A 144,179-nucleotide genomic window follows, 5' to 3' on the forward strand; every position below is an offset into this window, starting at 1 on the left:
CACAGTTGGAAAATGTCTCCAGGGGTCAGGGCTGAGTGAGTTCACTTGCCTGGGACACAAGATAGATGAGAATTGCCCAGGGCAGGTGTCTGTCAGGCTATCGCCAACTGGCATCAGAGTTGGAGCTGTGTATCAGAATTAACTTCTCCATGTGAAACTTGTACCTGGAAATTCCTCACATCAAGACAGAGTATAGAGCAAAGAAGGTGGTTTAGAGTCAGACTAACTTGGGTTTGAGTCCTGACCATGCGACTTGACCAGCTCCATTTCCTTTCTTAATCTCCATTTCCTCATTGTAAAATGGGACCTAATGTGGGATGTTTGGGAGGATTAAGAGAGAGCATGGCTAAAGACACAAGCTGGTTCTTGTCCCTGGTGCTTGGGCTCCGAAGGGATAATCTAGAAATAGTACCACCGAGCCCCACTTCCCTGTCCGCCTTCTTCACGTCCCTGCATAGAGGGCTATGGCCGATGAGATTATGTCAATGAGCCTGAAGTTCTGTCACACTAGGGAACGGATCCCAGATTTGCCTCTCTGCCCTTTCCCCTGGTGAGTCTAAAACACCAAGTCAGGTGCAGGGTCAGCCGAAAGTGGAGCCCGGTCCTCTCTCCTCCCTAGACCTGACTGCTTCTGGCCTGACTTGGCTTGCACACACATGAGAGAGGAGCCCTTTCCTCCCCAACTTCCATGTGAAAACCCCACAGGGAGTCTAGCCTCCTCCTCAAACCACTGCCCCTCTCTCCTTGAACATGGTGCTCAGCAAAAAAGGTAGCTTATCTTCCTAACACCTTTCCCCAGGGAGTGATCTTGCATGAGTGGAAAAATCAGAACTGCTACCACTGGCACCCCACACAGGTACATGCAGGCTTTATGTCCACTCTGATAAGCTGGAGGGGGTGAGAACATTTCTGAGAAGTCCCTTGAGTTGGTGGACACACAAGGATCCAGTGTGTGGAGCTTTTGGAGGGGTAATCAGGGCACAGGGCAGAAGGAGGAGGAGGAGGAGGGAAGGTTTGTACAGGCAGTGCAACTGTGCTCATGCCAATGTATCAACAGACACTAACTGAAACATTCTCTGTGCAAAGCCCTATACAGGGCACAAACTCAAAGACCCAAAGACTCTGACTCATCCCTTGAAGAACTCATCAGGTACCAGGGAAGAGAAAGTTCATGAACACAATGAAGTTTTCTAACAATTCTAGGACATCAATGTTTAGAGACAAGTGAGTGGCTCAGATAGCTAGGGCTACAGGTAGTTAGAGGAGGGAGTGAACCCCGCAGACTGGGCAGATAAGAGGGGCAGAGAGGGCTTTCAGGGGGTGCTGGGATTTGAGCTGAGGCTTAAGGAATATCCCGTAGGGTTTTGGAACAGGAGGGAGAGGCAGTGAGGAGGGGACAGGAAGCACTTTTTAGCAAACACCTACTATGTACCTGGTACACCTTGGCTCATTTCAGTGCTCTCTCATGGAAGCATCACAATAGTCTGCGAGTTCGGTGTTTTCATCCTCATTACACCAATGAGGAAAATTGAGGCTGGGGAGGTTAAGTAAATCGCTCAAATTCACACTGGTAGAAATGGCAGTGAGGATTTTAAATCCAGGTTTTTTTTACTATAAAGACTTTCCCAGGAGGCTTTTATAGTGGAGTGACAAAACTACAAGGTCAAGGTAAAGAATACAATAAGTGCCCAGACTGAATGGGCAGAGGGTTTGTTTCACGGAATAAAAAGTGAAAAGGTGAAGAAACCAGACAGGACTGGTTCTGAGTTCAAGCTGGAGAGTAGACTTGACATTACATAGAATTCAAGGGTGGAAGCAGGGAGCCCAGTGAAGAGGAGGTTCATTGCAGTGGTCCACCCATTAGATCTGCTGGGACCAGGGTGAAGGAAGTGGAGGTGATGCTGAGAAGGGCTCAGATTTGAGACAGTTCTAAGAGACAATTTACAGAACTCTGATTGGATAGAGAAGAGAAAGTTTATAAAATGTCTAACAGCATTTCCCCTCCACTTCAGATGATAAAGGGGTAGAGTAGAGAAAGTACCCAGTTTGGAGATAGAGGGACAGGGGTCCAAATTCTGACTCCCCTTTGTCCTAGTTGGGTTCATTTAGTTAAGAAAGAGTGTGTGACCCCCTGTGGCACATTAGAAGTGAGAAGGAGAGAGATGAAATGATGAGGTAGCGAGGACACAGGAGAAAAGAAGGGCTCTGTGTCTGCTGTTTTCTTTTGTTGTTTTTTCTCCTTGGGGGAACAACCTGATCATGCACATAGACTCAGTGGAAAAAACCACTGGAAGAAGCCAGGCGAAGAACCCTGACCAAGCTGCCTCTCCTCTCTTAGCCTCTGTTTATGTATCTGTAAAGTGGACTAAACTACTCAAACCTTTTTCCCGTGGTCATTGTGAGGAAGATCTCTCAAACCTTTCTCCTATGGTCATTGTGAGGAAGATGTGCCATGAGGGCTAAAAAACGCTTTGAGGAGGGTGTCTGTCATCCCGGTAATGACAGAGACCAAATGTTTCTCAAACTTTAGTTATTCACCAATCACTTTCCAGATGTTTGCCCTATTCATAAATGTTTTTCTAGGATACTTCACTCCTGACCCTTCACACTTGCTCGGGGACCTGTATTTCCCAAACCGTCTTTACTGGCCTTAGCCTCAAATGGGTCTTCTTAGAGGGCTCCTGCCACATTCCACAGAGAGCTGCAAAGTCCAAGCATGAACCACCTCATCCTGTGATTTTTCTGTATAGTTAGTTATATGTCTCCCCCACTGGGCTGGGAATGCCTAGAAGACAGTGTCTGCCTTCCTGTGTAGCCTGCGCCTTAGCACAGCTTGAGGAATGTAAAATTTTTGAAGAAAACTAAGGCTCTTGAAGTCCGGGGGTTGGGGGTGTGGGACTGGAAAGGATTCTTAGCAGAGGTATTAGTCCAAATATTTGACAACTGTATGCCCTTCTCCCCCTCTGTGTCTGGTCAACTCCTCTTCATCTTTCATGATCCAGTCCAGGCATCACCTGTATTGTGGGAAGGATCAATGTGTTGTGGAACACCAAAGAGAAACTTCTTCCATCTGGAAGTGTTAGACACGTTGATCCATCCCTAGTATAGGAGTTTGTCGCATGGTCTTGTCATATTCTGTGGATATTGGTCACCCCTCCTAGACTGTGCCCTCCTAGAAAACAAGGACAGTGACTTACACCTCTGTATCAACATCTAGCCAACAGCCTGGACAGAGCAGGTCCCTGGAAACTGTTGAAAGAACGACTAAATGACTGAGTGGGTAGGTGGGTGGATGGACGCCACTTTAGACCTCTTGTCCCAAAGTCGGACCTAACAAATTGTGTTCAGTGTGGCTAGGAGACATTGCCATAGCTCTATTTTGTGGGTGGCACAGTACCCCAATCCTGCCAGACTGAAGATCAGCTTGGTTGGCACCCATAGTGCTCTGTGGCCGTAATGATGATAGGAAGGTCTTCTGTCCCTTTGAGAACAAGTCTGATGACATCAGCATGGGGTAGTGCCATGACTCACCTAAATAAGTGAAGTCACTCAAGATTGTCTGGCTCCAGCAGAGTTGATTCCAGAAGCCCTTCCCTGCTTTCAGACTGTTGGGGCTAGAATGGGCTGCTGAACCAGCACAGCCTGCTTCTTGCCACTTATCTGACAAGACTGCAGCACTCAGCAGCAAGCAGTTGCATATATGTGAGTGTGTACATGTGTGCAAAAGAGTGTGTGTGCATGGATTTACCATGGGACTCATGGAAGGAGCCCTCACATTGGCTGCCAAGCATCCCAGCTCCAGTCTGTGAATCTCTGGGCTGCCAGGTCTGCCCTCCCCTGGGAAGGCAAAATGGGCAAGAGAGGGGAGAGGAGAGTGAGGCTTCAGGTGTGTCTGACAAGAAGGCAGGTATGCCTGGTAGCCCACTGAGTATGCAGAAGTCATCTGGATGTGCTAGCTCCAAGTCTGCAGCCTGGCAGCCTTGTTCTCTATCAAAATTTACCCAGATCTCTGTCAGAACTGGAGCCTAGAGCCCATTGGCAGCTGTCACTTACAGAACTGGATCCATCCCCCAGTGGAGCAGGGCGCTGTGTCATTTAGAATTCCTGGGTAGCACATTCCTTCACTGGTCCCTGTCACACTCCCGGATTAGGCTCTGTTATTGGCCCCTCACTCCTGCAAGCTTCTGCAGACTGAGCTAGCGAGAACGGCAGCAGAAATGACAGCGCTGAGAGCAGAGGCAGCCAGGGATAGTGAGGGCGGGCGAGTCCGGGTCCCTGAGGGCGCTTGTGCTGGCCCTGTCTGCGGAGACAGATGAGGTGGGGGCTACACTCCTGGCTCAGTAGGGTTACTGCTGGAACCTGAGCTGTTTGGCCTGACTGAGTAGAGCACTGAGCAAGGGGAAGGGGGAGGAAAGGAAGGAGAGAGGAAGGGAGGGAGAGAGAGCGAGGGAGAGGGAGATGAGAGAACAAGAGAGAGAGAGAGAGAGAGAGGCTGAGAGAAGCTCCTAGCAGGTTCTGGTCCAAGTGAGAGGGTCAGGTCTGGACAATTCTGGGCCAGGGGCACGAGTGGGATTTGGATGAGCCATGTGTGTGAGAAGCAAAGCTGAGGTGATGTAAGCACCTGGGGAGGAGCACAGGCATAGGAGGAGGAGGTGGAGGAAGAGGAGGAGGAGGAAAAGAAGGAGGAGGCGGCAGCCGCGGCAGCTGCCTGTCCAGAACAGAATGATGGGCAACTCTCACCACAAGCAACCGAGGAGTAAGAGCCAAAGCAGGATGCATTCAGCAACAGGTACTCTCTCTCTTTCCCTCCTTTTTCCGGGACTCCTCTATCCAGGGCCTTCCCAGTTGCAGCTGGTCATACAGGGCCCCTGACCCTTGGTGTGACTTGCAGGGGCTGGCAGGGGGCGGGGAGAGAGCCTGAGAGAGACGTGGGTGATCTCCCAGCTCCCTTGCTCCAGCGCCAGGCTGAATTGCATAAGACAGAGCTCCCTGATCTGGCAGGGGCTGGCCCCTTTGCCAGCAACTCTGGTTAGCCCCTGGAGGATGGCTGGAGTGTCAGAGAAGTGAACAATGTGCCATTGGATCAAGTTTATTGCTAGGACTGTGCTTTCTCTTGAGATCCAGTAGGCAGTCTTGGAACCATGCATGACTTATCCTTTACGAGCCTCCTTTGTTATTCAAACCTTCATTTCCCCCCAGCCTCCTCCCTGCACATGTACACCTACACCTCTCCTGGCTCTACCTCATATACTGCATGCATGGAATGATCCAGACAAATCTGTTTCTTGCTGTGTAATGCCCTGCCCCCCGCCACCCTACCCCAGTCCTGGCAGGGAGCTCACCTCACTGCATGGGTGAGAGGAGTATTTGCCAGCCTTGCGCTCATTGCCCTCTTAACTCTGGATGTACCATGCTTTGCCCCTTGCTCCTCACCAGACATGGACTCACGGTTCTAGTATACTTCCTTCCAACAACTCCTTCCTGAATGCTAAGACTTGGAAATTAGGTTCTGGAGATAACTTTTCCTAGCTCAACTTCCTGACCCAGGCATTGAAAAACCACTGTAGAAGCAAATTCTCTTGTCCCATTCGCCACCCACTCCTAACTCTGTATCCTCCTTCCTCTCCCCTGCCCACTTGGAAGCACCTTGCACTGTTGCCTGGGATCAGGCCTCATGCACTTCAGAGACCTCTTTCCCTCCTCCCTCCATCTTGATGGCACCTCTTCTTCTCCCTTCTCAGGGCCTCTCCTTACACAGAATACTGGAGAAGCCTGAGGTTCTCTGTATAACAGTTTGGGAGGCCTTCCCCCCAACATTCAGGCCAGTGGGAAAGAAGAAAAAGTGTTTTACCAAGTTTAACTTAAATAACTTTGTCAGAAGTGAGCAATAAACAGACTGGAACCTTGCCCCAAATATGCCATGCTTCGGCCCCGAAGACTTCTTCTACCTTTTCCTGGGGATTCAACTGACCATGTAGCTGAGGATAGTTGCTCAGAGCCAGCCAATCCTTGGAGCAGTCCTAGAACGGGGGTCTCACTGGGTGTGGTGGGTAAGGAAGCCATAGGGTTATACTGGCAGGCAGGGTAATTGCCATTGAAGCACATCTGTCAGAGCAGGGCCTTGTGTAGCATCCGGGCAGTCTGACTTTGGGCCCCTGCGGAAGACTGAGCCAAGGGCCTAGTCTAGGGACACACTCTTCTAAGGCCACCATTCCTAGGCCTAACCACCACCTCAAAACACTACCTCAGAACATCATACTTCTCTGCCACTGAGAAGCTACATCCTGCCTCAGGAAACTACTGGAAACAGGGATGTTCTGTCCATCCCAATCCAGGGGCTTGAGGAGAACTTTCCATGTGACTATTAGTGCCATGGCTTGGAACAGTTACTAGCCTCTACTTCATTTCTTAGACTTTGTTCTGTATCTTCAATATCAGCTCCCATTCAGGGTCATCCTGGGGGCATTTGCTCTTGGGCCAGCAGGAAGGGTCTCATGATCATGCCTCTGTCTCACCTACTTTCTCCAAGCACTGCACTGCTGACTTACAATCCCTAGGCAATCCCATCAGCCATGATTGAGCATTCACTCTGACTGCATTAAACTACAGAAAGGCAATGGTCAGCCCCATCTCCTTCCCCAGGTTGCTCACAGACTGGTCAAAAAAAGGAGACAAACACAGGAAACAATGAGCTAATGCTCTAAGAGAGAAGGTGCAACCCTGACTATGAGAGGTAGGGCTGTCTTGATGTAACCAGGAAAGACTTTAAGGAGGAAGAGAGTATGTCTTCCTGTTCCCACCCTGACATGCAGATGTTTTTTCTTCAGAATTCTGTCTGAGGCCTGTGTCTCCTCTCACTCTATACCCTTCACAGGTCTGACCTCCAATTCTCTCTCTCTGGCTCAGACTAACATCGTCAACTGCTCCCTCTCCACCCATATGTCCCGTGAGTACCTTACATCCAGCTAAGCATGTCTTCTTGCACCACCCCCATCTTTCTCTTTTGCAGTGTCTCTTAGTGACACCACCAACTTTTTAGTAACCCAGACTAGAAACCTAGGAGTCATCTTTCATTTTTCTCTCTCTCCCTTCACTCACTCTCATTCCTTCACTCATTCATGTGACAAAGACTCCTTGTTGAGTCTTCCCTTGTGGCATGGCAGCACCTCCTCTAATCCTTCTGCTTATGTATAAGTTCAGATCTTTGTTAACTCCTCACCTGTCCCAGAGCAGGGTTCCCTGCCTCTACTGTTGGCCATGTCCAACCGAGTCACCAGAGGAATCTGACCCTACCCTGCCTTGCTAAGAATTCAAGTCTTGTTATTTGGGGGAAAGGAAATCAAGAATTGCTTCCCAAAAGTATGCCCTGCTTGTCCCTGGTGGCCCAGAGAGTCATTATAGGCAATATCAAAGTAACTTTTTTCTTTTCAGAGTTCTGTGTATATTTTAATGTGTATTAGAAAAAATCCTAACTAGTACACCAAACCCATGGTTTTTCATCTATTTTTCCTTAGGGCAAGGGTAAATTTTTGAAAAATGAGTCTTTCTGAATACAATGATTAAGTAAATAATAGTACAGGTGGTACATGGAAATGGTAAAAGGTGGTCATGTGAGACACCAATGCCTGAGGTTTAGGAAAGCCCAGTTTCTAAGGTAAAGTATATGTTCCTTAGCACAGCTCAAAGATCTTTCATGACTGGGGCCCCCATCTACTGCTCCAACCTCATCTGTCACTTCTCATTTTGCACTTGATGATCCAGCTATCCTGAATGACTTGTGTGTCTCCTAATACACCTTTGCCCATTCAACACATCCATGCTTTTGCAAGTGCCATTTCCTCTGCCTGGAACATCTCCCCCATCGTCTCCTGACAATTTCCTATTCATTCTTAAAAACACTGCTCCGGTGTCACCTCTTCTCGGCAGCCATCCCTGACTGACCTCAGTTCATCACTCCCTCCTCTGTACAAATAGGGTACCTTGCACATAATTTTATCATTGCTTGTATTGTCATTATTGCCATTGTTATTCCATGTTTATCTCCATCAGTAAAATGTGGTCTTTCTGAGGGCAGGGACTGCAACTTGTTTAACAAAGGATAAGAAACAGCCACTGACCAGGACTCAGAAGGTTTGAGTTCTTATCCCTCTTTCTGTGAATGTGCAGGTTGATCTTAGGCAAGTCATTCGCTTTTGTGATCTCATCCTTCAGCTATAAAAAGGGGGAAAGCTACCAACCCTTAGCACACCCCACCAGGGTGGTTGGGAAAATGTGTTGTGAGACTAGCTAGGAAAGCTTTTAGAAAGTTGTAATTACTTTTCAAATGGAAGAAGAGCGATTATGATTGCAGATAGGGGAACACCATGGGCCTTTTCCCTGCACCTGGAACTAGAAGTGAGTCCAGCATGTTTGGGAGACACTGGGGAGCAGCTAGACTTGACAGGGAACAGTCTGTTCAGATAGGTAAAGGCAACAAGCCCCAAAGAAGGGGGCAGGGATAGTCATAGACTGTGGCACCTGAACATGACCTATGATAATAAATTCATTGAGACCGGAAAGTCTTATCTCCTGGGGCTTATGAGTTGGAATTGATTTTGCACCAACTCTCACACTCCCTTTTATCTCTTGAGTAAGTGTATCCCTTTTCCCCTGTGAATCTGTGTGTGTGTGTGTGTGTGTGTGTGTGTTGAGGGGGTGAATTATGCTGTCTTCACTGTAACTATGCGGCATGTGCATGTACATACCTGTGCGAATATGTACCATCTTCCCACAGGGAAGGGAAAGGGAACCAATATCTGTCATGCACCTATTATATGCTGACACTTTTCATCCATGTCTTTACTCAGTCCTCAGGATAACCACCAGGTAGGGGTTATTGTTGCCATTCTCTAGATGAGAAAATTGAGACTCTTAGTACAGGGAGAGATGCCCATGGTATTATGGCAAGGGAGTTGCAGAGTCAGTCTGTCTCTGACTCTAAGGCCAGTGCCTATTGCACTGTGCCAAGTGCTTCTCAGTTTTTTACACCTATGGCAGGAGTTGGTAACCGTGGAGACCAGGCATGGCAAAAGGAGGGTTCTGCAGCTCAGTTCTGGTAGGTCTAGAAAATCTCTATAGCAACAAGGATTGCAATTCCCAGCCTTGTAGAAGTCCCACCATATGTCTCTTTGATGGCACATTTGTATCTTTTGAATAATTGAACTCACTGGAGGCTTCTGTTTGGGTCCAGAAGCAGGAGCTGGAGATACCTGAGCTCAAGGGGAAGCAAGGGATTCCTTAATTTAAGCCTAAACCAGGTGTAGAGAAGGGCCGAAGATCCAGAGAGAGCTGGTATCATGCTGGCTTCCAACATCTCCACCCAAGTAGCTGTGTCAGCCCTGTGAGCAAGCTGACTTGTGCTTCAAGAGGAAAATGAGTCTACTGGTCTCTTCTTTATATCTAAACAAAATGAGGAGAACATCTCATTGCATTTGTAAGGTATTTCTGTAGTTGACCTGGACCTTTCATATTCACAAGTTTATTGAATTCTTATGATCTCTTGATTTCAGTATGATGGAAGCTAAGATGGCAGAGACTTAGGAGTCAGCCTATTTCCCTAGGGGCCTCCTTCCTAAAGACACATATTTCCTAACCAGACTTCATGAGCCCATTGGAAGGTAGGGAAGAGGTTGAAATTCTAGGCCACCAAGCAAAATATTTCCTGGTGCTCCTTGCCTCCCACAACTGAAAGATGTGGTGGAGGCAGAGGCACAGGCCCTGGGGGTTGGCATCAATCATGCCATTCCCACATTTCCTGAGCCAGATAGAAGGAACAAAAGTGGGTATCAAATGTACAATGGCCACCCCAATGTCAAATAATTGGGGAATGGCTAAGTAAATATGATGCATTTAACCTCACTAAAATATGATAGAATCATTAGAAAGGCTAATTAGGAAGACTGTTGAACAACATATATAAGGCTTACAATAAAGCATTACATACAAAGGGCACACTACAATACAAAGGGCACAATACAAAACTGTGTCGATGCTGAACTTGACAAACTTATAAAAAGTATGTCTGCACAGAGTCAAAGACTGGAAGGAAATTGTGGAAAAATCAAACCTTTGTTTTATTAGGGTGGCAGGCTTGTCAGTGAATTTTTCTTTCCTTAGATTTCCATTAAAGTTTTTACAATGTTGTTTGTGCAAAGAATAATAAAAACCATTAACATATGGAACCATTGCAATAGCAAATCACCTTGTCAAGCTCAGAGACCAAATCATGTCATTTCTCTGAGTTAGGAAACACACTTGGAAGACATAAATACAAGCAAGATTAGATGCCTTTATTTAGCTATCCTCTTTCATGGAAAGAGGCAGCCACAGGAAATGGGGAACTGTGGACTCAGTGTGGGAAGGCCCAGGTTTGAAACCAAGCTTAGACCTTAACTGTGGGTCTTTGGCTAAGTTACTTTTCCTCTTATATCCTCAGTTGCTTCATCTGGAAGTGGGGATGATAATCATCATCATCATCATCATCATCATCATCATCTTATAGGGTTGACATGAAAATCAAATGATCTGGAATGTTTTCCAAGGGATTTGTGAGGTATGAAATGCTGCCTGGTGTAAAGCCTTATTGTGATATGTGCACAAATATTTTGAAACAGAAGTGCTGGGTACTGTTCTCTACTGTCCCACCTCAGTAGACAGCAAAGCCATGTTGTCCTATGCTATTGGCTGGCTTTAGATGGCATCTGCCTTGCCTTCCCTGAGAACTGGGCACCATTGAAATGTGATGAAGCCAGTGAAGCTTTCCAGTTTTAGCTTTGCTTGGAGAATAATCAGGAAAATGTGGGGTTATTTTCTCTCAAATGTTTCCACTTCATGGGGGAACAGATGGAAAGAATTGATAAAGAGCATGGCAGAGACTTCCACAACTGCTGGGGAATGAGACTGCCTAGGTTCTCAGCCCAATTTGGCCACTTACCAGCTAGGTGCCTTTAGGCAAGTTGCCTAACTCTTGGAGCCTGCATTGCCTCTTTGGTCAAGTGAGGTTAAGGATCCTTACCTCATAGGGTGGTTGTGAGAATGAGATAAGATGATACATGAGAGGCACCTGGCATATATGTGGTGAGCAGGACATGGGAGCTGCTGTGATTTTTCCTTAAGCAGATCAGAGTGCCAAGAGATACTTAAATAGAGATCACTTGATCCAGGGATTCTCAACAGGTGGTGAAAGAGGTGTGGAGGGAGTCTTGGGGAAGTACAATGGACATATATGGACATAGAAAAGCCTTCTGTGAGGAAAGCAGACTTTTTGTTTCTGTCATGGCAGAACTCAAGCACTTTAATAAACATGAGATGTGTACCTAAAAACCATTCCTCTCTTACAAACTTTTCATTATTATATAGAACCACAGAGGCCACCCAGCTACAGAGGTCACACAGTTATGGAGATTGAGGTGGGCAACCCAACCAGCTGCACCCCCCTACTGCTGCTACCACTGCCCAAGAGTAGTCCTCAGTAACCTCTGCAATTTCCTCATTACAGTGGTAGAGGTACCTTGAGTCACATGGCCTCATACATATGACCATTATCAAGCTAAGAGCAACCAGACAAGTCTCTGACGTTTCGAAGAGGGAAAAAAAATGCTTGAGATGACAAGGGAAGAATATCCCTGGGAGGGGGCCCTGCACACTGACCGGTCAGCTCTGCGTTTCCCCCTGGACAGTACTTCCAAACAATCTGGGCTCATGGTCTCCAAGTGCCATCTGCATCCCTGTGGCGTGAGTGGTCTTTGATGAAACCTTCATCTCTCTCAATGGCAGATTTTCTATTTTAAAAGTCAATTTCTTTTCAAATCATCCACAAGCACAGATGGAGGAGTTTGTGGTTCCGGGAGCAGGAGGAAGGCTCCCAACTGCTCCCTGTCATTTGGGTGGAGCATGTTCTCTGAGCCTTGTTTCTGGCATTGGGGAGAGTGGCTCAGAGCCACTTCTTTGAATTCTGTCAGTGGAATTTGTAGGCCTGGAGGAGAGCTCTTCAGGCCCTTTAAGCTTGTCTCTGAGAAGAAGTACCCCACACACACGCCACACAGCAGATAAAAGGCCCATACCATCTCCAGAAAACTGTTCCATTGGTATATTTGAACCCACCCATCAGCCTGGGAGCTTGCTTCCCTTTCTGGGGGCTGGCTTTGGGGATTTCTGGCTTCCTTGGCTTGGTGTGTCACTCTTCTGCCATCACTCTCACTGATAAACACTGCTGCTTCCACCCTTTCCTTTTCCAGACTTTTGACTATCTTCCTGGACATCTGTCCCAAACTCTGGTTGTAACACAAGCCCCCTCCTCTTCCTTGGGATCTACAGGGCATGGCTTGGGGAGGGTGGGGAGCAGTCCTCTCAGGGTAAAGAGCAAAGTTAGAAAGATTTCAATCTCCTTCACTGGCCACCCAAGCAAGGGTCATCCACATAGCTAAAGTTGTGACTAGTAATGGAAGAAACTGTAGCATTGATGTGGAGAAAGTGGCCATGGTAGTTGCTGAGGGCAGGGAGAGGGAAGAAGAGATGAGATGTGGGGGCATTTTCAGGACTTGGAGTTGTCCTAAATGATATTGAGGGACAGATGCTGGACATTATATATCCTGCTATAACCCACTGAAAGTACTGGGGGAGAGTATAAACTACAATGTAAACTATAATCCACGCAGCGCAGCAGTGCTGCAAAATGTATTCACCAAATGCAATGAATGTGCAACAATGATGAAAGAGGTTGTTGATGTGGGAGGAGTGGGGGTTAGGGGGTGGGGTATATAGGAACTTCTTATATTTTTTAAAGTAGCATTTTTTGTGATCTATGTATCTTTTAAAAAAGACAATTTAATTAAAAATTTAAATAAAATAATAATGAAATTTCCTTCTTAAAAATAAAAGATTACCTGGCTGGTCCTAGGGATGACAATGGCCCAACCACCACTATCACCAAGCCTCCAACCCCCCCAAATATGCAATCTGTATTATGGAAACTTATGCACACAAACTGTTTCTCTGCCCAGAGACACAGTTTGCCCTGACTACAGGCAAGGCACTGAAAGAATTCAAACACTGAGTTGAGGAAACAAAAGACTAATATCAACTGGGCCCCTAATTTGTGGAGTGTTCCCATCTCTAACAATGGGGCTCTGGCCACAGTAACAGCTAGCTTGAGCCCAAAGTGGCCTTGTAGTGAGAAGTGACTGGAAAAGGGCATGACAAACTCAGTCCTGTATGCAGCAGGCTTGGGATAATAGTCAATGGGTGGCCCGAGCCCAGAATAGGGCCTGGAAGGCCAGATTATCTGTCAGAGAGGCAATAGGAGGGAGCTACAAAACACACGCCAGCCCCAGCTTTGCTTCTATTGGACCAGGCAGTACTCTAAGCACTTGGTCGATATTAACTTGTTCAATCCACACAACCACCTTATGGTATAGGGACTTTTATTATCCCCTAAAAAGGATACATTGATTAGAATGTCTGTAAATTATATGGCTAATCCAGCGATTAGAGGCTAGGGCTGAGAGAGTTTATATAATTTGCCCAAGAACACACAGCTAGTAAATGGTGAGGCTAGGATCTGAGCTCAGACAGTAGAACCCCCAAGTCTGTCTTCTTAATCACTAGGCTAATCTGCTGATCTGAGGGAGATAGGAAAGGGAGTCAGGCTGCCTTTATGCTCCACCACTAGCTGGGCTTTAAGACCAAGAATTAGCACAATGATTCCCAACCTGGGGAGATTTAAACCACTATCAGTGCCTGGGCTCCACTGCTGAGAAATTCTGGTTGAGTTGGTCTGGGGTTAAGTCTAGCCTTCAGGGAGTACAGAAGCTAGGGTAGAAAGGCAGTTTTCATGACAGCTCCTCTTAACTTCAAAACACACAGCATCTCTCCCATCTTGACAAACATCTCGTATTCATCAGTAACTCTGCCTCTCCCTCCAGCTACAGCTCTCTCTCTTTCCTTTCTAAGGCAGCCAGACTTCCTGCAAGATGTCTCCACTCCCTTCCCATTTTCCTCCTTAACCTGCTGCAGTCTGGCCCCTGCAAAACCAGCCTTGCCCAGGTACCCTCTCAGGTAGCACTAAAGCTAACCTTCATTTCTTGAGCCTCGGGCCTCCTTAACTTCTTGAATGCAGTTGATAAGAGTAACCATTCCTTGCTCTGAGAAACTAACCTACTCCCCAGTCTCAGAGACATAGTGCAGCCTCCTTGGTAGAGGTTTCACTTCAGTCTTTTTGTTCTGTGCCATACGAATATGAGGAACTGTTGGGTAAGGTTGATTTTGTTGCTGATCCCACAATGGATAGCTCTCTTCGACTTGAGCTGCTTTGGCCCAGAGTTAGGGATGGTTCCTTTGGGGTGGAATTCCTGACTCTTCCCCATGGGCTTTGGTGAGGAATTGTTGGTATAGCACACATTCTGTCAGTCAAGAGTTGGCCAGGTAGCTATCACATTTTTTTGGAGCACCTACTGTGTACCAGGCACTGGTCTAGGCACTGGGATCATAGCTGTGACCAAAACAGACAAGAATCCCTACTCCCACAGAACTTCCATCCTATTAGGGGATTGAGTGAGAAAGCCTAAATAAATAAATAAATAAATAAATCATGTAGGGGGGATTGGGACTATTTAGGAGGATGCCACGTTTAAATGAACTGAGAATATGACCTTAGAGCAAAGACTTGAAAGAATGAAGTCACACACATTTTACACAAAAGGCACAGTAAGAGCAAAGGCCTTAGGGAAACGGACTTGGCCCAGTGGTTAGGGCATCCGTCTACCACATGGGAGGTCCACGGTTCAAACCCCGGGCCTCCTTGACCCGTGTGGAGCTGGCCCATGCACAGTGCTAATGTGCGCAAGGAGTGCCGTGCCACGCAGGGGTGTCCCCCGCGTACGGGAGCCCCACATGCAAGGAGTGCGCCCCATAAGGAGAGCCGCCCAGGGAGAAATAAAGTGCAGCCTGCCCAAGAATGGCACCACACACACGGAGAGCTGACGCAACAAGATGACGTAACAAAAAGAGACACAGATTCCTGCGCTGCTGACAACAACAGAAGCAGACAAAGAAGACGACGCAGCAAATAGACACAGAGAACAGACAACCAGGTCAGGGGGGTGAGGGGGAAGGGGAGAAAAATAAATAAATCTTTAAAAAAAAAGCAAAGGCCCTGAGAAGGGATGGTATGTTTGAGTTTCCTAACTCCTGAAACAAATAACATAAAATGAGTTGGGTTAACAATAGGAATTCATTGGCTCATGGTTTCAGAGGCTAAAAGGCTTGCTTCCTCCAAGGATGGGTATCTTCTGGCTAGCTGTCAGTCTTTGGGTTCCTTGACTTTTCTGTCACCTGGCAGTGCACATGGAGGCCTCTTCCCTTCTTTTATTCTGGGTTCCATCAACCTCCCAGTTTCTGGCTGCTCCACTTGCCTTTTCTTTCTATGTCCAATTTCCTTTGCTTACAAGGACTTCAGCATTATTGGATCAAGGCCCACTGTCATTCAGTTTGTACACATCTTTTTTTTTTTTAAGATTTATTTATTTAGTTAGTTAGTTCTCTCCCCACACCCCTCCCCCGCTCCGGTTGTCTGTTCTCTGGGTCCATTCGCTGCGTCTTCTTTGTCCGCTTCTGTTGTTGTCAGCAGCACGGGAATCTGTGTTTCTTTTTGTTGTGCCATCTTGTTGTGTCAGCTCTCCGTGTGTGCGGCGCCATTCCTGGGAGGCTGCACTTTCTTTTGTGCTGGGCGGCTCTCCTTACGGGGTGCACTCCTTGTGCGTGGGGCTCCCCCACATGGGGAAACCCCTGCGTGGCAGGGCACTCCTTGCGCGCATCAGCACTGCGCATGGGCCAGCTCCACACGGGTCAAGGAGGCCCGGGGTTTGAACTGCGGACCTCCCATTTGGCAGATGGATGCCTTAACCACTGGGCCAAGTCTGTACACATCTTAACTAATAACATCTTCAAAGGTCTTATATACATATGGGTTCACACCCACAGGACCAGGGGTTGGGATCTGAACATGCCTTTTGTGGGGGACATGATTCAATCCCCAGCATTGTGACTGGTGTGTTTGAGGAGGCCATTGCAGTTGGAATGGAGTGAAGGACAGGGAGAGTGGCAAAAGAGGTCAGAGTGGACATGGGGGGTAGACGATGTAGGGTCTCATGGGCCATTTTGAGCACCGATTGAGATGAGAGCCATTGTTGGGCTGACAAAAACTTTTTAACAGGGGTGCTTTGGCTACTGAGTTGGGAACAAATTGGAGGGTGGCAAGGATGGAAGCTGGGAGACGGATTAGGGGCTAGTGCAGTGAGCCAGGCAAGAGGGAATGAAGGTCTAGGAAGGTTGATGTTACTTGAAAGATAACTAGAAGATAATCTAGGGACTGTATAATATAGTGATTTTGGTGGTAGATGAGGATTGTGGTTAATAATATAAATACGAGAATGTTCCTCTATTATGAGGTTTTAAGAATATGGTGATACATGGGGAAAATACAACTTTTAGACTATAATTAACAGTAATATTCTAATATTTTTGTAACAAAGGCAAAGAAGGTACTATATCAATTCTAAGCATCAAATAAAAATATGGGATTTAGTTTTATGAGATGTGAATATTATCGAGCATTTTTTTTCATTTTCTTCATTAACAAGGAGACCTTGGTCATGTCATTTAACCAATTTGTACTCAATTGTTCACCTTTTGGAAAACTGGAGAAACAACTGAGGTTTTTTAGGATTAAATAAATGTGCCTGAACAGGATTTTTTAAAGTAATGTATTCATAATTTGTTAAGCTAACTTTTGTCTGTAATTTAATTTTTGAAGTAGAAATAAAGTTTTTTTAAAAAAAAAAGAGGAATGGTGGCTCAGACCAGGGTGGTGGAAGTCAGGAGTCATGTTCTGATTTTGATATATTTTGGAGGTGGAGCCTACAGGATTTGCTAATGAGCTGGCTGTGAGGTATGGGGCTGAGCCCTACCTACTGGAAAGGAGAGAATGGGAGAGCCCAGTAGATCAGAGAAAACAGAACTGCTGAGAGGAAGGGAGGGACCATGATCGAGGGGCTCCAATGGAAATCTAGTTAAACACATTTGCAGTGTTCTGACCACTCAGCCTCACTGGTTTGACACGGAACACGTATTGTTTTCCTCCAGACACTTATCACCGCCTAACATTTTTCACTTATCACATGGTTTATTGTCTAATGGCCTCACTAGAATGCAAGTTTCCTGAGAACAGGGATTTTGTCTGTTCTGTTCACTGATATATCCCCAGTGCCTACAGCAGTGCCTGGTGTATAGTCATTGGTCAATATCTACTTTTTTTAAAGGCAGGAAAAAATGAATGAAGAGATATTCCACATCTGTCACCATGACCTCCCTTGTACTTGCATCTTAGTGGCTTCCTGGTTGACAGGTAGATCTATCATATCCTACATAGCCTATGTATAATATCCTACATATCCATTTCAAGGACATTCAGTCAGCCTCCCAAGTGACCATCAAAGGGGCATTTATGGAGACCAGAGCCAGGGGTACTGCTGACCTGCCCCTCTACCCCCAACAGGCTTATCTGGGGGAGGGGAGGGAAGAAGGGATAGTCTTTATCCTTGCTTTTGCCTTCACAATTCTGGAAAATGTCTTCAATAGACATTTAATAAATGGCATGATATGAGTGCACAGATATTGTTGAGAAATTTTTTGGTCCTGAAAGTGGGACCTACAGAGATCTACAAGCCTTACCCCAGCCGTCGAGGAGAGGAGCACTATGTCTGTACCAGGTGCTCAGCCCTCAAGTTAACGAGGTGGTTCCTCCTGAGGGAGGCTTCCAACCTCATCCCTAATGCTGCTTTCCTCTCTCTAGGTTTCACTGGTGAGAACAGAAACAGAACAACCATCCTGCTTCTCTTTCCATTCTGTGAGCAAGAACCGGTGATTCTTCTCTTCCATTTAGGAGATGGTACTAGAATGAGGGCTCAATCCATCCACCTGTGGAGAATAGCCATTTAGTCCAGAATAACAATGGACCCCCTTGGTATCAAGCTTCTAGCATACAGTTTTCTGGGTCTTCTGAACAAAATATGTTGTGTTTTTTTTAATGTTTTAAAATGTGAACAAAATATGTTTTAAAAGCCAGTGATTTTCTCTTTCTTTGCACCCTAGGAAATAGGCTTTGGTAAATCTGCAATATGCTCGTGGGGGTGGAGGTGGGAAAAACAGTGAGAAAGTTCAGCAGAGTTTTCTATCTGATGTCATGGAGAGCAAGGTTGGACTCCAAATCTCATTATTCTCTAGCTATTGGACCTTGGAAATGCTACCTTCCTTCTCTGGGACTCAGTTCCCTCGCCTATTCAGTGGGCATCGTCATCTGTAGCTCCTCTGTCTGAGGTGAGGGTGAAATGAGTTACCTTCTGCATACTGTATGTATAATTCCCTGCCCAGAGTAGGTGTTCGCTAGAAGTTGGGGCAATTGAATTGGACTGCATCCAGTCCCAGTTCACGGACTTGTTCCATGTCAAGAGAGAAAGTGTGTATGTGCAAGAGAGAGAGAGACTTGAAAAAAAAAACAACTAAAAGAACAAGGCCTATCTCTGGGCACCTCTCTCCTCTGGGAAGGAAGGGGCCTGCACAGTGACAATAGACCAGGGGCGCTGACTCAGATAGCCAGTTCCTGTTCATTTCCCCTCGCCTCAGGACAGCAGCTGAGAGGGAGGTCGGACCTCAGTGGGGCTCTGACTAGGGCCTTTGGCTGAGAACCTTAACTAGGAAAAGACAAGACCAACTCACAAACAACTTCTCTCACTGGTCCGCTGTGACTGGAATGACTGGACCAGTGTTTGTAGAGGTGGGGAGGCAAGGGGTGCTGGGGAAAGTGGGAAAGGAGAGAGAGGAAACGCATTTCTTGATTCCTGTGTCACTTTCTCTGGGCTGGGCTTCTCAGGAGCCATTTCACAGGGCAAAGCAGCATGGGACCGATGGGACCAAACTGACCCAGCCAGGGTTGCTGGGAAACAGGGTCCAGGAAGAGTCCCTGGGAGCCTACTGAGGAGCCCTGGGTCAGGGTTCAAGACACCATACGTTTCTCTCTTGCATGAGGATTTGCTGGATGTGGATTCTTGGTCATCCACACCTCTAGGATGGAAAGAGCCGAGCCTATCACCCTCTTCTGGAGCCGGGGAGGTGAGTCCTTGGAGGAGGAGGGTCCCACTTTAGCAGAGGGGAGAAAGAAAGGAATTGGGGCTCAATGAGGAGAAACCTTCTGCAGTCAGAGTTATCCTGAAGTGGCCTGGGCTATCTTGGGAAGGAGGGAGTACCCATATTACTAGAGGTGTGCGAGGAGGGACAGGACTGCCATTTGGAAGAGATGCTATAAAAGGAATTCAAAATGGGGTATCTCCAGGGAAAGAGAGGGTAGATGAGATCCTATCCCAACCCTGGTATTCTGGAATCCTAAGGGGAAAATAAAAGTGTTCGAGGAATTGTGTGTGTGTGTGTGCAGTGTGTGTTAAAAAGAATGCAACTCTTATTTCCTAGAAATCTAGGATTAACATGGATTCTGAGTCTTTGTTCCTCAAATGATAGAAATAACATCTTATTCAATAATCTTGGGGCTTTACTCACTGTCCTTGCTCCTTCCAAAATGACAAAATGGTACACAATACTAAGGCATGGGAGCAGAGAGGGTTGGAAATGGGGGTGTTTGTTCCTGGTTATCTGTCCACACAGGTAACTGTTAATACCAAGGGGCCATGCTTTTTAATTGCAGCTCAAGTTAGACCTCCTGGCAGGAGGGTGGGATCAAGTTCTTGGTCCTTCATTGTACCAGGGCCCTACTATGGCTCCCCTGAAAGAATAAGCTGGATTTGGGGGAGGTGATCATTCAATTGCATGCCCTTGATACTTTACTGGGAGCTACTGTCATCATTGCAGAATTAGCTGACAGGACAGACCGTGAGTCTGTGCTGTGTCTCTGGAATTCTAGATGGTCCCTCATAGCAGGAAAATGTTCAAAAAGAGCTGAGGAGCCAAAAGAGTTTGAAAAACAGAGTGATGGGGCTGAAAAAGGAGTCCTGTGAGGATCACCTGCTCTCTGGCATGGAGAAGAATCAGGGGAAGGGGTCCTTGGTTTTCAGCTCTTTAAGGGGTTGTCATAGGGTGAAGGGAGTAAACAGGGTCTGAGGGGCCTCAGGGGCAGGGCTGGAGCCTGTGGATAAGGAGGAACTTTCTAACAGACTCTTCAGGGATACAACCAACTGCCTTGAAAAGGAGCCAGGGGTCTGGAAGCCTTTTGGCAGGTGGCCTTTTTTAAAAAAAAAGTTACAGGGTAAGCTTCAAGGAGTTAAGGGCAAGTGGGAGCTGGCCTTCCTCTTCTGAGGGAAAAAATCCGCCCTCCTCTGGGTTGAGGGTCCAGTCCCACAGGCAGTCTTCTCCCTCCTCTTCACCTCCACAGCTATGACCCTGATCCAGGCACCCTCATCTCTCTCCTGGACCGCTGTTCCCCACTTCTATTCTTGCCCTTCTCTCATCCCTTCCCCATTCTGCAGCCAGAGTGAGCCTTTACAAACCAAACTCAGCTGCTCCAAATCCTCCAACGGCCTCCCTTAGCCCCCTTGAAAGTCCTGATGCATTTCTCTTCTCTATTGCCTCCTACTACTCTCTAAAAACAGAGCAGAGATAAGATCATCTCTCTCTAGCATAGCTCTGACATTTCATAAATCTATGTCCTGGACAACTGAAAGGGCTATATTTAACCTTCCGTCTTAGAGCTTTTAATGGAGGGGCTTGCTCCAGGCGCTGCCACAGGAGACCAGAGTCTTTTCTTTGTTCTCTGTGAGCCACAACCTCTAGAGGCCAGGGCAGGCCTCTCCCTCCAGTCCTGCCAGGAGGGTGCAGGCTGTTTGGACTGCCCTCTGCTCTGGACAATGGACCCTCTGCTCCTGCTCTTGGTGAAGGAGGTCCCTATCCCACCCCCTGGAGGGTGCACCTTCAGCTTTCTTATCTGCAAATACCTGAAAAACTACTTTTTGAGCCCACTTAGCTAGGATAAGTTTGATGGCCATTTGAATACAAGGATACCAGAGAGAGTCTGAGTTAAGGGAGGGGTTCAGGAGAAGAGGAAATGTATTTTCAGGGGGCTGGTGGTGTCACATCTCAATGGTGGCCATGGGAGGGGGAGGGGAAGAAAGCCAAGTAATGCATCAGACCCTGTACTAGAATACTTGCCTATATTGCCTTACAACAGTCCTATGAGGTAGGTGCTATTATTACCTACGTTGTATTTCAAGGAGGCACTGGGAGCCAAGACCAGTGAAGTGACTTACCCAAAGTCATACACAGCCAGAAAGTGGTCAAACTAGGATTTGAACCCACATCTGTCAAACTCCATAGTTCAGGATGTCTCTGACTGAGTTGGCTCTGCCTTTTGGAGCAGTTCTGATATGCAGGCCTCTCTCACTTCCTTAGGCATCTTTCGAAAAGCACTTGAGCCTCTTGTGGGCTCTTTTCCAACACTTCCAATCATCCCTGCCCTTGCCTGCCTCTAACCCCTAACCCAAGATGAGGAGCCTAGTCCAGAAGTTTGGGTTTTTGATGGTGCCCCTGTGCTCTCAGGCCTGATGATCTGGCTTCTACCCATCCCTACTCCTGCACTCTTCTGCCTTGAAGATAACAGCTACTTGGACCAGTAACCTGACACAAGAAGCTTATTATTCATTGTTTTCTATGTCTGTCCCCTAGACCACAATCACTAACAACCTTTATGAACTTGGACAAATTGTGTCTCTCCTCTGGGCCGAGTTTCACCATCTATAAACAGGGAAAATAGGGTACTTCTTAAGGGTCCTTCCAGTTTTCCAGGATTCCCAGGGTCCTGTGCCTCTCCCCAACCCTACCCTCACCGCTTCCTCCCCCACAATGTTGGGAGCAAGGGTCACCATGGGCATTGGTTTGGAAACCTTCACTGAGCCAATGAAGAGCAACTACATCAAAGAGATTGTAGTAGGGTCAATGGACAAAGCAACAGGGTGGTATTAATACCCACTTTTGCAGGGCATTTTCTTGTTTACCAAATGCTTTCATAGTCAGCAGAGTGGTACATCAAACAGCTTTCAAGAACACTGAATTACATGGAGAGAAAATGATTCTCTTTTCTTTCTCTTTCCAGCTTGCTGATTACAGCAAGAAGAAAGTCTTAGTTTGGTGCTAGTCTTCAACCTCTATGATGCTTGCTAATCTCCTTTTTAATAAATCTCCTCTTTAATAAGTCTAGAACAGGCCTCCAGTCCAAAGACATTGGCAGTCAACAGTATCTAGCCAGAATGTAATCACTCTTTTCTGTTTCCATTGCAGTTACTTTCACAGTAACTTTCTATTTATGGCAAGTGGTACTTCTTTTGTTTTGTTTTGAGTTAGGACATAAAAATTTCTTTTAATAAAAATTTATCTCAAAAAAAAAGATTTCCTGCAGAAAAGAAGATTACGTGAAAAGTAAATAGAACTAGTGGTGCCAAGGTATGACAAAACTTGATGAAGTGGTATAGAAAGTACCGTAGCTTAGGCAACACTGGAATGTGGCATTCGTTCAGCAAACATTTCCTGAGCACCGAGTTCCTTGGCGTGGTATATAAGACCCTTATGATCTGCCCCTGCTGGCGTCCAGAACTTTATTTGTCCCTCCCCTCCCTTCCCACACTTGCCACCCATTCATGCCTTCTAGCCTTTGAGAATGCTGTTTCCTCTGCCTGAAATGTCTCTCCCACATCCCTTGTCCACCCATCAAACCCCCAGTCATCCTTTAAGATTTATCCAGAGTTCAGAGTTTATCTTAGCACTTGGTTCATTTCTCTATTGTATTGTTTCTCACATTGCTGTAATTTTTTGTTTGCAGATCTAGCTCTTCCATCATTTTTGTCCTATAAATATTTTATTTTTAAAAAAATTTAGAGAGAGATGAAGAGGAATAAAAACGTAGTTGTGAGTGAGCCCTAGGTACTAGTGACTGGACTCTGGGGACTATAGCCACTCCCAGGATCACTTGGATTGGAGGCTGTCCAGATGCTGAGCCGGGCCACAAACCCAGTTTAGAGGATTGTTTGGGAGGTCTGTTAAAGGTCGTGTGTAGGGAGTTTTTCGAGGATACCTCTGGGATCGACACTTGTGATCCAAGAGAAGGAAGGAGGATTGGTTAGAGGGTGAAGTTGGACTGTGGTGGTTCATCCTCAGCTGACCCTGTGGAGCACTCAGGGGCTAGAGTGACACTTCAGAATTGTTCTGAGTTAGGGTGAGGGGTAAGGCATTGGTATTACTCCATATATACCTGTTGTCAGAAGCAGACCATCCCTGGTGGGGTGAGGGGAGGGAGTCACAGGGAACATAACCTTGGGTGAGGTGGCTCATCTGGGAGATGGCTGGGCAATTCCCAAAGAGGGCTGTCAGCCAAGTGGTACTCTCAATGGGTGAGGGAATAGGTTCTTCAGTCCTGAAGGGGAAGGATTTGGGCCATGCATCCCCCACAGGGACCTTGTCAGATCCCCAGGGCTTCAGTGCTAAGGGAAGGGTTGGTGAGAAGAGAACAGCAGTTTGGAGAGCAGAGTGTGGCTTTCAAGAGTGGGTGACTGGAAGGGCCTAGTAAATGTTTGTTTTTTAAAAAAGAAGAACTAACTATGGTATTCCAGGCACTGTGTTTAGAGGCAGGGATAAAGAGTTAAACTAGTCACAGAAAACTTCTGCCATAACTGGGGTAACAGATACATAAAGAGACTATTCCGGAACAACATGGTAAGTGCTACACCAGTGACATGTACCAAAGACCATGCTTCTACGGTGCCCTATTCTTTCTTCTTTTGGAAACTTTACCACATGACCCTTTCAACAACACTAAAAAGCGTGAATTATTGTCCTTGTTCTCCATGAAAATTGAGATCCAAGGATTTACTTTGGATCTCACCACAGGTCAGATACATTAAGCCATGGTGGTCCTGAGTACTGTCTGCCTCCATAGCCCATGCCCTGTCCTATACTCCACCTAGCTCCTCCCAAAGACATGTATGCAGTCCTTGCAGTTTGCCAAGTACTTCTTACATATATGTCATCTTAACACAATTCCATGAAGTAAGAAAATGAGGGTGTCAGAAGGAAGGGTAGGTCTTTCTTTTCATATACTTAGCCTGTGTGATATGCTTTCAGAAATAGATACATTTTGCTCATATTCATAACAGTGACTTCTTTTTTTAATTCTGGTTTTCTTTTTCCTACACATTCTTAACCACCTGTGAAATTCTTCTTCCATCACACTCATCTGTTCTTCCCATATCTTATCTCAAAAGTGAGAAAATTGTGATCAAGACCCAGTTAGTTACTTTCCAGCTGCAAGGAAATGTGTGTGTGTGTGTGTGTGTGTGTGCATGAGCATGTGTGCATGTGCTTCCATTTCAAACTTACTCAGAAAGACAAAAATTTCTTAATTTGAAACATTAAAAATATATGAAACCAAGAAAATCTTTGATTTTAGGTGTGCTTAATATGTTGTGAGAGATATTTTTAGAGGGTGAGGGAATGGCACAGTATGAAGAACAGGCTACTAAGAGGCAACTAAGAATCCCCTTTGAGGAGCTGGGTCTAGGGCAGTATAGCTTCTGCCTGTTTCCTTCCCACCACCCCTAAGACTGTACCCTCTCCTCCCATCTTTTTGCCCACCCCCCTCCTCAAATTCCAGACTGAGTCTCTTTTTTTGTCCTTTGTTCTCCACTTAAAAGATTTCTCAGGGAAGCCCAAGGCCTCCTTCCCTATCAAATGCACATGAAGGCAAAATTTGAAGGTTTACATAAAGAATTCTAGCATCTCTCCCCATGGGTTCCATAGTGGTCTGCCAGGTTCCAGAGTTCACTTAGAGCAAAGTTTTTCTCTGGAGTTTTCCTAACAGAAGCTCTCATATGGTAGAGAGCCAACAGTTGGTCTATGTTCCAAAGGAGATGTCTCCATATGCTCCCAGAGAAAACAAAGATGCACAGGCTCTGTATCCATTTCTATCCCCCCATATGACTTAATTCACCATCACTTTCACAGGACTGTAATTAAATTGCCCTCTTTCTTTGGAACTACCAAAATACCATGCTGGCCTCATCAGTTAAGCAAGGTGGCCCTTATTTCTACTCATTTCCTTTGCTTCCTTGAAGAAAGCTTATGATAAGCAACCAGGGGTCAAAATAGGGTGCAGGGGGCTACTTTAATAATTAGCCAGGTAAATAAATCACCCTTGTCAAGGGACAAACTTCAAAGAGTTAAAAACATGACTCTCATTCAAATATATAGTGATCATGTGCCAAAGATTTAATTAACTCATTGATCAAAGAACCTGCATTATTGTAAAGTTGGTTTTAGAAAGGATATGAGAGATCAAAAGATATGAGAGAAGGAAAGAAAGAAGGCTGGAATAAGATTGACAAGTTAGAAATAAAACTGGTTAATTCTATAGGGTAATATAACTATAATCTTTGAGATTATCTTTCCTACTCAGCAGAAATAATTTTCATTTCCACCAGACAAAAATCATTTGCAACTTATCAATCGCCTATAAATTAACTCTTAACTTTACAGAGCCTGGACCTTAATCAATAAATAATAAGTCAGGTGACTTCATGGATGATGCTGTCATATGTTTCTGAAAGGGCACTCAGTCATCTTTTTTGCCTTGTCAAGTTTTAGATAGTTTTTCTTACCACGTTAAATAATACCTGATAAACCACAAATTCCATGTTGGTCTCCAATGCAAGAGGTTTAACTTTAGCTTGGTGACATCTTCTGTATGACACCCAGCAAGTGTAGCCCTGAACCATTTGTCAGGCCCACTTCAAACCATACTATACCTCACTCCAGACTAGTCTCTCAAAACACAGCTTTCACTATGTCCCTCCACACACAAGAATAGAAAGGACTCCTGATCATCTCTGTATGTAACATAACCCACACTTTCCAGGATGACTCATAGAAACATCTGGAGTCTAGCACTCAGTCCCAGCCAAGGGTGGGTGGTCTCTCTCCACCCTTGTCATGTCTCACCTGCCTCCATATCTTTGCTCATGCAGATACTCCCACTTTGAATGCCCCTGAGCCATCTGAGCCTTCACTTTGCTCAGTGGTTCCCAAATTTCAATCATGCATGTATCACTCTCAGAAATTTTGTTTACTATATGCACTAGTCTCTAATTTTTTAAAAATCTACTCCATTTTTAAAGTTTTTCTTTGCTCAAAGTTGGCAGGTTTGACATGCTATTTAAAGAAAAAAAGTTGATCTGGGTACCTACCTGAAATCACCCTAATTTCCATTTAATTGTATTCTAACTGTTTGATGTGCTTGTCCTCACATGCAGGTGGTAAGCTCCTTGAGGACAGGTACTATGGCTTTTTTTGCCCTCCAGCACACAGCACTGACCTAAGTGCTTGGTGAGTCCTTACTAAATACCCTTTGGTTGAATGAATGTCCTGTCTTTGGTAAGCTTCCCATATGAACACTTGATGACTTTCTCTTTGTCCCTTTTGCATGCACAGAAACATTGAAAACACAATCCTTACCCTCTGGAGGTTTAGAGTCTGGTTGTAGGAACAAAAGTAGGTGTTCTGCACAAGCCAGGAAGACCTGTGTCCCACCTGGCTAATTCCTCCCCATGTCACCTTGAACAAGAAGCCCCCCTAAATGAAGTGGATGTAGCTCGGGGGTTGAGTGCCTGCTTCCAATATACAAAGTTCTGGGTTCAATCTCCAGTATCTCTTTTTTAAAAAATAAAATAAAATACATTAAAAAAGACATCTCCCTAAGCCTCAGTCTCCTCATCAATGAAATAAAAATAAGAAAGATAATACCTTCCTCACCAACTGCATACAATAAATGTAAGGCTCAAGTGAAGTGATAGCTGTGTAGGTGCTTTGTGCACAATAAAATTATATCCATATTTTAGTGAAATGATTCCATGAAAGTCAGATAGCAATACAAAATGGCCAAATAAAAATGTTGCAAGGCAGTCTCCTAAGCTCCAAATGAATTCCTTTGGTACTCATTCACTAATGGGTGGAAGTATTCCAGAAGACTTTTTTGAGATGGTCATGAAGCAAGAGTAGAATTTCAATAAGCTAGAGTGTTGGGGGAAGTGGCAGTATCTAGATGTGGTGTATAAGGGAAGGAGGTTGAAAAATTGGAAAAATGATGGGGACCTGCTTGCGGCTAGTGAGGAGGCCAATTGGGCTGGCCCAGAAAAAGATGTGAGGAGACAGTGAATGAAAAGACAAAGACCACAGAGGCCTCCAGTGCCAGGCTGAGGAGTTTGGCATTCCACTGTGAGAAGTCATTGGCAGCTCCTGAATGGAAAACATATATAATGAAACTACCCTTTAGAATGCAGATTCCTCTAGACTGGAGGTTCTTTTTCTCTCCATAATTTAAGCAGGTGTGTTTTTATTGCAAAAAGTAATAGAGGAAAGCGGACTTGGCCCAATGGATAGGGCGTCTGCCTACCACATGGGAGGTCCGCGGTTCAAACCCCGGGCCTCCTTGACCCCTATGGAGCTGGCCCATGCGCAGTGCTGATGCGCCAAAAGAGTGCCGTGCCACGCAGGGGTGTCCCTCCCGTAGGGGAGCCCCATGCGCAAGGAATGTGCCCCGTAAAGAGAGCCGCCCAGCAAGAAAGAAAGTGCAGCCTGCCCAGGAATGGCGCCGCACACACATGGAGAGCTGACACAAGATGACGCAACAAAAAGAAACACAGATTCCTGGTGCCGCTGATAAGGACAGAAGCGGTCACAGAAGAACACACAGCAAATGGGGGGAGTGGGGATGAAGGGGAGAGAAATAAATAAAAAATAAATCTTTTTTTAAAAAAGTGATTGACTCATTATACCAAAACATCAAAGGTAAATAAACAAGCATTTAGAGTAAAAAAGTGAAAGTCTACCTTCAACTCTACTCTCCCCCATCACAGTTTCAGTTTCAGTCTCTTTCAAAGAAAATTGCAGATCTTTTCCTATGAATATATATATATTTTTTACACAAATGGGACTTTATTATACAGTTTGTACAGAGCCTTGCTTTTATAACTTAATATCTGTGGACATTTTTCTATGGCAGAATATGTTTTCTTTTGAATGACTGTATAGTATTCCTTAGTAAGATTATATCACAAGTTATTTAACCAATCTCCTGTGGATGAAGACATCTGCAAGTAATTTTTCTTTTTACTTATACATTTTAAAAATAATAGTGCACTTGGTTAAAAAAATTAATTGTTATAAAATGTTATTCAGTAGAAAAACACAAGTAATTCTCCCAGCTACCTTAACACTTCAACCCTGCCTTAACGATTCCCTATCTCAAGAGGCAAACACATATACCAGTTTCTTGTGTGTCCCTTCAGAAATTATCTATGCACACACAGTGTGTGTGTGTGTGTGTGTGAGAGAGAGAGAGAGAGAGAGAGAGAGAGAGAGAGAGAGAGAGAGAGAGAGAGAGAGAGAGAGAGAGAGAAAGTGCATGTATGTCGAGAGGGGGAATGGAGAGAAAGTTTTTACATTACTGATACCACACTAAACACAATATCTTATACCTTGCTTTTTTTTTCACCTTTGTATCTTGGAGAACATCCCTTATGAAGCGCATGTTTTAGCTACATAATTCTTCCTAATGACTGCAGAGCATTCCAATATATGACCAAATCACTATTTATTTAAGCTGTCTTCTATCAACGGGGGATTGTTGAAGTAGCAGATGCTTTGCTTGTCCCATATCGTCACTTGTGAATACTTGTGCTTGCCAGAGAGCACTACCTTTCTCTCACTTACACATGAATCCTTACACTCAAGCCCTGCCACCTGAGGAAAGCTAAGTCTACCCTCATCCTTGCAACCTACAATCACTGAAAACCCAGATCACATAATAGCTGTGGTTTGCAAGGCACAAGGCTTGCACTTCTGAACCTGGGTCTCAACTGTCTGTCCCAGCCTCTCCTGCTGCTCCCTACAACCTCACTCTCCCCATGCCCTCTGCTCACTGCCATCTTCTTGGGCATCTCCTGGCTTCTGCCCACCCACTTCATGTGCTCCTCTGTATGTATGTGTCATGTCGACATTACCCCCGAGAGGGGTTCTCATTGAGCCAACTGGTCATTCTGCACTCTAGAGCATTTGTATCAGCCTGATACAAATCAGGCCTGAGTTCTCAGGCCAGAACTCCTCACAGGCCACTGGATACCCTCAGGTGCAACTTGACTCAGGTACCAACTCCCTGGCCCAGCCAGCTGTGACCCAAATAACAGTCCCTGACAGAGTAGCCCTTCAACAAAATATTTATTGGATGAATAAATAATCATCCAGAATCAAAGAATCACTTCTGTTCACTTTGATGAGAAGAGGGCTGTGGGTGAGGTGGGCACACAAAGTGTCGTAGGATTCCTCTCTAACATATTGTAAGGCCAAGACGGGATCCAAATTTAGCAAATTAAACTGGGTCTGTGTTATTCTTCTATCTCTAAGTGTAGATGGGTGGCATGGTGCCTCAAGAAGAGTATAACTTGTTACCAGACAGACCTGAGTTCAAACCTTGACTATCTCTTACAATGTGGCCTTGGACCCAATACTTAACCTTTCTATTTCCTTACTGATAAAATGGGATTTATAACATCTGCCTTATGATGGTGTAGTGAAAACTATCTAGACAAAGAATGCAAAGCACCCTCTCTGTGCCTAATGCATAAACATGCTCAGGAGGTATTATCTTTTGTGATCATTAAAGTTTTTTTTTCCCTTTCATTTAAAACTTCTGGCTTATATCCATTAAGCTTCTAGGAAATGAGAGCACACTTGCATTATTTTTAGAGATGAGTTTAAATTTCCTAAGTCACACACAGCCAAGCAGCAGAAACACTTCCATTTATTGGTGTTCATAACCAAAGGAAAAGGCTTCTCTTTCTGCCGGTTGTTTGTCTTTGAGACAGGGTGGGCCAGCTCATCAATTTGCTAATATCCCTTTCAAATACTTATGAATTCTGCCTTCTGACAGTTCCAGAACCTGATTTCTTACCTATTCTCTGGACTATTTTCCCTTTTTTTTTTTTGTTTCGTTTTTTGTTTTGTTTTGTTTGGAATTCATGATCAGGAATTAATGTGGGACTCTAGCCAGTTCCCCACATAACAGTGATGAGGGTCCCTCTATCTACCACACAGGCAATTTACAAGGCACCTCCGGAGTACATACCGGTGCGGGTGGGGAGGCTCCATGCTGCCAGACACATTGTTTCCTCAGCCCAAGATTAGTTGAGGAGGTGGGTGAGAAAGGGCTTGCTTAACACTGCTTTCTTCCAAAGTTGAAGTTATTGTATAGGGTGAGTATCCCCGCTAATGGACTTTGAGGATATTTCCAATTTCTCCCTATCACTAACAATGGAACAATGAACATTCTTGTACACATATCTATGTCTGCATGAATGACTATTTCTTTAGTATAGATTTATGGAAGTGCAGTTACTCTATCAGATAGCATATGAAGTTACTTTGAGTAAATACCAGCACATTGCCCTAAAAAAAGTCTTAAAAATGGACACTTCCACTCTTTAACTCAGCTGTTCTACCCCTAGATACATACCCTAGAGAAACTCTCACACAGGTAAGCAATGATACATATGCTATGCATGTTCACAGCAACATTTACTATAAGAGCAAAAAAGTGAGAAACAATAAGAAAATAGATCAATAAAATCCTTGTAGATTCAAACAACGGAATACTAAACAGCAGTGAAGATGTCTGACCAGAGCTACCTGCGTCAATGTGAATATTTCCCACAAACCTAATGTGGAACAAAGCAAACAAATTGCAGGACATGTACAGTCTGGTAAAAAAAAAATACACAGAGTTTGAGAACATGAGAAATAACACTGTACATTGTATACTGTTTATCAGAATATACCAAGTACATTTTTAAAACATGTATGTGAATGATAGATACCCAATTCAGGAGAATTTTTGGGGGTGGGGAGAGTATGACTGGGGAGGGTCACAGAAAATGGAATATTTTGTTTCTTTAGGAAAAAGTTTCTGGGGCCAATATGGGGAAATGTATTTGTTCCTTATATTTTTCTCTATGCTTGAAATAGCTCACATTAAAAAGAAGGGGAAAAACTCCTTATTGCAGATGAAGAAACTGAGGCTTCGACAGGTTCACACACCCTCCAGAGTCCACTCTTTTGTCCAGGGGCACACAGTCCATCAGGGAAATATATAGCCTCAATGGAAAAAGACCTTGTACCCTGATTCATCGCAAGCCCCTTCTCTTCTTAGGGTAGATTGCTTTGATGACATTATGATTCTTGGCTTCCAAAGCCTGCCTGCCTAAGCACTGTGACTAGTGCTTGGGGTAAAATTTAGCTCCAACTATGAATTTGGCAGCTACCTTTACTATGAGCCCACCATTGCAAGATGGGGTACAGTGAAGCAACAACATTGCAAAGCTCTTTCTGGAACCAAAATGTTGCCATAATGCCTCCTGCAAGCAGTCTTGCCCTGATTAGGTTACAGGATGGTACCATTAGCTCTTATCAGTGTTACTTAGTCTAAAACAGAAACCAGGAGGGGTCGGAAGGGTTGTCTCTCAATGCTTGGCCCCGTTGCCATGGCCTCTGTTGCTATGGTCCCCAAGAACTTTTACTTGTGATTACTTTCAACCATTTATAGCATCCATCAGCAAGCAGGATCCAGAAGTTCTTTGAGACAGACTATGGAGAAAAAAGTTAACAAAATAAATAAATAAATAAAAGAAAGTAAGAGAAGTCATTTAAAAAGAAAGAGAGGGGAAGAAAGAGAAGGTGGAAAGAGTTCGGTGCATATAAACATGAGGCCGGGAAAATAGTTCTTTTTTTTTTTAAAAGGACACTTCTTGAGATGTCAATGGACCAAAGTGGTTGGGTCAGAATTAGCTGAAAAGTGGCCAATATGTGGTTGCCATGTACAGCTACTCTATGCCCTGGATTTTCTAGAAAAGTCCCAGTTTTAAGTGTTCAGTTCTGTTTGTCAGATCAAGAATCCTGACTTGAGATTCAGAAAATAAGGTCACTGTAGTTATAGTAACTCTCTAAATCAGTCAGGAAAGCTTAATTTAGAATTCACTCTCCTGTCAGTGGTTGTTAGGGAATCCCCACAGGGCCTGCCCCTGTGTCCCAAAGACCTGAGTAATGCAGGCCCTTGTGCAAACCAAGAAATCTCAACAGGGTCTCTAGACTCCCAACCCACATCCTTCCCACATACCCCTACAGTTCTCCAGGGGAGGGAAGGGCATAGCCAGCATAGCATGGGTTTTGATTCCCACAGACCTGGATTTCAATGTGCTCTGTGTTAACTCTATCCACATTGGGCCATAATCTGAGCCTCTATTTACTTCTCTGTAAAATGGGAACTATACCAGTGACACAGTATTATTCTGAGCACCAAATAAGGTTTTATTACCTTTCAAACACCATATGAATATTGGTTATTGTAATTCATTCCTTCACTCGATAAATTTTGAATAAATACCTACCATATGGCAAGCCCAAGGCTAGACACTAGGAATATGAAAGTGAGTGAAACACAGGAAGTCCCTGCTGGCATGGAGCTTTCAGCCCAGAGGGGCAAGTATATGTTAGCCAAAGAATCACCCCATTGAAGATCTAGAGCTGACTCTGGCTGCTGGGTGGAGCTAGGGGGGAAAGAGAAGGGGCTGGGGGACTACTTAGGACGCTTCTGCCAGTGATGATGGCTTGGACTAGGGTGATGGCAATGCCAGTGATAGGAAATAGTCAGATTCTGGATATGTTTTGGCGGCAGAAGCAATGGAACTTGGTGATGGACTGACTTTTGGGAGTGAGAGAGGCAAAGAGGTATCTTAGCTAACCGTGACACCAGGACTCCTGAGGGAGACTGTGTGGAAGTTGCGTTTCTCCTGTTCTCCCTCTGTACAGCAGGGTGATTCTAGTCCTTCACTCTGAAAGTTAATTTGCTGGAATAAGCATTTAGTATATTAGAAACTTGCTTTTGTGTAGAATAACAAAGCCAAATATATGATATCCAGATGCAATGATAAATGCAGATATCCCCTTAAAAGTTAAATCCTTTGTGTCCAAATTTTGAATGCTATGTTACTTCAGTTATTTTAGGATGCTGAAAAAATTCTTCAGTCTAGGTGATAAACTCTGGGACTTGTGTATGTTCTCTGAATTTGTTTACTTTCAAATCTTTGCCCCAGCATTTTTTGTTCTAAGAGACTACAAGAAAAGAGGGCATGAAAGCAAAGAAGGAGATGGAAAGGGCAAACTTGAGTTCCATAACAATAGTTAACCACACTTTATACTTTCCAAAGTAATTCCACACAAATTATTTGTCATATTTTGTGAATCCAGCACCAGAGACATCTCTTGATTCCCAGTCCTGTGCTTTTGGCTACTTATTGCACTGCCAGGTCTGAACTATTTGGGGGGATCCAGATCTTTCCCTCTCTGTGATAAACAAACGATTTCCAAATATACATTCAAGGCCCCTTTTTCTTTTTTTTTTTAAAGATTGATTGATTGATTGATCCCCCCTGCCCCCCTCGCTTGCAGCTTGTTCCTTTCTTTGCTGTCTCTTCTCTGCATCCACTGGCTGCACATTTTTTCTGTATCTGCTTGTCTCTCTTCTGTTGCGTCATCTTGCTGTGTCGTCTCTCCATGGCGCACGGGCCAGCTTTGGCTTCATAAGGAGGCCCTGGGATGTGAACCCAGGGTTTCCCATATGGTAGACAGGAGCTCAACTGAGTGAGCCACAGCCGCTTCCCCAAGGCCCCTTTCTATTGAAACACTGTATTCCATTTGCATTGAAAATGATTGTCGAAGAAAATTTGGTATTTTCCCACAGCACTTGTCCCCTACACTCATCAACAGAGCTTTCATTTCTCAATCCTTGCAGGCCTACCCTTTAGAGTCCATTATCTGCTTGACAATTGACTGAGACCTCTTGAGTTGTCTTTTTTCCCCTTGCAATTAAACTTTGAGAACTGTTTCCCATCTGTCCTGGAGCAAACAAACCACTTATTATACCTGTTTCTCAGAAGCTAGAGAGGTTGTTCCTTTCTCCAACCTCTATAGTTCTCTTTTCAAAACACTTGACTCTCTTAGTGATTTTTTTACTGCAGGTGGCAATTAAATTAGTTCCCAAACTTGAACCAAGACTTCTCCCTAACGCCTACTACATTTACTGTCTCCACCCATCCCTGAACAAGAAAAGAAAAATGACACACATGTAGGCATGTGCACACACACTCTTTTCTAAGTAGTTTTTTCCCTCTTTCTAAGCAGTCATATCTTAACCTGACAAGGAGAAATGGCAGGATGAATTTTCATTGGATAGGTCTCATCTGCCCAAAGACAGAGCTTTCTCTCCATGGTTGATGAGACTAATGTGGTCATTTTAGTTAGTGGTGTCTGAAATTGAGCATTATCCAACTTGCACCCTTCCTCCATCTCTTCTACCTTGAAGACAGAGGCAGCAGGAAGTGCCAAAGTCTCAGGCTCCAACTGAACGTGGAGCCAAGTGGAATGGTTCCCCATTCACATGTTCTTGTGGGTGTGAAGGTGAGAGGAAAGAAAAGGTGAAGAAAAGAGAGGACAGAAAAGGAGGAACTGGAAAGAGAAAGATGGGAGGGGTGTTTCCAAATGGAGGAATGCAAATAAAGCTATCCAAAAAATAATAGGAACTCTGATTTTTATTGAAAATATATTTAATAGTTTTACATTATTATTGTATAAACTATTATAATATAGTATATAGATATATAAATATTAATATATTTAATAGGTTTTTGTAAAATATCACAGTTGTTCAAACTAAAAATGGTACTGAAGGGTTTATGGTAAAAGTACAGGTAAAAACCTTTTCCCATACCTCTCAAAGCCCTCCTCACACTCTCCAGAGGTAATCAAAAGTGAAACTTTCTTTGGTGTCCTTGCAGGCAGGTTCTGTGCATATATAAGCATATATGTGCTTTTAATACACAAATGAGATCCTACTATACATGGCCCATTCCTAGCTCCCCTTCCCTTTTTTTAACTTAAAAAAAAACTCTATGAAATATTTCCATTTCTTCTAATAGAAATCTACTTATTCTTCTTAATGGCCGCATTGTATGCATGCACTGTGGGATATAGGTAACCCATCCACTGTTGTAAAGATTTAGGTAAAATAGAAAGTCTAGCACAGTGATATCCAAAAGAAATATAATGTGGACCACAAATGAAAGCCACATATGGAATTTTTAATTTTCTAGTAGTAGTGACATTTTTCCCAACTGATTTGAAATGCCCCTTTTATATTATACCCTAAACTACTATATATTCATGAGTTTGTTTTGGACTCTTTTATTTCATTCATCTATTTTCCTATTTCTACACCAGTATCCCCTATTTCTAGCAGCTGTATGTATTTTTAAACCTTATTATTATTTTTTCATTAGAGAAGTTGTAGGTTTACAGAAAAAGTCATGTAAAAACACAGCATTCCCATATAACCCACCTATTGCTGACACTTTTCATTAGTGTGGTACCTTTGAGTAACCACATTTTAAAAAGTAAAAAAGAAGCAGGTAACATTAATTTTAATAATATATTTTATTAAACTCAATAAAACAAAAATATTATTTTAACATGTAATCATATTAAAAATTATTAATGCTCTATTTCATATTCTTTGTTTTATATTAAATTCTTTGAAATTCAGTGTGTACTTCAGACTTACAGCGCATTTCCATTCGGACTAGCCAATTTCAAGTGCTCAATAACCACATGTGACTTGTGGCTACTTGTATTGGACAGGGGAAGGCCAGCAGGCAGAGATGCCCAAAATGTCACCTGAGCTGTGCACCTCTGCTGTTAGTAGGAATACATTAGAAAGCCAGAATCTGAAGACAAAAACCTCAACTTCATCACTCTGGGCAACTCTTCTGGTCTCTCAGTGCCTTAATGTGTAGACCCCAAAAATCTTACCAGCCATGCTTGCCCAGTGCAGGGCAAAACAGCCAACCCAAGTACATATCTCTGGCCACAGAGATAAAGGGCACCAGGGACTTAGGAGGTGATTATCTCAGGTCTGTCACAGTTTGCCCTTTCTTTGCCTTCAGAAGTGCCTCTGTTCATAGCTTCTCATTCTGCTCAAAAACTAGTGCTCCATTTCCTTTTTTCAAAAGCATGGTTGTGTGGCAATGTGGCTCTGAGGAAAGCCCTGGTGCCAAGGTCAGGGAGGGTGTGGTGGAAGGAACCCACATCGTGACTTACTCAACTGTGAGATCTTAACTCAGTGGCACTAGAGCAGTTGTGGTCCTGGGCGGCAGTGGTGACAGCCATGGCAGCACAGGCTAGAGCCGGGAATGGTGAGTGTGGACACAACTGCATAGTGTGAAGGAATTCACACTGGGCTTTGAGGGTTGGAGTTTGGCATCTGGATGGGTGTTGGCAGTGTGAGAGAAAATAGGTGACTAGAGAGCACTGGAGATGGGGCAGCCAACTTTGAACTGTCCTGAGCCAGGCCAGGTTTGAAAAGGATTTGGACTCTGCAGCCATCTTGAAGTCTTGGCCTCCAGGTGGGAAGAAGGCTTAGATATGTGATTGTCTCCTGCAGGGCAACATGCTGTCCCTAGCGAAAGGTGGTGGCCCCATGCCCAATGCTTTACTGATTTCCAGACCAGGCAAACACCAATGTACCCTTCCCCAGTTGGCAAGAACCAAGTCCAGGGTGGTGGGCAGAGTCAAGGGTTCAAAGTGGGCTGGGCTTCAGGAGAGAGGAATTTCTTCCTGTGGCAGCCTGGGGGGGGGGGCTCGTGTTGACCAAACCCACCCCTCATTTTCCCCACTGCTGTGCCTAGGAGTGGAGCACCAACATTTCCTCTTCATTCCTATGGCTGCTTCCTCCAGCTCTGCAGCTCCAAAACTCTCAGTGGTAACAGATTTTTGAAGCACTGGGCAACCCAGCTCAGTTTGTTTCTGCCAACAAGCAGAAACCAACAAGTCAGGCCAGGGCCAGAGCAACAGGAGTAGGAAGACAGAGCACCTTCACAGAAAATCAAAATCTCATGCACATAGTGGCCTTATCACTGCTTTCACTACTCCGGTCCCCTCCCCCAACTGGCCAAAGTGTAGAAGCCTTGGGGATGAAGACTTTTCCCTGAATGTTGATAGCTTAGCACCTAGAACAGAGCCTAGTAGAGTTCTCTTAGGTGGATGAATAGATGGGTGGAAGGATGAATGAATGATAAATGGATGGATGGACAGATGGATGGGTGGATGGATGGAAAAATATGTGTACATTTGTATGTATGTATAATGGATGGATGGATGGATGGATGCATGGATGCATGGATGCATGGATGGATGCATGGGTGGATGGACGGATGGATGCATGATTAGATGAATCAACATGCTCTGGATTTGTGTTTGCCGTACCTCTTGCTCCCAAATCCCTAAAACTAAAACTTGTCACATCAGTACTTTTGAGCCTTCTGCTCCAGCCACCTATGTACCCACTGATCTCTTCTACTTATTGAAAAAAAAGATAGAGTAAAGCCAGCCAGGGGCCTCCTGAGGGTAAGCTAGGAAACTTGGTTCACAGCCTTGCCTCTCCTCATATTATTGCTTTTAGGGTCTTCCAGACTGAATTATCCTAGCTTGAGAACCAAGAGTATGGGGCTTAGCATCAGACATATTTAATTCAAATCTCAACCTTACTATTTTTCCCTACCTGTATTACCTTAGTCAAAAGTTATTTCACCTTTCCAAGATTTATTACCTTACTCTGTAAAATGACGCTAAAACAATACCCATCCAGGATTGTGGTAAGGTTGAACCATGTGTGTTAAGTTGAACCATATAGAATTGCCAAAAACAGTTTAATACCAGCAATTTTGTATGGTTCAATCTAATATATAAAGTCTTTTAATAAATAACCCTACATAAGTGTTCATTATTCCTAAGAAATACAATTTGAAAGTCACAATGTTTTTGCAATAAGTGACTAATGCCTTTCTATCAGAATGCAGATCAAACTGACGGAAATAGCCACTCCTCAGTCACATCACAGGCTGCAGGCATTTCCTACAGCAGTTTAGCCTGGGAAATGGCAACCAGGCATTTTTAGGAGACTCTAGTGACTCATGGAAAGTAAAGGAAGTGAGCAGCAGGATGACTGGTGGCAGCTCCTACCTGGAAATGGCTTACCCACAAAAACATAGTGGGAATGGGCATATTCTCCTAACCTGGGTAAGAGTACCCACTTTCTAGCTCAAGTTTCAAGGCAAAGGGGGCTTAAAATGGGCTTTCCTTCCCAGGAGCAGAGCCACAAGTGTCCCAGGCCACCAGGGACCTAGAAAAACTAAAAGCAGCTGCCTGTCAACTTGTCCTGCCCTAGTGGCAGCTGTCAAACCCAGATAGCTCCTCTTGGCCTGGCAAAGCTTGGATGGGAAACACACAAAGCTCGGATAGCAGAGGTGGCCACGGTGAGGGAAACTTTTCACCACCCTGTATGACTGCTACTCAGCCTGAAACCTAGCTACAATGATCACTGGGATTTCAGACCACAGGAGAACAGGGGCAATCAGGAGAAATGCCCATCAAATGGCCATGCCTCAGGCCAACAAGAACCACTGTGGGCACTTAGCACAGAGATGTTTAACCAGGAATCCATGTATTTGGATGGGGAAAAAATTGCACTTTATGTTCACTAGCCTCTAATTAAAATTTAACTTCTTCCTTCAAATATGCATGTTGTCAACAAACCACCGTAGTATTAGCTGTACCTGCGACTTTGCCTCCAGTGGGAACCACAGATATTTTTATATCTCATTACAGTTGTTGAAGATATTTTGAAATACCATTTGAATTCATCGCTACTTCAAAATTCTGATAGTAGATCATGTTATTTAATGTATTAATAATGAAACACATATTACTGTGTCACAAATTATAAAGATATATCTCAATAACCATCTTTCAATATGATTGGCTTTGTTTGTAATCCAATGTATTTTAGTTTATGCTTTTAAAAATATTATTCGAGAGAGGGTCCATAAGTTTCATCAGACCGCCGAAGGAGTTCAAGGCATAAAAAGGTTAAGAACTCCTGGATTAGAGGGTTGGCAGGAAATAAGTCTATTGGAACCAACAGGGAAGGCCTTGAATGCAAGGAGAAGGAGCAGGGACTTGTGTTCTGGAGGCACCAAGAGGATGCTAAAGATTTCTAAACAGGAGGCTGTACAAGGTGATAGTGAGGTTTCCAGCTTGGGACTCCAGAGATGGTGGTAGTATTAATAGAAATATGGAAGAAATAGAGAAGATTGACAGACCTTCATGATGCCTCAAGGAGGGAAGGAAAAACTACACACAGAGGCACACATCAGTCACTGCTCTTCATTCTGGACTCTGATGTTTGTAACACTTGCACATCCATTATCACACCCCAATCTCCAAGCCAAAGATAGCCAACCTGCCATCAGTCCACAAGGTATCCAGCCCCTTGAGGAGCTGTCTACCTTCCATCCTGACACCCTGGCACTGCACACATCCTGACCTTACCCATAAGGACACCAAGTCTCTGTGGCACCCTTGCTTAGGCAGAGAGCTAAAGTACTTCCCACAGGTTTGCTCTTTGAATCTTCCCTATGAAGTCGAGCCCATGTATGCACCATTTGACAGATGAGGAAACTGGGCTCATATAGGTGACATGACTTTCCCAGGATCCTAAGTGACAGAGCAAGGATTTGAAGCCCTGAAGTCTGTTCCAGAGCCTATATTCCACTGCACCGGGCAGGCCAGAAGAGTCATCACCAAGCACACAGTCCTGGGGCAGACCAGCACAAGCTAACTCCAACACACTAGCAGCATCTGTGTCCCACAGCACACTACTCCAGTGAGCATCTAGACAGGAAACCCTGAGGTCTCGTGTGGACTTTCAAGTTCTGGGAACTTAGGGAGATGCAGACCAGGTGGGGAGGAGGGAAAACTGATCTCCGGTCACCACCACTGTAAGTAAAGAAGGAGAAGAGTCAGATCGCACCACATTCCTGACCCCACCCCACCCCCAGAAACCCTCCAATAGCTTGTGATTGTGCTGGGAATAAAATTCAAATTCCTGCAAGACCCAGAAATTATGTAGCTCCTGCCCAACCGCCAACACCTTTTCTTACTATGCTCCCTTTTCCTCACTACACTCCAGATCCACTGGCCTCCTTCCAGTTGTTCTTTCCCAGCTTGTGCCTTTGCATTTGCCATTCCCCCAACCACCGCTGATCTTCTTTCCACTCTGCATCACTGCTTCTTTCACACCATTCAGGCCTCCACCCTTTAAATGGGAACCCCACAAAGGCAGGGTCTGGGTTTGTTCTGCTCACTGTTGTAACCTATCCCGCTGATGCTTGTGTACCAAGTACACAGAAAGGGCTCAGTAAGTATTTATAGAATAAATGAACTCATTCTTTTGTCACCTACTGTGTGTCAAGCACTTTACAAATTCGTGTAGTCTTCAAAACACTCCTACGAGTCAGGTATGATTATGATCCCCATTTTCGAGATGAGGAAAATGAGGCGTGGAGAAATAAAGCAACTTGCCCAGGGTCAGAGTGCTTAGGAGGAAACAGAGCTGGGGTGTGACTCCTGATTTATGCTGCCTCCCCCCAAAACACTTTGCTCTGAAAGTGTGCGTTCAAGCAGGTCTTAATAGAGAAGGTCCAGGGCTTGGTCTTACCCCGTACTATTTCAGATGGCTGACTTGGACTTTCCCAGGAAGGAATTAAATCAATTCTGGTGGCCCCTCAGCTGGAGTTATTAACTCTGCTGGTTGGTTGTCCCACCCTTTCATTCTTGTTTCTTTTTTTAAAAAAAAGCCCACAGATTAAGAGAAGTACCTCAGAAGGCAAAGCAGAGTTCCTCCTTTGTGAGAAAGTCACCCCACCCTCAGTGGGAGGTGGAGCTAAAATCCCTGGAGGATTCTGGGAACAGAGGCTAAGAAATGCTTTATCCCTTTGCCCCAGCATGTTTTCTCTGCCAACCTCTAATTTTCCTAGATCCTTGCTCCTCAGAGTGTGATCTGAGGACCAGCAGTGTCAGCATCCCCTGCAGCCTATTAGAAATACAGAATACACACACTCTTCCCCCACTTAACGCTTCAGAACCTGCATTTTCACAAGTTTCCCCATTCCCTGTGATTTGCAGGCACATCAAGTTTAAGAAGAACTAGCCTAGAAAGAAGCCTCTGGGAATGACCTCCTCCTCACCAGCCTGGGAGCTCCATAAGGGCAAGAGCTATATCTGGCTGTTATTTCCCCAGGGCCCCTGCACAGTGCCAGGCGCCTAGTAGGTAGTACTCGATAATGTTAGTTGAATGAGTTAGTGAGTGGATGAGCAAATTTGTGAAGGAATCTAGTCACACGTAGAAAGCTTAGGCGCAGATAAAATCATTTATTAGACTCACTGTGCAGTCCTGTCCCCTCCTATCACCCTCTTCTGCAGCTAGCCATTGCAGAAGCCCAGCCCAGGGGCTCCCCTCCTGGTCTGTGGTCACACAGAGAGGCCCAGCAGCAGGAAGCTTGTTGATAGAGGCCTTAGACTTTGGACAAGATGCTGAACAGGCTTAGCCTATGTCTCACCCCTCCATCCTCTCACCCCATAAAATCCCAAGGAGGAACTTTTGAGGTGTCCATACAGTTTTTTGCTGTCTTCATTGAGGGCATGGCCTCTTCCGCACACACGGCCACTACAGCCTGGGCACCACTTCCCCAAATAGCTCCCTGGAAATCCAAGTCCCTTCCAAGGTGCAGAAGGTGCTGCTAGGTGCAGCTTACCAAGCCCTCACTGGGTATGAAACCAAAATAATCCCCCGTTGATATGGAAACGGGTCAAATTATTTTAAGAAAGAAAGAAAAAAGCTCCTTCATTAAGTCATGTTGTTATGGCAACCAGAATTAGGAAAGTAAATTGGCCAAGGAGGCTACTGAGCAATGTTTTAGAACGGGATTTTCAAGAGTGGAAAACAATTGGTGAGCCTGTCTCCCTACCTCCAGGGTCGGCCGGGAGAAGGGTGATGGGACCAATTGAGCATCAGCTTGTCCCACCCAGGGAAGGTAGTCTGGTGCAAGGAAGCTGGGGGTCACTCTCAGGGGACCTGCTTCATGGACTTCCCTGCCTGTGGGTGACTCAGGCAGAGGCCAAGAAGGTAAAGTTGTAAAGAACTATCCGGGAGGAGGAGGTCCAAACCAGAGGGAAGGGACTGCCGGGGTATGCAAATGAACCCTCCACTCCCAATTTTCTAGAATTAGGGGAGGATGGGAAGGGTCAGTAAAAGCAAAAACCATTCTTTAATGGGTCTTTACTGTGTCCCAGGCACTGGACTAAGTACTACACATTCAGGTTCCATCCTCTCCAACCACCTGCAGGTATGATTGAGTTCATACATATGGAAACTGAGTCTTAGATCAGTCAGGTCACTTGTCCAAGGTCACAACTTCAGTGCAGAGCTGGGATTGGAATCTTGAGCTATACTTGGGGCCTCAGCAACAAAGTTCAGAGCAACAGGGAGCTGAAACACTAAACAAGACTACAGCTGACTTTCCCCATCGTGGTTTCCATATATCGCAGGTCAGCATAAGAGATTAAATGGGAATTTGGGGCGGGGGGGGGGAGAATATTGCAGAGGTCACAGATGGCACAGAAAACACTTAGAAATTAAGAAATGCATAAAATATATGTATGTGTATAGTACTTAACCCAAATTTTAATATAAGGTACTGTAAACACCCCATACAAGAAAAAGAAAAAAAATCAGGCCTCTCTGGTATGAAGGGAGGGCAAAAAATTGCATGCACATTTTCCAGATCACAGAGGTTCGATGACCCTAACTCCCATGATGTGGAAAGGATAACTACTATCTTATGCCCACCGTTCATCCATTATTTCATTCTCTCATTGAAAAGTTCTTGATCGAGCACCTACTAGGTTCCAGGCTTTTACACTTGCTTTGTGCCTGCAAGGAGTCCAAGGACAAGGTGGGGAGGAAAATTGCAGGAAGGTGGCTGCCAATCCCGGCAGACCCAGGCACGTTGCCAGGCAACAGGGGCGACCGAGTGCCCCAGATGATGTGTGCGGCAGATCCATTCACTCGTCAGAGCACCCCCCTGCTTTCTGGATTCCCTCTACTTTTCAGATATTCAGAAGGGCTCCTCAGATTCAGGAAATGCTGGCCTTCGGAGTGGGAAGGAGAGGGGCTTAAGAGCTCAAGACAATAGAGCAGGAGGGTGGGAGTGCCTGAAACTCCAGGGGGTAGGAGTTTGTTTGGGAGGATGGGAGGGTAGTCAGAGGGGCCAGCAGAAGTCTTTTGCTTCCTGCCCTACAAATCCCAGAAATGCCCCTTGAACTTTCTAGTTGCCGAGCTTTGGGGGCTGCTGTGAGGTGCGGTGCCCCACCAGAAAGAGCAGGCCCCATCCCTCTAAACCAGGATATTGTGTGAGAAGTTCTGGGCTTTTCTTTCTTTCTCTCTTTCTTTCTTTCTTTTTCTTTTTACTTTTTAAAAATTTAATGACGTATATCACTCACACATAAACAATAAGTGTATAGTAATAGTTGTGAACTTATGAAACAAACATATATAACATCACACAGGACTCTCATTACTCACTCTACCACCAATACCTTGCATTGTTGTTAAAACTTTTTAACGAATGATTAAACAGCATTGTCAAAATATTAATACTAAACAAAGTATTTTACCCCAACCCTCCCTATTATTATTATTATCTATATATCATTTATATATGAACATACATAAACAATAAGTGTAGAGTAAAAGTTGTGAACCTACAAAGCAAACAGGCATAACATCATGTATCTTAATACGTAACAAAGTCTGCTGCTTCTCTTAAAATCTCCTGTTAGTATTAAATGAATAGGGCTGAAGCCTTTGCCCCTTTTCTTTCTAGCTTAGAACAGGGTGCTATTGTGAGTTTACCACCAGCCTCTTATCTTCTGGGTCTGTTTGATGTTATGCAGCTGCTGTCAGCATGGGGTGAGGCCTGGCTTGGTAACAAGGGCCTAAGAAAGAGTTCACCTCCCCATCTACCCCAAGACAAAGCCTTCAGAAATTGGTGGAGCATCACCAACACAAGACTGGCAGGGTAGGTCTTGAATGTGCCCTAATCCCAGCAGACTCCAGTTGGCACTCCAGGAGACCCAGTCAGAATTCATTCCCCCAACCCCCTCCCCCCAACTGCATCTTCTGCTGTTTTGAAAAGGGGTATAAAATTTGCCATTGATGAACATTTCCATCCACATTTAAGCCTCACTGTGGGGTAGGATTTAATCCTCACTGTGAGGGGCTATTATTCCTATTTTATAGAGGTGAAAATGGAGACTCTCAGAGAAGGGTAGTGACATGCCCAACATCACACAGCTAGGAAGTCACAGAGCTGGGATTATGAACCATAGAGGTTGCCTTAGTGGAGACTTTCTCATCCCTCCCTGTGTACTAGGCCAAAAGAACCATCCAAAAAAACTGCCTTATAAGTCTATCAATTGTCTCAGCAACACCAAAGCCTATTTACATTTAGTCCAGTGTTATCAACTCTACTGCCCATTGGAATAACCTAGGAATGTGTGGTTAAGAAATTGGATTTATTTTTGCAGGGTGTGTTGGGAAATTAACTATCAGAGAGACTTAAATTGAAGTGCAGTTCTGCTGTCTACCAGCATTGTGACCTGGGCAATTTACAGAGCCTCCCTCCATCTCATTTTTTAAGTGAAATGTTGTAAGTATTAGAGATAATGCATGTACAGGGCTTGCCCAAGGCCTGGCATATCATAGGAACTCAATGAAGGATTAGAAAAATGACAACAAGAATCATCTGGGGAGATTTTAAAAACCGTCTATGTTGGAGCTCCACTCCAGTAAATCAAAATCTGACATTAGTATCTTGGAGCTTCCCAGATGGTTCTAAGATGCAGGTAAGGTTAAGAACTCTGTCCACCCACAGGTACACTCCCATCCTGAGCCCCCCATTCAAGCAGGACAAGAGGCAGACATGTTTATGAAGGAAATGGTGTTGTGTTTTCAAGCATACTACATTCACTGGGCACCTCATCAGATCAGGCTGGGGGGTTCCAGTAATGATGCCCCAGAGCCCCTAACCAGTGGAAAAGACCAAGGTCAATAGGTAACCACAGCTCATTGTGGTCACAGCTGCCACAGGTGTGCTGGGCCTCTGATCAGGTAGCTGCTGAAGGAAGGTGGTAAATCCGTGAAAAGTTAAACCAAGAAACAATTTCAGGAGCCGCTCCAAGTAACATTTTAGCCGGGGCTGGGGTGGGGTGGTTGCTGCACACAGCCCTCAGAACCAGGAGCAGCTATTTCAAAGACAGTTGGGACAGTTGGCTGAAGTGAAATTCACCTATATATTCAGGTGACATACATTTTTTGAGCACCTACTAAGTGCCAAGCACCATGGGTATGCTGGTGACCAAGACAGACAAAATCCCTGGCCTCATGGACTTTACAGTCCCAGGTAAGGCAAGCAGACAGCAAACGATGGAGAAAAGTTTCAGACGGTGCTAAGTGTGATGAAGAAAAGCAAGCAGAGTGCTGTGCTCAGGGACACTTTGGGGCAAGAGAGGATTACAGAGTCAGAGAAAATATATCTGGAGAGGTGATATTTCAGCAGAGACCCAAACAAAGGAAGGAAGCAAGCCATGTGATTCTCTGAAAGAATTGTGTTCCAGGCAGAGGGAACAGCCAGTGCAAAGTCTTGAAGTGGGATAGGCCTGGCATGTTTGAGGAGTAGCAAGAAGGGCCCTGTGACTGGAGAGGAACAAGGAAGGAGAGTGGTAGGTGGTGAGGCCAGAGAGGGACCCAGAGGCAAAATCATGCAGGCCCTATAGCTCATGGCAAGGACTTTGCATTTTATTCTAGTGTGATGAGAAGCAGTGGGAGGATAGTTGGGCTTGGGAGCAACAGGATCTAATTTACTTTTTAAAAAAACAACAGTTTTATTGGAATATAACTCATATATCATACAATTCACCCATTTAAAATGTACAGCTCAATGGTTTTTAGTATATTTTCAGATATGTGCAACCATCCCCACAATCACATTTAGAACATTTTCATCATCCCCAAAAAACTCCTAACCCCAGTCCCCCATCTGTCCCAGCCCTAGGCAATCACTGATCTACTTTTGGTCTATTCTGCATTTTCTGGAGATTTTACATAAATGGAATCATACCACATGTGGTCTTTCTTTCACTTAGCGTAATGTCTTTAAGTTTCATCCATGTGGTAGCCTTTTCAGGACTTTCTTCCCTTTTATGGCTGAATAATATTCTGTCCAGTGGATATACCATGATTTGTTTATGGACCTTTGGGTTGTTTCCACTTTTGACTGCTATGAATATTCTTGCACAAGATTTTGTGTGGAAATATATTTTCATTTCTCTTGGGTATATACCTAGGAATGGAATTGCTGGGCCGTACGGTAAACTCTACATTTAACTGTTTGAGGAACTGCCAGACAGTTTTCCACAACAGCTGTGCCATTTTACACTCCCATCAGCAGTGCACAAGGCTTCCAGTTTATCCACATCCTTGCCAAATCTTGTTATAGTCTGACTTCTTAATAATAGCAGTGGAGTAGGTGTGAAGTGGTCTCTCATTGTGGTTTTTTTCTTTTTTTTTTTTCTTTTACACTTTTTAAATTAAAGTTAATAGATCACAAAGAACATTACATTAAAAAATATTAAAAAAAAATAAGAGGTTTCCATATACCCCGCTCCCCACCCCATTATTTTTGTAAATTGTATTTTTTTGAAGATATATACATCACACAAAAAAATGTTACATTAAAATGTATAAAAGGTTCCCATATTCCCCCCACTCCTCCCCACCCGACTCCTCCCACACCAACAACCTCCTCCATCATTGTGGTTTTGATTTGTATTCCACTCATGGCTAATGATATTGAGCATCTTTTCTTGTGCTTATTGGTCACTTGCATATCTTCTTTGGAGAAATGTCCATTCAGATCCTTTGCCCACTTTTAAATTGGGTTGTCTTTTTATCATTAAGTTCTGAGAGTGCTTTATATATTCTAGATACAAGCCCCTTATCAGATATAAAAATTACAAATATTTTTCCCATTCTGTGAGTTGCCTTTTTTTAAACTATCTTAATAGTGACCTTTGAAATATAAAAATTTTTCATTTTGATGAAGTCCAAGTGATTTTTTTTCTTGTGTTGCTCATGATTTCAGTGTCCTATCAAAGAATGCATTGCCTAATCCCTGATTTCCTTTAAAGAAAATTTCCTCTGGCTGGCTGTCTGGGAACAGATTGGAAGGACGGCTGTAGTATATCAAGAAAGAGGAGGAATGACAGTGACATTGAGGGCTGCTCTGTGCAAAGCTTAGACTCCACTGAGGATTAAATGCAGAAGTTGGCCTCCAGACTGAGTCCTGGGAGCTGAACCCTGCAAAGTGGTCCAGACCAGACAGAAACACTGCTATGCTGTCCTCATTTTCTTGCATTTCTTTTATGCAAATTCCATTTCCTGCTCCTTTCCTGGTTTTAACCTGGTTGGACAAATCAGACATGTGGAGAGACAGGCTCAGGGCCAGGTCAGGAAGTGATCTGGATGTCTTTGTTGTGGCCAGGGAGGGAAGGGCCTCTGTCATTTTGACAGACTCAGTGTGGAACCTGAGAAGAGGACTTTTATTTTTGGGGTCTCAGTTTTCCCATCTCTGTTATCTAAGGGGGCAGGAGTAGGCTCTCTTCCCCATTCTCATAGGGTGGCTGACCATGGTGGGTGGAGAGGAAGAAAGAGAAAGCATTAGGTTAAGCAAATCACCCAACAATATTTACAGTATGATTCCATATTTGTTTGGCAGAGGAAAATTATTTCTGGAAAGATAAACCCAAGGTATTAGAGGGGCTTGTCTTTGGCATGTAAGATTATGAGGGTTATATTCTTCTTTTAGATTCTTTCTGATTTTTAACTGTGATAGACATGTTTTGCTTTTATAATAAGGAAAAAAGGAGTGCTTAACAGAAAGAAATTGAAATTGCTAATTTTTTGAAGAGAAAGATAATTTAGAAGCCTTTAGCAGGTAAAAAAGCCTGGAGAAGTAGCAACCAGCCACATGCCTGTTGCAGGCCTCTGAGCTGTGACAGAGCAAATGGGAGAAAGTACATCAATACATGTTTCAAACCAGCTGCAAAGTGCCCTCTCTACCAAGGGAGCTTTGGTGCTCCAGGAAGCCGACTCTGGGAGTGAGACTGGTGTGCAGGAAGTTTATTAGGGACGTTCTTGGGATCAACATCTGTGGAAGGGTGGTAAGGAAGCAGGAGTGAGCAGAAGAGATAAAAGAACACTGCACTGCAGTCCCTAAAAAGGCCTCAATCAATCCAAGAGGGAAGCTCTGGAATTGAGACAGCCTCTCAGAGTTGTCCTGAGTTGGGGTAAGGGAGCTGGCCTGAAAAGGAGATGTGACACTGCACAAGGCAATTCCTGAAAAGGGCTGATGCGGCGGCTTGCTCGGTCGGTAGAGGTGGGGTCTGGCTGCGGACGAGGGGTCGGTCCAGCTCTGGACGAGGGGTCGGTCCCGCTTGGGACGAGGGGTCGGTCCCACTTGGGACGAGGGGTCGGTCCGGCAGCAGACGAGGGATCGGTCTCACAAGGGGTTGCGCGGTTCGGCTGACGGGGTCGCCCGGCGAAGCCGGCGATGAAGGGGTCGCCCAGCGAAGCAGGCGACGAAGGGGTCGCCCGGAGAAGCAGGCGACGAACTGGGGACAAGGGAGGCCAGGCCCTTGTCGGGGGCTCTCAGGACTGGAGGGCGCACGGCAGAAGAACTACCGCGGAGACAAGGTAAACACGCAAGTCCACTTTATTGAGGGAGAGGCAACAGTTTTATAGGGGCTGGGGAAGGCTGATTGGTCGAAGCCACGCCCTGTTCTGATTGGTTGCCGGCGAAAGGTCAGTGGGCGGTACTGGACGGGGGAGGGGTGGTGGTTAGGGATTGGTTGTCGCTGTTGCTGGGGGAAGGGGCAGGGTTTAGGGATTGGTGGCTGCTGTTGCTGGGGTGGAGGGCAGACTGGATTTTTCCGCCCACGCCTGGCTGTTGCTGCTGTCGGGGGAGGGGAAAAGGGCAGACTGGAATTTTCCGCCCTGCGCCTGCGCAGGGAGAAAGAAGAAGAAGGGTGCCGCCCCACAGGCATCGTGTGGCGCCATCCGGGAGGAGGGGCGGCTGTGGAAGCATGGCTGCCGAGAAGGGGAGACCCGAGGGCACTCTGCGCCCATGCCGAGCTCCCTTCAGGGGTGGCAGTGAGTCCGACCAGCCACCCTATTATGGGGGCAGCGGCTTGGCCTGCCGTGGCTGCTCCCCCGCCAGGCCAGCAAACCACACTTCAGCCCGAGGGGTGACCGCAGGCTGACAGCACACCTCCTTCTTCTGGCAGCTCTCCCAAAACTTAAGAGTGTACTTTGTTTCTTCCTAAAGAAGAATCTGGGTGCCACATCATAGCATCACTTCTAAGTGTACTGCTTGGAGGGGGTGACCTCCATTTTTAAAGGGCAAGGCCATAGGTAGATATTAGGAGGCTTGGGAATAGGAAAGGCTGGTTTTTGAACTTACAGCCAAAACTCTGATACCAGGCAACTTGGGTACTAGCTGTTTGACCTTGGGCAAGCCATTTAACCTCCCTGTGTCTCAGTTCCATCATCTATAAGATGGGAGAAATGAGAGTTCCTGCCTCACATTGTTGGAAGGTTTAAATGAGTAATGTCTGAGACATTGTAAGGGCTATATATATAAATGTTAACAACTGTTACCATTGAGGGAAATAATAGAGGCTGGCACTTCTGTCTGCTCCCTTAGCATGATAGTGACTCAAGTGAAAAACTGGATCATAAAATTTCCAAGATGTGTTAAGTAAAAACTTTGATGTTTGCAAAATTGAATCTTTACTGTGATTATACTTATGTAAAAATATGTACGGATGTGGACAGGATTTCTTTCTCTAATGTGGTTTTGAAATGTGGTAGTATTATCTTTAGAAATTCAATTGGATGAGAGAAATATATTGGATCATAGATAACCAATGGAGCAAGTTGAAGATTGAGGTAAAAACGATCCTAGAGGACTGCCATATCTAGGTCCTCATCGCCACTCAGGTAGAAGGGTTCTGAGCTCATCTGGTCACATCAGAACAGAATCCATCCCAAGGACACTCAAGGTTGGAAAGGAAGAGGTCTGAGCAAGAGTTTGGTGCAACTAAGGAAACTTGATAACAGTACAGAAGCTGGCTGGCCCATGAGGACAATTGGGGAATGGATATGGGGGCTGAGCAATGGACTCATCCTTAGGAAGAGAGAGAGATTCAGTGGAGAATTAGGTAGCCTTGGAAAGAGTGAGTCCTTTCTGATTGTTGTGTAGATGTCTGAATCCTTTGGTGAGAGCTTAAACTAAATCTTCATCTGTTAAGGTATAATTTGAGCTAGGCAGTAGGGTCTGAATCTCGATCTTGCCACCTCATATCTATAGGTAGAGAAATAGTCCTTACTGAGCTGTGATCTCCTAGTGTAGGGCCACAATGTCTGTTTTAAAGATAAAGTTATAGGTCAGGTTATTGGTTATGGGTGCATGGTGAGATTGAAATTTAAATCACGTGTGCCGCCCTCTGCCCCACTTTCTCCTGGGTGCCTAGAATTGCTAAGATATTCTCGCAAGGGTCAGGTGCTTGTCTGTACAGCGTATTTCTTTGCACTCCGGAAACCAATTTACTTTTTTTTTTTAATATTCAGCATTCAAATTTTATTCCCTAGACAGTGTCTTTTACAAAAACCCATTATTTATTATCCATTAGAATTGTGCAACATTTGTTAACTTTCTGAAAATAATACACAGTTTTTATAGAAGATGTTTAAAGTACAGAAAAGCACAAAGGAGAAAATATAAAGCATTCATAATTCCATAACCCCAAAATAATGACTATTACAATTATGAAATATCTATCCAGTCTTTTTTAGTCTTTTTTTTCCATTTATATTCTATTAAAAGAAAAACTCAATCAAATAGAAAAATGAGCAAGATTTGAACAGGCACTTCATAGATTATGTCTAAAAGGCTGATAAATCCTTTAGAAATAAGGAAAATCCAAACTAAGATCACAAGATGTTGCTACATAATCATAGAACCATTACAATTTTGAAAGACTGACAATTTCAAGTATTCCTAAGGCTGTGAAACAATGTAAACTCTTACATCTCCGAAGAGAGTGTCAGCTGGTACAAGCGATTGAGGAAACTGTCTGACATTATCTACTAAACCTAAAGAACCACATATTTCATCTAGCAGTTCCACTCCTAAATATGTACCCAGCAGAGTGGGATGTAAGCCCCCTCTTGATATAGAGGTAGAGTGGACATCACCAACCCAAGGTCCACAGGTTGGAGGAATAAAATATGGATTAGAGTGAACTTATTGGTATTCTATATAGAACTATTGTGACTAGTAATGGAAGAAACTGCAGCATTGATTCAGAGAAAGTGGCCAAGGTAGTTGCTGAGGGCAGGGAGAGGAAAGTAGAGATGAGATGTGGGGGCATTTTCGGGAGTTGGAGTTGTCTTAAGTGATATTGCAGGGACAGATGCTGGACATTATATATCCTGCCATAACCCACTGAATGGACTGGGGGAGAGTGTAAATTACAATGTAAACTATAATGCATGCAGTGCAGCAGTGCTCCAAAATGTATTCATCAAATGTAATGAATGTACCACAATAATGAAAGGGGTTGTTGATGTGGAAGGAGTCAGGGGTGGGAAGTGGGGTATGTGGAAACCTTTTGTATTTTTTAATGTAACATTTTTTGTGATCTATGTGTCTTCAAAAAAATGATGGAGGTGGGGGGTGGGGAATGGGGTATATGGGAACCTCCTATGTTGTTTTTTTTATATTCCCACCTCCCTCCTTGTGGATTTTTTTGTTTGCTGTCTGTTCTCTGTGTCCATTTGCTATGCATTCTTCTGTGTCTGTATTTTTTATTTATTCCCCCCACCTTGCAGCTTGCTTCTTGTCTGCTCTCTGTGTCCATTCGCTGCACGCTCTTCTGTGTTTTTTTGCTTGTCTCCCTTTTTGTTGTATCATCTTGCTGAGGTGGCTCTCCACAGTGCTGGCTAGCTGGGCAGCACTCCGCGGCACTGGCGGGCAAGCCTGCCTTCACAAGGAGACAAGGAGGTCCCGAGATGCGAACCCAGGGCTTCCCATATGGTAGATGGGATCCCAACTAAATGAGCCACAGTTGCTTCCCCCTCCTATGTTTTTTAATGTAACATTTTGTGTGATCTATTAACCTTTTTTAAAAAAGATAATTAAAAATTAAATTAAATTTTAAAAAAAGAAGAAATTAATACAATTATTTAAAAGGCTATCATCAATTTTAACAAATGTTCCACACTCATGGAACCACCCATTGGTGGTGGGGTGATATATGGGAATCCAGCATTTTATGCAGAATTGGTGTATAAACTCACTTCTCTAATGAATTTTTTTTTAAAAAGCAGACCAAACTAAACCAGTTTACTTTTCATTGGTAGCATAACTTGTTGATATATGGTCACTATGAGATCTACAATGACGCCCTGAAATTTCTGCAGTTTTTCACATAGCTGTCTCTGATCTCATTTTGTAGACTTTAACACTTGAACAGGATATTGTGGTATGTTTCTGACGTGCCAGTCTTCTTTTTGTTTTTAATAACAGCTTTATTGAGATGTAATTCACATACCTTACAATTCACTTAATTAAGGTGTACAATTCAGTAGTTTTTAGTGTATAGTCACAATATTGTACAACCATCACCAAAATCCACATTGGAACATTTTCTTCATTCCAAAAAGGAACCCTGCAGCGATTATCAGTTCCTACCCGCCCCCACCCCCAGCTCTCAGCAACCACTGATCTACTTTCTGTCTCTAGGAATTTGCCTACCGTGGACATTTCATATAAATGGAATCATAAAATTTCTTTGCATCTGGCTTTGTTCATTTCACAAGGTTCATCCATGTTGTTGCATATATCAGTACTGCATTCCTCTTTATGGCTGAATAATATGCCATTGTATGGATAGACCACGGTTGTTTATCCATTCATCAGTTGATGGATATTTGGGTTGTTGAATAATGCTGCTATGAATATCCTCATACAAGTTTTTGTGTGGGCATGTTTTCATTTTTCTTGGATATTTGAATTGTTTTTACCTTTTGGCTATTATGAATAATTCTACTATGTATATTCTCATACAAGTTTTTGTGTGGATATGTTCATTTCTCTTGTGTATATACTCTATGTAAGAGTAGAATTGCTGGGGCACATGGTACCTCTATGTCTAACTTTTTGAGGAACTGTCAACCTATTATCTGAAGTGGCTACACCATTTTACATTCTCACCAGCAATGTATGAGGGTTCTGGTTTCTCCAAATCCCCACCCAAACTTGATAGTGTCCATCTTTCTCTATTATAACTTTTCTCATGGATGTGAAGTGGTATCTCATTATAGCTTTGATTTATTTCCCTAATGACTAATGATGTTGAGCATCTTTTCATGTGCCTATTGGCCATTTGTATATCTTATTTGGAGAAATGTCTGTTCAGATCTTTTGCACATTTTTTAATTGGGTTTTCTTTTTATTTTAACAGTTCTTTATATATTCTAGATACAAGTCCCATATCAGATATATGATTTGCAAATATTTTCTCCCATTCCATGGTTATCTTTTCATTTCTTGATAGTGTCTTAAGATGCAAAAAATTTTTTATTTTGAAGGAATGTAATTTATCTATTTTTTCTTTTGTTGCTCATGCCTTTGGTGTCATATCCAAGAAAACATTGCCTAATTCCAGGTCATGAAGATTTGCACCTGATTGCTTCTAAGAGTTTTATAGTTTTAGTTTTTACATTTAGGTTTTTGTTTCATCTTGAGTTAATTTTTGTATATGGTGTGAGATGTGGGTCCAACTTCACTCTTTTGCATGTGGTTATCTAGGGATCCCATAACCATCTGTTGAAAAGACTATTTTTCCCCCATTGAATAGCCTTGACACCCTTGTAGAAAATCAATTGACTTTCAGGAAGATGGCAGATTAGAAAGACATGGGACTCACTTTGCTCTAAAAAAGTAGCTAGAGGACAGGCAGAAATGACCTGGAAAAAATATTCTATGGTTTAGGACACCAAGGGAAGGCTGGACACCACCCTGAAGAGAGAGGGGCATAGGAGGGAAACATCTTGACATTAAGACCTTGAGAAGAAGCTACTGGGCAGGCACCAGCACCCTTCCCTTACCCTACAAGCAGACAATTTTGAATTTTCCAACCTCAGGCCAGTGGCTACAGACAGAGGGGATGACAGGGATCCACCTCCCCGGAAAATGGGAGAAACAGGGATGCAACCTAAGGTTGATTCAGCTTTTGGCCAACAATTTTGTTTTGCTGTGTCCCACGAGCACTCCCAGGCTGGTTGAGATCACACCATTGTTTGCCTTGGGAGCCAGCATGGGAATAAAGAGATCTGACCCTCTCAATCACCCTCCCTACCTGACTGGGACTAGTTGATGAGGACGCAGAGGGGAGTGGAATTATTTCCTACCCGTGAAAATGGAGAGGGCTGCCAGCAAAGGTTGACAACAACTTCTGAGAAAGTTTGAATCAGGAACCTCTGAGGTGTCTCCAAGCAGGATCCTCTGCCACATCGTTGTTATTGGTGTTGCAGTAAACAACCTCTGACCAGGATTTGAACTGGGAAGGCTGCAAAAGATCGCCATCTGCTGGCAAAACAAGGAAGTGCAAATGAGGAAACTAAAGAGAGAAGCATTTCCCGTCCTTTACAACCGCCTTCCCCAAGGCCCTAGGAAGCAGGTGTGCAACTCATCACTGGGCCCATAACCCAGATTTGAGCAACTAGCAGGGATAATCCTAAAGACCCAGAATAGACTGAACCAAGAATCAAAGCACAGCAATAACACACAACCTCCTGCCATTAAATCCCTATGAAAAAGAGAAAAATTAAGAATTAGAGTAAACTCACCATCATAATCAGATGCCTAGACATTAGCAAAAAAATTACAAGCCATGCTAAGAAAATGGAAGAAATGGCCCAAGGAAAGGAATGTATAAAAGCCCCCCATAAGACACAGGATTTGAGCCAAGTAATCAATGAGATTCATACCAATTTCCAAAATCAAATGAATGAGTTGAAAGACAATATGGCTAAAGAGATAAAGAACATGAAGAAAACACTGAAAGCACAAAGTAGAATTTGAAAACCTGAATAGAAAAATAACAGCGCTCGTGGGAATGAAAGACATGATAGATGAGATCAAAAACACATTAAAGGTACCCAATAACATACTTGAAATGATAGAAGGAAGAATAAGTGATACAGAAAACAGAACAGCTGAAATTAAAGAGAAGAAAAGAGAGAGAAAAGAATGGAAAATTTTGAGCAGGGGCTTAGGGAGTTGAATGATAATATGAAGTGCAACAACATATGTGTCATGGGAGTTCCAGAAGGGGAAGAAAAGGGAAAGGGGGCAGAAAGAGTATTTGAGGAATAATGGCTGAAAATTTCCCAACTCTCATGAAAGAAATTATCTTACATGTCCAAGAAGCACATTGTGCCCCAGTCAGAATAAATCCAAGATACATACTACTCAGAATGTCAAACAGCAAAGAGAAAGAGAAAATTCTGAGAGCATCAAGAGAGAAGCAAACTATAACATACAAGGGATGCCCAGTAAGACTTAGTGTGGATTTCTCATCAGAAACCATGAAGGCAAGAAGACAGTGGTATGATATAATTAGGATACTGAAAGAAAAATTGCCAGCTGAGAATTCTTTATCTGGCAAAATTGTCCTTCAAATATGAAGGTGAGTTTAAAATATTCACAAATAAACAAACTAAGAGAGTTCATCAAAAAGAATCCACCTTTGCAGGAAGTACTAAAGAGAGCCTTACAGCCAGAAAGAAAAAGACAGGAGAGGGAGGCTTGGAGGATAATGTAGAAGGCAAGAACAGCAGAAAACATATCCAAAAGAGTAAAAAGACAGATGAAAATAAGATATGACATACGAAAGCCAAAGAATAAAATGGTGGAAGTAAATAATGCATTTACAGTGATATCATTGAATGTTAATGGATTAAACTCCCCATCAAAAGATATAGGCAGAATGGTTTAAAAATATATGAGCCATCCATATGCTACCTACAAGAGACTCATCTTAGACCCAGAGATACAAACCAGCTGAAAATGAAAGGTTGGAAAAAGGTCCTCCACATGAACAGTAACCAAAAAAGAGCAGGGTGCCCATACTAATATCAGACCAAACAGACTATAAATGCAAAAAGTTCTAAGAGATACAGAGGCCATTATATATTAATAAAAGGGACAATCCACCAGGAAGAAATAACAGTCATAAATATCTATGCACCTAACCAGGATGCCCCAAAATACATGAGGCAAACTCTGTCAAAACATAAGGGAGAAATACAGATCTCTACAATAATCGTTGGAGACTTCAAAAAACACCACTCATATCATTAGGTAGAACAACTAAACAATAGAGCAATATGATAAACAAGCTAGACCTATCAGACATATACAGAATGTTGCACCCCAAATCAGTGAGCTATACATTCTCCTCAAGTGCTCATGGATCTCTCTCCAGGATAGACCATATGTCAGGTCATAAGGCAGGTCTCAATAAATATAAAAAGATTGAAATTATAGAAAGCACTTTCTCAGTTCATAATGGAGTGAAACTAGAAATAAATAATAGATGGGAAACTACATATGACTCTTCTGCCCCTTTTATTTGAACCTGTTTTTAGCACTATACTCATTAAATATATATCCCAGAGATTTAAATCTTCAGTCTGTTCTTATTTTGGTTGAGCCCTGAACCTCAGAAAGAGTTGCAATACCTACTTTCCAGTTCATTGGACTCATCCAAGACAACTAATAAAAGGATGATGATGGACAATGCCATGCTAAAAAAAAGAGAGTATCTACAACTGCAAGCAAGACAGTTCCATCCATTTGCCCCATGGGATCAGGGTCCCTCTCATTCAGAAGCAGAGTGGGCATCACCATACCAAAATCCTCAGGCTTGAGGAATGAACAAACATAAGAGGGGAATGCAACTATGGACTTAAGTAGACTTATTGTTTTTCTAGCAGTGGAAGAACTTGTATCAATGATGTGAAGGCCGTGGCCACAGGAGGTTCTGAGGTGGGGGGAGAGGGAAAAATGGGTGTAACATGGAGTACTTTGGGGACATTGGGATTGTCCTGCATAATATTGCGATGATGGATACAGGCCACTGTGCATTTTGACAAAATCTATAAAATTCTGTGGTGCAAAGTGTAAACTATAATGTAAACTATGGTCCATGGTTAGTGTTAATGCCTCAATATGTGTTTATCAATTGCAATAGATGTACCAAACTAATGAAAGGTATTGTTAATGGGGGGAAATGTGGGAGGGGTAGGGATGGCTTATAAGGGAATCACCTATATTTTTATGTAAAATTGATGTAATATAAAGCTTCATTAAAAATAAAAAATTAACTAAAAAAATAGACGGGAAAGGGGAAGATTCATAAATGTATGGAGGCTAAACAACACACTCCTAAACAATCAGTGGGTTGAAGAAGAAATTGTTAGTGAAACTAGTAAATATATTGAGATGAATGAAAACAAAAACATAACTTATCAAAAGTTATGGGATATAGAGGACAACCAGCAAGATGGTGGTGGAGTAAGGCGCTCCTAGTATCAGCTCCTGCTCCAGGGCAGTTAGCAAACACCCAGAGTTCTCAGGAGCTAACTGAAGCACCTGTTTGGGGCTCCAGGAGACCAGAAGAGCATCCTGCAACATCTTTGAAGGAGTGGAAGGAGACTGCCCATCTGCAGAGAAGACCTAGTAAGTAGAGGCTCCACGCCCCAAAGACTGGTGCCCATCCTCCACTGGAGGCACAAGCCACCTTGGGAGCTGTTCCATGGGTGGAAGCAAAAGCTCCACTTCCCCAAAATGGAGGAGGAAGAGATGGTTGGGCACCAATTTCAGCTTTTGATGAGGAAATTCAGTGGGCTACAGTATAATCCTGAGAACAGCTAAAGCTTTAGCCTGTCCAAGTCAGAAAGAGGCCATCTTAACTCCGCACCTGGCACGAGGGGAAGAGGGGCGGAATGAAAATCCCAATGCAGGGAAGCGGACTTGGCCCAGTGGTTAGGCCCTCCATCTACCACATGGGAGGTCCGTGGTTCAAACCCCAGGCCTCCTTGACCCATGTGGAGCTGGCCTATGCACAGTGCTGATGCGCACAAGGAGTGCCGTGCCACACAGGGGTGTCCGCCGTGTAGGGGAGCCTCACACGCAAGGAGTGCGCCCCATAAGAAGAGTTGCCCAGCGCGAAAGAAAGCACAGCCTGCCTAAGAATGGCACCGCCCACACAGAGAGCTGACACAACAAGATGACACAACAAAAAGAAATGCAGATTCCTGTGCCAATGACAACAACAGAAGCGGACAAAGAAGAAGACACAGCAAATAGACACAGAGAACAGACAACCGGGGAGAAGGGGAGAGAAATAAATAAATAAATAAATCTTTTAAAAAGAGAAAATTCCAATGCAGGTGGGGACTGGCTACTTTCTATCCAGATCATACTGCAGGTCTAGCCTAGGCCCCAGCCCCACCTCCAGCAGGGAGAAAGCTGCAGGAACCTGTGCCAGCCTCTCTGGGAAATTACTGGCCAAGCCTTGGAGGCCAGTGATTATCCTACTCTGGCAGCATGAGCCGCCCCAGCAGCTGTTCAGTGACGGGAATTGGAAGTTCCATTTCCCAGAAATAGGGGAGGAGGAGACGGTTGGCTGCTGATTTCAGCTACTGATTGGTAGACTTGGACAACTAAGAGATAACCCTGGGAACAGCTGGGGTGTGAACCAGCCCAAGTCAGAAAGAGACCGGTAGCTGCCATTTTGACTCTGCCTCCAGCCTGAGGGGAAGCCAGGCTGTCTGAAACTCTCAGTGTTGGCAGAAACAGTTTCTTTCATGTAGATCATCCTACAGCCAGCCTAGGCTTCAGCCCCGCCTCTGGCAGGGAGGAGGTTGAGGAGCCCTACACCAGCCTATACAGGTAACTGCAGGTAAGCCTGGCTGGAATAGACTGAAAATCAGAAGCCTACCAGGGCAACTGCGGCCATCTTGGACCCACACTGCATAGATTGTTGCCCACACTTGCAGGTCCATCCCTGCCCTAGGCAGGAGAGAAAGGGATGTGAAGCTTCATCAGTCTCTCTGGGCAACTAGAGTCTAGGCCTACACATGGATTATTCCACATAGCTGTGACTCTGCCCCTACCCCTGTCAAAGGAGAAAGCTGGAAGAAGCTTCATTGGTTCCTGGTGCAATGAGGGCAGCTTGAGCCTCCACAGCTTACAGCACTAACTACATGCTTGGTTCCTACTGCGCAACCAGCAAAGCAGAAACAATAGGAAGCCCTAAACTAAAGAGAAAAACTGCACCCAGAATAAATACTCTAGTAAGCCAGATGCGAAGACACCAACCAAAAATTACAATCCACACCAAGAAACAGGAAGCTATGGCCCACTTAAAGGAACAAGATAAGCCTCCAGATGATATAAAGGAGTTGAGACAGCTAATCATATATGTTCAAACAAAACTCCTTAACAAATTCAATGAGATGGCTAAAGAGATTAAGGATATTAAGAAGACATTAGATGAGCACAAACAAGAATTTGAAAGCGTACATAGAAAAATAGAAGATCTTATGGGAATGAAAGGTACAATCAATGAAATTTTAAAAACACTGAAATCATATAATAGCAGATTTGAGGAGGCAGAAGAAAGGATTGGTGAGCTTAAAGAAATGGCCTCTGAAAGTAAACATACAAAAGAAGAGATGAAGAAAATAATGGAAAAAATTGAACAAGGTCTCAGGGAACTAAATGACAGCAAAAGGCATGCAAACATACGTGTCATGGGTGTTCCCAGAAGAAAAAGAGAAGGGAAAAGGGGCAGAAGGAATATATGAATAAATAATGGTAGAAAATTTCCCAACCCTATTGAAGGACATAGATATCCCTGTCCAAGATGCACAACATATTCCCATTGGAAAAAATCCAAATAGACCAACTCCAAGACGCATACTCATCAAAATGTCAAAGGCCAAAGACAAAGAGAGAATTCTGAGAGCAGCAAGAGAAAAGCAATGTTATGAGTCTCTAAAAAAGAGTCTGGAGGTTGTCAGAAGGAATCCCCTTATGCACAACTGAGCAGAGTCTGAGAGACAGATAAAGTAGATGCAACCCCAGGTATTGGTTCTTTTGAGGAATAAAGAGACCCATGGGTTCTACGGTCATGGCAGATGGGGTTCACTGCCATGGCAGATGGCCCTTCTTTGGAGCTGGTGTTTCTGCGTGATGGAATTGGACTCAGAGGGGATCTCTTTTCACAAGACTTGCATGCTACTTTATTGGAATTGTAGTTGGTGCTAGGGTTTTAGATATATTTAGGAGATTTGAATCTCTGGATTGATAATATGACACCCAGGCCCAGAGCCTCAACAGACTTCATCTCCTACACTTTGATTTATTGGACTTACCCCACTCAGCTAACATCGAGTTGAAGAAGGTCAACCACCACACCATGGAGCCTAAAGTGTCTACAACTGAAAGCAGGAGGAGTGCATCCAGTATCCATGTGGAATCTAAGCCCCCACTTGACATAGATGTGCAATAGACACAACCAATCCAATGTCCACAGAGAAAATGTGGAATGGGTGTGGGAAGGCTAGCCATGGTGGCTGCTGGGTTTGGGGAATGGGAGGAAGAGATGAGATGTGGAGGCGTTTTCGGGACGAGGAGATGTCCTGGGTGGTGCTTCATGGACAATTACGGGACGTTGTAGATCCCCCCAGGGCCCACTGGATGGAACGTGGGAGAGTGTGGGCTATGATGTGGACCATTGACTATGGGGTGCAGTATTGCTCAGAGATGTACTTACCAGGTGCAATGGATGTGTCACGATGATGGGAGAGAGTGTTGCTGTGGGGGGAGTGGGGGGTGGGGCAGTGGGGTTGATTGGGAACTCATATTTTTTTAATGTAATTTTTAAAAATAAATAAATAATTTTTTTAAAAAAGAGAAAAGCAATGCAACATATAAGGAATATCCAATAAGATTAAGTGCTGATTTGTCACCAGAAACCATGGAGGCAAGAAGACAGTGGTCTGATATATTTAAGATACTACAAGAAAAAAACTTCCAGCCAAGAAACTTATATCCAGCAAGACTGTCTCTCATAAATGAGGGTGAAATTAGAATACTCACAGATAAACAGAACCTGAGAGAATTTCTAAGCAAGAGACCAGATTTTCAGGAAATACTAACAGGTATGTTAGAGCCTGAAAAGAAAGGACAGGAGAGAGAGGCCTGGAAGAGAGTCTAGAAATGAAGATCATATTAATAAAAGTAATTAAAAGTGTCAAAAGAGTGGTGAAAATAAAATATGACAGATAAAACTCAAATAGTCAGGAAAACTTAACCAATGATGTAAAGCAGTTGTATTCAGAAAACTTCAACTCAATATTAAAACAAATAAAAAAAACCCTAACCCCCTAAATAACTGGAAGAACATTCCATGCTCATGGATTGGAAAACTAAATATCATTAAGATGTCAATTCTACTCAAATTGATATGCAGATTTAATGCAATCCCAATAAAAATAACATCAGCATTAAAGAAAAAATTGAAAGCATGATCATTAAATTTATTTGGAAGGATAAGGAGTCCTGAATAGCCAGAAACATCATAAAAAGGAAAAGTGAACGCTCATCTCCAGGCTTTAAATCATAATACCTACCTATAGTGGTAAAAACAACATGGTACTGGCCTAAAGACAGACACAATAGACCAATGGAACCAAATTTATGGTTCAGAAACAGACTCTCACAGGTACGGTCAAGTGATTTTTGACTAGCCTGTCAAACTCACACAGCTCAGGCAGAACAATCCATTCAACAAGTGGTGCTGAAAAAATTGGACATCCATAACTGAAAGAAGGAAAGAGGACCCCTATCTCATACCTTATCCAAAAATTAACTCAAAATGGATCACAAAACTAAAAATAAAAGCAAGAACCATAAAACTTCTAGAAGAAATTATTGGAAAATATCTTCAAGACCTGGTAGTAGGTGGTGGACTCTTAAAGGAGATAAGAGAAGGACTGAGTGGACTACTGGTGTTTAATGCATGTAGAAGCTTTACTGTAAAAGTGTGGAAATGGGTAGAGTGGATGGTAACACACAGTGCGTAACAGCTAGTTTATAAATGGGGATATGACTGAAAATGGTAGTCTAGGTATGTAAATGCCAATTGAAAGAATGCTTGAGAATAATCTAGGAACTGGATAGCACAGTAAACCAAGAGGTGGATGAGAATTGTGGTTGATGGTACAGATGTAAGAGTGTCCTTTGTTAACTAGAACAAATGTATATCACTACTGCAAGGTGATGGGAATGTGGAGAAGCATGGGAAAAATACAGCTGGAGTGACCTATGGACTGTGGTTAGCAGTATAATATAATAATATAATCTTGCATCAATGCAAAAGATGTACTGTGTTGATACTGAGGCAGTATGCAAAATGTGAGCCAAATATACACTATGGACATGGTAACAAGCAGATGATATTATTATTTCTGTAGCAAATGACACACCACATTGTGGTGTGTTGATGGAGGGGTGTTGTTTGGGAATTCTGCACATGTACATGATTGTTTTATAAGTTTACAACTTCTGTCATAAAAAATACATATTTAAAAAATAATAATAGGGTGGGTTGGGGGTAAACACACCAAATGTAAGATAAGGACTATGATTAGTAGTAAGATTTTGACAGTGTTCTTTCATAGTTTGTAACAAATGTCTCATGACAATGCAAGGTGTTGGTGGAGGGTTGATGTATGGGACCCCTGTATGATGTTATGCATGTTTGCTTTTAAGTTCACAACTTTTACTATACATTTAATTGTTTATGCATGTTCATATATAAATGATATAAGGATAATCATAATTGGATTGATTAGGGGGAAACTACTTTGTTTAGTAGTAATATTTTGACAATGCTCTTTAATCATTAATTTAAAAAGTTTAAAAACAATGCAAGTTATTGGTGGTAGGGTGAGATGTTATATATGTTTGTTTGATGTTATATATGTTTGTTTTGTAAGTTCAGAACTATCATACACTTATTGTTTATTTATGTTTATGTATGAGTGATGTATTTCAATAAATTTAAAAATTAAAAAAAAGTTTTGGGATACAGTGAAGACAGTGCTGATGGGGGAAATTTATATCCCTAAACACCTGCATTAAAAAAGGAACAAGCTAAAATCAAATATGTAACTGAACAAATGGAGAAACTAGAAAAAGAACAGCAAATCATTCCCAAAGCAAGCAGAAGGAAAGAAGTAATAAAGATTAGAGCAGAAATAAATGAACATGAGAACAAAAAAAAAAAAATAGAGAAAATCAACAAAACCAAAAGTTGGTTCTTTGAGAAGATGAATAAAATTGACAAACTGTTAACTAGACTAACAAAGAAAAAGAGAGAAGATGCAAATGAATAAAATCAGAAATGAGGGGGGAAGTTACAACTGACCCCACAGAAATGAAAAGGATCATAAGAGGATATTATGAGAAACTGTATGCCCACAAACTAGATAACCTAGATGAAATACAAATGTTTAGAAATGCACAAACAGCCTACATTGACACTACAAGAAATACAAGGACTTAACAAACCAATCACATTTAAAGAGATTGATTCAGCCATCAAAAATCTCCCTTTGTTGGGAGTCCAGGCTTCACAGGTGAATTCTACCAAGCATTTCAAGAATTAACACCAATCCTGCTTAAACTCTTCTAAAAAAAATTGAAGTGGAAGGAACATTATCTAACTCATTTTATGAAACCAACATCACCCTAATACCAAAGCCAGATAAAGATGCTACAAGAAAAGAAAATTACAGACTAATCTCTCTAATGAACATAGATGCAAAAATTCTCAACAAAATACTTGCAAATTGAATCCAACAGCATATCAAAAATTTATATACCACAACCAAGTAGGATTTTATTCTGGCATGCAAGGATGGTTCAACATAAGAAAATCAATTAATGTAATACACCACATTAACAAATTGAAGGATAAAAACCACATGATGATCTCAATCAATGCAGAAAAAGCATTTGATAAAATCCAGCATCCTTTCTTGATAAAAACACTTTGAAAGATATGAATAGAAGGAAAATTACTCAATATGATAAAGGGCACATATGAAATCCCACAGCCAACATCTTACTCAGTGGGGAAAGGTGGAGAGCTTTCCTTCTAAGATTGGGAACAAGACACGGATGCCCGCTGCCACCACTGTTTTTTTTTTTTTTTCATTTATTTATCCCCCCCTTGCCACTTGCACTTGCTGCCTGCTCTTTCTGTCCATTCACTGTTTGTTCTGTGTCTGCTTGTCTTCTCTTCTCTTTTGGAGGCACCGGGAACTGATGCTGGGAACTTCCAACGTGGGAAAGAGGCACTCAATCGCTTGAGCCATCTCAGCTCCCTGGTTTGTTGTGTTTCTCATTGTCTTTCCTGTGCCTCTTCTTTGTTGTGTCATCTTGTTGTGTCAGCTCTCTATGCGGGTCAGCTCGCCTTCACCAGGAGGCCCTGGGAATCAAACCCAGGACCTCCCATATGGTAGATGGGAGCCCAATTGTTTGAGCCACATCTCCTTTCCATGTCACCACTGTTAATCAATGTTGTGCTAGAAGTTCTAACTAGAACAATTAGACATGAAAAAAATAAAAGACATCCAAATAGGAAAAGAGAAAGTACAACTCTCAATACTTGCAGATGACATGATCCTATATTTAGAAAATTCTGAAATGTCTACAACAAAGCTACTTGAGCTAATAACTGAGTTCAGCAAAATGACAGACTACAAGATCAACACACAAAAATCAGTAATGTTTGTCTACACTAGAATTGAACAATCTGAGGAGGAAATCAGGGACAAAACTCCATTTGCAATAGCAAAAAAAGACTCAAATCCCTAGGAATCAGAAAACAGCAAAACAATGCTAAAAGAACTCAAAGAAGACCTAAACAAATGGAAAGGCTTTCCGTGTTCATGGTTTGGAAGACTAAATATGAAGATGTCCATTCTGCCCAAACTGATTTATAGATTTAATGCAATACCAATCAAAATTGCAACAGCCTACTTTACAGAAATAGAAAAGGCAATTACCAAATTTATTTGGAAGGGAAAGCGCAGCAAATAGCCAAAAGCATTCTAAAACAGAAGAACAATCTGGGAGAACTTTCACTGCCTTAACTTGAAACATATTACAAAGCTACAGTGGTCAAAACAGCATGGTATTTTAATACCAGGAGTCAAAAATGCTTTTTGACCTGAAGAAAAGGGGGAAATGGAAAGGACAAATGAGTTTATATGGCTGTGAGTCTCCAAAAAGAGCTGGGAGGTTATCAGAGGGGTTGCCCTTATGCACACCTCAACAGAGTCTCAGAGACAGATAAAGTAGATACAACCCCAGGTATTGGTTCTTCTGAGGGCTACAGAGACCCACAGGTTCTATGGTCATGGCAGATGGAGTTCAGTGCCATCTCAGTTTGCCCTACTTTGGAGTTTGTGTTTCTGTGTGATGGAGCTGGACTCAGACGTGATCTTTGTCCACAAGTCTCTCCTGTTACTTTTACAAGAACTGTAGTTGGTGCTGGGGTTTAATGTATACCCAGGGACCTGAATTTCTGGACTGACCATGTGATAGCCAGGCCCTGAGCCTCAACAGACTTGCAACTCCCACACTCTGGTTTATTGGACTTACCCCACTCAGCTAACATGGAGTTGAAGAAGGTCACCCACCACACCAGGGAGCCAAGAGTGTCTACAACTGAAGGCAGGGAAATTGCATCCAGCATCCATGTGGAATCTAAGCCCCCTCTAGATACAGATGTGGAGTGGACACAACCATTCTAAGGTCCACAGGATGGAGGAATAGAGTATGGATTAGAGTGGACTTACTGATATTCTACTCATGAAATATTGTGATTAGTAATTAAAGAAAACGTGGCATTGGTGTGGAGAAAGTGGCCATGGTGGCTGCTGGGGGTAGGGAGTGGGAGGAAGGGATGTGATGTGGGGGCATTTTCAGGACTTGAAGTTGTCCTGGGTGGTGCTGCAGGGACAGTTACCAGACATTGTATGTCCTCCTATGGCTCACTGGGTCTCTGTGGGAGAGTGTGGGCTATGGTGTGGACCATTGACCATGAGGTGCAGCCGTGCTCAGAGATGTATTCACCAAATGCAATGAATGTCTCATGATGATGGAGGAGATTGTTGTTATGGGGGGAGGAGTGGGGTGAGGGGGTTGGGGGGTATATGGGGACCTCATATTTTTTAATGTAATATTTAAAAAATAAATAAAGACAAAAAAAGAAGAAAAAAACAGTCTCTTCAATAAATAGTGTTGAGAGAACTGAATATCCATAACCAAAAGAATGGAAGAATCCCCTATCTCACTCCCTATACAAGAATCAACTCAAAATAGATCAAAGACCTAAATATAAAAGCCAAGACCATAAAACTACTAGAAAAAAAATGTAGGGAACCATCTTCAAGATCTCTAGTAGGTGGTGGTTTATTGGATTTTACACCTAAAGCAAGGGAAAGATAGATAAATGGAGCCTCTTCAATATTAAACACTTTTGCACCTCAAAGGACTTTATCAAAGAGGTTGGAAGGGAGGCTGACTCAATGGTAGAATATATTTGGAAGTCATATATCCAATAAAGGTTTAGTATCCATGATATATAAAGAAATGCTACAACTCAACAGTAAAAAGACAAACGATGCGATTTTTAAGAATAAGCAAAAGACTTGAATAGATATTTGTTCAAAGGAGAAATACAAATAGCAAAAAACACATGAAAAAATGTTCAACATCACTATCAATTTGGGAAATGCAAATCAAACCTATAATGAGATACCATTTCATACTTATTAGAATGGCCATTATTAAAAAGACAAAAAACTACAAGTGTTTGAGAGGATGTGAAAAAATAGGAATGCTTATTCACTGTTTTTGGGAATGTGGACTGGTGCAGCCACTGTGGAAGACTGTTTGGGAGTTCCTAAACAAGTTGAATATAGATTTGCCACAAGACCCTGCAATACTACTACTCGGTAATACCCAGAAGAACTGAGAGCAGTGACACTAACAGCCATCTGCACGATATTTATAGCTACATTACTCACAATTGCCAGAAGATGGAAACAACCCAGGTTAAACTGATGAATGGATAAGCAAACTGTGGTTTATATACACAATGGAATATTAGGCAGCTGTAAGAAGAAATGAAGTTGTGAAACATATGACAACATGGATGAACCTGGAGGACATTATGCTGAGGGAAGCAAACCAGACACAAAGAGTCAAATACTGTATGATTGCATTATTATGAACTAAATATATTGTGTAAACTCATGGAGTTAATAATTAAAATATGGGTCACCAGAAAATATAAGGAGGTTAGAGAATGGAAAGCTGAGGGTCAACCTGTGCAGAATTGGTTCAAAAGTTTATTTGCTAATTTTTCAATATGAATAGAAAAGGTGAAATCACAACATAGTGTTTGTAATTAGCAGAGCTATTAAAGGGAAAATCTAAGGTCACGTATATTACTAGAAGGAAAGCTAAAAAATTTGACATGTGACTCTATGGCATAGTAAAAACTCCTGTGAAATATGAAAATGGGTAATATTACATATATAAGACTGTTTTTCTTTGAAACTGAGAAAATGTATGTTAATGTCACAAGATGTTATTATAAGCACAAAAAAAAACCCCACATTATGCTAAGTGAAAAAAACAGACACAAAGTACTACATATTGTATGATTCCATTTATATAAAATGTAAATACAAATCAATTTATAAAAATGGAATTAGATTAGTGGTTATGTAGGCCTGGGGAAAGTTAAAGGGATTGAGAGGTGACTGCTAAGGGGTTTGGAGTTTTGTTTTTTTTTGGAGTAAAGAAATTTTTCTAAATTTTTTTTTATTAGAGAAGTTGTGAACTTACAAAACAATCATACACAGGTGTGGAATTCCCATACAATACCCCTCCACCAACACGTTGTGGAAGATTTGTTACAAATTATGAGATAATATCATCAGACTATTACCACTAACTATGGTCTATAGCGTACATTTGATACATTTTTCCACACACTTCTATTATTAACACAGTACATCTTTGGCATTGATACAAGTATATTACAGTATTGCAGTTGACTATAGTCCATAGGTTACACCAATTTTATTTCCCCATGCTTTTCTACATTCTTACCACCTTGTAACAGTGATGTACATTTGTTCTAGTTCATAGAAGGACATTCTTGTATTTGTACAAGAATTGTCATCCACCTCTGGGTTCATTATGTTATTCAGTCACTAGATTATTCTCTAGCTTTCTTTCGATTTACATTTACATTCCTAGAATACCCTTTTCAACCACAATCCTAATTATAAACCAGCTATGTTAGTTCTACTTACTATAATGTGTTACCAACAAATCTATCCATTTCCACACATTTACAGTAAAGTTTATTAAGACTTCTATATACATTAAACATAGTTCCCTCTTCTCAGCCATTCTCTTATCTCCTAATAACCTATAACCCAGGTTTTAACTCCGTTCATTTATTCTTCACATTTAGTTGATATTAGTGAGACCACGCAATATATGTCCTTTTGTGTCTGACTTATTTCATTTAGCATAATGTCTTCAAGGTTCATCCATGTTATCATATGTGTCCCAATTTCATTTCTTCTTACAGCAGCATAGTATTCCTTTGTATGTATTTACTGCATTTTGTTTATCAATTCATCAGTTGATGGACACTTGGGTTGTTTCCATCTTTTGGCAATTGTAAATAATGTCACTGTGTACATCAGTGTGCAATATCTGTTCATGTCACAGTTTTCAGTTCTGCTGGATATATTCCTAAGTAGAGGGATTGCTGAATCCTATGGCAGTTCTATTATTATATTTAGCTACCTGGGGAACCGCCGAACTGTCTTCCACCACAGAGGCTGCACCATTTTACATTCCCACCAACAGTGAAGGAGTGTTCCTATTTTCTCCACATCCTCTTCAGCACTTATTGTTTTCTCTTTTAATAATGGCTATTCTATGTGATGTGAGATGATACCTCATTGTCATTTTGATTTGCATTTTCCTAATAGCTAGTGATATTGAAAATTGTTTCATGTGCTTTTTGGCCATTTGTATTTCCTCTTTGGAGAAATATCTAAGACTTTTGTCCATTTTTAAATTGGATTGCTTGCTCTTTTATTGTTGAGTTGTATGATCTCTTCATATAGAATAGAAATCTAACACGTATAGGATATGTGATTTCCAAACATTTTCTCATATTGAATGGGCTGCCTTTTTACCATCTTTATGAAGTCCTTTGAATCACAAAAGTGTTTACGTTTGAGGAGGTCCCATTTATCCATGTTTTCTTTCGTTGCTCATGCTTTCAGTGTAAGGTTTAAGAATCTACCACCTACCACCAGGTCTTGAAGATGTTTCCCTATATTTTCTTCTAGGAGCTTTATGGTTCTAGCTTTTATATTTAAGTCTTTGATTCATTTTGAGTTAATTTTTGTGTAAGGTGTGAAATAGGGGTCCTCTTTTTTTCCTTTGGCTATGGGTATCCAATTCTCCCAGCACCATTTGTTGAATGCACTGTTCTGCCTCAGTAGGTTGGGTTTGACAGGCTTGTCAAGTTGGTCTTACCCAGGTCAGCTAACAGGTAGGTGAAGATGGTCAACCACCACACCAGGGAATCAAGAGTGCCTACAACTGTAAGCAGAGGAATTGCATCAATCATCCATGTGGAATCTGAGCCCCCTCTTCATCTAGAGGTAGAGGGGACATCACCATCCCAGGGTCCACAGAATGGAGGAATAAACTATGGACTAGAGTGGATTTACTGATATTCTACTATAAAACTATTGTGATGAGTAATAGAAGAAATTTTAGCATGGAGGTGGAGAAAGTGGCCACAGTAGTTGCTGAGGGCAGGGAGAGGGAAGAAGAGGTGATGTGGGGGCATTTTTGGGATTTTGAGTTGTCCTAAATGATATTGCAGTGTCAGATGCTGGACTTTATATATCCTGCCGTAACCCACTGAATGTACTGGGAGAGAATGCAAACTACAGGGTAAACTATTATCTGTGTAGTGCAGCAGTGCCCCAAAATGTGTTCACCGAGTACGATGAGTGTGCCACAATGATGAGGGAGGTTGTTGGTGTGGGAGGAATGGGGTGGGGGGGGGGGGGGTGAGGGGTATACAGAAACCTCTTATATTTTTTAGTGTAACATTTTTTGTGATGTATATATCTTCCAAAAAATACAATTTACAAAAACGATGTGGTGGGGGGTGGGGAGTGGGTTATATGGGAACCTCTTCTGTTTTTTGTTTTTTTGTTTTTTAATGTAACATTCCTTGTGATCTATTAACTTTAATTTTTAAAAAATTAAAAAAAATTTATTAACAACAACAACAACAAAAATCACTTGACCATAGATGTGAAGGTCTGTTTCTGAACCATCAGTTTGGTTCCATTGGTCTATATGTCTATCTTTATGCCAATTCCATGCTATTTTTAGCACTGTAGTTAGGTAATACGATTTAAAGTCCAGAAGTGAGAGTCCTCCAACTCTGCCCTTCCTTTTTAAGATGTTATAGCTATTTGGGGCCCCTTACCCTTCCAAATAAATTTGATAATTGTGTTTTCCATTTCTTTAAAAGATGCTGGTAGACTTTTTTTTAAGGTTTGCACTGAATCTGTATACCAATTTGGGAAAAACTGGCATCTTAACGATAGTCTTCCAGTCCATGAGCACAGAATGTTCTTCCATTTATTTAGGTCGTTTTTAAATTTCTTTTAACAATGCATTGCAGTTTTCTGAATACAAGTACTTTGCATCCTTGGTTAGGTTTATTCCTAAGTAGTTGGTTGTTTTAGTTGTTCTTTAAGTGAATTTTTTTTCCTGACTTCTTCCTCAGATTGCTCATTACCAGTGTGTAAAAACACTACTGATTTTTGTGTACTAATCTTATATCCTGCCATTCTGCTGAAATTGTTTCTTAGCTTTAGCAATTTTGTTGTAGTTTTTTGGGACTTTCTAAGTGTGGAATCATATCATCTGCAAATAGCAAAAGTTTTGCTTCTTCCTTTCTGATATGGATGCCTTTTATTTCTTTTTCTTGCCTGATTGCTCTATCAATCAGTGGTGACAGTGGACATCCTTGTCTTATTCCTGATCTCAACAGGAAAGCTTTCACTCCTTCACCATCGAGTACAATGTTAGCTATGGGTTTTTCATATATGGCCTTTATCTGTTCTAAAATTTTTTGTGATGATAAATACACAACACTGTGATTATACTAAAAGCCATTGATTGTACACTTTGGATAGATTGTATGATATGTTAATATATCTCAATAAAACTGCCTTTTATTAAAAGGAAATCAATTGATCATAAATATGAGAGTTTATTTCTGGACTCACAATTCTATTCCATTGATCTACCTTGCCTATCTTTATGCCAGTCACACATAGTCTTGATTACTGTAGATTTGGAGTAAGCTTTGAAATCAGGAATTGAGAGTCATCCAACTTTGTACCTTTTCCAAGATTGTTTTGGCACTTCTGGGTTGAATTTCCACATGAATTTTAGGATCAGCTTGTCAATTTCTACATAGAAGCCAGCTGGGATTCTGATAGGGATTGCATTGACTCCGTAGATCAATTTGGGGATAATATGTTTTTTTTTTATTCAATTACTTTCAACAATATTTTGTAGTTTTTTTTCCAAGTCTTGCACATCTTTTGTTAAATTTATTCCTGTTTTATTCTTTTTATGATATTGTAAACAGAGTTGATTCCTTAATTTAATTTTTGGATTATCCATTGCAAGTGGATAAAAATACAATTTTTTATATTGGACTTGTATACTGTAACCTTGCTGAATTTGTTTATTAGTTTTGATAGTTTTTTAGTAAATCTGTAAGGATTTTCTCTATGCATGATCATTTATCTGTAAACAGAAATAGTTTTACTTATCTCTTTCTATTCAGGATGCCTTTTATTTCTTTTTCTTGCCTAGTTGTCCTGACTAGAACCTCCAGTACAAGGTTGCATAGAGGGGGGAAGAGTGGGCATCCTGTCATGTTCCTAATCTTAGGGGGGAAACATCCAGTGTTTATCTTTATGTATGATCTTAACTATGAATTCTTCTTAGAAGTCCATTATCACAATAAGGAATTTCCCTTCTATTCCTATTTTGTTAAAGTGGGTTTTTTTTTCATGAAAGTGTGTTAGATTTTGTCAAACGGTTTTTTTTCTGTATTTACTGAGATGATCATGTGGTGTTTGTTTTTTATTCTATTGATACGGTACATTATATTAATCGATCTTTTGGATGTTAACTTTGCTTTCCTAGGATAAACCCCACTTGGTTATCATGTATAATCCTTTTTATAAGTTGCTGGATATGGTCTGCTAATATTATGGTGAGGATGTTTGCATCTATATTTACAAGAGGTATAGGGTCTATAGTTTTTTCTTATGAAGTCTTTGGTTTTGGTATTAGTGTAATGCTGACCTCATAGAATGAGTCATCTATTTTTTAGAATTGTTTCTGAATAATTGGTATTAGTTTTCCTTTAAATGGATGGTAGAATTCACCAGTGAAGCCACCTAGGTCTGCACTTTTCTTTGAGGGTAATTTTTACATTTCTAATTCAGTCATTTTACTTATTAGAGGTCTATTCCTATTCTTTCTTCAATTTCAGTAGTTTGTGTCATTTGGTTGTTGTGTCTTTTTCATTTCATCTAAGTTGTCTTATTTTGTCAATTGTTCGCAGTATTCCTTTATAACCCTTTTTGTTTCTGTAAGGTCATCAGTAATGTCCCCTCTTTGACGTCTGATCTTAGTAATTGGAGTCGTCTCTTTTTTCTTTTTTTTTTTTTATTGACTTTGTAATAATATTACATTAAAAATATATATGTGAGGTCCCATTCAACCCCACCCCCCCACCCCCCCTCTCCCCCCCCAACAACACTCGTTCCCATCATCATGACACATCCATTGGATTTTGTAAGTACATCTTTGGGCACCTCTGCACCTCATAGACAATGGTCCACATCATGGCCCATACTCTCCTCCATTCCATCCAGTGGGCCCTGTGAGGATCCACGATGTCCGGTGATCACCCCCGAGGCGCCATCCAGGGCAGCTCCACGTCCCAAATACGCCCCCACCTCTCATCTCTTCCTGCCCTTCCCCATACCCATCGTCCACCATGTCCACTTTTCCCAATCCAATGCCACCTCTTCTATGTGGACATTGGATTGGTTGTGTCCATTGCACCTCTATGTCAAGAGGAGGCTCAGATTCCACATGGATGCTGGCTGCCATCCTCCCATTTTCAGTTGTAATCGCTCTAGGCTCCATGGTGTGGTGATTGTCCTTCTTCAACTCCATCTTAGCTGAGTGTGGTAAGTCCAATAAATCAGATTGTAGGTGCTGGAGTCTGTTGAGGCTCAGGACCTGGCTATCACATTATCAGTCCAGAGATTCAAATCCCCTAACTATATCTTAAACCCCAACGTTAACTGCACCTCCAGCAGATTAGTATGAAAGTCTTATGAAGGGAGATCCCATCTGAGTCCAGATTCATCACACATAAACACCATTTCCAGAGAGGGGCCATCTGCCCTGGTAGTAAACCCCATCGGCCATGACCATAACTCTCATGGGTCTCTTTAGCCTTCATAGGAACCAATATCTGGGGGTTGTATCTGCTTTATCTGTCTCTCTGACTCTGCTCAGTTGTGCATGAGGGCAATCCTTCTGCCAGCCTCCAGACTCTTTTAGAAACTCGTAGCCATATAAACTCATTTCTCCTTTCCATTTCCCCCTTACTTTAGGTCAAACAGCATTTTAAAGTCATGTTATTTTATGTAGACATGGATATTCTGCTGATCCGCATTGAACCTTCCGTCTCTTTTTTCTTGGTCAATCTAGCTAACCAAGGTTTTTTTGAATTTTCATTTGGCTCTCAGCCTCCTTTTGTTTATACCTAAGAGCATAAATATTTTTTTTATAATCAGAAAGATTAGCTTTCTCCACGTTCCAGCATGTGGAGCTCTCAGCTTAAACCCCCAGGCTGTTCTGTTTCCTCTAACTGAGGCAGATTCAATCTGCACGAGCCTCTTAGTCAGCCAATGGCTACGGGGCATAAGGTTGTCACAATCACACCCTCTAGCTTTAGAAAGGAAGCTACATTTCTGGGTAAATATGAGGGCCTGGGGGAAGAGCAGAAAGCAACGGACCCTAGCCTGGCAGGACCCCCAAGCAAGGCATTGTAGGCAGGCCTGATCCCTGGACTTTATAAGCAATGCTCATAGTGAGTCTTGAGTGGGAATGGAGGCAAGTTAGAAAAGCAGAAGCCTACTGCTATTCCCACCATATGTCTCCTTGGTCATGGTGCCCAGGACTGTCCTGCCCTGGTGATCAGGACCACCCAGCTGACAGGTCGAATAGCCAGGAAGCCAGGATGAAGCATATGGTATTTTGGGAATGTGCCCATTCCGACTGGTGTTCTTGAGTGCCTCGCACAGTTTGGTAATCTTTTTTCCTCACTGCAAGCCCTGAGCCTGGCTGGGGTGATAGAATAGAAGCATCCAATAGCTCAGAAAATGTCTTAGAGTCAATCACATGTCCACTTAAAGATTTTGTCTAGACTAATGGGAAATCTGTGTGTGTGAACAAGTCCAAATTTTAAAATGGAGTAAAACCCATCAAAATTTCACTGGCAAGGAAGTGGAAACAAATCAGCTCTGAGGAATGGCTGTGTGGTGAACTTGAAACTCAAACCATGTGTGATAGCCTCAGCCTCACCCTGAGCTGCTAACTCAAGACCAAGAGGAAGAAGGAGCTGCCAGACTTCATGATTTCTATAAGCAGTTCTTAAAAGAGAAAACCCACACTTATCTCTCTGCCAGCCCTCAACTTCACCCTAGAGCAGAGAGGGTAGCTGTTGTCTTTTCTCTGACACCCTAGGGCAGGGATTCTTAACTTGAGCTCCATGGACCTCCAAGGACTGTGTGGATAAAATTTGGGGGATGCGGGTCCTATGGTCTTGGAAGGGAAACTTGTTTGATCTTCTTTTTTTCCCCCACAAACCTCAAACAGGAATTTAGCATTTCCTCAAAGTAAGAATGGAGGCAACAGACTGTGATAGCACCTAGCAGTATCAGTGACTATCACCAATAGAAATCACAAATAATATCAAAGCACATTACAGTTACTGCAAGGATCTCAGAATATCATTTAGGCTCACCACCACTTGTAACCTTCTCAACTACAGACCTGCCACTAAGTCTTGCGATTGAATGCCTTCATAAAATAGTAATGAGTGAGGGGTAGCATATGAACATAGGAGAGTGTCAGGTGTTGGTTGAGAGTAAAATGCTGAGAAAATCGTATCAAAATATAATTAAGAGAGTTTTCTGTTTAGGATGCTCGGAGGGGATGGTCTGATGCGGGACGGGCTCCTGGGGAATGTCTGAATGCTCATTTTGCCAGAGTGGGTGGTACCATTGGGTAGAGACCCAAGTAGTGAGAGTGGGGGTGGACCCACATCCTGGGGAGGACTAATGCCATCAAATAGAGGGAACTGTATCTCTTGAGAGAAAGGGTGGCTCCCAGGGCATTGGGGCAGTTAAGCAAGTTAGGCGCTGAACACTGTTGCAAGTATCTCTGGATGTGGCTCCTCGGGAAACGGAGGTTGGCTGTCACTGTGGGCACCAAGGGGAGGGGAAAATGGATGTTAAATGTGTGGAACCAAGGTAAATGTGGGGTAAGAGAGGAATTTCGTGAGAGTACACGAGGATGAATATAAAACATGTAATATTACACCATAAACATATAGGGGACGACAGACTGATAATGTAAACCATAATGTAAAACAAAGGATAACTAAAAATTTAGAAAACTGTGTGTCCTAAAGTATGCACCACAATGTAAGCACAGATGTCACCTTGTTTGAAAGCTATTGTCTCAGACTCTGTACATCACTTTAAGTAAATATGATGTGAATAGGTTGTAAGAGTATAGCTGTGGAAGGGAAAAGGTTTTGTGGTGGATGTGTGGGAGTGCTGTATATTGTATATATGAATTGCTGTGGTCTAGGGCTCTTGTGAAGAGAAGTTCAATAATTAAGGAAAAAAAAAAGAAAAGGATAGGATGTAGAAATTTTTCCAAGTCTACACGTATTCTATATCTAACCTTTAAACCCATCGCTATATGCCATTTTGCTAGTAAGGGATCATGACATTATATTGGGCTTCAATTTTCAGGAAGTTCTGGATCAAAGAGTGGTTCAACAATGGCAGCGGAGGAATACTGGTATAGGATACTATTGACAGGTGATATATGGCTGACAGGAAGCTATACAGGGCATATGTCCAGGGTGCATGGTACTGTTTGGATATACTCATAGTGGCAACAATTAAAAACTACAGCTGGGGGGGTACTGGGTGCCTGGCCGGGGGTACTCTGTCATGGTCCCTAGGGGAGCAGCGGCAGTCCCCCAGGTGCAGCGGCAAGGACCGGGAAGGAATGAGGGTCCAACAGTGAGCCCCTGATACTAATGACTATGCTTGTGAGCCTATATGCCTGAAATAAGAACAAGGCCTAGAGCAGCACCGTGCCTGGGAATTTCCTCCTGACAGCCTTCATGTTACTCAAATGTGGCCAGTCTCGAAGCCAAACTCAGCATGTAAATGCAATGCCTTCCCCCCAGCGTAGGACATGACACCCGGGGATGAGCCTCCCTGGCACCGAGGGATCACTATCAACTACCAACTGATGATGCAACTGGAAAATGACCTTGAATTGAAGGTTCGATGTGGATCAGCAGAATATCCCTGTCTACATATAATAACATGACTTTAAAATGCTGTTTGACCTAATGTAAGGGGGAAATGGAAAGGAGAAATGAGTTTATATGGCTACAAGTCTCTAAAAAAGAGTCTGGAGGCTGTCAGAAGGATTGCCCTTATGCACAACTGAGCAGAGTCTAAGAGACAGATAAAGTAGATACAATCCCCAGGTACTGGTTCCTTGGAGGGCTAAAGAGACCCACAGGTTCTATGGTCATGGCAGATGGGGTTCACTGCCATGTCAGATGGCCCTTCTTTGGAGCTGGTGTTTCTGCGTGATAAAACTGGACTCAGATGGGATCTCTTTTCATAAGACTTTCATGCTACTTTACTGGAATTGCAGTTGGTGTTGGGGTTTAAGATATATTTAGGGAATTTCAATCTCTGGACTGACAGTGTGATGGCTGGGCCCTGAGCCTCGGCAGACTCCAGCTCCTACAATCTGATTTATTGGACTCACCTCACTCAGCTAAGATGGAGTTGAAGAAGGACGGCTGCCACACCATGGAGCCTAGAGTGCCTACAACTGAGAGCAGGGGGATTGCATCCAGTATCCATGTGGAATCTGAGCCTCCTCTTGACAGGGAGGTGCAACGGACACAGCCAATCCAAGGTCCACAGAGAAAAGGTGGCTTTGGAGTGGGAAAAGTGGACATGGTGGCTGAGGGGTGTGGGGAGTGGCAGGAGGAGATGAGATGTGGGGGCACCTTTGGGACTTGGGGTTGCCCTGGATGGTGCTTCAGGGGCAATCACTGGACGTTGTGAGTCCTCCCAGGGCCTACTTGATGGAGTGGGGGAGAGTGTGGGACTTGATGTGGACCGTTGACCATGGGGTGCAGAGATGCCCAGAGATGTACTTACCAGGTGCAATGGATGTGTCATGATGATGGGAGTGAGTGTTGCTGGGGGGGGGGGAGTGGTGGGGTGGGGGTGGTGAGGTTGAATGGGACCTCATTTTTTTTAATGTAATATTTTTACAAAATCAATTAAGAAAATAAAATAAAATTTAAAAAATTAAAATAAAATAAAATAGTAATGTAACTCTATCCCAAATATTTAAAAATATTTTTTTGATCGATTTCAATTTGATTGGTTTCCTTTGTAATTCTATGTATTTTAGTTTATGTATCTGAAAACATTAATCTGAAAAGAGATCCAGGCTGCCAGAGGGGTCCTTGACCTAAAAAAGGTTAAGATCCCTGCCCTGGATCTTGTAGTTCTCCTGCCCCACTGGCCTCATTTCAGATCCACAGAGCTTTGCCTATTTTACTGGAGGGTTCAAAAGCACTTGCATGCTAGTGCTATGACATTGGGCAAGTAAAATTTTCTGCATCCAGTTTCCTCATCTGCAAAATAGGTAATAAGAATACTACCTACCTTATAGGGTTGCTGTGAGGATTCAATGAGGTGATAAATGTAAATCACTTTGTGCTCAGCACCTAGTAAGTGCTAATAACTATTAGCTAATTTTATTGCTGTTGTTGGTTCATATCAATTATCCATTTAGTAACTACTGTTATTATCTCCATGTTTAGAAAAAGGAAACTGGGACTTAGAGAGGTGATGTGACCAACCCAAATGCATACAGCAAGGAAATGGCAGAGCCAGGGTTCAAAGCCAGGTCTGTGTTACTCTCAAGCCCAGTGGAGGCCATGCTCCACCACACCGCACAGAGGAGGTGCTGGCCCCAGAAAGACAAAGGCCATCAACAGGGTGCTTAGTTTGGAAGGGACAGCCAGGTGTGCAAGTTCCTGCTTTCTCCTCACTACTTGTGCCTACTGCCTACACCTCCAACTTTATCTGTGGGTCTTCGAACTCCTTTTGCATACCAGCCAGCCTCAGCCAGATCCTAGGAGGTCAGTTCTCCTCCCAAAGACCATATGCCAAGGGGACACGTCCATGTGCTCACACAAAAGGAGCCTTGCAGCAATGAACTCATTTTGGAGTCACAGATAAACCTCTCCTCCCAGGTAGAACTAAAGCTCATGGTTAGAAATGGGGTGGGAGCCTGAGTGGAGACACAGAAGGGCAGAGACTTGTCTGGGGAGTGAAGGCAGTTTCACAGAGGAAGTGGTCTTTGGTCTGAGGAGAAGATTGCCATTTGGACTGAGGCCAGGGGAGTTTGTGAACTTTTTTCCTTAAACTTTTTATTTTGGAAAAATTTCAAACTTACAAGATAGTCACAAAAATAATACAGAGAATTCCAATACACCCCCATCCATATACCCAGATCCACCAGCAGCATTTGCTCTGTCACTCTATATATTCATCTATCTATCTATCTATCTATCTACCTACCTACCTACCTATCTATCATCTGTCTAGCTATCATTTTCTAAGCATTTAAGAGTATGTGGTATACATCATGCTCCTTGAACACATAATACTTCCATGTATATTTCTTAAGAACAAGGATATTATATACCACCTTAAGAAGAGCTATGAAATTCCAGAACTTTACCATTAACATTGAGCTTATAGTCTCTACTTCCACTTTTCATGTCCCAAAAGTGTCCTTATGGACATTATTTGGGCCTTTTCTCCTCCATTATTAGATCCAGTCCAGGAGGCGGACTTGGCCCAATGGTTAGGGCAACCGTCTACCACATGAGAGGTCCGCAGTTCAAACCTCAGGCCTCCTTGACCTGTGTGGAGCTGGCCCATGCGCAGGGCTGATGCACCCAAGGAGTGCCCTGCTACGCAGGGGTGTCCCCCGCGTAGGGGAGCCCTATGTGCAAGGAGTGCGCCTCTTAAGGAGAGCCACCCAGCGCGAAAGAAAGTGCAGCCTGCCCAGGAATGGTGTCACACACATGGAGAGCTGACACAACAAGATGATGCAACAAAAAGAAACATAGATTCCTGTGCCGCTGACAACAACAGAAGCGAACAAAGACACAGCAAATAGACACAGAGAACAGACAACCGGGGGGGGGGGGAAGGGGGGAAGGGGAGAGAAATAAATAAAATAGATCCAGTCCAGGACCAGGTATTGCATTTAAATTTAATTGTCATTGTTTCTTTTTCTTAAATTTGGGAACATATGTACAACGTAAACTTTATTATCTCAAACACTCCTAAGAATAGCATTCACAATGTTGTGCTACCCTCACCACCATCCATTACCAGAACTTTCCCACCACCCCAAACAGAAAGCCTACACCGATTTTGCATAAGTCCCCATTCCCCCTCCCCCACTCCACCCCTGGTAACCTGCACTCTACTTTCTGTTTCTATGCATTTGCATATTCTAGCTTTTCATGTAAGTAGAATTATACCATATCTGTTCCTCTGTGTCTGACTTATTTTGCTCAACATGATATCTTCAAGGTTCATTCATATAGTGACACGTATAAGAACTTTATTCCTTTTTAGGGCTAATATTTCATTGTTTGTATAGACTACATTTTGTTTATCCATTCATCCACTGATGGACACTTGGGTTACTTCCACGTTTTGGCTTTTGAGGAATAATGCTGCTATGAACATTGGTGTACAAGTATCTGTCTGAGTTCCTGCTTTCAATTCTTTTGGGTATATACCTAGAAGTGGGATTGCCTGATCATATGGCAGTTCTATGTTTAACTTTTTGAGGAACTAATAAACTGTTTCCACAGCAGCTGCACCATTTTACATTCCAGCCAACAATGTAAGAGTGTTACTTTATCTCAGCATCCTCTCCAGCATTTATTATTTCCCATTTTTTAAACAATAGCCATGCTAGTGGGAATGAGGTGGTATCTCATTGTGGTTTTGATTTGCGTTTATCTAATGGCTAGTGATATTGAGCATCTTTTCATGTACTTATCGACGATTTGCATGTCTTCTCTTTTTTTTGGAAAATGAAAATTTTTTATTGTCTTTTTCTTTAATGATACATAGATCACACAAAATGTTACATGAAAAAATATGAGGCTCCCACACACCCCACCGCTCCCACATCAACAACCTCCCTCATCAGTGTGGCACATTCATTGCATTTGATGAATACATTCTGGAGTAACGCCACACCCGTATGGACCATAGTTTACATTGCAGTTCACACTCTCCCCCAGTTCATTCTGTGGGTTATGGCAGGATATATAATGTCCTGCATCTGTTTCTGCAATATCATCCAGAACAACTCCAAGTCCAGAAAATGCCCCCGTATCACACCTCTTCTTCCCTCTCCCTGCCCTCAGCAACTCCCGGGGCCACTGCCTCCACATCACTAATACAATTTCTTCTATTACTAGAGTCACAATTGTTCTATAGTTGAATACCAGTAAATCCACTCTAATCCATATTTTATTCCTCCATCCTGTGGACCCTGGGATGGTGATGTCCACTCTGCCCCTAAATCAAGAGGGGGCTTAGATGTCACATGGCTGATGGATGCAATTCTCCTGCTTGCAGTTGCAGGCTTTCTCGGTTCCCCAGTGTGGTGACTGACCATTCTCACCTCTCTGTTAGCTGACCTGGGCAAGTCCAATGAACCAGAGAGCAGGTGTTGCAACTCCACTGATGCCCAGGGCCCAGTCAGCACACAGACAGTCCAAAGACCAAAGTCTCCTGAGCATACAACAACCCCAATGCCAACCACAGGTTCAGTAAAAGTGACAGAAAAGGCATGCATAGAGAGGTCACATCTGAGTCCCACTCCATGACACTAAGGAGCACAAACTCCAAAGCAGGGCCCACTTGCAGGGCACTGAACTCCAGGGCCATCTGCCATGACTGTAGGGCCTGGGTGTCTCTGTAGACCCCAGGAACACCACTACCTGTGGTTGTAACTACTTAGGCTGTTTCTGAGACCCTGCTGAGAGGTGCATAAGCGTGACCCCTCTGATGACCTCCCAACTCATTTTGAAGTCTCTTAGCCATATAAACTCATTTGTCTTTACCATTTCCCCCTTTTATTCAAGGTCTTTTTCTAGTTGCATCACCAGCTGGTGATTGGTAGTAATCCCTTGGCTCCAGAGAGGTTCATCCCCAGGAGTCCTGCCCCATGCTGGGGGGAAGGTAATGCATTTACATGTGGAGTTTGGCTTAGAGAGTAGCCACATTTGAGCAACATGGAGGCTCTCAGGAGGTAATTCTTAGGCACCCTGCAGCTCTATGTCTAGTTCAAATTTCAAGCACACAGGCTCATAAGCATAGTCATCAGTATCAAGGGCCCATCATTGGACCATCCTTCTTCTCCAGTCTTTTCCCTTGTGCTTGGAGGATTGTTGCTGTTCCATTGGGGAATGCGACAGAGCGCCCCCTGATGGGGACTCAGCACTCCCTCAGCTGTCGTGTGTAACTCTACCTACTATTACTATACCGAAGGAACACCCGAACATATTTATATACCCTATATGCATGCTCTGGTGAACTCCCTCCCACCCACACATCCCCCATCAATGACGCCCCACACCAGTGCTCTTCCCTGCTATAGTTGAACCCCTCTGTAATCCAAAACTTCCTCAAAAATGAAGCCTAATATATTGCCAAATTCAATTAGTAGGAAAATGAAATATTAATGATAGGTTTAAAGATTAGAAGTAGAATACATAATAATTTAGAAAAACTAAAATAAAGTAAAAAATAAATTGGGGTATTAAAAAATGAAAAATATCACAAAACTTTGTTTTTGACATTTTGCCTTTCATCACTGTAATAGGTGTTACCTTGTATGTACAGTGGTAAGGCAATCTCTTCCATTCCTTCCTCAGTGTCTAGATCCTATTTTTTTTATTTTTTATGTCTTCAAGAAGGTTTTAGACCACAGTAAAGTCACATATACAATATAGGGGACTCCCATATATCCAACATCAAACCCTTTTCCCCCTTCCCCAGCAATGATCTTTTTACATGTGGATATTATGTTTGCTACAGCTGATGTACAGATATTGAAACATAGCTGCTAACCATGGTTCCATTATGGTTTCCATTATGGTTTATATTTTAGACTGTACACTTTCATAAATTTTTGGTTACATTATGGTTTACATTTTAGACTATACACTTCTATAAATTTTTGTTGAAATTTAACATGGCCTATATATATCATTGCACTATCTTGTGGAACACTTCCACCGCCCCCCAGTTACCCCCTCTTCCAGCTATTCTACTCCTCTCTCCCCCTCCCCTCGGGGCTCACAGTGACAACCAAGCTGCACTGCTTGAAGGAAAAGATTCACAGATACTTGCAACAGTGCTGAAGGCTTGACACTCTAGTCTGTGCTCCCCCATTGGGAGCCACCCATGCTCTCGAGAGACACCCTCCCCTCTGTCTGAGATCATCAGGCCTCCCCAGGATGGGGAAAAACACCTTCCCACCCATTGTATGGGTCTCCACCCACTGATATAACACACTAAGACATGATTAGCACTCACACAGGCGATGAGCACTGAGCACGGGAGATTGTCAGGTAAGTGGCTGAAACTATAATGGTGAGAAAACATAATAAGGAAGGGTTACTTGTTTAAGGTGTTTGACGGCAGGCATCTGGCACAGGGTACACCTGGGGCAGGCTTCTAGGAAGTATATGTCTTCTTTGAAGAAATGTCTATTCAAGTCCTTTGCCCAGTTTTTCATTGGGTTCTTTGTCTTTCTGTTGTTGGGTTGTAGAATTTCTTTTTTTTTTTTTTTTTAATTTTTTTATTTTTTATTGACTTTGTAATAATATTACATTAAAAATATATATGTGAGGTCCCATTCAACCCCACCCCCCCACCCCCCCCTCTCCCCCCCCCCAACAACACTCGTTCCCATCATCATGACACATCCATTGGATTTGGTAAGTACATCTTTGGGCACCTCTGCACCTCATATACATTGGTTCACATCATGGCCCATACTCTCCTCTATTCCATCATGTAGGCCCTGTGAGGATTTACAATGTCCGGTGATTACCTCTGAAGCACCATCCAGGGCAGCTCCATGTCCCGAAGACGCCTCCACCTCTCATCTCTTCCTGCCTTTCCCCATACCCTTTGTCCATTATGTCCACTTTTCCCAATCCAATGCCACCTCTTCTATGTGGACACTGGATTGGTTGTGTCCATTGCACCTTTATGTCAAGAGGAGGCTCAGATTCCACCTGGATGCTGGATGCAATCCTCCCATTTTCAGTTGTAATCACTCTAGGCTCCATGGTGTGGTGGTTGTCCTTCTTCAACTCCATCTTAGCTGAGTGTGGTAAGTCCAATAAATCAGATTGTAGGTGCTGGAGTCTGTTGAGGCTCAGGATCTGGCTATCACATTGTCAGTCCAGAGATTCAAATCCCCTAAATATATCTTAAACCCCAACATTAACTGCACCTCCAGCACATTAGCATGAAAGTCTTATGAAGGGAGATCCCATCTGAGTCCAGATTCATCACACATAAACACCATTTCCAAAAAGGGGCCATCTGCCCTGGTAGTTAACCCCATCGGCCATGACCATAACTCCCATGGGTCTCTTTAGCCCTCAAAGGAACCAATATGTAGAATTTCTTTATACACCCTGGATATTAAATCCTTTATCAGATATGTGATTTCCAAATATGTAGATTGTCTTTTCACTTTCTTGATAATATCCTCAGGTGCACAAAAGTTTTTAATTTTGATGAAATTCAGTTTATCTGGTATTTTGTTCCTTGTGATTTGGGTGTAACGTTTAAGAATCCATTGCCTAATACAGTGTCCTGCAGATATTTCCCTATGTTTTTGTCTAAGAATTTTATAGTCTTAAGTTTTATATTTGGGTCATTGATTCATTTTGAGTTAATTTTTTATTTGGTGTGAGGTAGTGTGCTACAGTCCACTTTCATTCTTTTGCATGTGGATGTCCAGTTTTCCCAACATCACTTGTTGAAGTGTTTGTGAATTTTTAAGGCATGTAAAGGCCTAGGGTATGAATGGGCCTGGTGAGTCAGGCAAAGAAGGAAGAAATTAGGTATGTCTAGAGTTTGGACTGGATGGAAGAGGAAAGAAGGATGGCATGGGCACAGGAGATGACATACGTAATTTGTGGCCAGATAGTGAAGAATACCAAAATAAGGTCCACAAGTCTTCCTCTAGGAGGAGAGATGGTGAAGAGGTTTTATATAGGAAAAATATGACCAGATCTGTGTGTTCAAAGGAATTCTGCTCCCCCCACACACATACACAGACTTGCAGAAGTTAGATTAATTAGAAGGGGAAGAGACAAAAAGCTGGTCAGACAAGCAGGGAAGTGGCAGCAGTAGTCCAAGTGAGATGAGGAGGGGCTGAACTAAGGGAAAGATGTCTGGAAACTCTGGTTACTCTCTGGCCCGCCCCATACCACAACAGGCCTCATCTCTCTGTGGTAAGTGGTGAGGAAAAAGGTAGTGTCATCATTGCTGAGGGCACTTGTCCCCAATTTCGGTTCTGAGTGGGCTGTGTGAGGCAAGGTTTCCTCAGGGCAGAGGGCCATGGCTGGGTGGGAATTCATAGCCTAACTCCTTTCATTCTAGCCTCTTTCTCATATTAACAGCCACAACAAGAGCAGGGTAAAAAGCCAGGGCCCCACTTTCTGGAAAAACACCCCACCCCTGCTCCAGTCCCACACAGGAGAATTGCTGAGGTGAGGAGTACCAGCTATACCCCTATGTTTGGTAGGCAGATAAGGGAGTGGGGATGCCAGGAGTAGATCAGAGCCTGCTCACTGTCAAAGGAAATAGCCACCCTCCTAAGCCTTTAAGAGACTTTTTCTCCCAATAGGCCCTGCTGTTGCTAGGACAACTGAAAACTCTGGGTTTTGTGTTGCTGTGTTTGTGGAGTCCCTGGGGAGCAGTGGCCTGCTGAGCTTTCCCTAGTCTGGGCAGTATGCAGGAAGTGTTAGCTGGAGGTGGAGCCCATCTCCACCCCATCCCATTTGGAATGGTCTTCCGCCCTGTTAATGTCTGTCCCTGTGCACTGGGGAGGACCCCAAGGCCCCATTTGAGCCAGTCCAGCTTTCCATGGGTCTGGTTCCTCAGTGCCTGACTTCTGCACCTACCGTATGGCACATATCACTCAGGAGGGTGTAAGACTATCTGAGCAGGTATCCAGGAGAGGCAAACTCACACCAGACCCTGGTGCACGATGGTGGATCATTGCACATATGCTTCTTGGTCCCTTCCTAGGGGCCAGTTCTGAAACTCAGCTATCACTTATTCTAACCTCCTCCTATTAATGTGAAGGAAATTGCCAGACTGAGGGTCAAGGTCATTTGATTCATTGATTTATCCATTCATTTCATCCATACCTTCCCCCAAATGTTTATGTGCACAGTGTTGGGCCGGGGTGCAAAGATTAAAAAAAAAAAAAAAGACATAGTTTTTGCTTCCAGGGAGCTCTATGGTAAGACTGAGAACCAAACAGGCCCTTCAGTGTCACCTGGTCTGATTAGTTCCCAATGTTGTTTTCTGGACTGAGCTGGGCTGGGCAATCAAATTGTCTGGGGAACTGTTTAGAAACAGAAATTCCTGGAGATTCTGATTCCATGGGTATGGGTATGGGTGGAGGGTAAAGGTTAGGAGCACAGGTGCTGGCTGCCCCAGGCTGAACCTGATTCGGAGGGTGCCTGTCCTTGCAGTGGCCTTCCCAAATTTGGCTGCCATGTGCATTCTGGTTGTTTTTGTGATGAGACTGTTGAATAAAATCGCCATCTCCCCTAAAAAAGAGTACAGGTGCTGAAGTGTCAAAACCTTGTAGTTCACAGTTAAACTCAGCCAATGGGCCAAGTGACCTTGAGCTAGTCATTCAATCTCTCAGATGCAGATTTTCTCACTTAGAGAATGAATGAGGAGACTAGTGGGGTATACTTCACAGACAGCCAGATTTTCTCTGCCTTCCCTCCACCTCTCAGGAAAAAGGTTTTTATGTCCCTCGCCACCCTTGTCCCCTTTCTTCTCTCCCTCCTCTTTCCCTCCTCCTTTTCTTTTATTCTGGTGCAATCTAGTTCCCTTCTGTTATGCAGCCAGAAGCCAGGACCCCAGGTGGGGCCTGCCAGATCTCCTACATCCTGCATTGCTGTTGGAGCAGCTCAAAAAGGTATTAGCATTTCTGGCAGCCCTGTCAGGCTGTTGATTCTTACCGATTATGCCTCAACTCAAATTCTCAGATTTCCCCCCCACCACAAGCTTCTCTGAAAGCCACATCTCCCCCCTACTCAGGCTTCTGCAGTTGGTTTTCTGAGCCTGATGGCAAGATCTCACATATGCCCCTGGTAAAGGTCATTTCAGCACATTCTTCCAGGTTGGAGAGATTAATTTTTGGCTCCTGATTTTATTTAACTAGCTAGCTATCATTTCCAGGTTCTACCTAGAGGATCTTCTCGTCCTCTGAGCTTTATGTCATCTGCAGATGTCCTTAGAAGGCTGCCTCTAGGTCTCCTTCCACGCAGCCCATTTAGTCACGCACGCCTTCATTTATGTTGAGAACCTGTGTGCCAAGTCATGTGTGGACCCCAGGGATCCAAAAGTAACTAGATAGATAAGGAAGCCATGGCCCAAGAGGGGATGAGACTCCCCCAAGTTTCAAATGCTGTCAGTGGCAGAGTTGGATTGGAATCCAAGGCTCTTTTTCCAACACACACAGGGCTTTGAGCTGCAGAGTTGGGGCAAATCTGACCATATTTTTTCTCCTACTTTCTCCCACCTGCTCTGATTGGCCATTGCACAACCTGGGCTCACCTCTCCACCTGTGATGTCATGAGAAATTCCAGGGATGCTGGAGACCTTATCTGACCCCCTCAAGCATAACCTGGAACCCCAGTGATGCAGCCCATGGTCCCAAAATTCTGTCCCTCCCCAGAAGGAGCATTTGGCCACATACTCAGCACTGCCACTGACTTGCCTTACTCTGCAGGCCCTTTCCTGCTGGGAAGATCTGTGACCTGGCTGGTTCTCCCAGAACCTCCAGAAATTGTGCTCCTGGTACCTTTGGAAAAAATCCAGAATCCAGTCGGGTTGAGGCCTGAGCTTGTCAGGGGCCCTTCCTGGAAGACAGCATGGTGTATTAGATTTGACAAAGTGAGTGAGCGGGAGTCAAAAGGGCCCAGAATAACACCCCCCACCCCCACTCTCCGTGGAACCTGGTATCGATGAGATTCAGGTCCCTGGAACCTGGTATCGATGAGATTCAGGTCCCTCAGCTGTAAAAGGAGACATCATCGCCTTCCTCACTGAATTGTTATGGCAAGGAAATGAGAGGAGGTTGGTGAAAGTGCCTAACACATGGCCAGAAACACGTTGGTTTCCTTGCTTCCTTCCTCCCTTTCTTCATTCCTTCCCTTAAAGGGGCAAAGCAAATGTGCCTCTGAGATGAGCATTTGTTTCTCCACTGGAATCCTATAAGTGTGGTGGAGGGGAAGGGGAAGGACAGGGCAGAACCAGTAAGCCAGCCTGGTCTGTAAGGATAGAGCAAGCAGAGGGGAAGCAAAGAGGGGCCAAGTAGGCCCAAAGCGGATTAATGGGCAGCTGCTGGGCTGTGAAAGAGCCACTTACAAGCTGTAAACCTTGGGCCAGTCATGTCTGTTTCCTCATCCGAAAAAGACAAGGATAAGAATAGTGTCTGCCTCCCAGGATTGTTATCAAGATGAAATGAGATAATACACATGAAGTGCCTGGCACAGCCCTGGTACCTAATAGGGGTTCAATAAGGGATCCCACCCATTTCCCCAGGGGAAAAAAATGTGCAATTCATTGCTGAGAAAACTTGAGCAAATCCTAGAATGGGTTTCAGTTTCTTCCGACCCCACAGACTGAATAACAGAGAGGGCGTTCTGGAAGGGGCTCTATATGGATAGATATGGGGAATGGCGTTCAAAAAAAAAAAAAAAATCCAGCTAGCTCACTGGTGTCCCATACCACCACCTAGTGGCACAAAGTGGAAGAGCCCTCCCTACCCACCTGCCTGACTTAATCCTTCCTTCACTCATTCCCCTTCATAGGTCCCAGGTGTGTGTGTGTATATGTTTTTTGGGGGAGAGGGCTGTCACAGGACGATAGGGCTGGGCCACTCATACATTTACATACCAGAAACTGGAGAACTAAGGCTATTTTTCAAGGTGCCCAGTCCTTCCATTTCCCTCCCAAGCACTTCTATCATGCACAAATGTGGTGTGGAACTGTAGGCAGGTCCTTTGAGCCTCACTGGGCTTTAGTTTCCTCATCTAAGGATTTCAAAGATGGGGGCTACGGTTGATTCAGGTAGGGTGCCTAGTTGGTGTTCGATGCCTACTGGACACCTATCTATGGCTTGCTCAATAAGTCAGAGACACACAGTCTTTACACACCCTTTATATTTCTTACTGAGAAATGGAAGCTTTAGCATACTGTGCTATCTTCACAACACAGTCATACAACAATAACACAATAACAAGAACACATTTATTTCAAACCAGTGTCCTCCTGAGTGACTGGGAATTCTTGGGCTGCCTTCATACCCCTGCCTGCATCCCCCACTCCCACCCCAAACTCTTTCAGCCCAGGAAAGTACCCAAAACCCGTAGTTCCTCTTACAGCTCTTGTGGCTGTTACATCACAATAAATATGGAAGATCTGAGAAAGGGAGGAGGAGGTAAAGGGAAGCCCATGCTCCCCTACCCCCAGAGGGCCAGAAACCAGCTCACTGCTCCTATGATCCTTTCCTGGCCGAGGGTTCAGGGTGAGAAGCACCATGGAAAAAGGCAGGGCCTTTGCTGAAGCATCCCTGGAAGTAAGACATTTTCTTTACCAGGTTGTTTACTCCTGTACTGCTGATGGGTTGGGAACCAGACAGAAGTGAAAGGGTCCACAAATTCCAAGAATGCTTAAAGAAATTTTTCTGTATGTGTGACTGCAGAGGTGGCAGCCATTTTAAAACCTGCTGATTGAAACCTTGCAGGATGAGCTCAGCATTGAAAAGACTCAGGGAGGATAGGCTAGAAAGAAAGGCCACAAAGTGTTACTAATGCTCATGCCTGTGTGGTGGGATTCTGAATGTTTGGGGTCTTTTTGTTTGTTTACTTGGTTTGTTCCTATAGTTTTCTCTATTTTCCAAATTTTCTCTAATGATCATATATTGCTTTTATCTTCAGCAGGGGAAAAGGTAGCAGCCGGAAGCCATTTTACACACACACATGCCCCCCAAACTGAGAAATGTGTGATAAACAAAAGGGCATCTTACCTCCCAATGATGAATAGAGACCTCACCAGAAACTAGCCATTGGACTGGGTTCTTCTATGACCCTTCCTCCTCCAGCTCCTTTCTCTTGCCTCCAGGCTCAGGATCCTAAGAATGGTCTGAATTTATCTGTCAGACTCCAGTGAGGAACTGAGGCTTAACTTACTCTGTTTTCTTCCCTCTGGTCACAGATACTTGGGCTGCACTTGCCCAGGTGCCAAGCACTATGCTTGAAAGCTCAATGTCAAAGGGAAGCTCAGGCCAGCAGTGGATTTGGTTGGCATTTTGTGGCTATAAGTGTGTATTTTTCATTGCCTTTTCTGGACCCAAGGTAAGCAGCAAGCCTCTTTATAAGGGCACCTCTGTTGGTACCTATAAGGTACCTATAAGAGTTAATAGGAGGCAGTCACCCTCTGAAGCCTCACTGTCTAATCGAAACACAGCAAAAAGTCAAGGACTGACCCCCATGGAATAAACACAAGGCTGTCCTGGCAGGTGAGGCTGCAGTGGGTGCAGTCTCTGTAGAGTGAACCTTTGTCTCTCCTCTCAGAACTCAGGAATCCTTTAAGTTGAAGGGCAAGTTGAAGAGCAGGTCTTGGACCCTCAGTCTCTTTGACTGTCTGGGAAGAAAGGCCAACTAGGCCTCCTCTGGAACCCCAATGTTGGAAAGTCTTCTAGGAAGACCTTTGGCTAGGAACTAAGGTCCAAGGCCTGGCCAAGGGGAGGAGACCAGAGGCCCTAAGGGAGGAGTCACACCTTACTATCTAGAACTGAGACGTTGCTTCTCCTTTCTCCTTCTCCTCCTCCCCCACCCAACCACCTACCCTTAGGCAATCACAAGGAGAAGGGGTAGAGTCTGCATTGTGGGCCTGTCAACCAGAGATGTCCATGGGGGGCAGCATGGGAAGAGAAGAGGATCCCGGATTAAGTAGTTCTGAGGGCCACGAGTCTGTGGGAAGGTAAATTAAAGTTCTGAAAGTGGAATCACCTTCCACAGTCTATTAAGGACAAATCTCTACCAAGTCATCCATTTGACCTGTGACTTTACACACTCTCATCAGATTTACACTGAGGCCTGTCTGCTGGAAGTATGACCTGAGATAAGTGCAAGGCTCCTACGTATATTTCTTAATACCATCCTGCTCAGTGGATTCTATCTAGTAACTGCTTTGGTGGTTTTAGAAGTTCAGTGTCACCTGTCCTTTAGATCATTGGGGCAGATCAGTGAGGCATTGGATGAAGTCCTAGTGAACCAATTAGAAGGATAACACCATAGAACACAGGGTGAATAAATGCAGGAGAGGTGAGGGTTAGGAACTCTGAGAGGTGACATTCAAGAGGGTAACCAGTTCAGTTAGGGGAACAGGCCCAGAAACCTTCTCTCTGGCTCACGGCAGTACTGAGCAAGGCACATGACAAGAGGACAGCTAACACTGATCCTTCCTTTTCCCAGGTCACCTCAGTTGGGGCACATGTCACTCCTGGGTCACAGTTGTGAGATGATCTGGAACTCTGCAGGTCTTCAGTTGTGCAGGTCTTCTGGTTCTGCAGGTCTGGAACTCCCTTAAGTACTGGTCAGCAGATAGGGCAGGTGTGGCAATAACAGGGGTGGGAAATGCAGTAGAAGGGTGTATTCTGGATGGCCATCTCGCCCCAGCACTCAGACATGAATTCTACCGCGAGCAGCTCTGTGTCCCCCCTGCCTCGGAGTGAGTCAGAAAAGCACCGGGGGGCTTCTAATTTGGTGTTGCCCCAAGCGACTTGCATGGTGAATCAGGGGTGGGGAGCTGTAGAAGGGCGAATTGGTACCCGGAAGGCCCTCCAGAAGTGGTACTTGATTCTGGCTCCTCCTTCTATCAGGCTGTATTATGAGAGATGATGCACCTAGGAAATTTTCAGCATGGTTGCCACTTGTGGAGCCAGAAATCTGGGAAGAAGTATGAGCAATGGACACCTCCATCTGCATCAGCTCATCAGACCATCATCCTGGGCCTCACCATGAGCCTCCTCCATCTTTTGCTCCTGCTCTGGCTCCTGCTCTGGTTCTTGGCTCCCATCCTCATCTTCATTTTTTTTCCATCCTTATTCCCATCTTTATCCTCATTCTTCTTCATATTCTTCCACCTTATCTCCTCCTCCTTCTGCCTCATCTCTTCCTCTTTCTTCCTCATCTCCTCCTCCTCCTCCTTCTCCCTCATCTCTTGACGAAAAGCCGTCACGCATCTGTACCAGTTCTTCAGGTAAAGCCTGAGCCTGCGTGCCTCTTCATCTTGGTCGTCACTGTCTTACTCTTCATATTCACTTTCAATGTCGTTAAAGTTTGCAGCAAAAGGGAAGAAGATATGGCAGACCCCAGGGAGTGGGATTGGCTTGGGCACACACACTTTTCTTTCAATCTCCTTACATTCGAGAATCAGCTCATCCAGGCCAGGCATTTCAGGTGACCATAAGAGCTCGACCGGGAAAACTTCTGACAGGCCTTTGAGAAATTGGTGTTGGAGGCGGTGGTCATACCAAGGCAAGAACTGGGCCAGGAACTGAAAAGCGTCTGCATAGCTGCCAAGGGTTGAGTCTCCCTGCTTGAGCTTACGGATGGCCTTTTTGGTTACACGTGGGGGGATGGAGTCACAGAATTCCTTAGGGATTTCATCAAGGAAGTGCGGGAAGTTGGTATGCAGTGGGCTTCCTTCCTGGGTGACTGAGATGGCTCGGTCCTTGGCTTCCCCAGCGGAAAAGGAGATCAGAAAGCCACCGGCCCCCCCGCCCCGCTCAGCGGCCCCGCGGAAATGGTCCTCATGGTGGACTCTGAAGTTCTCTTGCTGCATCAGAACTCAGCCAGGTAGACGGGGTCGCCTGAAAACGGCTCAATCTCGGGCCGGTCTGTAGGGGGAAGAGGGGGCTCCTTCAACAGGCGCGGAGGCAGCCCAGGCGGGGACGGGATAGGCAGCAGAGGAGGGTCGATGGGCCCATCCGGGGTGCCACAATCCTGGATCAAGCTAATCAACAGTTCATCGGAGATATACTCAGGCTCCGTGCGGGGGGCAGACCAGCACAAGAAGGGCAGCTCTCCCTCGGGAACGGCATCTCCTCGGAGAGCACGGGCAGTAGAGGCACCGGCCAGCGATTGTAGCTCGAGATGTTGCCCTGTAGGGAATTAACCTCGGCCAGGGCTCTCCCGAGCTAGAGGCCCAAATTGGCATTCTCCCTGCGCAGGGCATTTAATTCTTCCCCCAAGGCTACATTCGCCAGGCGGAGGCTATTGACATTTCCTGCAGCCTCGGACATTGTGACTAGCTCGTCCAAGGGCCCCCGGGATCTAGGAGAGAAGGCAAGGGGCCGCGAGAGGCAAAGCCGAAATGCGGCGGCGGGACTCTGGCGGGGACCGACGTGCGGCGACGGTAAACGCGAGAGGGGCCACCAGGCCGGACCACACCCACCAGGGCGGCCGCAGATGGCTGGGCGCCGCGTGCCGGTGCCGCCGAGGGCCAGCGGCTCCACCCAAGGCCGGTTACCGTCCCAGAGGCCCGAGAGGGCAGGCGGCGGCGGTGCACAGAGGCGCGGCGGCGGTGGCAGGAGTGAGAGGAAGCGGCAGGATCTGTCGAGGAAAAAATCTTGCGGGAGGTTATTCCCCCGCCTTTTAAGCGTAGGTCCCCACTCCCACCCCACTTCCACCGGACCGGGCGGGCCTTGCAGAATGGCAGGAGCCTACTGGCCGCCGCGCGCCGCTCCCCCGCTCGCCGCGCCTCTCACTCACTCTCTCCTTCCCTAGCTGCAGCTAACTCGGGTCGGGAATATGTGACAGCGACTGCCCACTCGAGGTCGTCATGGCGACAGCCAGTGAACGTGTTCCTCTCCCCAGGCAGGCCCCGGAGTGTAGAGGAGCTGCTTCGCGAGGCACAGCTCAATCTCCAGAGCCTGTTGCAAGGTACTGAGAGGGAGGGGGACCGCGGCCGGAGCCCAGAGGCCAGATGCGCCCGCGGCAGGAGGGAGGCCGAGAAAGAGGATAGGGACAAACAAGAGAAAAGGGGAGGGGGGAAATAATTAAAAACATACTGGCGGGGGGAGGAAACACCCTCACATTTTCCATCTTTCGCCTTCCAGACGAATGATTCTAAAAGGCTGTATTTCCCCGGTCCCGCCCTTTTCAGTTCAGTAAGGTCAGAGGCTGAGGCAGGGCAGTGGGTCAAGCCATTCGCCAAAGAAGCTTATGTGGAAGACTACCACAAACGTGGGGCCCTCAAATCCTACAGCCCTCCCCTGGACACGTCACCCATGCCTTTGGAACCCTGGCACCGGAAGACAAAGGAGGCATCTACCAGGTCTCTCGCTCTGAACTTCACTCATTGCTCTTGCAGAAACTTTTCTCACATGCCTCCTGGGTGGCTACTGCCTCCCCAAAGTCACCCCAATACACAGAACCGACAGTTCACCTCAACTTCAATTCCCAAGGCTGGTGTCTTTGGGGTACACTGCGGAGCATATTGTACACAACGCTGACTCCTCACTATTCTGGAGAAGCAGCTCAAGTCCTATTGTCTAAGCAGCCAGACTGCACACATCAGACAAAATGGAGAAAACCCAGGCTTTGGAGTCAGACATATCTAGACTATAATTCAAATCCCACACCTAACTAGCTGTGTGACATTATGCAGATGACCCAATCTCTCTGAGCATCTGATTAATCACTCCAATGCTGAGCACTGGATTAATTTTTAAAATAGGGATTATAATTCCTACAGGCTCAGTTTTGTAAGGATTAATAATAGAATGTAAATTGCTTAGCAAGAGTATCTTGCCACTGGAGAGACCCTGACAAGAAGCAACATCAGTACCCATGACATGACCTTTGGAACATGGGGCTGAGCTAAGCACAATATTAAAGTTAGTATACAAGAAAACACAATGTGATTCCTGCTAGGACCTTAAAATATATTTTTTAAATACACATTGATGAGAAGGGATTTATGCACGACAAGAGGCAAAAGGATTAAAATTCAGTACTTCAGGGGAGACTCCTGGGGTACTGCAAATACCCGGGTGAAGGTTACAAGGGGGTATGCATATGTAAAATTTCACTGAAGTGCACACTTAAGATGTGTGCATTTTACTGTATGTAAGTTTTATCTCATTTTTTAAAATGAAAATAAAACCTCACCGCTAGTCACCACCTCAGTGCACTCTCCAGGAATTCACTGTCCATTGCAGGTCTCTTTTCCAAGTCAAAATAAGCTCTTCTTCCCTCCTCACCACTCCAACCCTTATGCTTTCTTCAAAGTTCTATCATTTTGGCACTAATTCTGTACTTTGCATTGCCTGCATAATAATTCATATGTGGCACTTTGTACCATCCATTTCAAAAGGACTTAGAGTCCTGAACTGCTTTTTCTTTCACGAATTCATTCATCTATTCATCCTGGGTATGCATTTTGTCCACTTCACCAGAACTGAGTTTCTCAGTGGAAAGACTCGCATCTCTTAACACCCTTGGGTTTCTAGAAGCACCAAGCACAGAGCTGGATCCCCAGAGGTACTCAGTAAATATTTGTCAAGTGACTATTCAGTGTGAAAAGAGCTCTTGTCAGATTGTATTTATCCATGCTGATGAAGGTTAACTCAAAGAGAGAATAGGCTATTGCAGATGGGCCACCTAACTGGGCTACAGCCATATCCACCCCCCCTACCACCACCACCAGGGCATCAGTGACCTTAAAGAAGTGAGATTCTAGGGGACACTATGGGCTTTGTGTTTGGATTACAGAGGAGCTACCATGCAGACAAAAAGAGTCCATGAGTTCTATGTAGTCACCAAGAGCAGAACTAAGAACCATGGGTGGAAACCTAGATGGAGGCAGATTACACGTCAAGATAATGAAAAACATCCTGGTCTGCCTGACAGCCCCCGCTGACCAACTGATGCAACAAGCTACCTCAGTAAGGAGGGAGCTCCTCATCACTGGAGGTGTGTGCAAAGAGGCTGAATAAGTACCTGGAAGGGCTACTGAGGAGGGAATTCAAGCACAGAATTGGAACCTTTAAGGCCTCCCCAACCCAAGTTTCTAAGATTCTAAGAGTCCGTGTTCAAATGTAAATAGAGCCATGCCTGTTCATTCCTAGCTCTGCTCTTGTTCTCTTCGTTTCCTCATCTAATTCATCACTTATATCAAACCCATTCAACTCTTATTGCATCCTTCCTATTTCCTGATGATGCCCCTGAACTTTTCCGTCCTTCTATGTCACTACCTCCTTCTTCCTTCTCATCAACCATAGCCCTCCTAGACCTGACCCCACTCAAAGTGGGACTAAGTAAGTGCAGGAAACTAGGCCGACAAAGCCTCAAGTAAAACCTTTTGACATCCAAGACAGAACTCCAGTTTGGGCTTCCAAATGCAAATTTTATCTTGCTTCACACAGGTCAGATCCTTGGTAGAGCTGTGAACCCCCCAAATTTCCCCAAAGAGCTATAGGGCTTCAAAGAGGGGAATTTGTAAATAAATAAATAAATAAATAAATAAGAAAGAAAGAAAGAAAGAAAGAAAGAAAGAAAGAAAGAAAGAAAGAAAGAAAGAAAGAAAGAAAGAAAGAAAGAAAGAGAAAGAAAGTCACAAAAGGGGTCTATGCCCTGAGCCTCTTCAATTGAGCATTTAAGGTGGGATTCACTGGGACAAGAGCTTGATGCCCAAACCAGCACAGCTCGAATCAATTGGCTTGCTTTTCTCCTCAGCCCTCACAGCCCTGGGAAGTGGGCATTTTTCCATTTCAGAATCCAGAGACTCAGATGCCAGGAAATAAAGAAACACTGCAAATCAGGCCTGGTGGCTAGAGCAGGAGCCCTGGCTCATGGACCTTTCCTAACCCAGCACTGGCCCATGGCCCCTTAGAGTGTATATCCACTGTGCTATTTTTTCAGAAGAATATGAGGAACAACACTCGAAGGCCAGACTTCTGGGGCAGACCTTCCGCTCTTCTGATGAGGCCCCTAAGCCCACTCCCAGCCCAAGGCCCCAGTCTGCCAGGCACCTGGAGTTTGTATTGATGGTGAGTTTGTACTGATGGCTCTTCTCCACCTGGGAAACCAGCGTGCAGAGCTCGTCCTACACCCATTGACAACGGGGAAGCACCAGCTACTCACATTACCCACTGGAAGCCGCTGCTCACCTCCACTCACTAGCAGAGCGACCCGGAGGCCCTATCAGAATGAGCTCTGCACAGGCAAATCCCTGACCTGGCAGCCTGTCCACATTTTCCTGGCTCCCAAAAGAAGCCTCCAGCTACCCTGCCTAAATGGCCATCATATGCAGGCACTGGCTCATCTCCAGTTGGGAACACACCCTTTCCATCACCTTCTTTTCCAACAGCCTACAAAACGGCAGCTGAGTGAGGATAAGACCACCACCCAGGGTGTGAGGACCCCTGGGGCCTCCTTGAGCCTGTCTACCACAGCCGACAAGCCAACTGCCTGGAATAGCCCCTTCTCTCTCTCCATCCTAGAGGAGAAGCAGTGGCCTCAGCCTTGCTCTACACAGTCTGACATTGTGCCCATCAACATCTCTGGTAGAGTTGCTCACACCACCTCTGTTTGCTTTCCTTCATGCCAACTACATGCCATCCTCTCCGAATGCACCGGGTGCTGGGGGAGGGAGCAAGGCTTTCTCTGCTACTGGCTCACCCAGCACTGTCATCGTCATGGCTCACCCCAGGGAACAAGGCATGAAGAAGAGGCAGTTCTGGCTGCTGTTTCTTAACTACTCACTGGCAGTGTCACACTAACTGATACCACTTGATAACAGTGAAAATGTTTTTAGCAGAAAACTCCAAAGCTTTATGAATCTGTGTGCCCTATAGAGACTATATGGAAAATTGTCATATGTTAATTTACCTTTGGTTTGGGGAAGGAAAACTTCTGGGGCTAAAAGCCAGGTTTGGGGTACACAGAAGTCAGCAGAAAAGTGTGGTAAAAAGGGGAAGTGCATACCCAGGGTACAAACTGAAGGCCTGTGTCATTTAAATGGACACCAGGTGTTCTAGGGAGATGGGCCTCTTCAAACTGTTTGGTGAGTTTTTCAAGAAAGGAAGTACCAGAAAGTATGGGGGTGGGGGTGGAGGAGTGGGGACCCAGTACTACCTACCTATGTGAGTAGAGGAAATGTATAGAGACCAGCTTACTGCGACTTTGGGAACATGTGGCACACCCTACCATGCTCTAATAATGGAACATTATTAATTCATGCTCCATGCTCCCTAGGCGGTAAGTAGAACCAGAGAAGGAGGGTCTGTCCTTTCAGAAGGAGATAGGGCTAACAGCCTAATGAAATCAAGACCTCAGTAATTCAAAGGGACCAGAGGGACCCTGGGAGCCTGTTCGAGCCCCTGGTGTGCTGGGAAAAGTTAATGAGGACAATGAGGACAGGTATGGCCACAGATGGTGGTGATACTCTTTGGATATGGGTGGGTCATCCAGTGACTCTGGCTTTCTCTCAGGAAATCAGAGGCAGGAAATAGAACTCACAGCGTAGGGGAATGTACCAACAGGAGTAAGGGCTGATGAGGAGAGATTCACAAAGTGATGCATGGGGCTTTAATTTCTCAACTTTTCTCTCTTACTCTCGATAAGATAAGGCTGTCCCTAGGGTTGTGCCCATCGAGCCACTTGCTGGGGTGTGTGTGAATGTATGCTGCCACGTAACTGAGAGGGTAAGATGTGGTTAGCCCATTGCTAAATGGGAGATGGGGAAACTGCTTACCCCACCACCACACCACTCTGCCTCATGCCCTCTGGCTCTGCCCCAGCAAGTTCACAGGTGCTAAAAACTGACCCAACGCCGTAAGAGAAATACATGCAATGGCAAACTTTAATAAAATGTGATCAGGTGGCTGTAGGACAGATTATCAAGCTGCTTCCTGGATGGGGAGTAGGGGAAAGGAGTGGGGCCACTTCTTGAAGACACTGCCCTAGCCTGGCGCACAGAAAAGATTTCTCTAAGAAAAAATTATAATCAAGCAACATCTCTTCTCAACCCATCACTCTATACCAGCCTTGTCATCCTGGGCTGAATACCTGAATCACCTGGAAAGCTTCTAGAAAATACTTCTACCTGCGTCCTATGCCTAGAGATTTAAATATTCTGGGGGGAGGGTCCAGGTATTGGAGTTTCAAAGTTTATCTCACTATGCAGCCAGAGTAGGAAACCGCTGCTCTAGTCCACCTAAGATTTGCACGTGAGCCTGGGTGGGGCCTATGAAATCTAGCATGTGTGCCTTGGAGCTGTGAGTGCCCAGGGCCAAATTGGGAGGGATGGCAAAGAAATACCACCTGCCTAAATGCTATTCACCCTTATTGCTACTGCAGTCATCCCTCCTCTTTACTGCAGGCCAATTTCTACTGTACTTTAAACAGGAACCAGGATGTACCCATGTCTTTATTTTGGCTACAGGGCAGCAGTTTGATAAACATGCAAGTTTGAGACACTCGCTGTTTAACACAGAGACGGCCGTGAATCCCAAGTCCACCCTGAGGCGGAGGCGGACCATTATTGGATTCTCTAACTTTTCCCAGCGAGACCAAGGTGATCCCACGACAGCCAATCCCACAGACCCTCCCCCTGGCTCACTCCCACCCATCTTGCCATCCATCTGGTATTATGGTGATGCGGAACAGGAATAATTCAGAGAATGGGAGCTTTCCTATGTGTAATTAAAGATAATAAAGGATCCTTTGTCAAGGGCAGCAACTGAATATAGAGAACAGGTCTCCCAGGCTAATAAATTAATTACATTATCATTTCCTGTTATGAATGGAATATAACCATATATATCCAAATTAGGCAAATAGATAAAGGGCGATCACCATCTTAACAAAACTATTACTATCATTATAAAAAATGCCATCCAAGGAGCACAGACCAGAGAGATGTGGATGTGAATCCTTACCCCCTCCAGTTACTCAATGCGGCACAGGCTTAACTGGCTTTCTGCTCCTCGTTATAGTCCACATAAGCAGCTTCACAGAACCTCTCTGATCCTTGGGGTCTTCACCTGTAAATTGGGGGTAATTAAACTGACCCAGTGGAGTTGTTGGAAAGATTAGCATTATTGTGTATAATTTACCTACCATGTGCCTGGCACATAGTAGGGGGTCAACATATGGTGACTGTTATTATCAGTTATCATAGTGGTCGTAGTAGTGGTAGTAGCAATAACTGTAATAATTGAGATGTAGATGAGAAAACCTCTGGAGCTTTCAAATTATCTGAACTGTTTCTTCACAGCTCTAGGCTATCCTGAGTCTCCTATGTAGCAAAGCTAAAAAGTGACATATCAAAAGTGCAACCGGACCCTTAGCTTTCCAACCCTGGCATAATCCAGATCCATCACTGGAGCTGAAAGTCACACTGTGTTGTCCTTCATCAGTTTAAAGCCCCTGCTCTCATCTCAGGAGAGGTGAAAGCAGAGGTCTGCTATGGTTTCATGAGCCTAGGACGAAAGGTAGTCCCACATGACACTTGAGTCTTAAAAGGAATAATCACAGCTGAAAAGCCTTTGGCAAAGATCTGGATAATTCAAGATTGATTGATAATAATCCACCACCACTGCTTCACTGCACGGTAATGGGCAAGGCCCCAACTTCCCCAGCATCTTCCTCTATGGAAAGGAAGAACAAAAGAATTCTGACTAAGCTGTTGGCAAATGCTTCTTGGCAAAAACTTGGTGCTCCCGTCCCTAGACAGATAATGGGGGATACCCTACTGTGCCACTAACATTCTGTGTTTACTTCCTCCAGGTCACAGCAACAGCCCAGCAGGCAGTGTGGCACTCTCAACGACCTCTAACATCAAGCCCAGTCATTCGGTTCCAGAAAGTGTTCATGGAAGAGTTGCAGTTGGACAGGAAACTTGGTTCCCAAATCTCGCCTCACCAGTCTTCAGAAATCCTTCTGCTGATCTGGAAGAATCTCACCAGGCTCATAGTGGCACAAACCTTCCCATCATGGAGAGCATGGGAATGGTGTACAGTGCCCCCAATCCTTGCAGTGGACCAACAGAATCAACATTCTCTGCATCCTGGAAGGGAGATGCTTTTACTTACATGACTCCAAGTGCCACCAGTCAGAGCACTCAAGCCAATGAGAATGGGAAAAGCCCTTCCTCTGGAAATACTTGGGTCTCCCTGAACACACTACCACATCTGGTTCCTAAGGAGGCTGCTAGCCTCTTTGTGTCTCATGATGACCCAGCAGGATGTAGCGGGTTAGCTGGCTGCTCTGAGCACCCTATTCAATGCAGGCAAGGTCCAGAAAGAGCCCTTAAGATTGGCTTTCTGACCAGTGGCACCTTGAGACTGGAGACAGGCCCAAGTGGGGCCAACCGATTTCGGGAGCGGTCACTGTCTGTGCCCACTGACTCAGGCACCATAAATGTGGACTATGATGAGGAGCAGAAGGCTAATGAAGCCTGTGCCTTGCCTTATGCCAGTACAAGTTCTGAGGGCAGTAACAGTGCTGACAACATTGCCTCTCTTAGTGCTGAACAGGAGGCCCAGCACAGAAGGCAGAGATCTAAGAGTATCTCACTCAAGAAGGCCAAAAAGAAGCCTTCTCCACCAGTGCGCAGTGTCTCACTGGTCAAAGATGAGCCACTCCTCTTGCCAGAAGGTGGATTGGCATTACCCAAGGACCAGAGGCCCAGGAGTCTTTGCCTCTCCTTGAAACACCAAGGACATCACCTGTCCCTTCCAGATGCTCAGAGTCACCCAGCTGTGCCAACCCTAAAAGATCCAGAAAGTACACCATTCTCCCACCACTGGTATCTTACTGACTGGAAGTCCAGTGACACCTACCAATCTTTGTCGAGCTCCAGCACTGCCACCGGCACCACAGTTATTGAATGCACCAAAGTTCAAGGCAGCTCAGAGTCTCTTGCCTCCCCTTCTACCTCCAGAGCCACTACACCTTCCCAAATCTCCATCGAGGTGGAGGCCAGAGAGGTACCTTCCCCAGGAAGACCCACTGGCCTGATGTCACCATCTAGTGGGTACTCCAGCCAGTCAGAGACACCAACACCCACTGTCTCCATGTCCTTGACCCTGGGCCACTTAACCCATGCAAGCAACAGTGTCCGGGTACGTCCAGTAGTACCTGAGAGGAAGTCATCACTACCCCCGACATCACCAATGGAGAGAAGTACCAAGTCTAACCTATCATTTGACCTACCAATGACCTCTTCAACCAGCCTGGATCTGTCTGGGATAAGTATCTCTATCCGAAGCAAACCCAAGGTGAGCCGGCATCACTCGGAGATGAATTTGGGGGCCAAGCTGGCCCAGAAAACTAGTCCTAACCAGCCAGTCATGCCCATGGTTACACAGTCTGACCTACGTTCTGTTCGCCTGAGGTCAGTCAGCAAGTCTGAGCCAGACGATGACATTGAGAGCCCTGACTATGCTGAGGAACATGGAGCAGAAGTCTTCACCTTGCCAGAAAGAAAGCTGAAGCCTCCTATAGCTGAGAAGCCTCCACTGGCCCGAAGGCCTCCAAGCTTGGTCCACAAGCCACCATCTGTCCCTGAGGAGTACCCACTAGCTTCACCTACCTTCGCTATGCTTCCCAAGAACTCAATTCAACACATGAGACCACTGCCTCAAGATACCTACACCATGGTTCACAAACCAAACTCCTCCAGCTTTTCTGATGGCAGAAGCCCAGGGGAGTCAGCAGCACCCTCATGGCTTGTCTTCTTGCCTGTTGCCAGTTCTTCTGGTGCTTTCTTCTCAGGAACACAGCAGCCTCCTCAGGGAAGTCTGGAGGATGAGGGCCCCAAGGCAAGAGCCTTGCCTGAACGAATTGTCCTCCAGAGCCAGGAAGAAGCGGAGAAAAAGAAAGGCAAGACTCCACCACCTGTACCAAAAAAGCCCAGTGTGCTGTACCTGCCTCTCACCTCACCCGCAGCTCAAATGGAGGCCCATGTGGCAGAACCAAGGCTGCCTCTCAGCCCCATCATTACCCTGGAGGAAGATGCCAAGTGTCCCGCCACCAGCAATGAGCTGCAATCACCTGGTCAAAAGATGACATTTACTCCACAGACTGACAATGAAAAGGAAGCAAGCCCTCTGGGTTAGTAAACTGTCTGTTGGCTTTTTCATTCAATCGCAGGAGAGATAAGGGTAAGAATGGTGTGCCAGAGATAGAACCCAAGGCCGAAAAATAATTATTCTGATCTCAGGATAACCAAGTCAGGAGGGGGCACCTTTTAAGGGTTGGGTAACTCCAATTGGAACCACTGGTCTACCTTACTGCCAGCATTCAGTTTCCTAAGGTTGCGGTATCAAATTACCACAATCTGGGTGGCTTAAAAGAACCAGAAAGGCCCACAGTTCTGTAGGCTAGAAGTCTGAAATCCAGGTACTGGCAGGGTTATGTTCTTTCTGAAGGTTCTAAAGAAGAATCCTCCCTTGCCCCTTCCTAGCTTCCCAGCAATCCATGGCAATCCTTGGCTTATAGATGCACCGTGCCAATCTCTGCCTCTAATTTACATGATGTTCTTCCCTCTGAGTGTCTGTGCCTCTGCATCCAAATCTCCTTCTCCTTTCTCTTACAAAGACACCATTCATTGAATTTAGGGCCCACCCCAAACAATTTGACCTCCATTTAACTTGACTGTGTCTGCAAAGACTTTATTTCTAAATAAGGTCACATTCACAGGAACTGGGGATTAGGTCTTGAAAATGTCTTTTGAGGGGACCACAATGCCACCCACTACCCTGCCCTTAGGATGAGGAAGGACCCAGCGGTAGATCTCCAAGACCCAATTTGAGCCAGTCTACCCTTGAATCCCTAGCGCTGAGATAATGAAATCAAAATACGCCCTAGCGCCCAAGGATTTTAGGATCCCATCTCTATAGTCAAGCAGGCATCCCCTGCCCAAGGAATTCACTCTTTGCCTCAACTACACTGTACTTTTCTTTTTTTTTTAATTTATTTTTTTATTATTGATTCTGAAAAATTATTACATTAAAAAAATATATATGAGGACCCATTCAACCCCACCACCCCCACCCCACCACTCCCCCCCCAGCAACACTCATTCCCATCATCATGACACATCCATTGCATTTGGTAAGTACATCTCTGGGCACCTCTGCACCTCATGGTCAATGGTCCACATCATGGCCCATACTCTCCCCCATTCCATCCAGTGGACCCTGTGAGGATTTACAATGTCCAGTGATTGCCCCTGAAGCACCATCCAGGGCAGCTCCAAGTCCCAAAGACGCCTCCACATCTCGTCTCTTCCTGCCATTCCCCATACCCATTAGCCACCATGTCCACTTTTCCCACTCCAATGCCACCTTTTCTCTGTGGACATTGGATTGGTTGTGTCCATTGCACCTCTATGTCAAGAGGAGGCTCAGATTCCACATGGATACTGGATGCAATCCTCCCGCTTTCAGTTGTAGGCACTCTAGGCTCCATGGTGTGGTGGTTGTCCTTCTTCAACTCTATCTTAGCTGAGTGAGATGAGTCCAATAAATCAGATTGTAGGTACTGGAGTCTGTTGAGGCTCAGGGCCTGACAATCACATTGTCAGTCCAGAGATTCAAATCCCCTAAATATATGTTAAACCCCAACACCAACTACAACTCCAGCACAGTAGCATGAAAGTCTTATGAAGAGAGATCCCATCTGAGTCCAGATTCATCACGCATAAACACCAGCTCCAAAGAAGGGCCATCTGACATGGCAGTTAACCCCATCTGCCATGACCATAGCACCCATGGATCTCTTTAGCCCTCAAAGGAACCAATACCTGGGGGTTGTATCTACTTTATCTGTCTCTTAGACTCTGCTCAGTTGTGCATAAGGGCAATCCTTCTGACAGCCTCCAGACTCTTTTTTTTAGAGACTCGTAGCCATATAAACTCATTTCTCCTTTCCATTTCCCCCTTACATTAGGTCAAACAGCATTTTAAACTCCTGTTATTATATGTAGACAGGGATATTCTGCTGGTCCGCGTTGAACCTTTAATTCAAGGTCATTTTCTAGTTGCATCATCAGCTGGTACTTGGTAGTGATCCCTCAGTGCCAGGGAGGCTCATCCCCGGGTGTCATGTCCCACGCTGGGGGGAATGCATTGCATTTACATGCTGAGTTTGGCTTTGAGACTGGCCACATTTGAGTAACATGAAGGCTGTCAGGAGGAAACTCCCAGGCACAGTGCTGCTCTAGGCCTTGTTCTTATTTCAGGTGTATAAGCTCACAAGCATAGTCATTAGTATCAGGGGCTCACTGTTGGACCCTCATTCCTTCCTGGTCCTTACTGTTGCACCTAGGGGACTGCCGCTGCTCCCCTAGGGACCACGACAGAGCACCACCGGCCAGGAACCCAGTATCCCCCAGCTGTTGTTTTTAATTGTTGCCACTATGAGTATATCCAAACATTTCCATGCACCCTGGACATATGCCCTGTATAACTCCCTGTCAACCATATATCACCTGTCAATAACATCCCATACCAGTATTCCTCCACTGCCATTGTTGAACCACTCTGTGATCCAAAACATCCTGAAAAGTGAAGCCCAATATAATGTCAGGATCCCTTACTAGTAAAATGGAATATAGTAATGGGTTTAAAGGTTAGATATAAAGTACGTATTGATTTGGAAAAATTCTACATCCTATCTTTTTCTTTTCTTTTTTCTAATTATTGAGCTTCTCTTCACAAGAGCCTTAGATCACAGTAATTCATATATACAATATACAGTACTACCACACATCCACCATAAAACCTTTTCCCTTCCACAGCAATATTCTTATAACTTATTCATATCATATTTACTTAAACTGTTGTACAGACTCTGAGACAATAGTTTTCAAACAAGGTGACATCTGTGCTTACATTGTGGTCCATACTTTAGGATATACAGTTTTCTAAATTTTTAGTTATCCTATGTTTTATATTATGGTTTACATTATTAGTCTGTCGTCCCCTATATGTTTTTGGTGTAATATTACATGTTTTATATCCATCCTTGTGTACTCTCGCGAAACTCCTCTCTTGCCCCCACATTTACCTTGGTTCCATCCATTCAACATCCATTTTCCCCTCCCCTTGGGGCCCACAGCGACAGCCAATCTCCATTTCCCGAGGAGCCACGTCTAGAGATACTTGCAACAGTGTTCAGGGCCTGACTTGCTCAATTGCCCTAATGCCCTGGGAGCCATCCTTTCTCTCGAGAGATACAGTTCCCTCTTTTTTGGTGGCAGTAGTCCTCCCCAGGATATGGGTCCACCCCCACTCTCACTACTTGGGTCTCTATCCAATGGTACAACCCACCCTGGCAAAATGAGCATTCAGACATTCCCCAGGAGTCCATCCAGTGTCAGACCATCCCCTCTGAGCATCCTAAACAGGTAACCCTCTTAATTATATTTTGATAGGGTTTTCTCAGCATTTTACTCTCAACCAACACCTGACACTCTCCTATGTTCGTATGTTGCCCCTCCCTCTCCCCAATTTTTTGGGCATTATTACCCATCCGCCCATCCCCAGCCCCCCTCAAACCCGCAAAGCCCCACCCAAAGGCAACCCCTTGCCCCCATTTTATCTCTTCTTTGTGAGGCAGCTGTATCTACAAATCAAGGATTGCCAAGGATGGCTATCAAAAACCAGCAGCTAGAGGGGAGTGGATGTAGCTCAAGTGGTTAAGTGCCTGCTTCCCTTGTACGAGGTCCCGGGTTCAATCCCTAGTACTTCCTAAAAACAAACAAAAAACAAAAACCAACTCTTATTGGGGAGCAAATGTAGGTCAGTGGTTGAGTGCTTGCTTCCCATGTACAAGGTCCTGGGTTCAATCCCTGGTACCTACTAAAAATTAAAAATAAAAAAATCAGCAGCTAGGAAGATGCAAGGTAGAATCGTCCCCTATAAGTTTCGGATGCAGCATGACAAGAAAGACACCTTGATTTCAGAATTCTAGCCTCCATAACTGTGAGATAACAAATTACTGTTGCTCTACATTATAAAAAATCCTTATTTTGAGCTTTCAAAATAAGTGAATCCTCATGACTAAAACAAAATAAATCAAAGCCACAGATAATTTTAAAATAAGTTTGCTCAAACTATACATGTGCCCTCTAAGATTCAGAGATTCAGATAGGTCTCACTCTTACCCAGTGGTTGAGAGTCCTTACTTTAGATGGCTCTCAGCAACTTGGTTTTTGTGGGGTTTTTTATAATGTATTTAAAACAAGAGAATGTTCAAGCAACCTATTGTTCCTGGAAAATACATGAGCAATGAGGAGCCCAGGCCTGTCTTCACCACTCACTCCACCTTAGGCAAATTACTAAACTTTTGAACCTCATCTTCCTCCTCTGCAAAATGGAGACATTTTGCCCCCTACTCTCCCAGAGTTGCTCTGAACATCCGATGAAAGAACATATGAGAATGTGCTTTGTCCTAACTATTGTGGTCAAAGTCATCCCTTCTGGTTCTTGTGCCTAGGGAGTTCTATGGAATCGAGCACCGAAGAGAAAAGTTTAATCAGTGATAAAACAGCTGAATCGATTGCAGAAGATGACGATGATGTTTTTGTGACTTCACGCACAACTGAAGATTTATTTACTGTGATACACAGGTCTGGACCAATTTCCTTCATTCCAATATCAAAGCCTCCCCTTTTTATACCAAAAGAAAAACTTCTACCTCTAAGCAGCCTGTAGAATTGAAACTGGAGGCTGAGTTCTGACACCCATACCCATGAGCACCATCCCAGGCCTCACATCTCAAACTCACTGACACCTTTGGGTGAAGTGGAGGAGGAGAGTGGAAGGGACTGCCAGGTGCTGAGTGAGAGGCTCCTTGTCTCCTAGCACTGTTTGGCCTCTTGTGGCTTCATCTGCTCTCTCAGCTCTGTCAACAGCCAGAAATATTGAACCCTTCACAGAATTCCTTGTTTTAAGCATTTTCATCAAGAGGTGAAGTGGGGCATCATGCAGAGTATCAGAGCAGCAACTTAGGTAAAGGGGACCAGATGGGGACCCAGTTATTGGACAGGGACCCAAGGCAGGGGCTTGGTGACAAGGAAACTGGAACAAACTCAATTACTGAAACTAAATAATCAGGTAAGAGCAGGATAAGCCCTTAGACTGTCTTGATTCAGAGTCACCGAGCTACTAGCCCTGACTCCTTCAATTCTTTCTTGGTTCCAGAACGTAGATGGGACTGAGCCTTCAGGCATAGGCCAAATGACTCCAGCTTGTGGGCATGGAAAAGAGGAGGGGGTGGGATGACAAGGTGGGGGTGGGAGTGACACCACTGCTTGCAAGGTTGCTGTACAGAAGTTTTCAGATAATGTCCCTGGCATTTGTGCAGTTATATGAAACATTAGCAAATGTTAGCTGCATGAATTAACTTAAACCATACTTTCTTTTATTTAGGTCCAAAAGAAAGCTGCTGGGCTGGAAGGAGCCTGGTGAGGCCTTCGCCTGCAACAGACCTAGCTCCCACTCGCCAGTAAAGAGCACAGCTGATTCTCCAATCAGTGAGTCTGCTGCCACGGCAGGGTCAAGCAGCAGTGCCAGCCTAGATGCTGGCAGAAATGATGATTTCAAAGCCTTGCTACAGAAGAAGGGAAGTAAGGCAACTCCAAGGTCCCGCTCCTCAGCAGCTGAACTGCTGAAGACCACTAACCCCCTGGCTAGGAGAATTATTACACAGTTTTCAAAAGACTATGAAACCACTGATAACCCCAGTCCCTAAGCCCTCAGTTCAGTGAGCATGGTTTAGTTACTAAAGTTGAGAAGAGAAGGGGGAAGAGGAAGGGTTTTTTTTTTTTAAAAAAAAAAAAAAGGAACCATGGGAATAACAAGCAAACAAACAAAAACCCTACATTTCTTTTGCATTAACTCACACTCTGGACAGCAGGAGAGAAGCTACTTCATCTAGACTGAAGCTAAAAATCATTACGCACTTGAATCATCTTCAAACATTTTACGTTTTCCTGCTTAAAATTTTGCCATCACCAACTATTAATTTTCTTCTTATTTCCCCCGACTGATGGGCACTGAGAAGTTACTCTCAGATGCAAGAGCACATGTGCCCTCCTTTAGATCAATGGCCAGGCTGCTCTATCCCTGACTTCTGTCACAAAGGAGCACACTGTGAGAGCAGATGGAAGACTGCAAAACCGGGGGTTGGGGCACATAGGGTGCCATTGCTGGTTATTTACTTTCTTGGTGAGGCCTCAGATGGCCCTGGGTGGAGCTACAGAAAGACTCTGATGCCTCTTCAATCCCAGTTTAACTCTCCGCTGCAAGAAGTCTGTAGTTGTGCACTTACTTAGGCATGGGGCTGATTGAATGGCTTGGTCGTGCAAAACATGAAAGTGACTCTGTCCTGAAACTTCATGCCTTTTTCAGTTTGATTGTCTACATGGAGATCAGGGTGACGAGTTTCAATAAACCTATAGAACCCTCTACCCATTAGCTAGAAAAGGACAGGATGAGATTGCTTCCGATGCACCAAGCTTTACCAAAAACATGGCAGTCATTTATTCACTCAGATCTATCTATTATAACTTGTATGTGCGCCTAGAGATCCTTCAAGCATCTGTCAACAGTCATAGCTAGGCTCTGTGCCCAACTCATGCTGCATTCTAAAAACTCTCCTTTCATATGCATATATAAACATTCATTACAGAAAGTAATTAGTTGAAGGAGATGCAGCATCAAAGACTCAAAGAAGATAGAAAGTAAGCATAACTTGCCCATGACTATTAAGGTCAGATTGTGGCTTGTGGTTGGTTTTGTTTGGTTTAAAGGAAGTCTTCCTCTGTTCTGAAAACCAGGAATGTATGGACTAAAAGGACATATCCAAAATCTCAAAGACAGTGTTGCAAGTTGCTTGCCCTTAACACACAAAGAAGGGCTACTTTTTGCCTTTTAGTATCTACTGTTTGATCAACTTTCCATTAATCATGCTGCAGAAGAGTGTAAGAAATAGAGTAAAGGGGGTGCAGAAAGAGCACCTAAACAATCCTTGTGATGTCCCCTCCCTCCAAAGCTTCTAGGCACTAGCTCTACTTGACAGTCCCATTTTTAAAGCAGAGCAAGAGCAATGACTAATTTGATTTTCATATGTTTGACTTCTGAGAGGTTGGGGGAAGGAAACAGACCAATCATTGAACAAAAATCCACTGACCAATCATGGAAAGTTAATTGTCTACCCTTCCCTGGAGAGAAATAGAAGAGTGAAATGAAATTGTAGCTTGCTACACAAAGAGGGTTCCCTGACCCCTTCCTCCTCTACCCCCTACCTACCACACACCCTACAGATACATTGGTCAACCTCCTGGAGGATGCAGTAACAACCCCAGAGACAAGTGGATCTTGATTTGAATAGCTCCTGTTGCTCACCAATGAGAAGCAAACTCTTAGCCCAACCTGCCCATTCTTCAGCAGTGCAGAGCTGCTGAAAACAACACCCAGTTCTGAGAAGACTTGGATCTGTCTCTGAGAAGCCCAAGGGCCTAAAGCCTTGGTTGGTACAGTCTTGGGCTTTCAGTCTTCTGGGCATAGGCCAGGTCCACCAACTCCCTTGCAGCCAGCCCTTCCCCTTGATTTACAAAGAAGTCGCTTAAAATAATGAACACAGCTAGTGAAAGCCCAGTTGCTTTAGAACGTATTTTAACTATTCAGATTGAAGGTTCTGAGGAGGTTTCAGAGTTTTGGGTGTTTTTGTTTTGTTTTGTTTTGTTGCCTGAAATAAAATAGATTCATTCCTGACCTTAATTTATATATGAATGCCACACTTGTCTGCCCCAGACTCAGAATTTCAAAAGACTGAAACATTTTCCTCTTTAGGGAAAAGAAGTGTCTGTGCTTTCACCTAACAAAAGTGAAAGGTTGCCAGGGCCTGCTCCTTGTGAACCATTATGAATAGTTGAACTTGAAGCTGAGTAAGAAACTTACATAGTACAGGACTTGTTACTTCTACTGATTTTTCTGGCAGTGTCTGGTTTGCTACTTTCAGTGACTTTTGCTATTCCTCTCACCTTGCTACATCTGGTGGTTTTCCCAAAAGATACTAAAACCAAATGCCCAGCACTTTTACATTTTTCAAACACCTTAATTCTTTCCTCTATCATACTTGTTGCCCAGAGTCTTTTTAGAACATCTACTTCCTCACTCTGGCCCTCAAATTCCTAGTGGTATTTCCATTAACACAAGAAGATTGGTTTGGAGATTGGATGATTACAGATAACATTTAGGACTAGAAATATTCATTTACTATTTCGCAGCAGATGGACCTAGTCCCAAAAAACCAAACTGTAAAATCTCTACCAGTGATTGATGAACATGACACCAAACATCAAACCTCCTTCCTACTCCTAACACTCAACCTGTCTCCTACCCTCCATTAACATAACACCAACTCTCCCCATTCCTGGAACTTACCTCAATGTTGGCTGCCCTCTGTGCCACCTCTGCTAAGACTGGAGAAGAGATGCCAAAAGCCCCTCACAGGAAGCGTCCAGAGAACCTAATAATAATAACAATGGTTACAGCAACAACAACAATAGTAATAATAATTTTTGAAGGTGGAGTACCAAAGAGGTTTGAGTGAGATGAAATTGACCTTAGGAGGTCAACTTCCACTTTGAGTTGTTTCTCTCACTTTTTTTTCCCCTCTCTGATTCCAGCCACTAGCCACATGGCTCTGCTAGACCGATTTCAGTCCAGTCAGGAGGAGAGAGAGTGATGTCCAGAGGTTAACTGATTATTAGGAGTGCTTTGCACTCGGTTGGTATTCGTTACATATTTGTGGCTCTGATGGTAAGGATAGAGAGCCAGCTATTCTCAGTACAACAGCAAGTTTTCTGGTTTCTCTTCTGTGCCTGCATACTTTGTCTGCTTCTGCCTCTTGCCTGGACCTCCCACCTGGCCCCAACTTGTCCCTCAGCCCTAACTCCTATGAACTGCATCCCTAGCAAACAATTCACCCCATCAAGGAGGCAAGACAACAGGCTACAAAAATAGTTCATGTTTGCTTAGCGACCATCAATTGACCAGTTTATCTAGAGAAAGGACTTTGAGTATGCAAGCACAAAAAAGATTCTCCAAGGCGCTTCTGACAGGTGTTTCACCTGACATCCATTTTAGCCTAGATCTCACTGGAATCCCACAGTCCCTCTCAGTCTGAGCATATCTGACCACAGACCTGCCCTTTTCCTCATCAATGAACTATTCATTAAAAGGCAAGTTCATGGTTGGTGATCTGTTCCTCACTGGTTTAGCCTTCTATCATCACCAAGTCTGTAACAGAATGCTGAGCTTTCCCTTTATTATGATTTGTCAGGGCCAGGACTAGCGTGAAGTGAGTGAAGTGTGTAAGGCACAAAATGTAAGGAGGAACCCACTCTCAGGGTCATGCAAGTGCATTACCATAGTCCTGGCCCTGTGATTGTACTCTATAAAGTAATAGTTCATCTTCCTATGAACAAGTATGGTTTTCCTGATTTTTTTGGCAACTTCCCATCTGTTGTTGCACCAAATGTTTTATCACTATTTTCCATTGCTATAAATCTACGTATGCCTACATTAAAGAATCTTTAGCATTAACAAAAACATAGTTTATTCACAAGTGACCCTGCTCTTACGGCAAGTTAGCACCAATTTCATGGGGATGCAGGCAGGGACAGTCCTTAAATAAAATAGTGAATGAGCTGGAGGTCTGTCACTGGGATCCTCAGTCTTCTCTTTCTGCTCCATTCTCTCCAAACCTTGCTTCCCAGAATCAACTCTCCTCAGGGCCTCCTAGTTTGTTCTCCTCTCTAAAAAATGCATGCTCTCAGGAAAGGGATAAATTCATTTACCTTGAGATGATAAGGCTTAATGCTACCTCTTTTTGAAGATCGTTTGCATTTTAACTGGGGAAAAGCCTTAAGCCAAAGGAATGAAGTTCTCCTTGTAGAATTTTGGGCATCAACTACTTGTAGAAGTATATTTTTGGTCACGGAAAGGCCAAATTCCCTGGCTGCTAACTCTAGAATATTGGAACTATCTTAATCTCCTCAAATTATTTTAGTTAACTGTTGAAGGTCAATTAAATTGTTCTGACACTCAGTACTATTCAAGATGATTATTTCCAAGGTACTCTCAGAAATGGCTAGTAAAAGCGACTGAGAAGGCCTAGATAATTCATATTGTACATGAACACCTTATGTCAGTGGAATTAATACCACTTACCATTTGAGTAAAAGAACACAAGCATTTAAAGAGTTTGTGAAAATGTGTCCTATTTGTGAAAGGTAAATATGCCCAATCAATGTCTTTATTTGGTCATCCAGTATTTGTGGTTATCACTAAACTTATTGGAGGTACAACTTTATGAAACATAGGTCTCTGATTCCCCCAACTCTATCTTTGATATGTGTAATCACTTTATCTTTGTGTGGAAATGAGACCATACCTATACCAGAGATTCCAGTCCCTCCAAAGTCTTTGCATGTATTTCAGCTATAAGTGACTCTTTGGAGATTTAAAATGAATACAATAATAAATGGTTATAGACATGCTTTAAAAGTCTAGCATAAAGAAATTTGCAAAAGTAATGGGTTGTGTTAAATAGGTATATACTTCTGTTCAATAGAGCCCAAAATCCAGGCCAGTGGTTCTCAAATTGTGGTCACAGGAGCAGCAGCAGCAGCATCCCTGGAATATGTGTATATGTGTGTGTGTGTGTGTGTGTGTGTAATATACATATTCTAGTGGTGTTAGAACTCTCCAATTCATTCCAACCTTTCCCCTTGTTTCTGCCATCATTCCAGTGGTCTCTGCCCAAGTGATTTATAGTGTCATCTTGGTCAGACATAGGTTTGTTGGGTACAAAAAATTATCAGATTGAATCAACTACTTGCTTAATCAGCCAAACCTCTGATTTGCTGGATCCAGTACATCTGGCCTGTTTTTTGGTTTAAAACCATTTTTTAACTCATGCATACAAAGAAATGAAAAGATGTTAGGCTTGTTGGATATTTCAAATCTTTACATACCTGTCTTTACCACAGTGGCTATTCTTTAGGAGAGCTCTGGCAGAAGGATATTTGATTAAATAGTGGAGTCTGATAACAACAAATCCAAAAATAAAATCTGAACTGGAACAACCAGTTGATACTTCTCAGACTCTTTGTAATGCCAGGCTTTATAGAAATTTATTCCTTACATGATCTTGAGCTTTTTTTAATGTCCAATTTTATAAAATGTTATGCATGCAAACGCAGCATTGAGCTCATTGTGCGAGTCTCCTCAAACGCATTCCTTCCTCCATATGAACGATGATGAAGAAATATCAATATGTATGTTCTTGTCTCCTGATCAATTGTAAATCACAAATCTTTTCAATAATTTTTAAATGAAATATATTTACTCTGGCTAGTAGTTAAAATTATATTCTTTCTATTATATTTCACTGCTACTTTTTTCTACTGACTCTGAAGCATACTTGGGGAATATTTGTTATTTCTAGATTGTTGTTATTTATCTTATTTCTATATTTATCTATAATTGTAGAATGTTAGAGTTGAAAGGGACCAACCTCTCATTTTATAGATGAGGAACCTGAGGCCCAGAAAGATCAAATCACACAAGGTCACATAGTCAGTCAGTGGCAGGGCCCAGTCTAAATCCCAGGGTTCCCACTTCTGATGCAAGTGTTTTGCTGTTGTTATTTTTCATTTAAAGCACTACATTTGTAGAAGATCCATAGCTGGCTCTACTTGAATGACATATGAATTCCCTAGTATTCCAGTGAACTAAGATATATGCTTTAAGGAAAAGTGCTCAGATTCTATAGTTCATGAATCCAAAGACAAATCTGATTTTCAGTTTAGAAACATTCCCCATTTCCCTCCAAATTCAATATATGTGCCCTACTTTATACAGTAGATATTTTCCCTAAAAGTTGTGTGAAAATGGATTTTTCAGGAGGTACCAGGAAATGAACCCAGGACCTCATATGCGTGAAGTGAGTGCTCAACCACTGAACTATACCCATTCCATGAAAATGGATTTTATAGAGCAAATTCCATTTTTTAGTAGGAAAGCTTCCTTTGTAAGGGAATATTCTGGTGACTCTTTAAAAACTACAATCTCTCTTGTCATTGTCCCATATGTCTCTACCTTTTTTTTTAGTGTGAACTTTGGTATTTGGTGTTTATTTAAGGTAGGGCAAAACAATATAAGCTTTCCCAGAGTCTACCTTAACGTTCTTTCTTAATCTTTATGAGATATTTCAGAGTGTTAGATTCTCATGCAATACCTGGTTATGTTGTAAAAACTTTAACTTGATATTTTATCAATTCCTGGGCTCAACCCCCATCTCCATCTTATTAAGCAATAACAGAATCCCCTAATCAGTACTGAACTCTGCATGGAGTCTTTTCCAGAACATTCTTTGCCTAACTCCTTAGTGTCTCTCTCTTTAGCTATTCTTGAGCTTCCTTCCATAGTTCATGCATACTTTACTATTCTGTGGAGTTGCTGGCAGTGCCCTTTAAGGGTATACTAAATAGTTATATTAAGCGGCATTTCCACTTACGTCCATTGTTCTCTTGTTTCTCCTAGACCTTCTCAACAGAGATTGGTGGCATTTCTCCCATAATGTAGACCATGGATTGAGAAACTTTCTGTAAAGAGACAGATGGTAAATATTTTAGGCTTTGCAGGCCATATATGACCCCTCTACATATTCTTTTTTGTGGTTGTGGTTGGTTTGTTCGTTTATTTGTTGTATACCAGTTTAAAATGTAAACACCATTCTTCGCTAATGGCCCATACAAAGCCACAGATCAGACTTGGCCCACTTACCATAGTTTTCTGACTTCTGGTCTTCTGAGGCAGGCATTCTGTGACCGGCTCTGTGCTAAGTGGCTTGTATATTAGTCAATGTGGCTCACTGCGCTCCCACCTACTACATTGTCAGAGTGGTCTGACAGCACACAGATGAATGGAGAGAGGCTGCATAGACCAGCAATTCCTCTTCAATAGTGTTTCCTTCATGGACTCTCTTTCTCTCCCCCCCCCCCAACCCCATTACTAACTACCTTGGTGTAGGAACCCTCGTTCTTTTCTCCAGACCTGTCATCATTATCCAATGTGTCTCTGCTTCCTTGGGATTAGGGTAGACTAGTAGAGAATAATGGATTTCTGAATTTCTTACTTCTGTCCCACGACTACTCTCTAAAAACTGGGCTTGGTGACCCCTTCCCTGGGCTGCCCTGTCCCACCTTCCCCCATACTGCCGAAACAAAGTTTAGGGCTGTCGCTGCCAAGCCATGAGATTTCAATTTTCTTAGTGCTAAGCACTTGTTTTAAAACCTAGAATGTGGGGAACAGATGTAGTTCAAATGATTGAACACCTGCCTCCCATGTACAAGGTCCCGGGTTTGATTCCTGGTACCTCCTAAAAACAAAACAAAACAAAATAAACAAACAATAAAAACCAACTTTCATTGGGTAATGGATGTAGCTCGATGGTTGAGCACCTGCTTCCCATGTGCGAGGTCCTGGGTTCATTCCCTGGGACCTCCTTTAAAAAAAAAAACACCTAGAATGTCCATGTGTCCATTTTCTAATGAGGTTTGGACCCACTCTAGACAGAACAGTCAGCCCCAACAAGAAAACCAATGAAGGACCACAGATTTTCCCTGACTAAATTCCAATTCTCCTTGGCTCCCTGGGATGTCCCACGTAACAGCACAACCAGTATACCACCTCCTCCTGTTTTCTGAATCTCTGAAAGGATTCTTTAAAACTTCTTCAAATTCTCTCCTTCTCCATCTTCCCCATGCTACTTGGGAGTTTAAAAACTCAGATTTATATTTTCACCCTTTTCTGTATAAACACTGAGGGATACAAGTGAATGAGAAGATGCTTACCAGTGTGTCTGTGGTTTCTTCACCTGGACTGTGAGGTCCACATTCACTAATGAATTAAATATACACATACATACACACACACCATCCCAGTGTTCTCATGGGCTCTAGTCCAGGTCCAAGTATGATGGGACAATAAAGGAGAAAGGGATAGTGGGGGCTCCTGAGTCATTTCCTCTTTCTTGTATTTTGAGACTTGTGAGTTGCTCTCAAATTCTTTCCACCAGCCTGTGCTGGCTTTTCCTCAGGAAACCATTTGAGGAAATTCCTCTGTGACAACACTGGACAGGCTGACATTTCAGAGAGCTAAGGCTTTAATTCGATATGGATTCAGTCATTTGGACGTCCTTCTCAGGTTGCAGCTTTTCCTAATTAAGCAATTTGCTTCTTAGGACACTTAGCTTGATTTCGTGTCATTTGAGCCCAGGGGTCTACCCACTTTCGGCCATTTGAATTTTCAAAAGCCAGAGACCCAAGTCACTTTCAAAATCTCCTTATTTAAAAGCATCCACAAAACAGTTCCTTTCTGCCTTTGCTCAGGATTTCCAGAATTGGGAAGGGAAACTAGGTTTGTGCCTTGAACCCTGAGACAGCAAAAGCACCACACTTGCAAAACACAAAATAAGGAATAAGAATTGGCTAGTCCTACTACGCATAGTCAGGAGATAGGCTTTATTTAAGTTAGCACTAACCATTTAATGCTTACTGGGTGCCAAAAATGCACTTAAGTAAATTTACAGACCAGTATCAAACTGGAAGGCAGAGATAAGATAATTCCCCCCAGTCAAGAGAATGTGTCCCTGGATAAAAATTTCAAGAGGCAGAAACTAGGAGAGATCATAATCTTTTCAGAATTCTAACACCAAATGGAAGGGACCCCTATGTGGGGTGATATTACAAAGGGTTTTTCTTATCTTTCTTAAAAAACAAAAACAAAAACAAAAAACAGCATTCCGTACTGGCTTGCTACCAGCAATTGAACTGTATTCTTTATATAGCTAGAGCTGTATGTGTCTTCTTAAAATAAACTTTTTCTTTTAAAATGGTTTTCTGTTTCACCCTCTGGTTTTCATTTCAGCAACCATGCCTTTATTAAAACACTAAGCACCATTTGTGAGCATGTGTGGCTCACACACATTGGATTTGATTCTCATAAACCCCTGAGAGACCAAAATGGACAAGACAAGTGGTACACAATGTCTTCAGAAACCCAGCCCACCGAGCTGTGGTCCTAAGACATGGACACAGGTAATTGGAGTTCAAGGACTTTATTTCAGGTGCCCATGGAGCAAACAAGGAGCTGTAGATGCGGCAAGGCTCTGGTGAAATGAGCATAAGTCACCAGGTTCCTGAGGGGAGGATGTTGCCTTAGCAACTGTTCTCAGAGCACACACTCCCTCTTTGTTCTCTGGTTCCATAAAACCTCTCAGCTGGGTAGATCAGAGTGTGTCTGGGATGGGAGAAAAAAATCTCCGACCAGGGAAACAAACTTTGGCCCAGTGGTTAGGGCATCCGTCTACCACATGGGAGGCCCGCGGTTCAAGCCCCGGGCCTCCTTGAACCGTGTGGAGCTGGCCCATGTGCAGCGCTGATGCGCGCAAGGAGTGCCCTGCCACACAGGGGTGTCCCCCGCGTAGGGGAGCCCCACGCGCAAGGAGTGCATCCATAAGGAGAGCCGCCCAGCGCGAAGGAGGGAGCAGCCTGCCGAGGAATGGCGCCGCCCACACTTCCAGTGCCACTGACGACAACAGAAGCGGACAAAGAAACAAGACGCAGCAAAAAGACACAGAAAACAGACAACCGGGGGAGGGGAGGGGAATTAAATAAATAAAAATAAATCTTTAAAAAAAAAAAATCTCAGACCAGATGAGGCCCAGATCACGTCTATCCCTCAAAGAGGGAATGGTCCCACTACACAGATGGTGGCAGCTAGATTTTGAGGGTCAACTCCCATCTAAAAGGAGCTTCGTTCTCTGTTCCCAACTGATCCAAGCCTGTAAAGCAAAGGCTCTTGAAGGAACCAGTGCTAGCTCATGTCACCTGACACCACCAGGTTGCTCTTCCATAAAGATACAGCAGAGCTGGAAACAACCTAGAAAACTTACAAGAGAAGGGAGAGGTATCGAAATCTAAGATAGGAGATAGAGGAGGAGGCTGGCTCAAGGTGGGCCTCATGCAAGCAGTACCTTGGGGGGACTCAGAAGTTCCAGGTCTAGTATTCACCCACACAGGTTCAAAACCTCCTTTGTGCCACTGCACCATGAGTTGATGAAGCTTGTAGGGACTAACCAAACTCACAAAAGACATGTAAAAAAATACATTCTGTCTGGTATATAAACTAACTAAAGAGAGTCTACCTTTCAAATCAAAGGTCATACACAGGAGGCACGCAGGCTGAATTTCACTCATACGTATTGTCTAGAGTACACAAGACGTTTAAGTTGTTTGTTTTTTTTTTAAATTTAGACTGGGCATGATTTCTCAAATATACCTAGCTCCCCTCTACTCCCTATTTTATTAAACCTAAACAGCTTCATTCAGTTATATAATTGCCAGGCTCCTGAAGGCATTTGAGTTTGTGACCCTCCGCATTAAGATGTTGTTGCAAGTGGGGTGCTCTGGAAAAGAGACTCCAAGATGGAGTTTAGTTTTCAATATTTTTACTAGGAAATGCCCTAGGGATAAATACCTGTGGAAGGGAAGTGATAGGCAAGAAATAGGATTAAAGAGAAAGAGATGAAGGGTGCAATACCAGTGCAACAAACCTTCAGCTTACCCCATGGCAAACTCAGACACTGAAATGACCCACCAAAGTTATCCTGTGTTAGGCCAAAGGCCCAATTATACCCCTGTTTCAATCAATCATTGCATGTGGGCCACCCCAGGAAGGTCATGACCTTGAGTCAGGTGTCTCTACAGCTGAGGCAATCCCTGAAGGGGCAGACAGCTGAGGACTATCCACCAACAGCACTCCTGACACTCGTATTTATCTATTTTTTTCTTTTCTTGCTCATCCTTTTGGTGTCATATCTAAGAATCCACTGCCTAATACGAGAAATTGAAGATATTTCCCCATAGTCCTCTGAGAGTTTTATAGTTTTGCTCTTATATGCAGATTTTTTAGCCATTTTGAGTTAATTTTTAGGTATGGTGTGAGGTAGAGGTCCAATTTCATTCTTTTGCATGTGGAAATCCAGTTTGCCTGTCAACATTTGTTGAACACACTATCCTATCGCCCATGAGTGGACTTGGAAATCTTGTCAAAAATCAATTAGCCACAAAATATAGAACTTCTGTATGATCAGGCAATTTCCCTACTAGGAATATATCCAGAAGAACCGAAAACAATGATGCAAATAGATGTTTGCACACTGATGTTAAAAGCGGCATTATTCACAATTGCCAAGAGATGTAAACAGCCAAGTGTCTATCAACCAAGGACTGGATAAACAAAATGTGGTATGTACATACTGTGGAGTACTATGTTGCTGTAAGAAGAAATGAAATTGGGACACATATGATAACATGGATGCAACCTGGGGACATTATGCTAAATGAAATAAGCCAGACACAAAAGGACAAATATTGTATAGTCTCACAAAAATGAACCAAATATGAAGAATAAACACATGGAGTAACTACGGCTTACTAGGAGATAGGATGAGGATTGAGAAGGGGTACTAAGGTCTAATGTATGTAGGATTTTCAGGTGAAGAAGGTCAACCACCACACCAGGGAGCCAAGAGTGCCTACAACTGAAAGCAGGAGAATTGCATCCAGCATCCATGTGGAATCTAAGCCCCCTCTTGATATAGATGTGGAGTGGACACAACCATTCCAGGGTCTACAGGATGGAGGAATAGAGTATGGATTAGAGTGGACTCACTGATATTCTATTCATGAACTATTGTGATTAGTGATAAAGAAATGTGGCATTGGTGTGGAGAAAGTGGCCATGGTGGCTGTTGGGGGTAGGGAGCGGGAGGAAGAGATGTGATGAGGGGGCATTTTCGTGACTTGGAGTTGTCCTGGGTGGTGCTGCAGGGACAGTTACCGGACATTGTATGTCTTCCCATGGCCCACTGGGTGGACTGTGGGAGAGTGTGGGCTATGATGTGGACCATTGACCATGAGGTGAAGCAGTGCTCAGAGATGTATTCACCAAATGCAATGAATGTCTCATGATGATGGAGGAGGTTGTTGTTATGGGGGGAGGAGTGGGGTGAGGGGGTTGGGGGTATATGGGGACCTCATATTTTTTTAACGTAACATTAAAAAATAAAGACAAAAAAAGATATTACTGTAAATGCAAAAATTAAAAAAATTATTCTCAAATAATGCATGTCGGATTTTCAATTACCTTGACACTAAAAGTGTTGGAAATGGATAGAGTTTATGGTAACACATTATAGTGATTACAACTAACACAGCTGTTTTATAAATGGATTGTGGGATTGTAGTTGGATGTAAATGTCTATCGAAAGACAGCTAGAGGGAAACGGACTTTGGCCCAGTGGTTAGGGCGTCCGTCTACCACATGGAGGCCCACGGTTCAAGCCCCGGGCCTCCTTGAACCGTGTGGAGCTGGCCCACGCGCAGTGCTGATGCACGCAAGGAGTGCCGTGCCACACAGGGGTGTCCCCCGCGTAGGGGAGCCTCACGCGCAAGGAGTGCACCCATAAGGAGAGCCGCCCAGCGCGAAGGAGGGAGCAGCCTGCGGAGGAATGGTGCCGCCCACACTTCCAGTGCCACTGACGACAACAGAAGCGGACAAAGAAACAAGACGCAGCAAAAAGACACAGAAAACAGACAACCGGGGGAGGGGAGGGGAATTAAATAAATAAAAATAAATCTTTAAAAAAAAAAAAAAGACAGCTAGAGAATAATCTAGGGACTGAATAACATAGTGAACCTGGAGGTGGATGAGGAGTGTGGTTAATAGTACAAATACAGGGAAACGGACTTGACCCAGTGGTTAGGGCGTCCGTCTACCACATGGGAGGTCCACGGTTCAAACCCCGGGCCTCCTTGACCTGTGTGGAGCTGGCCCATGCGCAGTGCTGATGCGCGCAAGGAGTGCCCTGCCACGCAGGGGTGTCCCCCGCATAGGGGAGCCCCACGCGCAAGGAGTGCACCCGTAAGGAGAGCCGCCCAGTGCGAAAGAAAGTGCAGCCTGCCCAGGAATGGCGCCGCCCACACTTCCCGTGCCGCTGACGACAACAGAAGTGGACAAAGAAACAAGACGCAGCAAACAGACACAGAGAACAGACAACTGGTGGGGGGGGGGGTTAAATAAATAAATAAATCTTAAAAAAAAATAGTACAAATACGAGAATGTTCTTTTCTGAACTAGAGCAAATGTACATCACTATTACCAGGTGGTGGCAGTATAGTGATGCATGGAGAAAATACAATGAATGTAACTTACGGACTCTAATTAACAACAATATTGTAATATTTTTGCATCAGTGTCAAACAAGGTACTATATCAACGCTAAGGGTCAGCAAGAGGTGGGTATGGGATTTTTTTCTTTTGTAGTAAGGAAAATATTCAAAGGTTTACTGGGACCAATGACTGCACAAATCTGTGATGAAAACCACCGAGTGTACACTTTGAATAGAATATACAAGGCATGGGACTGTAAAACAGTGAACCATGTAGTGAAAGATGGACTATGGCTAACAGTGCAAACAAAAGAGTGTCCTCTCATGAACTGTAACAAATGTACTATGCTAGTGTTAATAATAGAAGGTGTATGGAATAAAATACCAAGTGTATGCAACAAACCATAGTTAGTGGTAATAGTATGATCATGTTCTTTCATAATCTGTAACAGATGTTCCACAACGATGTAAGGTGTTGATGGAGGGATGATGTATGGGAATTCCACACATTATGCATGATTGTTCTGTAAGCTCACAACTTTTCTAATAAAAATAATAAAATAAAATAATAAAAAACAATTTTTAAAAATCAATTAGCTGCAGATGTGAGGGTTTATTTCTGAACTCTCATTTCTATTCCATTCTTCTATATGCCTGTCCTTGTGTCAGTACCCCCTGCTTTATTTATTGCATGTAGCTTTGCAATAAGTTTTGAAATTGGGAAATGTGAGTCCCCTAACTTTGTTCTTCTTTTTCAAGATGGCTGCATGAATTTGATGAAATGTTTTGATGATTATGGATATGATGGATACCTTTTCCATTTCTGTGAGGAGGACTGTTAAATTTTGATTGGGATTGCATTAAGTCTATAAATTGCTTTAGGTAGTATTGACGTCTTAACAATATTGTCTTCCAAATTCATGGGCACAAAATGTCTTTCAGTTTATTTAGATCTTCTTTAGTTTCTTCAGTAATGATTTATAGTTTTCTGCATACAAGTCCTTTACAACCTTGATTAAATTTTTCCTATATATTTGATTCCTTTAGTTGCTATTGTAAATGGAATTGTTTTTTTGATTGTTCTGTGCTATTGTATATAAACCCCACAGATTTTCATGAACTGATCTTATGCCCTGTCATTTTGCTGAATGCATTTATTAGCACAAATAGTTTTCTTGTAGACTTTTCAGGATTTTCTATATACAGTATCATGTTATCTGTGAACAGGGATAGTTTTACTTCTTCCTCTCTTATTTCAATGCCTTTTACTTCGTTTTCTTGCCTAATTGCTCTGGCCAGAACCTCAAGTACACTGTTAAATACCAGTGGTGAAAGCAGATATCCTTGTCTTATTCCTGATCTAAGGGGGAAAGTTTTCAATCTTCCACTGCTGAATATAATGTTAGCTGTGGGTTTTTCATGTATGTCCTTTTCCTTTTGAGGAAGATTCCTGTATGCCTAGTTTCCTGGGTTTTTTAATCAAGAAAAAGGAGCTTGGAAAACGGACTTTGGCCCAGTGGTTAGGGCGTCCGTCTACCACATGGGAGGTCCGCGGTTCAAGCCCCGGGCCTCCTTGACCCGTGTGGAGCTGGCCCATGCGCAGTGCTGATGCGCACAAGGAGTGCTGTGCCACACAGGGGTGTCCCCCGCATAGGGGAGCCCCATGCACAAGGAGTGCACCTGTAAGGAGAGCCGCCCAGCGCGAAGGAGGGAGCAGCCTGCAGAGGAATGGTGCCGCCCACACTTCCCATGCGGCTGACGACAACAGAAGCGGACAAAGAAACAAGACGCAGCAAAAAGACACAGAAAACAGACTCCCGGGGGAGGGGAAGGGAATTAAATAAATAAAAATAAAATCTTTAAAAAAAAAAAAAAAAAAAGGAGCTGGATTTTGTCACATGCTTTTCTGTGTCAATTGAGATAATGATATCTTTTTTCCCCTTCATTCTATTCAATGTGATGTATTACAATGATGTGATTGATTTTCTTATGTTGAAGTACACTTGATCACAGCATAGAATCCCTTTATTGTGCAGTTGGATTCAGTTTGCTAGTATTTTGTTGAGGATTTTTGTGTCTGTACTGATAAAGGATATTTGTGATTTTCTTTTCTTGTGATTTCTCTTTGGTGTAAGTGTTGTGCTGGCTTCATAGAATGAATTAGGAAGTGTTCCCTTTTATTCAATTTTTTGGACATATTTGATAAGGATTTGTGTTAATACTTCTTTGGAATGTTTGGTAAAATTCACCAGTGATGCCATCTGGTCCTAGAGTTTTTTAAAATATATTTTCATTACAGAAGTTGTAAACTTACAAAACAATCATACACATAGGTAGAATTTCCATACAACAATCCTTCACCAACACACCACACCATTGTGAAACATTTGTTACAGATTATGAGATAATATCATCAGACTATTATCATTAACTATGGTCCATAGCATACATTTGGCATATTATTTCCATACACCCCTATTATTAACACAGTACATCTTTGGCATTGATGTAAGAATATTACAGCATTGCTCTTAACTAAAGTCCATAGGTTACATTAATTGTATTTTTCTCATTCCACAACATGGATGAACATGAAAACATTACACTAAGTGAAATCAGCCAGAAACAAAATGACAAATTTTGTACAATTTTACTTACATGAAATATATAAACATGCATAACATCATACAGGGGTCCTAAACATCACCCTTCCACCAACACCTTGTTGTTGTGACACATTTGTTACAAACCATGCAAGAACATCGTCAAAATATTACTACTAAATATGCATGATTATTTTACTATACACTTACTGTTTATGTATGTTCATGTATGAAATGATATACTTGAATAAAAAAAAGAAATATAGAGAGTAAGTAAATTCATAAAGATAGAAAGTAGATTAGAGGTTATCAGGGCTTCAGGGAGGGGAAATAAGGAGCTATTACTTAGTGGGTAGAGTATCTATTTGGAGTGAGAAAAACTTTTGGAAATAGTGCTGATGGTTATACAACATTGTGAAAACAATAAATGTCACTGAATTGCACACTTGAAAGTGATTAAAATGGAAAATTTTGTGCTGTGTATGTGTTACCACAATTTTTTTTAATTTTATGAAAATAATTTCAATGCACACAATGTTAAACAATTTTAACATATGGCATTCCATAGAAATTTGCCTTAGTAGGATCTCACAGATCTTCCCAACTATTGGATGGGAGCAGACGTGCATTGGGCTAGACTCAACAGAGAGGGCAAAGGGCATAACCAGGGCAGTCCAGAATCATTGCTCTCCATCTGTCAGAACAAGGAAATGGTAGTCAATAAACATACTAAGCACTGAATATTGAGGGATCGACCAGTCCTGACAACCTCACACTGAGTAGCTCTCACTGTTGTATATAAAGAGTGACAGGATATGCCAACCGCTGCAAATCAATTAATGATCTATCCATGTGTGCCCTTAGGCACAGGAACACTTAGCTGGTATTCATGTGAGTGACGGTAATAATTATTTTGAAATATCAATTTCAAAAGACTTAATCCAAACTACAAAATGAACAAAGTAAAAAGTATCAATACCTATATAACACTACTAAAACAACAAAAACCCCATATCCACAAAAATCCCCTGCAACAACCCCCCCCAAAAAGAAAACTGTTTTATTAAATTATACTTATGCCTAACATATCAATAACTACATGAAATGTAAGTGGTATAGCAGAGTGAGGGCATCAACATGGAGCTGTAAGACATCCCCTGGAAAAGCCTCTCCTCAGAATCACTTGTGTGAAATTCAGGAGGATGATAAAGACTAGAGAAGGACTCCACAAGCAAGTCAGGACCCTTACCCCTCACTCGGTCCCGCATAGCTTGGGAGTCAACCAGAGGCAGCACAGCCGGGGTCCCTCCTGCCCTGGAGGCAGACTATAGAGCCATCATAGCAGCAACTTAGAACTCCGTGCATATCCAGGCCCAGGCACCCAAGTCCACAGGGCTGAACGCATGCTGCTGAGGTGTGCCACATACATAGAGCCCAGGGTGGGTGGGGGAAGGAGAGACCACAGCAAAACTGTTGGCAAGAGTTGTGTTCACTCAATCCAGTTTGTCTTGGCTGGACCACCTAAATGCAAAATTGACTTTCCTTGATTGGCCCACTTTTCTGGACTGACCTTATCTGGGTTCCCAGAGCAGGGTACTCTAAGAGGGAAGAAACCAGAGGTAGAAAAGCCTCGCAGAAAAAAAAAGGAGGGGGGCTGAATTGTTGAATTCCCTGCCTTTAAAGGCAGGATGGGTCCCAGAAGTAAAAAGTGTGAAGAAAAGGGGACATTAAGTGAGGGAGAGAATTTAAACAAATCATAGGAGCTGGGGAGAAAATTCTGCACAAAAACAAACAGAACATTCTTGGAAAAGGAACAGAAGAAAGGAAGCTTTCTCCTGGAGGTGAAACAATTGCACAGAAAGTGTAATCTTAAAAGTTGTGTAACAACCTGTACTCAGAAAACTATAAAACATTGCTAAAAGAAATCAAAGAAGACTTATATAAATGGAAGGACAATCCATATTCATGAATTCTAAGACTAATATTGTTAAGATGTCAATTCTACCCAAAGTGATATACAGATTCAACACAATGCCAATCAAAATTTCAACAGCTTTCTTTGCAGAAATGGACAAAGTGAGCACCAAATTAATATGGAAAGGTAAGGGCCCCCAAATTGCCAAAGCCATCTTGAGAAAGAAAAACCAAATTGGAGGACACACACTTATCAATTTTAAAACTCATTTCAAAGCCATCATAGTCAAAACACCATGGTACTGACAAAAGGACAAATGTATAGATAAATGGAATCAAATTGAGAGTTCAGAAATAAACCTTCACAATTATGGCCAGGTGATTTTTGAAAAGGCTGCCATGTCTCCTCAATTAGGAAAGAATAGTTTCTTCAACAAATGGTACCAGGGACACTGGATATCTATATGCAAAAGAATGAAGGTGGATTCCAACCATACACCAAGTACAAAAATCAAATCAACATGAATCAAAGATCTAAATATAAGAACCCAAACTACAAAAGTCCCAGAAGAACATATGGGGGTGGGGGGAACATCTTCAGAATCTTGTGTTAGGCAATGGGTTCTTAGACTTCACAAGTACAAGCAACAAAAGAAAAAAATAGATAAATTGGGCCTGCTCAAAATTAAAAACTTTTGTGCATCAAAGGACTTTATCATGAAAGTAAAAAAACAACCTACAGAATGGGAGAAAATATTTGGAAGCCACATATCCAATAAGGGTTTAATATCAAGAATAATTAAGGAAATCCTACAACAACAACAAAAAGACAAATAATTCAATTTTAAAATGGGCAAAAGACTGGAATAGCTATCTCTCCAAAGAAGTTATTCAAATGGCCAATAAGTAGGGGACTTCCGGCAAGATGGTGGCTGAGTGAGCTTGCCTTGCCGTCTCTCCTGGGAAGAGGCAGCTGGGCACCGCTGGAGGTTCTCCGGGACCAGGCTTTTTCAGGATTTTTTCAGGGCAGGAAGTGTCTGGACATCGATTTGGTGGGAAGGTAATGGAAAGGACTGGTCTATAAGATATAATTTGGGACTTTTCAGGAGGGGGAGGCAAGATGGCGGCTGAGTGAACTTCCCGGTTACTAGCTCCTGGGGGGAATCGGCTGGGAGGCGTCGGAGACTCTTTGGGACCGGCTGTTTCGGGATTTTTCCTGGTCCGGAGGTGTCTGGACATCGATTTGGAGGGAAGGTAACAGAGAGGATCCATCTGTGAAATATACACGGAGATCCCAGCTACGTGTGGAGGACTCCCTCCTTGGGTAGGCGGAGCCGAGGCAGCTAGCACCGCGCGGAGCCCCCGTGGGCGGCGGCCAGGGTAGCCTAGCTGGGCCGAGGTGGGCAGCGGGCGGGGGATACGAGCCACGCTGCGGCGGGCAGCAGGCGGGAGAGCCGAGCCGAGCAGCGTTGCGCCGCAGCGGGCGGCGGGCGGGGGCACCGAGCCCAGCCAAGCCCAGTCAAACCCAGCCAAGCCGCGGCGGGCCGGGAAGCCGAGCCCAGCCAAGCCCAGCCGAGCCCAGCCGAGCCCAGCCGCACCGCGGCGGGCGGCGGGTGGGAGAGCCGAGCCGCGCTGTGCCGTGGTGGGCGGCGGGTGGGAGAGCCGAGCCACGCTGAGCCGCCCGGGCAGCGGGCGAGGGAGCCGAGCCCAGCCGAGCCTAGCCGCGCCGCAGCGGGTGGCGGGTGGGAGAGCCGAGCCGCGCTGTGCCGCAGCGGGCGGCGGGCAAAGGAGCCAAGCCCAGCTGAGCCTAGCCGCGCCGTGGCGGCGGGCAGTGGGCGGGGAAGCCGAGTCCGGCCGAGCCCGGCTGAGCCGCAGCGGGCGGGAGGGCCAAGACCGGCTGAGCTCAGCCGAGCCCAGCCGAGCCGCGCCGGGCGGCGAGCGGGAGAGCCGAGCCGCGCTGCGCCGCGCCGGGCGGCGGGCGGGAAAGCCGAGCCCAGCCGAGCACAACCGAGCCACGGCGGGAGGGGAAGCCGAGCCCAGCTGAGCCGCGGCGGGCGGCAGGCGGGGGACCCGAGCCCAGTCGAGCCCAACCGAGCCTGGCGGCGGGGTTTCTGTTCTTTGGGGTTTTTTTTTTGTTTTTTTTTTATTTTTTTTTGTTGTTGTTGTTCTTTTTTTTTTTTTTTCAATCCCCTCTTTCTTGTCCCCAATATTCTTCTTATACTATTTTACCTTAACAATACAATAGGTCCTACAGGAAATACCTCACATTTGCTGGGTTTCCTCACCCTCCACTGCCTCATTTCTCTGAGAATAGATTTAGCCTATCTACACTATCCCCTTTCCCCTACAACTTGATATCCTCCACCATCTGCTATCTCTCCTATATTCCATCTCCCTTTCTTTGATCCACAAAGTGTCTAACTCTTAATTTCTAATACCTTTGTTTAGTTTTCCATCTGGTATTCGTCCCTGAAACTATTACCTTTCTTTTCTCTTTCCCTCTCTCACGAAAACAATAGCCTCTTAGTACGTACCACATTGCTCCCATATTCAGTCGTCTACCTCATTATAGGTATTTTCCTACTACTATAACTCTACACAATTTACATGATCTAACCTCCATCCTCCCAGAACTCATATTGTTGCTTTGTAAACATATATCACCAATACTACTTCACACTTTTTCCTTCCTTACACAATTGACTTTCCCCAGCACTAATACTTTCCTTTAAAGTGAGCTTAACTAGCAATAAGAAATTGGAATAAGAAGAACAAAGTGACAAAGAGAAGATATAACACTTACACAAAAACAACAGCTAATTAATCTCCAAGACCAGACAAAGAAGCTAAGGAACTGATTAAACCCATCAAGAAAAAATGTTGACAAGACAGCAACAAAAATCTACAAACCAAACCAGTAATCAGGAAAACATAGCTGAATCCAAGAAACAAACTGAAAATCAGGAAGGGGGGCAGGACTTCGCACAAGCAATGAAAGATCTCAGAACATTTATCACCGACAAATTTGATGAAGTAATGAAAGAGGTTAACAGCATGAAGACAACACTTGGAGGGGAAATTGCAGACATGCGCAAAAAAATAACAGATATGATGGAAATGAACACCACAATTCAAGAAATCAAAAATACACTTGCAGCAAATATCAGCAGACTAGAAGAGGCAGAGCAGAGAATTAGTGATGTGGAAGACAGTGCATTGGAAATCAAACAGATAGTAGAAGTGGTCAATAAAAAGGTAGAAAAAATCCAGATAGGACTTAGGGACCTGAATGATAACGCAAAACGCTCAAACATACGTATTATAGGCATTCCAGAAGGAGAAGAGAAGGGAAAGGGGTCAGAAGGAGTGTTGCAGGAAATAATGAATGAAAACTTCCCAAATCTACTGAAAGAGACAGATGTACATATCCAAGAAGCACAGCGCACTCCACTGGTCATAAACCCCAACAGGCCCACCCCAAGACATATACTTGTCAAATTATCCAATGCTCAAGACAAAGAAAAAATTCTAAAAGCAGCAAGAGAAAAGAAAACCATCACATACAAGGGAAACTCCATAAGATTAAGTGCTGATTTCTCATCTGAAATGATGGAGGCAAGAAGGCAGTGGTATGATATAGTCAAGGTACTAAAGGAAAAAAATTTCCAACCAAGAATACTCTATCCAGCTAAACTAGCATTCAAAAATGATGGAGAGTTCAAAATATTCACAGATAAACAGAAACTGAAAGAGTATAACAACAAGAAACCTCCCCTTCAAGAAATTCTTAAGGGAATTCTGCAGGAAGAAAGGAAAAAACAGGACAGTCAGAGATGGAGGAGAGTGTAAAAGCAACAAGAAAGACAAAAATAGAAGCGGAAAATAAAATAATACAAACAAAATATAACAAACACAAATCCAACCAAAATATGGCTACCATAAATAACTCTCTAAACGTAATAACACTGAATGTCAACGGATTAAACTCACCTATCAAAAGATTCAGACTGGGACACTGGATAAGGAAATACGACCCATCTATATGCTGCCTACAAGAGACACATCTTAGACCCAGAGACTCATGGAGGTTGAAAGTGAATGGCTGGAAAACAATCATACAAGCAAACAACAACCAAAAAAAGGCAGGAGTAGCTATATTAATATCAGACAAAATAGACTTTAAATGCGAAACAATTGTGAGAGACAAAGAAGGATACTATATTTTAGTGAAAGGGACAATTTGTCAAGAAGATTGAACAATCATAAATATTTATGCTCCTAACAAGGGCGCCTCTAAATATGTGAGGCAAACGCTGGAAAAACTAAGTGAAAGAATAGATGCATCTACAATTATAGTGGGGGATTTTAATACACCACTATCAACTCTGGACAGAACATCTCAAAAGAGAATCACTAAAGAAACAAAACATTTGAACAGTATATTAGAAGAGCTGGATCTAATAGATATATATAGATCATTACACTCAAACACAGCAGGATATACATTTTTCTCAAGCGCACATGGAACATTCCCCAAGATTGACCATATGCTAGGCCACAAAGAAAGGCTTAATGAATTCAGAAAGATTGAAATCATACAAAATAATATCTCTGACCACAGTGGAGTCAAGCTGGAAATTTGCAAGGGACAGAGACCCAGACTTCACACGACAATTTGGAAATTAAACAGCACACTCTTAGAAAAACAGTAGGTCAAAGAGGAAATCTCAAAAGAAATCAATGACTACCTTGAAACAAATGATAATGATAACACAACATACCAAAATTTATGGGATGCAGCAAAAGCGGTACTGAGAGGGAAATTTAGAGCCATAAATTCATATATCAAAAAAGAAGAAAGAGCAGAAATTGAAGAATTAACTGCACATTTGAAGGAATTAGAAAAACAACAACAAAGTAACCCAACAGGAAGAAGAAGGAAGGAAATAACAAAGATAAGAGCAGAACTAAATGAAATAGAAAATAAGAAAGCACTTGAAAAAATAAACAAGACCAAGAGCTGGTTTTTTGAGAAGATCAACAAAATTGACAAACCTTTAGCGAGACTAACAAAGAAAAAAAGAGAAAAGATGCAAATACACAAAATAAGAAATGAGAAAGGTGATATCACCACTGACCCCACAGAAATAAAGACTATCATAAGGGGATACTTTGAAAAACTATATTACAACAAAAATGACAATTTAGAGGAAATGGACAAATTCCTAGAAATACATAAGCAGCCCATACTGACGAAAGAAGAAATTGATGATCTTAACAAACCAATCACAAGCAAAGAGATAGAATCAGTCATTAAAAATCTCCCAACTAAGAAGAGCCCAGGGCCAGACGGCTTTACAGGTGAATTCTACAAAACATTCCGGAAAGAACTAACACCAATCCTGTTGAAACTATTCCAAAAAATCGAAACAGAAGGAACACTGCCTAATTCCTTCTATGATGCCAACATTACCCTAGTACCAAAGCCAAACAAAGACACCACAAGAAAGGAAAATTACAGACCAATTTCTCTAATGAACCTAGACGCAAAAATACTTAACAAAATACTTGCTAATCGTATTCAACAACACATTAAACGAATTATACACCATGACCAAGTGGGATTTATTCCAGGTATGCAAGGATGGTTCAACATAAGAAAATCAATCAATGTAATACACCATATAAACAGATTGAGAGAAAAAAACCACATGATTATATCTATAGATGCAGAAAAGGCATTTGACAAAATACAGCACCCCTTCCTGATAAAAACACTCCAAAAGATCGGAATACAAGGAAACTTTTTGAACATGATAAAGAGTACATATGAAAAACCTAAAGCCAACATTGTTTACAATGGCGAAATCCTGAAATCCTTCCCTCTAAAATCAGGAACAAGACAAGGATGCCCATTGTCTCCGCTCCTATTTAACATTGTCTTGGAAGTACTGGCTCGAGCACTGAGACAAGAACCAGATATAAAAGGCATTCAAATTGGATGGGAAGAAGTCAAAATTTCATTATTTGCAGATGACATGATCCTATATATAGAAAACCCTGAGAGATCTACAACAAAGCTCCTAGAACTCATAAATGAATTTAGCAAAGTCGCAGGTTATAAGATCAATGCGCAAAAATCAGTAGCATTTCTATACACCAATAATGAGCAAGATCAGGAGGAAATCAAGAAACAAATACCATTCACAATAGTAAATAACAAAATCAAATACTTAGGAATAAATTTAACTAAAGAGGTAAAAAACTTATACATCGAGAACTATACAAGATTGTTCAAGGAAATCAAAGAAGACCTAAATAAATGGAAGAATATTCCCTGTTCATGGATAGGAAGACTGAATATTATTAAGATGTCTATCCTACCAAAACTGATCTACACATTCAATGCAATCCCAATAAAAATCAACACAGCCTTCTTTAAGGAACTAGAAAAACTAACTATGAAATTTATTTGGAATAAAAAGAGGCCCCGAATAGCCAAAGACATATTGAAAAAGAAAAACGAAATAGGAGGAATCACACTTCCTGACTTCAAAACATACTACAAAGCTACAGTAGTGAAAACAGCATGGTACTGGCATAAGGAGAGACACACAGACCAATGGAATCGAATTGAAAGTTCAGATATAGAACCTCATGTATATAGCCATATAATATTCGATAAAGCCACCAAACCCTCTCAACTGGGAGAGAATGGCCTATTCAACAAATGGTGCCTGGAGAACTGGATAGCCATATGTAGAAGAATGAAAGAGGATTACCATCTCACACCTTATACAAAGATCAACTCAAGATGGATCAAAGACCTAAATATAAGAGCCAAAACCTTAAAGATCTTGGAAAGCAGTGTAGGGAAACATCTACAGGACCTTGTAATAGGAAATGGATTTATGAATATCTCACCAAAAGCACGAGCATCAAAAGAACTAATAGATAAATGGGACTTCCTCAAAATTAAAGCCTTCTGCACCTCAAAGGAGTTTGTCAAGAAAGTAAAAAGGGAGCCCACACAGTGGGAGAAAATATTTGGCAATCATATATCTGATAAGAAACTTATAACTTGCATATATAAAGAACTCCTATATCTTGAAAATAAAAAGATAAACAACCCATTTAAAAAATGGGAAAAAGACTTAAACAGACACTTCTCCGAAGAAGAAATACAAATGGCAAGAAAGCACATGAAAAAATGTTCCAAATCTCTAGCTATCAGGGAAATGCAAATCAAAACTACAATGAGATACCATCTTACACCCATAAGATTGGCAGCTATGAAAAAAACAGAAAAATACAAGTGCTGGAAAGGATGTGAAGGAAGGGGAACAGTCATCCACTGCTGGTGGGAATGCAGAAGGATCCAACCATTCTGGAGGACAGTATGGCGGTTTCTCAAAAAACTAGCCATAGATTTGCCATATGACCCAGCAATACCACTGCTGGGTATATACCCAGCAGAACTGAAAACAAGGACACAAACTAATATATGTACACCAATGTTCATAGCAGCATTGTTCACTATTGCCAAAAGTTGGAATCAACCCAAATGCCCATCAACAGATGAGTGGATCAATAAAATGTGGTATATACACACAATGGAATACTACTCGGCTGTAAGAACAAACACACTACAAACACATGTGATAACATGGATGAATCTTGAGAACCTTATGTTGAGTGAAGCAACCCAGACATTGAAGGACAAATACTACATGACCTCAATGATATGAAATAAACAAGCTGCCCTAGATAGCAAGAGACTGAACAACAGGCTTACAGGAAATCGGAGGGTGGAGGAAGGATATGAGCCAATGTCTGCAGGGGTGGAATTTAAGACGAGATGGTGGTAAGTATGAACACAAAGAAGAGATAAAAGGGGGGCAAGGGGTTGCCTTTGGTTGGGGCTTTGCGGGTTTGAGGGTGGCTGGGGAGGGACGGATGGGTAACGTTGCCCAAAAGTGGGGGGAGGGAGGGGTAGCATACGAACACAGGAGAGGGTCAGGAGGTGGTGGAGAGTAAAATGCCAAGAAAATCATATCAAAATATAATAAAGAGGGTTACCTGTTTAGAATGCTCGGGGGGGAGGGTCTGATGCAGGACGGGCTCCTGGGGAATGTCTAAATGCCCATTCTGCCAGAGTGGGTGACACCATGGGGTGGAATCCCAAGTAGTGAGAGTGGGGGTGGACCCACATCCTGGGGAGGACTAATGCCATCAAATAGAGGGAACTGTATCCCTCGAGAGAAAGGGTGGCTCCCAGGGCATTGGGGCAGTTGAGCAAGTTAGGCCCTGAACACTATTCCATCTATCTCTGGAAGTGGCTCCTCAGGAAACGGAGGTTGGCTGTCACTGTGGGCACCAAGGTGGAAGGGAAAATGGACGTTAAATGTGTGGAACCAAAGTAAATGTGGGGCAAGAGAGGAGTTTCTTGAGAGTACACAAGGATGGATATAAAACATGTAATATTACACCATAACATAAAGGAGATGACAGACTGATAATGTAAACCATAATGTAAAACATAGGATAACTAAAAATGTAAAGAACTGTGTATCCTAAAGTATACACCATAATGTAAGCACAGATGTTACCTTGTTAGAAAGCTAATATCTCAGACTCTGTACATCACCTTAAGTAAATATGATATGAATAGGGCGTAAGAGTATCACTGTGGAAGGGAAAAGGTTTTCTGGTGGATGTGTGGGAGTGCTGTATATTATATATATGCATTGCTGTGGTCTAGGACTCCTGTGAAGAAATGCTGAATAAGTAGGGGGGGGAAAAAAAAAGGATAGGATGTGGAATTTTTTCAAATCAACATACTTTATCTAAGTTCTTTATCTAACTTTATCCAAGTTCTTTATCTATCCTTTAAACCCATCGCTATATGCCATTCCCTAGTAAGGGACCATGACATTATATTGGGCTTCAAATTTCGGGGAGTTCTGGATCACAGAGAGTTTCAACAATGGCAATGGAGGGATACTGGTATGGGATACCAATGACAGGTGATATATGGCTGACAGGGAGCTGTACAGAACATATGTCCAGGGTGCATGGTAATGATTGGATATACTCATAGTGGCAACAATTAAAAACCACAGCAGGGGGGGTACTGGGTTCCTGGCCAGTGGTGCTCTGTCGTCGTCCCTAGGGGAGCAGCGACAGTCTCCCAGGTACAGCGGCGGGGACTGGGAGGGAGTGAGGGTTCAACAGTGAGCCCCTGATGCTAATGACTATGCTTGTGAGCTGATAAACCTAAAATAAGAACAAGGCCTAGAGCAACATTGTGCCTGGGAATTTCCTCCTGTCAGCCTTCATGTTACTCAAATGTGGCCAGTCTCGAAGCCAAACTCAGCATGTAAATGCAATGCCTTCCCTCCAGCGTGGGACATGACACCCGGGGATGAGCCTCCCTGGCAACGAGGGACCACTATCAACTACCAACTGATGATGCAACTGGAAAAGGACCTTATACGGAAGGTTCAATGCGAATCAGCAGAATATCCATGTCTACATAAAATAACATGACTTTAAAATGCTGTTTGACCTAAAGTAAGGGGGAAATGGAAAGGAGAAATGAGTTTATATGGCTACGAGTTTCTAAAAAAGAGTCTGGAGGCTGGCAGAAGGATTGCCCTCATGCACAACTGAGCAGAGTCAGAGAGACAGATAAAGCAGATACAACCCCCAGATATTGGTTCCTTTGAAGGCTAAAGAGACCCATGAGAGTTATGGTCATGGCCGATGGGGTTAACTACCAGGGCAGATGGCCCCTCTTTGGAAATGGTGTTTATGTGTGATGAATCTGGACTCAGATGGGATCTCCCTTCATAAGACTTTCATGCTAATGTGCTGGAGGTGCAGTTAATGTTGGGGTTTAAGATATATTTAGGGGATTTGAATCTCTGGACTGACAATGTGATAGCCAGGTCCTGAGCCTCAACAGACCCCAGCACCTACAATCTGATTTATTGGACTTACCACACTCAGCTAAGATGGAGTTGAAGAAGGACAATCACCACACCATGGAGCCTAGAGTGATTACAACTGAAAATGGGAGGATTGCATCCAGCATCCATGTGGAATCTGAGCCTCCTCTTGACATAGAGGTGCAATGGACACAACCAATCCAATGTCCACATAGAAGAGGTGGCATTGGATTGGGAAAAGTGGACATGGTGGACGATGGGTATGGGGAAAGGCAGGAAGAGATGAGAGGTGGAGGCGTCTTTGGGACATGGAGCTGCCCTGGATGGTGCCTCAGAGGTAATCACTGGACATTGTAAATCCTCACAGGGCCCACTGGATGGAATGGAGGAGAGTATGGGCCATGATGTGGACCATTGTCTATGAGGTGCAGAGGTGCCCAAAGATGTACTTACCAAATCCAATGGAAGTGTCATAATGATGGGAATGAGTGTTGTTGGGGGGGGGAGAGGGGGGGGTGGGGGGGTGGGGTTGAATGAGACCTCACATATATATATTTTTTAATGTAATATTATTACAAAGTCAATAAAAAAAAAAGAAAAAATGGGAAAAAGATTTAAACAGACACTTCTCCAAAGAAGAAATACAAATGGCTAAAAAGCACATGAAAAAATGCTCCAATTCCCTAGCTATCAGGGAAATGCAAATCAAAACTACAATGAGATACCATCTTACTCCCATAAGATTGGCAGCCATGAAAAAAACAGTAGAATACAAATGCTGGAGAGGATGCGAAGAAAGGGGAACACTCATCCATTGCTGGTGGGAATGCAGAAGGATCCAACCATTCTGGAGGACAGTTTGGCAGTTTCTCAAAAAATCATCCATAGATTTGCCATATGACCCAGCAATACCACTGCTGGGTATATACCCATCAGATCTGAAAACAAGGACACAAACCGATATATGTACACCAATGTTCATAGCAGCATTGTTCACCATCGCCAAAAGTTGGAATCAATCCAAAAGTCCATTAACAGATGAGTGGATCAACAAAATGTGGTATATACACACAATGGAATACTACTCAGCTGTAAGAACCAATACACTACAATCGCACGTGATAACATGGATGAACCTTGAGAATCTTATGTTGAGTGAAGCAACCCAGGCATTGAAGGACAAATACTATATGACCTCAATGATATGAAATAAGTTAACTGCCTCAGAGAGCTAGAGTCTGGAAAAGTGGCTTACTGGAAATCGGGGGGTGGAGGAAGGATGTGAGTTAATGTCTGTAGGGGTGGAATCTGTGATGAGCTGGGGGTAAGTATGAGCACAAAGAAGGGACAAAATGGGGGCAAGGGGTTACCTTCGGGTGGGGTTTTCTGGGTTTGAGGGGGGCTGGGGATGGGAAGAGGGGTAATATGGTCCAAGAAATAGGTGGGAGGGAGGGGCAACATACAAACATGGGAGAGTGCCAGAAGTTCGTTGAGAACTAAATGTTGAGTAAAACGTATCAAAGTATAAGTAGGAGGGTTACCTGGTTAGGACGCTCAGGGGGTATGGTCTGATGCGGGACGGACTCCGGAGGGAATAGCTGAAGGCTCATTTTGCCAAGGTGGGTTCTACCAGTGGGTGGGGTGGACCCATATCCTGGGGAAGACTAATGCCGTCGAATAGAGAGAACTGTATCTCTCGTGAGAAAGGACGGCTCCCAGGGCATTAGATTGGCAGGCGTTGTGGGCCCTAAGGGGAGGGGAAAATGGGCATGCAATGGATGGAACAAAGGTAAATAAGGGGGCAAAAGAGGAGTTATGTGAGAGTACACGAGGATGAATATAAAACAGCTAATATTACACCAAAAACATATAGGGGACAACAGACTAATAATGAAAACCATAAGACAAAACATAGGATAACTAAAAAATTTAGAAAACTGTACAACCTAAAGTATGGACCACATAGTAAGCACAAATGTTACCTTGTTTGAAAACTATAGTTTCGGAATCTGTACATCAGTTTCAGGAAATATGATATGAATAAGTTAAAAGATTATTGCTGTGGAAGGGAAAAGGTTTTATGGTGGATCTGGGGAAATACTGTATGTTGTATATATGAATTTTGGTGATCTAAGACTCTTCTGAAGCTGACATTATGTTGGGATTCACTTTACGGGAAGTTTTGGATCACAGAGTGGTTCAACAATGGCAGCGGAGGAATACTGATATGGGATGTTATTGACAGGATATATATGGTTGACAGGGAGTTATACAGGGCATATGCCCAGGGTATATGGTAATGTCTATATATACTCATAGTGGAAACAATTAAAAACAACAGCTGGGGGGGGTACTGGGCTCCTGGCCGGGGGGTCACTGTTGTGGGCCCTGGGAGAGCAGCGGCAATCCTCCAGGTGCAACGGCAAGAACCAGGAAGGAAGGAGGGCCCAACAGTGGGCTCTTGATACTAATGGCTACACTTTTGAGCCTATGCACCTGCAATAAGAACAAGGCCTAGAGTAGCATTGTGCCTGGGGGTTTCCTCCTGACAGCCTTCATGTTACTCAAATGTGGCCACTCTCACAGCCAAACTCAGCGTGTAGATGTGATGCATTCCCCCCAGCGTGGGACACGACACCCGGGGATGAGCCTCCCTGGCACCGAGGGATCACTACCACATACCAGCTGAAGAAGCAACTAGAAAATGACCTTGAATTAAAGATTCAATGCTGAACAGCAGAATATACCTGTCTACATATAATAACATGACTTCGGGAAGCGGTTTGACCTAATGTAAGGGGGAAATGGAAAGGAGAAATGAGATTATAAGGCTGTGAGTCTCTAAAAAAGAGTCTGGAGGTTGTCAGAAGGAATACCCCTATGTACAACTGAACAGAGTCTAAGAGACAGATAAGGTAGATACAACCCCAGGTATTGGTTCTTTTGAGGGATAAAGAGACCCACGGGTTCTATGGTCATGGCAGAAGGGGTTCACTGCCATGACAGATGGCCCTTCTTTGGAGCTGCTGTTTCTGCGTGATGGAATTGGACTCAGAGGGGATCTCTTTTCACAAGACTTGCATGCTACTTTATTGGAATTATAGTTGGTGCTGGGTTTAAGATATATGTAGGGGATTTGAATCTCTGGACTGATAATATGACACCCAGGCCCAGAGCCTCAACAGACTTCAGCTCCTACACTTTGACTTATTGGACTTACTCCACTCAGCTAACATGGAGTTGAAGATTGTCAACCACCACAACATGGAGCCTAGAGTGTCTACAACTAGAAGCGGGAAGAGTGCATCCAGTACCCATGTGGAATCTAAGCCCTCACTTGACATCGGTGTGCAATGGACACAACCAATCCAATGTCCACAGAGAAAATGTGGAATGGGTGTGGGAACGGTAGCCATGGGGGCTGCTGGGTGTGGGGAACGGGAGGAAGAGATGAGATGTGGAGGCGTTTTCGGGACGTGGAGTTGTCCTGGATAGTGCTTCACGGACAATTACGGGACACTGTAGATCCCCCCAGGGCCCACTGGATGGAACGTGAGAGAGTCTGGGCTATGATGTGGACCATTGACTATGGGGTGCAGTGATGCTCAGAGATGAACTTACCAGGTGCAATGGATGTATCACGATGATGGGAGAGAGTGTTGCTGTGGGGGGAGTGGGGGGCGGGGGCGGTGGGGTTGAATGGGACCTCATATATTTTTTTAATGTAATTAAAAAATAATAATAATAAATAAATATTTAAAAAAAGGCCAATAAGTATATGAAAAGATGCTTATCATTAGCCACTAGTGAAATGTAAATCAAAACCACAAGGAGATACCATTTCACTAGAATGGCTGTTATTAACAAAATGGAAAATAAAAAGTGTTGAAGAGAATGTGAAGAAATAGGAACACTCATTCATTGTGGGTGGGAATGTAAAATGTAAAATGTAGCCACTCTGGAAGACAGTTTGGTGGTACCTCAAAAAGCTGAGTATAAAATTAACATATGACCCAACAATACCACTGCTAAATATATACCCAGGAGAACTGAAGGCAGGGACATGAACAGATATTTGCACACTGATGTTCATAGCAGTATTGTTCACATTTGCCAAAAGTTGGAAGCAACCCAAGTGTCCAGCAATTGATAAATGGATAAAAAATGTGGTATATACATATAATAGAATATTATTCAGCCATAAAGAGGAATGAAGTTCTGATACATGTGACAACGTGGATGAACCTTGAAGACATCAGGTTGCGGGAAATAAGTCAGACACAAAAGGACAAATATTTTATGATCTTACTGACATGAAATAATTAGAATAAGCAAATTCATAGAGTCAGAAGCTAGAATACAGGCTACCAGTGACGAGAGTAGGGGTTGAAAATGGGGTGTTAATGTTTAATAGATACATAATTTCCATTTAGCATGATGGAAAAGCTTTGGTTATGGATGATGGTGATGTTAGTACATCTTTGTGAACTTAATTTTCCATACTGAATTATATATTTAAATGTGCTTGAAAGGGAAAGTTTTAAGGTTGTGTATATATTACTACAATAAACTTTTTAAACAACCATAGGACTGTACAACATAGACAATGAACCCTAATGTAAACTATGGACTATCATTAATAACATAATTCTAATACTATTTTTACATCAGTTGTAACAAATGTAGAACACTAATGCAAGATGTTAATAATGAAGGGTGGGGAGTGGATGTGGTTTGAGCAGTCGAGTGCCTGCTTCCCACATGGGAGGTACTGGGTTCAGTCCCCAGCCATAGTACCTCAAAATAATAATAATAATAATAATAATAATAATGGGGTGTAAAAGAGTATTCTATTTTCTGCATGATTTTTCTGTAAATCTATACCTCTTATAAATAAATATGTTTTTAAAATTATGATAAATGTATACTACAAACAATTATACATGTGTAAGTTTGACAATCTAGATGAAGTGGTTCAATACTTCAAAAAGCAAAAACTTGGGGGATGCATGGAAGGGGGTTCATCTGGGGCATCCCTCTAAGGCATATGAGTGTGTTCAAGTGTTCATGGGGCACTGTCACAGTGGGTGGGCTCCTGAGGGCTCTAAAGACATCCAGACACTACAGGCAGGGCAGACAGTTCAAGAGTTTGATGCCCTGCCAGTGGGCCCTATTTGGGAATTTAGATTCCCCAGTGTGACAGAGTTGGACTAAGTTGTGGTTTCCCTACACATGGCTCTTCTGTTCTTCTATTTGAACCTATAGTTAGCACTATACTAGATAAGTATATGTTTAAGCGACTTAAATCTTTGGGTTGTCCATGTGCTATCTGGGCCCTGAATCTCAGCAGAGTTGCAACACCTTCTCTACAGTTCATTAGACTCACCCAGGGCAACTATCAAGGAGATGATGATGGACAACAACCATCCCAAGGAACAGAGAAAGTATGTAACTACAAGCAAGAGAGTTCATCCATCTGCCCCATGGGATCTAAGCCTCCTCTCACTTAGAGGCAGAGTGGGCATCACCACCCCCAAATCCTCAAGATTGGGGAATGAAAAATGGACTAAAGTAGACTCACTATTATTCTACTATAGGCTTATTGTTATTCTAGCAATAGAAGAACTTTTATCCCCAATGTGGAGGCAGAGGCCACTGGAAGTTCTGAGGGGAGGGAGAGGGAAAAATCGGTGTAATATGGGGTCATTTTGGGGACATTGGAATTGTCCTGCATGATGTTGCAATGATGGATACAAACCATTATATATCTTGCCATAACTTACAAAATTGTGTGGAGCAGAGTGTAAAATGTAATGTAAACTATAATCCACAGTTAGTGGCAATGCTTCAATATGTGTTCATCAATTGTAATAAATGTACCACACTAACGAAGGATGTTGTTAACGTGGGAAAGCATTGGATGGGGAAGGGAAGGAAGCATATGGAAATTACCTATATTTTTACATAAAATTTATGTAATCTAAAGTTTCTTTAAAATAAATAAAAACAAAATGCAAAACCTGCCACAAGTCACGAAAAATGAAATGATCCTTTGACTAATCCTATAACTCTTAAGGAAATTGAGTTTTAAATTAAGCACCCCTTTAATAGAAATATCCAGGCTCTGATTGTTTCAATGAAGACTTCAACCAAATGTCTAAAGAATTAGCACCAATTCTACCCAATCTCTTCCAGAAAACAGAAGAATAAGAAATATTTCCCTACTCATTTTATGAGGCCTTTATACCAAAACCAGACAAAGAATATACAAAAATAGTAAACTATAGATCAATATTACTCATGAATATAGATGCAAAAATCCCAAAAATAAAATTCAGCAATATATAAAAAGAACTGTACTCCATTACAAAGTTAGTTTAATTCTAGGGAAGCAAGGCTGGTTCAATATTTGAAAATCCCTTAATATAATCCAGAATGTTAACGGGCTGAAGAAGAAAAATTGTATGTTCCTATCGATTGATACAGAAGAAACATTTAACAAAATTCAACACCATTCTGATATTTTTTTTAAATCAGAAAACTGTGAATAGAGGGGAAACTTCCTCAAGTTCCACAACAAAAAACCTACAGTTAACATATTTAATGAGGAAATCCTGAGGGCATTTTCCCTAAGACTGGGAACAAGTCATCTAAAAAACCATGTACAGGACTTGTACGCTAAAACTACAAACAGCTTATGAAGAAATTAGAGATTTGAATAAATATAGAGGCATTCTATGTTCATAGATTGGGGACTCAACACAATAAATATGTGAATTCTCCCCAAATCTATCAAAATCAGAGAAACATTTTTATAGCTATAGTCAAGATTATTCTAAAATTTCTATGGAAAGGTAAAAGAACCAGAATAGCTAAAACAATGTTTAAAAGGAGGAATAAAGGAGGAAAATCACTCTAACCAATTTTAAAACTTATCATTTAGCCACAGTAATCAAGATAGTGTGATATCAGGGAGCTCAGTGGGTGAGCACCTGCTTCCAATGTATGAATTCCAGG

General features: G+C 43.5%; 2 protein-coding genes across 5 annotated transcripts; one reads left to right on the forward strand and one right to left on the reverse strand.

Annotated features, from left to right (window-relative positions):
* Positions 1 to 4,149: 4,149 nt before the first annotated feature.
* Positions 4,150 to 114,825, forward strand: NHSL2 (NHS like 2). 4 transcript variants are annotated; one of them, XM_071213144.1, is made up of 7 exons: positions 4,194 to 4,789; positions 94,156 to 94,311; positions 97,294 to 97,421; positions 99,818 to 99,949; positions 101,164 to 103,491; positions 107,881 to 108,013; positions 108,816 to 114,825. In XM_071213144.1, the coding sequence occupies exons 5-7, from the start codon at positions 101,370 to 101,372 to the stop codon at positions 109,135 to 109,137; spliced, it is 2,577 nt and encodes an 858-aa protein (XP_071069245.1). In that variant the 5' UTR covers positions 4,194 to 4,789; positions 94,156 to 94,311; positions 97,294 to 97,421; positions 99,818 to 99,949; positions 101,164 to 101,369; the 3' UTR covers positions 109,138 to 114,825. The 4 variants fall into 4 exon arrangements, with proteins under 4 accessions (XP_058147456.1, XP_058147458.1, XP_071069245.1 ...); XM_058291473.2 differs by lacking the exon at positions 97,294 to 97,421 and having other exon boundaries at positions 4,150 to 4,789; XM_058291472.2 differs by lacking the exons at positions 4,194 to 4,789; positions 94,156 to 94,311 and having other exon boundaries at positions 97,358 to 97,937.
* RTL5 (retrotransposon Gag like 5) lies at positions 91,964 to 93,692 on the reverse strand. The gene is given in 5 exon segments (XM_012518506.4): positions 91,964 to 92,363; positions 92,366 to 92,462; positions 92,465 to 93,213; positions 93,216 to 93,470; positions 93,473 to 93,692. Coding segments are annotated over 5 exon segments (1,617 nt in total). The 5' UTR covers positions 93,672 to 93,692; the 3' UTR covers positions 91,964 to 92,046.
* Positions 114,826 to 144,179: the final 29,354 nt, after the last annotated feature.

The sequence above is a fragment of the Dasypus novemcinctus genome, chromosome X (assembly GCF_030445035.2).
Source record: "Dasypus novemcinctus isolate mDasNov1 chromosome X, mDasNov1.1.hap2, whole genome shotgun sequence".
NCBI classification, from domain to species: Eukaryota; Metazoa; Chordata; class Mammalia; order Cingulata; family Dasypodidae; genus Dasypus; species Dasypus novemcinctus.

What these genes read in the sequence shown, in the direction of transcription:
- NHSL2 (XM_058291472.2), top strand. Translation starts at nt 97,436, where the DNA reads ATGGCTCTTCTCCACCTGGGAAACCAGCGTGCAGAGCTCGTCCTACAC. An exon ending in TGTGCCCATCAACATCTCTG is followed by an intron (nt 97,938 to 99,817) that starts GTAGAGTTGCTC and finishes TTTTGGCTACAG; the next exon opens with GGCAGCAGTTTGATAAACAT. An exon ending in AAAGGAAGCAAGCCCTCTGG is followed by an intron (nt 103,492 to 107,880) that starts GTTAGTAAACTG and finishes TCTTGTGCCTAG; the next exon opens with GGAGTTCTATGGAATCGAGC.